Source organism: Vanessa cardui, chromosome 1 (genome assembly GCF_905220365.1).
Source record: "Vanessa cardui chromosome 1, ilVanCard2.1, whole genome shotgun sequence".
Classification (NCBI taxonomy): domain Eukaryota; kingdom Metazoa; phylum Arthropoda; class Insecta; order Lepidoptera; family Nymphalidae; genus Vanessa; species Vanessa cardui.
Genome location: NC_061123.1, coordinates 5,532,072 through 5,676,250, shown reverse-complemented (window position 1 = coordinate 5,676,250; position 144,179 = coordinate 5,532,072). Strand labels below are relative to the sequence as shown.

Genomic DNA, 144,179 nt, shown 5'->3' with positions numbered 1-144,179 from the left:
TTCCTTACATCGTCAATTTGCCACCAACCTTGGGAACTAAGATATTATGTCTCTTGTGCCTGTAGTTACACTGGGTCACTCACTCTTCAAACCGGAGCACAACAATACTGAGTACTGTTGTTTGGCGGTAGAATAACTGATGAGTGGGTGATAACCACCTAGACGCGCTTGCACAAAGCCCTACCACCAAGCAACCTCATACATTACTCTGTACAATTTTGAAAACTGACTTAAATCCCGTTCTAGTAGAAGTAGGAATAAAGATAACGAAGACCTTTACGTATTCCATGCGATTTGTTAATAAATCGGCTACATTGTACACTACTAAAATGATATGATTCATATATCTTTATAAGATTTTTAAATTAACATGGTTATTTTTATTATTAAAGCTATTAATTTCGGAATATTTACCATGTTTTTTATTTTTGTTCGGCGAGTCTCGTGAGCAAGACATTCGTAGACAATGTCGAAATATCGAGCTCCACCGAACAAAAATAAAAAACATGGTAAATATCCTGAAATTAATAACTTTAATGTATCTTTATTTATAATACAATAATATCACGCCTTACTACTTATTTGTACTATAATTTTTCAAAATTCCGATAACAGTTTCGTCGCCGTTAAAAATGCCATTTTTGCAAATCCATAGTGAATAGCAGAGATCAATCAATCTCTCGACCAATTACATCTCGACAATTTGCTGTCAATTGTTGTTTATTTGGTTTTCTTTTCTTATGGTTGGTATTGATTGAACTTTAATACGCTACGCTCTTTATCTATCTTTTAAGTATTATAGTTATTCTTTATGGTCAATATATTTTTCGCATTTCTGGTTTTTACTTATAAAGATACAGTTTGTTTATCTTACATTTTTTTCATCTGATTAGTTTGTCAAATTAGACCAGCTTGAAGACTGGCTTCCCACGAGGATGATGACCCCGATTTTATTTTACTTTACTTTTACTTTACTTATAAAGAAACCAACTCCCCTATGCAATTGTTGTGTTAACAATAACAAAACAGTGATTATTTTTTATTATTTTTTTTTGTCATATATTAGATGCAATATTTAAAATATAACTGATTTAGCCCTTACATTTGAGAGCCAATATTGCACATTCGAAAAATCTAAACGACTTTTATATGTACTCTAGAGAACTGTATTTAATTTAATTTGAAATCGTAATCCTTTAGGCTTCGCTGTATTTGGTTAAAAGAGGATAATGATTGATGGAAACAAAAATTTAAAAATGTGAGCGTTAATTTCGTGGTCATAAATTTTTAGTGAAGCGTGTTCATAGGGGTGAAAGAGAGATATGGCCACGTTCTTTTATTTAAACAGACATTGTTCAGCGGCCTTTCAAAACGTACGAATGGATTTCATGCGGGTGGCTGATAAAAATACTTCCGCCGGAGTTGACATAGAATGCTTCTCTCGAGGCTTTTTAACGATGCTTCTTTTTTATTACTATGAAATCGTTTGAAGGAAACAATTTAGTGTAAATATATACTCAAGTAAGAAGATGTTCGTAATGCAACAAATTATAGGTGCTTTTTATTTTGGCAGGTTCAACAGTGCAAATGTTAATATTTTTTTTATTAATTGTTTTTATTTAATATTAACGTTGAAATTTTCGATGTATGTTAAGAAAATCTATTAAAAAATCAATGCCAGTATAAAAAACCACAATATGATATGTCAATGATATTTCGTAAACATTAAAATTCTATTTCAAAATATTAGTTAGTTTTCTAAATATTGTTACTATACAGTAAAATTAACAGCACTTATAATTATAGAACTACTCATTTTTAATTAATTTGTTTGAATAAAAGAAATAAGAAATTAGAAAACACAGCGCAAACATCTATTAAGCTATGTTGAAAATCAATTAAGTAAACTTCGAGATACAGAAACCAAACCTTGCGAAGTTTCCTCCGTTGAACACGAGCGTTCTATTTTTTAAGTATAATTGAATCGTTTTGTTGGTTTTGGACAAACTCCTGGACGCAATCATTACGAAATTTAAAATTACCTATTATTTCCTTTGAAACTTACCACAGAATAACTTATTATTTAACTAATAATAAAAGTTATTATTTCTTATTTTGATATACAAATATGAATTAAAAATAGTTACTGTAGAAATCTTGATCGCGTGGTGTAGTGGCAAGAATGCAAGCAGCAAGTCCCCATTGAATCGCAATTCCGGTCCTCCTTCCAGCCCTTCTGTCATCAGTGGAGGCAATAAGGTGAGGTGTTATACTTTTAATGAAGCTCTTTGTATTACTACTTCAAGGGGCAAGCGCTTCAACAACAAATGTGACAAAAAAGTAATTCGATTAATCACAGATGGAGGAAATACAACAGCCTCACGATAAATGAAGGGACTAGAATTGGTGACAATCAACAATTCATAAGAAATAAAATGTGCGACGACAATTTTACAATAGCACGATAGAGTATCCCATGCAGTGGAACTTGCAATATGGCGACCATAATCGTAAAACGCGTCGTCGTGATTCTGATTAAAGCCTAAAAATGGCGATCCGAGAGATGGTCCGATTAAAACAGACTGGCCGAATTCACCAGCTAAAGAATTTAAAATCTTACGAAACCAAATAAAACCTCTTTAATGATTATTAATATATCGTATGAAACAATTATAAAAAATACGAAGTATAAATTGTGTTGTAATAAATATATACAGATACAATGAAGAATAACAAATACAAATTAAAGATAAGACACACAAAGGCGCGGACGACATGCCTGTTAAGAAAGGGAACAGTAAAAACATATACATTTAAACTCAGTAATTCGCAAAGATTCTCGTTTTGAGGAGATTTTTCGGGAGCTTGCTTCACAAATCTGCCCCAATATCGTTTGTTAGTATCAATTTGTGCTGGAACTTCATCGAACACATGCAGGTTTCCTCACGATATTTTCCTTTACCCCTAAGCGATAAATACAGAATGATTTATACGATAGCATTTAATGAATAAATATTGCTTTTTCTTGCGAGCCCACTTGAATAAAGTTTATTTTATTTCGATTGCTTTCCACACCCTCAAGCAGCGACGTTAATTGCTATGGAATAAAATATTTTAATTGCGTTAACGAATAATCACTTGAATTTCGTTTACGTAACTGCTAGTTATTTTAAGAGAAATCATTTTCAAGGTGGATGAAGTATCATTTACGTCTACCAAATAAGTTTCAGTAAATGAAATATCGTTGAGTATCCCAAAACAAAATAAACCAAATTCTGTTATTTAAAATATAGAAGAATCCATTGATTGTCAAATTAAAAAACAACCAGTTCGGAAAGAAAAATCCCTGACTGACGATCTCGTTTTTCTTTATGTCATGTTATTTATAACAGGTAAGCAGACTGACAAATGGCTCACCACATTAGTCGTCTCTACCATAGAATTTGACAATATAACAATTTCTACATTGCCAGTGGGGCACATACCTTTGAAACTAATATTATGTCGCATGTGCCTATATAATTACATTGACTCACTCAAACCGGAACCCATTATTACTAAGCAGTGCTTTTAACGGTACAATAAGTGGTGAGTGGGTGTTATACTGGGTTATGGTGGTGGGTGTTTTGTACATTTAACAATTAAAACGACATAATTTTTTTCTCATAAATGTACATGCCCCTTAGAATATTAAAAGTGTGAATATTCAAAAGGTTTGTACGAAACATAATAAGAAATAACGCTTATATTTTAAATCCAGTCATATCTTTGTGGCGCAGTCCGTCTATAGAGACGCTGACGAGGGTCTTACCTTTGTCAACTATGCTAACTGATGAAAGAATTTACTACAGCAATAAATATTAAATAGTTCGCAATTCATATTCAGATTTTACTATTTTTTTTATTCATAATTGGTAGGCATAAAGGCATAATTGGTAGGTAAAAGGACCTAATGCTAAGTAATCACCATAACGAAACATTGGAACTAAGATTTGTGGATATACGTGTTTACTGATGACCTGATTCACATTCAAATGAGTAGGGGTTCTTGCTAAAAAAAACTATAGATTTTATAAATTAGTATGTTCTAACTTTCTTTTCTTTATAGTCTTAATATTTCTTTTTCGAAATTATAAGTATAGCCGCATGAAGCAAGAAATAAAAGGCTTTGTTATTATTATTTATTTATTTTACTGATGACAATGAACTTAACAGTGATTACAATAAAAGATAGAGATAGTTAGATAATGATATAACCACAATAGTTAATTAATGTACCATGTATATATGCATTACACGTTGCTTCGTAAAAGAAAGGCTTTTAAAAATAGATCTAGAACCGTTCAGCGCCACCTATTAGCATAGATAGTAGTTTACACTATACGGAATGTTAACTAACGTACATGTCCCGCTGCCTGAATACAAGAATCACGTAAATTTGTGATTTTTAGGATTACCTCTTCTATGTCAACAATTTTTATTATGTACTAGCTGTGCCCGCAAAATTGTAAGCATTTGAATTGAATAAGAAAAAATATTATTGTAGCCTAAGTTACTCCTTATTATATCAGTTACCTGCCAATGAAAGTCCCGTCAAAAGACAGACAAAAATTGTAAAAAACGTTATTTTGGTATATGTATCGTATATACATACATATACATTGAGTAAAAGGAGTATTCTTATATTACAAACAGACACTCCAATTTTATTATATGTATAGAATAAAAAAACAACTTTTAATATGTCTATGTTAACTTTCATCAAGTGCTGACGTCGTATATACCGATATGTTTGAAGACGAAAGTTTTCAAGCAATGCGTCTTACTTGTCATGATGACATACGGTGCCGAAACGTGTACCAAGAGTCTAGTCCACAAATCTTAGGTACACACAAATATTGCTTTGAAAATGAAAGTTAGATAGAAAAACATATTTGTTCATTTCGACAAACTTTTATATATTATTAAATATATAATTAAACTGTTTTTATTTTATATTTAAAAGTATATGTATAAATTTTGCAAAAAAATAGCATTATTATAAACACAGACTCACTATTCCCTCTCACTCCCAATGATCAGGAAAATAATTAATATGTACGAATAACGGCTTTACTTGGTTTTTGAGGATTAGGGGTGACACTACTAACTTCAATTCTGAACTGCTTCTGAAAATTTATCAACGGCAAAACGAAAAAAACTCTTGATTGGCCCATCCTTGAACCAAGTACCTTAGGATCTGCCCTAGACCAAAGATGGAATCAAATAGAACATATTACGTAACTAAACTTTTCTTTCGATTTACTATAATGCTGCTTTCTTATAAATAAAATATTCCCGTATTGTAAAGGAATTAAGCAAATTTTTCAACTAGATCCTTAAATCACTTCAAATAGCTGAATGCACTCATGCCGTTTTAATATTCAGCCAAAACTTGCACATAAAATAGAGTTATAATGCTCTGTCTGTTTGCTCTCCGTACTGTTATATTATGCACTTAGCAGCGGAACTTATACAGCAGCACGTAAGTTGTGTTCGCTTAAATCTTGAGAACCATATCCCGTCACCACTGCATGAAATATGTGTTCCAGACATGTGCAGCAATTTGTTACATGACTACGTAAAACGCGGACGTGGGCTAAATTGTAATGTACTTACTGGAAATTAAGGTATTAATAACTTGCTAAGTAATTTTATAATGTTTATTTTCATTTATTACATTCGAAAACTTTTCTATTGGCATGTTGTGCTTGCATTTTTTAACTTGTCGTTGTTGTTAGAGTCGAGATGGCCCAGTGGTTAGAACCCGTGCATCTTAACCGATGATTGCGGGTTCAAACCCAGGAAAGCACCTCTGATTCGTGTGCTTAATTTGTCTTTATAATTCATCTCGTGCTCGGCGGTGAAGGAAAACATCGTGAGGAAACCTGTATGTGACAAATTTCATAGAAGTTTTGCCACAGGTGTATTCCACCAATCCGCATTGGAACAGCGTGGTGGAATATGTTCCAAACCTTCTCCTCAAAGGGAGAGGAGGCCTTTAGCTCAGCAGTGGGAATTTATTGGCTGTTGTTGCTGTTGTTGTTGTTGTTATGAAAATATTTATGGTATAGGAAGGCGGATGGACGCATTGACCACCTGATGATAAGGGGTGAACACTTCGCATGTATTTCATATATTAGCGATGTAAGAAACATTCCTTATATTATCTTTTACATTTGTTACACTGGCTGATCCTTAAAAAACAACATGCAAGTAAACCTCTTTAGAGGTAGAATATCCGATGAATGGGAAACCTACTTATACGGGCTTGCACACATCCCCTACCACCAATAAAGTTTTAATATATTCTTAATTCAAGTGGTTAATAAAATTTAATTTTGGTAAAAGATCAACAACTATTTATAACTTTTCTAATATTAACACTATTTACAAAAGCGTTTAATTGGCATAACGGTTTTTCGGTCAAATGTCAATGGCGAATGACATTTAAATTGGTGTTGCCAAGCTAAAATCTAAAATGTTATGCCTCTGATACTTGTAATTAAACTTCAAAGCACAAACCAAACTAAACTGCTCTTATATTTTAGTACTGCATTTTTAATTAGCATTCATAATGCAACGTGCGTAACGTATATAAGTATTTAATTAACATATTAATTAATTTGAATTCAAACGATTAATATAATTGATGAATTGGAAAAATTAACAGGTTTATTTTAAAATGTATTTTATCATAATTTAACGTATTACCGAAAATAGACCAACGAGGTAATTATCGTTAATAATCAATATTCATTTGTGATTATTATTAATTACGAACAATTATCATTTGGGTTTTTGTTTTAATTAAATTTTCAATATACGTCCCGACTATATTTATACAAATATCATTAAAAGGTACGATCAATTTAAACAAGTTGGTATGGATCTCAATTTTTTTTATATAGTTTCAGCACGATTATATTTATTGAGATATAGTATACTCTGAAACAAAAATCTCTCCCTCCGGTGTTTTACGCAAAAGGTGCCGAAAGTATATTTTTTACCAGCGGCTTCACCCGCATAACAATCGTGGGTTTCAGTTACAAAAAAGAACCTATGCCCTTCCTTGGGGTTTATACTCACTTGCGTTTTAAGGGTTGATCATCAGATGTTAGTTATAAAAATTATAACATAGCTATATTATTATTATAAAACAAAATTGCAAATAGCTGCTCTGTAATTCTAAAAAAAAGTAATACCAATAAAATGTGATACTTAAATAAATTCCTGAAAAAATATAAGCAACATGTTATAAAAACATCAACAACAACAACAACAGCCTGTAAATTCCCACTGCTGGGCTAAAGACCTCCTCTCCCTTTGAGGAGAAGGTTTGGAACATATTCCACGACGCTGTTCCAATGCGGGTTGGTGGAATACACATGTGGCAGAATTTCTATGAAATTTATCACATGCAGGTTTCCTCACGATGTTTTCCTTCACCGCTGAGCATGAGATGAATTATAAAGACAAATTAAGCACATGAATCAGCGGTGCTTGCCTGGGCTTGAACTCGCAATCATCAGTTAAGATGCACGCGTTCTAACCACTGGGCCATGTCGACTCTAAAATTAAGACTGAAAAAAAGTCTAAAAAGTAAATAAAAACATCGATAATGATATATTACAAAAACTTTATTTTATTCATGCAAAATTGAAACGACAGTTAAAGTATATTATTAAAAAAAGGTAAAGAAATAAAATTACTTTTATCGTAAATTTGCGCCTATTGACACTTAAAAAGTATTAAGTAATTGAGATTTGGCACGTATCCATGCGACATCACGAATGAAACGGAATTCTTTGTTAGTTAACGAACTGTAGTAATGTTCTGATCTCCGACCCTTGCAGTTTTCCTATTTTAGGTGCAGCTGTTCAATTACCCGTTAGTATTCGAATTCTATCCAAACTAGGTGTCCTAAATCAAACTGCATTCAAGTTTAAAATACAATTACGTGTACCTTGAAAAGATAAAGAGAGGACTTCTTTAGTTAGTCTCATTTTTGTCACTTTTGAGAGAATTTTGTCACATAGTATCAATGATATATAAATTTAAAATAGTCACTAGTAATTTTTGTGATTCGGAATTAATCTGTAATTTGAACAATGTGCGAAGCATTAGAGTTACTGTTTCTCTAAAATAATGTTACGTAATCAACTTATCAGTAAACTAGCGATCCGATCCGTCTTCACACGGGTGCAATGCTCATACAAAATATAGTAGAGAATGTCAAAATTATCAATATTTCTTTCCTACATTGTCCTCTTATTATATACAGAACCCTTCCTCTCGAATCACTGTCTATTAAAAAAACCTTATTAAATTAAAAAAAAGCTTCAAAACCCGTTGTGTAATATTAAAGATCTAAGCATACATACACATAGGGACAAACAGCTGTAAGCGACTTTATTTATGCTATGTAATGATGAATACAATTTGTAACGAAAATCAAATAATTATTCACGCCATTTATAATATAAATTTGTGTCAAGTGTGCCTTATTGCTTTTGTTTTTTGGTCAAATCTTGCAAGCTGATTAAGAACCACTTCTGTTCCTACGGAGTTGAAAGTTTGTATGATGGTTCAGTAAAATATAAAGTTATTAATCGGGAAAGTTCAAAATATCTGCGGAATTTAATAACAGAATCGAATACCTAGCCTCGTACAGCATGTATCGACTTTGCGGAGCCGAAAATATTGTTATATTTTATATTAAAATACCGATCGTAGGCCAAAGATAACGGGTGTCAATCAGTGAGAATCACAGTTTTCATGCTTGTTTATAATTCATACTTTGATTGACATACTTGCAACATGCTTAGAATATACCGCAGGAGATATGTTTTCCCAGCAGTATAGACGATTACTAACTGTTACTTATTTATTCACTGTACATTAAGATTCAATATTTTTGTTATGGTTATTTACGAATCATGAATGTTTCTTTCACAGTTTTTTTTAACGATTATAGCGCAAGCCTGGATCATTCACGTAAGTTTTAAAAATAATTGTACTAAGTTACAACTACTGAATAACAAACAAATAAAATATTAATGTATATATTTATTTATACTAATATTTTAAGTACGCAAGTAACTATCTGTTAAGATAAAATTTGTTATGTACATAGTTTGCATCCCGAGGAAGACTTGGCCAATTTTTTCTATTCAACTCTTCGAGGGGTTTGGTATGTATCTCTATATCTATCTCTATGAGAGACAAAACGTAAGATGCATTATAAAAACTAGATACAAGACTTTATGCAATGTAGAAATAATCATATAAAAATCTTTATTTGACGAATGATGTATAAATATCTTTAGAACAAAAAAACACTGACTAAGGTAACTTTAAAAAAAAATCGAAATTAATAATAGTTTGTTTGGCTTACGAAAGCAATTTTAAATGGAGATATTTCGAAATACCCTTCCGTTACATTGACAAATGGACAATTTATTTACCTACTGCCTTTCACTGGCGAATAAGCCTTTAATCTTATGTGACGTTCGGTTCCAAGTCACGCATTTATTCGACTACGAATCCCGAATACGTACGTATTTACGTCTCTGGAAGTATGCAAAGATACACACAGTCTCTAATTCAATTCGTTTCAGGAAATAACAACATGTTCCTCCCATGTACGAGCTTTGATATATAAAACTACCACTACCCAGAGTAGCTTCGCTTAATCCAACAAACGTTACACATGACGAGTTAGTCATATCACAAAGGTATATATGACGTTGTCTTAGTGACCAAAAAGATTAACCCACTAATTGGGTAATATCCAAAACTGAAGCGCAACGATCCTCTTAAAACGGAAACTTTTGATTGGTCATTTCACTTTAATACACAATAATAGTGAAGTTAAGTTTCTTGATAGTAAGGCTTCCTACAAGCGCGTCTTTGGTTCATCAGCGAAACTTAGTTCTTTTTTATGTTGGATATGAAGGATACTTGAGACATATAAATAGAGAGCATAAGGTACAAGCATATGGCGCAATATCTTTGTTATCAAGGTTAGTGGCGCATTGGCAATTTAAGGAATGGTTAATATTTCTTAAAGCACTATTGTCTATAGATGGTGACCACATACGATCAGGTGACCCCTTTTCTTTGTTTTACGAGGAGGAAAGGCATTTACGCCTCCCGCCCGGCCGGGGGACCGGGACGGGTATGTGTGACTCAACCGGGGCCATAAGGGCCCCGTGCCAGGGCTGAAGGCCCTGTCCTACCCACTAAAACCATCCTCGGGTTTCCACCGTGCCGCCGAGTGGTGAGGCAACGGGATCGCCCAGGGCATGCAACCGCGACCCCACCAGCGGCAGCCGCCGTAAGGCGGCTGAATGACTGACGTGGAAAGCGCGCCTAGTGCGCGCCTTCATCCTCATCCTCCACGCGGTCATGTGTCGAACTCCCCCGAGTCCGCCACTGGAGGCTGGACGTCAACGAAGCTGACGCCCTGCGGCGGAAAAGATGGCAGGCTCCGCCGCTGACCGCCGGTGTAAATCACCTGGGAGGCTCTAGTAGCGAGCCCTCCCACTCCCTCCTAGCCAACGAGGTCACTCACATGGTCCGCCCTCACGCCGACCAGGAACGTACCAGGAGCAGCCAAGCGGCATCCCTCCCGCCAGTCTTAGCCGTGGCCGACGAGCAAGCTCAAGCCGGCCCCTTTGCCCAGGGTGCACCACGAGGAGGTGTCTGACATGCTCCCCATCAGGTGACCCCTTGGCCCAATTGATTACAATCCATGAATGAATCGGAATGTTTTGGGGTTAATTTATTAATGAATAGGTGATTATACACTCGCAGTTATATCACCCAATATTCATTTATATACATATTAGGTTGGGGAAAAAGTCTTTTCGCATATAGTATGTATGAACTTGTAATAAAATCTCTTTGGCTATACCATTTGTATCTGGCTGGTTTTGGTATCATTAAAAAGTTTTAATTTTAAAGAAGGCACTTCCAAATTCAAATTAGAAATTTGTGTGATTTTCATTTGTTTTTGTTGTTGTTAAAATGAGTGAATCTAAAGAAATTCGATACATTTTAAAATTTTACTATAAAAAAAGTAAAAATGCAACTCAAGCCGCGAAAAAAATTTGTGATGTTTATAGACCTAATGCAGTATCTGTGAGAGTAGCGCAAGTTTGGTTTAAGCGTTTTCAAGCCGGAAATTTTGATATCAAAGATGCATCCTCGCTCTAGTCGCCCTGTTACGGACAAAATTGATGCCATTTTTGAAAAATTGGAGCAAGATCGGCATATTAGTAGTTACGATATAGCTGAAGAACTGGCAATTGACCACAAAACGGTTTTGACTCATTTGAATAAAGCTGGGTACACAAAAAAGCTCGATATATGGGTGCCTCATGAACTCACTGAAAGAAACCTAATGAACCGTGTACACATTTGTGATTCTTTATTACGACGTAATGAAACCGAACCATTTTTGAAGAAGCTGATAACTGGTGATGAAAAGTGGATCACATACGCCAAGAACGTGCGAAAAAGATCGTGGTCAAAGGCCGTTCAAGCTTCACAGACTGTGGCAAAACCCGGATTAACTCGCAACAAGGTAATGCTGTGTGTATGGTGGGATTGGAAGGGTATCATTCATTATGAGCTGTTACCGCCCGGCAGGACCATCGATTCATAACTGTATTGCGAACAATTGATGAGATTGAAGTAAGAAATTGAGAGAAAGCGGCCAGAATTGATCAACAGAAGGGGTGTGGTTTTTCACCATGACAACGCTAGACCTCACACATCTTTAGCCACTCAACAAAAATTACGAGAGTTTGGCTGGGAGGTATTAATGCATCCGCCATATAGTCCTGACCTTGCACTTTCAGATTTTTATGTGTTGCGGTCTCTGCAGAATTCCTTAGGCAGTGTCAGGTTAACATCACGAGAGGACTGCCAAAACCACTTGTCGCATTTTTCGATCAGAAGCCCCAAAATTTTTACAGCAATGGGATCATGTCACTACCAACAAGATGGCAAAAAGTTATGGAACAAAATGGCACCTACATACTTTAGTCAAATGTAAATAAACTATAAAAAAAACTTTTTGAATTTTCATATAAAATACAAAGAAACTTTTTCCCCAACCTATATATATATTATATATCATACTCGGTATTCGTATATATAGCAAGCGTGTTAGATTATACAATTTAGTAATAAAGAAAACAATTTGAACATAATCGATTCAGCAAGTAAGACATTTGCTATAATTTTATACGGGGCTTATTTAGATTTGAATTACGAATTGTAATAGACAGAGTATATCTGTCAGTGAAAAGAACTGAATAGTTACAACGATTTCTCATTATAATAATTTTATTTCAAATTAAAGAAAAAACACATATTTAAAGCAAAACTATCTCGTGATCGGAGTATCTTTTCGATGTGACCCTTATCGAGAAAAACGGACAAGAAATTATTAATTGCTTTTGTCATTTATTTGGCCACCTGATAATGGTGACCACTTTTATAGTATATAATATATTATGAGTGGGTGGTATCAACCCAGATGGATTGCCGAAGCCCTACCACCAAGTTCTTTTGTTTACCATTTAAATTACAATTGCCTTAAATATAGCTTCATGTTTGAAGACAAATAACAAAGGTAATTCGTAATATCAACATTTGAATACAATCCCAAGATACAACAAATAAATTGATTACATGTCTTTGATTTCTCTTTACTAGGTCTAGTACCCCAGATTACAACAATAAAGGGCATATACAACCTCACCCCTTTAACATTACGTTGTTTGTTTTAGAGATACTAAATAATATATATTTTACTACATATATTACACGCAACAGCGTTGATACTCAAATCGAATTACGTCTTATAACATTAGTGTGCTGTCGCTACGATTTTTGAAGTAAGCAACATTAGAAAAAAAAGAAAACTATGGCGGGATATTTTAGGCTCTCTGCAAAATACGCTGGAACCGGGAATATTGTTATAACTTTATCTTTCATTAATCTTCTTTTGATTTCAATTCATTTTCAATTCATTGCTTAACTTTTTAAAGAAGAATTTGATTAATTAATTTCAAGTGTTATCCATCAACAATTAATTAACAAAAACTTTAGCTTACAAGTATTATATATTATAAAAGTATATATTTGATAAAAGTCTGAATTTGCTAAAACACAGAAATGATTACGAGTGCCTATAGTGACATCTTCATATTGTAACAAAATATTTTCACGTTCCATTTTATATTTTTGCCAGAAGGAGGCGACAACATTTAGCCGCTCTTTTGTTTCCAAACGACAGCAAATAAAGAACTCACAGGTCTCATCCAATAAGAACAAACGCAGCCCCAGACAGGTGACGAGTAATGGCTATAACAAATGGTAAATACTCTTCACTTGTGTATCGCATCAATTACAGGCTCGAGGCACCTATATTATTTATGCGAGTTATTTATGTATACCTCAGAACCAAATTACATAACACGAAATAACTGTAACGTCTTTTTTTTTCATTCATATTTGATCCCTCTTTATCACGCAACATATATCTAACTATGGCATGTATCAGGCAAAAAAGGAGCCTATTTCCTTTCTTGAAGATCAAATTTTATACCAAATTTTCTTCAAATTCGGTTCAGGGGAACAATATTTTGACAAGAGAACTTACCACTAGCATGCCGTAAATTTTGTCTGTATTCTTAAAATATAATTTTATTGAGCATTTTGAAATAATAACATTTATAACCTAAAATAAACAGACTTTATCCAAATTAAGTCAACAGAATCAACCAACTTAGTGTATCCGATCTATCCGATTAGAATGTTTGTGAATGTTTCGTCAACATGTCATATGTTTAAGCTTGAAACCGTTTCAATAACAGAAACCTGATACTAAAACGAACTCTTTATCGTTTTTCCAAATAGAACGATATGTATTACAATTAGCTAATCAATTACTTTTTTTACTAAAAAAATTACTGGACAATATTAAATTATTAAAATAAACATAAAACCGACCCGAGTTCAAACATATAGTTATGTTCGAACTTGGGTTTTGAAATAAAACATTTTTGGAAATTCTTTGTCAAATTAATGAAAAATAAAAAACATTAATTTTTTGGACTTCGATGACGATCTAATATAAATGTTTTTCTTCTCTTTTTTATAAACGTTTGGTATACGTCAAATAATAACACATGAAACTGATTATGAGAGAATAAAGATCAATTGACCAAATCGGTAGCCGTATTCGAATTTTTCACTAAAAGTGACATTGTGTTCCGTAGGAACTTTAGTGGGAAGAAATTCGAAACTCATCGCAAAACTTGAGAGTGAACTGTCAGAATTTAATATGCGACATTGACACTAATAATTATATTAGGATCTCACGTCTCAAAATGACATATCACCGTAAGTCGGTTGTTAATATTTCACGAGTGAGTTACGATGTGAATACTTACAGAATCGCTCTGCTGTTATGCTCATGACATTCCTGAAGTTACGTTACAAGTAAACTGTTATTCAAGAAACAAAATCTTCATTACTGTTGTATTTCTTTTTTATCGAACACAAGGATAAAATAATAAAATAAACATATATTTTCCTTGTTAACATTTTGTGAGCACACTTTGTATCGTTATTGTTTTCCTGGAAGAATTAAGCGCTTCAACAAAAACAAATATAAATATTCCTTATATTCTGACACGTGTTATGTCAAAATATAATGTTGGCAATGGCTGTCAAGGTCACCAACTGCACAGATAATATATGTATATCGTTCAAGTGTATCCGCAAATATTTTCTCTTTACTCTCACATACTCGTAGTCTGATCAGACGGATAAGGGGACAAGAGAGAAATGTCACGCTAGACCAGCTGGTTTTACGAGCTTCCTGAGTCACGTGACTATAATACTATAAACTTATCTCGAATACTTAGAATATCTATAAAAAAAAAAACAGTAGCTATAGAAGATTTTAAATTAACATGGTTATTTTTATTACTAAAGTTATTAATTTCGGGATATTTACCATATTTTTTTATTTTTATTCGGTGGAGCTCGATATTTCGACATCATCTACGAATGTCTTGCTCACGAGACTCAAGTCTTATTAATAACTTTAGTAATAAACAGTAGCTATAAATAATTCTACCTGGAATTGTAATTATCATCTGAGTCTGCGGCCTTATAAATTAGGTATAACATAAATTTACGTGTTAAATACCCGATAATCATATGTAAGGTAAATAAAATAATATTAAAATTTGTAATATAATATGATATAATACACGTGATGATAACGATTAAGAACGTTGAAAAAAAAATGTAAAAAAATATTTTTGTGTCAAATACTATACCAACGGTAAGAGCCTAGTGTAAGAGTTAGGATTTAGTGCTTGAAAACGCACCAGAACCAAATAACGTGGTTTCAATACCAAGCACCGGAACTTAAGGGTGCTTGATTTGTTTTTACAATTTATGACACGCGATGAACAAAAAAATTTTGAGACGAGATGAGCATATTTCGTATGAAATTCGGAAACATATGTACTAATAATAGCTATAGTAGTATGGTGTTCCATACCTTCATCTCAACATTAACAAATTTTTAGTATAACTAGTGATTTATGTACATTTCTTATTTTTTATTTATATTTTATATCAACATAAACGGAATTATACTCAGTAGCCGCGCTAAGTAATTAATTGTAAGATCTTTTAAGTATGTAAAAATATTTAATGTTCATGGTTTTTTATTTATTGTTCAAGCAATTATTCAGTCTCTGTACCAATCGTCATACAGACATAATACAAACATTTTTAACAACTTGATAAAGCATATTTTTCATTACAGTAATGTCTTTTTCTTTGTCTGTACTTTTTATCTTTTTTTTCTTCCTGGCAACATTTATTATTCTCTGATAGAAATATTTTAAGGTAACAAGAAAGACTTATAAAATCTTATATATTAAAAATGTAAGCCGATTTTTGTCCCAGTGTTTATGGGGCAAAAGCTGCACATAAAATCGGTTATGGTATAACTTTGAAGAGCTCAAACCGTAATGTGCAGAAAATTAAAGAGGATCCTTGATTGGAATTTACGAATTTTTTACGAAATTTAACAAAGAATTTTAATTATGAATTTTGCAGAGAGTAAAAATGGTACTGGCCTGTTAGAGAGCGGTACTATGGGTGTATATAAAAAAAATAAAAAACGGAAATAAAATTTACAATATTGGTATCGACAAAAAATCTAAATCAAATTAAAACCTGTCATAGGTTGAAATTCTTATAAAATTTTGTCAAAAACGTGAAACGCACCCACTAGTTTTGTTAATTAACGTTTTACAATATTATCCTTGATATAAATAAGTAAATGTCAAACATATACAAAAGTCGTATACCCTAAGTCAATTACAGAATCTGCTATCTTGTTTCTTAATTACGTTTTAAGTTTAAAAGCAACTGATTGGTCAGGATTAAAACCGCACATGTGGGTGTTCATTCGGAACATCCCAGCAAAGGGAACATCTGAGTAACTGAGCCCCAATTACAAAGTTTAAACGAAATACAACTAACGCTTTTCTAGAACTTTCGAACCCGATTTGATATATTTACTTAAGCGATGATCGCCTTCACTTTGCTGGATTAGTATTTTATTTTTATAATTAATCGGATATGTATCGTTCAAATTAGCGGTTAACGCAAAGGCTTAAACGAATATGCAAATATTTCCTGTAAGGTTACTTAATATATTTAAATACTAGCTTTACCCGCCCGTTTCGCTGGTCATTAGTCGTAGAAAAAAAAATTAATTTTTCATTTTGTAATTAGTTATTATCAACAATGTACAAATAATAAAGAAACATTAGAGATCTAATCATTTTCTTATAAAAAAAATTTAATATTCGTCATCTATTTTATCTTCTCCAATGATATTCTCGATAAGATAGGCTGCAGACTGGTAATAACACCCATAAACTTATACGATGTTATATAGGTACGATAAAATTTTTAATTAAATTTCTAAAGTCTGTAAAAGCTTGCATCAAACCAACACGTCTTCTTTTACCGGTTCTATCGAATATCGATGTTATTACATCTACAACCTTGTCAATACTTGCGAACGTACATCAAAGCATCCTGAGCATATTCGTGCATATGTCTTGGACTTCCACTGTACGAAGATCTTTGTCCAATATCAGCAGATACTATATCATTCGATATTGTATCTCGTAAATAAATGTACTCTTTGGCTCAGAGTTTTGATTGGTTGTATCGAATGTAGTTTAATCGTTCGTTCTCGACCATACCGTACATGTCAACAATGAATTGTTAAAATAGTTGACGACACTTCAGAATATGGTTAGATTGATTATCTCTAAATATTATACGCAAAAAAATCCATACAACTAACTCATCGATGTCACAAAGCCTGCCGTGAGAATATTTTGATACAGTCCGAGATGGTATCCATCTTCTGCTCGCATAAACATAATTGGATAACCGTAATAATTGTCTTACGATTTATGTGTTTCAGCGACACCTTGTTTTTGTGTCGCTTAATGATAACAATACCTCGTTTTGTAATTTTTGTACCGACAACTACAGCTGAGAATTCAGGAGCTACGGCAGCATTAAAATGCCTTTAATTCTTTGCATTCAATGGCATTCTATCTGCATTAATAATGACTTTGAATCATTTGTTGTTTCACCTTCTAGAGTAGTTTTAAAATCTTTAACTAAACATTTATTTTCATAAAGCATAATCCTAAATTTAGCGTTGTTTTCGATTCATTGTAATGCTGAACATGCATCGAAGATCAATCTTTTTCTACGTTGTCCATGGAATAAATGTTCAGAAATTGGGGATTTTATTTAGTTCCTGGAAGAAGTGAACCAATCATATGATACACTTTAAACGTAGACGCGAAATTATTGTATTGTACAATATTTGTTGCTTCAAATGATGTCATTTCAAAGCAAGAATTGTAATTTCTAATATGCTTAAGGAAATATTCAGACTCCTCAGTAGTTCCCGTAACGTAGATAAGAAGAAGTTCTGGTGGTTCAACCAGTAGTGGTAAATACATTTTGCCAGTGGAGTAGCACTATACCAGCAGTTTATTTTAAACATCATAGCGTGACAATATGGGCATACTATATTCATTGAACCAATGATCACATCGGGATTTATTGAGATTGGTTCTAGTTCTTGACTTAATCTATTTTAATCGTTGATCATCCAGTCGTTGGGCTCGCTCGTCAGGTTTTTCAGTATCTCTTGATGAAGATGCTTGTTCGAAGATCTGGATCTTGATCATTACGTTGACTAACTGCTATGGCAACTCTCAAAGTAGAAATTCGGATTCTATTTGTTTCTAAACGTATTTCTTGTTGATGTGTTGTTTCCGTAGCTCTTTTGCATAACGCTGCGCATATATAAATTTTATTTGATTCAATGATGATCAATAATTTTCATTTTATTTTTCATACTTTATACTTTTCGGTTGATCGGCGTAGAAATGCATCGTGATACTCGTAAGGGCCATCTGTTGGTTATTTTTAATGATACGGATGAAATAATCACTTTCTCCGTGATTAAATACTTTTACATACTCATTTTCATGACAATCGGTTGAACGGTGTAGATATATTTATATCGCAGCGCTACCTGGTGGTGAGTTACATCAATGGGGATAGCATAATCTCTTTATTCATTTAATCTTAATGATCGATCAAATAGTTTCTGAGTTTATCGATACACATACATCCTATCATTTGCGCAAGCACATGTTTTTCCTGTATACCAATTTTTATAAAGATGCACGGTGCATCTGTTCTCGAGTTATAGCAGAACATACAGACGAACAAAAATGTCAAAAATGGTAAAAATTATGTCAGTCAATCATAAAAAGAATACTAATGACGAATTACGACAAAAATAAGTGTACAGACAGACTCTAGAGATTTATATAGTAGTATAGATTTAGTATTCACGTGCGATAGCTTTATTATTAGCGTATTTCATGTATAACTTTGGTGTTTCTATTCCGATTTATATGCTTCTTTTTTATGGAATAGTTAATACTGTTAACTTTTTTATTTGGGATGATTGAGATTGTTATAAACGCAGGAATAGACAAATATAATCAGAAAGCTTCGAACTACTAAGCTATTGGGAGTGACATGTTATTGTGAGTCAACCATAAAAGATAGACAAAAGCTGTCATGGGACATTTTTTATATAATTTTAAGGAGAACATTTCCGTAATATACAATTTCTAAGTAGCTTTAACCATTAAGGTTGTACATGCGACGGAAGCTTCTAATATGGAGTAACTTCTCCCGTTTTTCCGACATTTCTCTTGCTCTGCTCCTATTGACTGTAGCGTGATGAAGAGTATACTATAACCAGCTCAGGAGTATGAAAAGTAATTGTACCAAGTTTCGTTAAAATCCGTCGAGTAGTTTTTGTTTCTATAACGGTTATATGGACAGACAGACAGACCGACAAAAATTTTACTGATTGCATTTTTGCCATCAGTATCGACCCCTTTTCAACCTCTGATAGTTATTTTGGAAAAATATTTCATGTACAGAATTGACCTGCCTACAGATTTATTATAAGTATAGATATCTAATGTTTCAGTGTCATACATCTTTTACTCAAGTGTCAACGGGCAGGACAGAAGAAAGCTAGATTCGTGATGGGCGGTTAAAGGATATAATTATATACAATAAGCGGATAAATAATATAGGTATCGATTGATAAATTAATATAATGACATAAATTATGTTTTTATTACACAAGGATAATATTAATTTGGTAGTAAAGCTGTGTGTGGGTTGGTACCACTCTCTCATCAAATATTCTACAGCCAAACATTAGTACACAATATTAGCGTGTTCCGGTTTAAAGAGTGAATAAGTCAATATAATGACAAACACAAGGGACATAACAATTTCCAAGGTTGGTGTCTGTATTGCGATGTAAGGAATGATTAATATTTCTTACTGCACCATTGTTCATGGGCGGTGTTGACCACTTATAAGCAGGTGGCCCAATTTATCGTCCGCTTACCTAAAAATAATTGCCATAACCAAAAAAAGACATTGAGTTTTTATCGGAATCAAAATCAAGGAATCTATTTGATGTTGATTATATTTCACTTTCATTATAAATAATTTAGAAAATTTAAATATATTTTCTTAAGAATAAAATATTTTTTCAACAAATAATGTTATATATATTTACTTCATTATTATATATATTGAAATGTTTTGATTGTAATACGAAATAATATGTAGAAACCGCGTTACATTATCCAAAGAGAAAGGTTAATATAAAGTTATCGGCTTTACTATGTTCAAGCGTTCAGCAAACTGCGGTTCCACGCTGCGAACTTTGATGTAAGCTCCAACCTCTTATTGGAACTACCACAAAGAGATCAGAATCTTTAAAGGCTTCCAGTTTTTTATTAAAATAGAGAATTTTTTTACAACTTTATTACAACTACGATCTGACCTCCAAATTACTTTTCCACGTAATTTGTGTTTGACATGAAATCCTTTCGTGAGTAAGTTTTATTTTATTTATATTTGTGCCTAATTTAAACTAAAACGAATTTAATTTTTTATTTATTTAAGCGTAATATTTCACTAGTCTTATACAAGCACTGCTTTCAACTAATTGAATTTACTACATCTGATCACTACCTTCATTTAAAATACTAACAGACTTTAGGATATATCTTCTCTTATGAATAACACTAGAGAAGCGTTTAAACCTTATCAAGTCTTATTGCAGAGAACAAATTATGAGGCTTTGATAAGACTTTGTGCGAATTCGAGGCGTCATCTTAACGTTTTGGTGGGAAATACGTATGTAATAAAACTACTAACACAACATTAATTTATATCACTACATTAATCTTCCAATCGATACATATATTATTTATCCACTTATTGTATATAATTATATCCTTTTACTGCCAAAATCTACCGCCTTTTGTTTCTCTAGTGCCAGGCAGTACCAGCTCAGCTTATATTTAAAAAATCATGACACGTAGATCTTACGTATTAAGCTGGATTGAGATAATAATAATGTTGTTGAGTGTAGATAGATCAGCGTACCAAACCTGATTATAAATGTTGAATTGATGTTATACATACATACATTAGTAGCTATGAAATAATAACTGTTTGACATTGAAAATTTTGGAACTTAAATTTTACGAAACAGTTTTTACTTTATTTTGTCTTTCGTCAATCCCGATGACCCCAATACCTTTGACCACTTATAATGATGCAGAGAAATACAATTTTTTCTCCGGCACTTATATATGCCGGAGAAAAAATTGTCTAAAAAAAAATTTGATGTATTAAAATAACCCACATTATAAGCAGATCAAATAGCTCAGGTAGCTGAGCTATAATCATACCCTGAACAACATTCTAAAAGGTTTACATAACGATAGGCAGTTAAGTGAGATAAAATACTCGAATTCGTTAATCACAATGAAAAAAATACTTTTACTGTTTAACGAACTGTATTAATGCGTTTATTCCTATCCCATCCACCTTTTATGTGTCGAAAGTATAACTGTTCAATTATCTCGTTACATTTCCAACATCAGGACTGAATACCCCAGGTTTGTTTTATTCTTTCAAATGAAATTAAGTGAGTGATCTTGTTAGATGAGTATATCTGCAGCAGGAACAGTCATGATTTATATTTCTCTCAATCTGTAAATCCTCCTGTTAGTTTTATTAATTACAATATGTTTAACACATTTATTAAACTATTGTACATATAATTTTAAATTATATATAGGGAAGATAATGTTTTATTTAAAACAATATCGTATATAATTAACTGAGTCTATTTAATAATTTAAGGTCCGTGTAAACAATAAATAAAACCTATTACTCAACACAAGATGATACTAACTATGAAAGGTGTAGATTTTAATTTATTTATACTTTATTGACATATACATATATATATATTTTACAGTGGTAGTGCCACGCTGTATACCTTCGGGTTACAGCCGAATGGGCCGGCACCCCCGGGGAAGTACCACTCTCTTACTTAAAATCGGCGTAAAGTGGTGGCTATGCTACCGCGTTTCGTCCGGTAAGTGAGAGTTCCGGAGGCCCAATCCCCCTCCCCCCCAAAACTTGATGGTTGTGCAGAATTTGGTTAAATTACCCCAGGAGGGTACCATCAGCGACAGCGGTGGAGAATCCCTCTCTGGGCATCCATGCTCAGGACATACACCACCTGAGCAGGGATGCCCAGGCTGCCCTCCGAATTCTGGGGGGGGCAATTTTGCGCTCGCCACTGTTCGTTCTCTGTTCTCCTGCCGATACGACTTTTCTCTCGTACCCTGGGTACAAATTGGAACATTCTTTTTTACCACGAGCTGGGGTATGCGTTTACGTCAGAGATGATATCTGTTCTCGACTCCTCGGCAGCCTTGAAGGACAGGACCTATCGATTATCTGGTTGCGTGTAGACTGCGATGACCATCCGCGAATCTATGCGTGCCTTTATAGGTCCCATAGCGGTAATGCCGATACCGACCGACTGGTTGAGCACGTCCATATGGCTACAGATTCCGTGCTGCAGCAGATTCCATCCGCAGAGATCATTATTCTGGGTGACTTTAATGCTCACCACGCAGAAAGGCTCGGCTCACGCACCACCGATCATGTGGGTAGATCTGTTCTGGACTTCGCTCTAGCATATGATCTGACACAACTGGTCAACTCGCCAACGCGAATACCGGATGTGGAGGATCATTCACCTTCCCTGTTGGACCTTCTGCTGACTTCGCATCCGGATGGCTATCAGGTTATCGTCGATCCCCCTCTGGGCTCGTCTGACCACTGTCTCGTCCGGAGTACAGTGCCGGTTGTGCGGTATTCACGGCCTCGCTTCGTTGGGTGCCGCCGAGTATGGCACTACAAGTCAGCAGATTGGGATGGGATGCGGTCTTTTTTTGCATCGTACCCATGGCAGATTCAGCAGAGAATCCGGAAATCCGGCGAGAAACACGCCGGATGATCCGAACGCTGCTGCTGACTCTGTTGCCGACGTGGTGCTTCAGGGTATGGAACTATTCATTCCTTACTCTGCAGTACCCATCGGTGGCAAGTCCCAGCCTTGGTTTGGTCGCTTCTGCAAAACGGCATCACGCCGAAAGTGGGAACGCTATCAAACCTGGGCTAATGCATCTGCGTCTCGTGATGTAAATACCAGCGCATTCAAAAAGGAATATAACTCTGCCTCTAGGTCCCTCAAAAACGTGATTGCTAGGGCGAAGACGGAGTACATTGGCAGAATTGGCGTGAGACTGGTGCGTCTCCCTTCAGGAACACGAGCGTTCTGGTCTCTCGCTAAGGCTGTCTTAGGGAATTTCTGTCAGCCCTCTTTTCCATCTCTGCACAGGGACAGTGAGTCATTGGCCCATACCGCGAAGGAGAAAGCTGATCTTTTAGGCTCTCTCTTCGCGTCGAACTCGACTCTGGATGACCAAGGAAAATCTTCACCAACAATTCCGCGGTGCGATACCACGATGCCGGAGGTTAAATTCCGGCAAAGTGCAGTTCGTAAAGCACTTCTTTCCTTGGACATTCATAAGTCGAGCGGACCCGATGGTACCCTCCAATCGTGCTACGGACATGTGCTCCCGAGTTGGCACCGGTCTTAACGCGTCTTTTCCGGCTATCCTACACATTAGGCGTCGTCCCGAATTCCTGGAAGACAGCTTTGGTGCATCCGATCCCTAAAAAAGGCAACCGCTCAGACCCGTCCAATTATAGGCCTATAGCCATCACCTCCTTGCTCTCCAAGATAATGGAGTCCCTTATTAACTGCCAGCTCCTGCGGTACCTAGAGGAGAATCAGCTGATTAGTGACCACCAGTGCGGTTTCCGTCGGGGTCGCTCAGCCGGTGATCTTCTAGTTTACCTTACTCACAGGTGGGCTGAAGCAGTTGAGAGCAAGATGGAGGCATTAGCAGCCAGTTTGGACATAGCGAAGGCCTTCGATCGCGTATGGCACAAAGCGCTTCTCTCGAAGCTTCCTTCCTATGGGCTTCCCGGGCAATTATGCAATTGGATTACCAACTTTTTGGCAGATCGGAGCATCAAAGTCGTTGTCGACGGTGCATGCTCTGACTTAAAATTCGTCAATGCTGGTGTTCCACAAGGCTGCGTTCCATCACCCACTCTGTTTCTTCTGCATATCAATGATTTGTTGCAAATCGGGAACATTCATTGCTATGCAGATGACAGTACCGTTGACACCTTATACACCGGCCGAGCTAATATTTCTCGGGAAAACGTCGAAGAGAACCGGAACAAACTTGTGTCTGAAATGGAGTCTTCATTAAACGAAGTCTCGAATTGGGGCCGGCTAAATCTAGTCCATTTCAACCCCAAAAAGACGCAAGTTTGCGCGTTAACCGCCAAAAAAACACCATTTGTCGTATCTCCACGATTTGAGAACATTCCGATAGCCGCTACAGGTAGTATCGAAATACTTGGCGTTGATATTTCGAGCCTCGTTCAGTTCCGCGGTCAATTGGAAGGCAAAGCCAAATTGGCTTCAAAAAAGCTGGGCGTGCTCAGCAAGGCGAGACAGTATTTCACGTCGGCCCATCGCCTAAAACTATACAAGGCGCAAATTCGGCCTCACATGGAGTACTGCTCTCACCTCTGGGCGGGTGCTCCCCAGTACCAGCTCCTTCCATTTGACCGCATCCAACGTAGAGCGGCTCGAGTTATCGACGATCAAGCCCTTTCCGATCTCCTTGATCCTTTGGCTTTGTGTAGAGATGTCGGATCACTCTGCATCTTCTACCGAATTTTTCACGGGGAATGTTCCGAGGAATTGTTCGGATTAATACCGGCTGCTGAATTTCACCTTCGGACATCTCGCCAAAATTCTAAGTTTCACCCGCACCACCTTGATGTCCGAAAATCCGCAACAGCAGATTTCTCAGACATTTTCTGCCTCTCAAAACCACTTTGTGGAACCTGCTTTCGCCGGCGGTTTTTCCGAACCGATACGACATGGGAACCTTCAAGAAAAGAGCGTACTCCTTTTTGAAAGGTCGGCAACGCACCTGCAAGCCCCCTGGTGTTGCAGATGTCCATGGGCGGTGGTAGTCACTTTCCATCAGGTGAGCCTTGTAAATACTTTGGAATCATTTTGCGAATCTTTTGTACCATAAATTATTATTAATTCAACTTACTTATGTAATTATCATCAAGTATAAAAACACACATCGTTATATAAATTTTTTATAATTTAATTTATTTAAACCAATAAATAAAAATAGGGTAATTTAATGCTATAAATATATTCTCTCTCTCTTCTCTTATTCTTATACTATCACATAGAGTCGGGAAAAACGACGTTAAAAACATGACCGTTTGAAGTCACACCAATAAATGTTTCACATAAAGGTACATAAAATATACATACATTTATATAAATATAATCAATGGCTTGTAACAAAATATCACAAAATAAATAGGTACAAATCAAAATTAAAAATAACTATAAAAATCATGACCAAGCGGAATTTTAGCAAGAATGCAAGCAGCATTTCTCTGTTGGATCGCAATTCCGATTCTCTCGGTGAAAAATTAACCAAGTCTCCTGCGACTAGTAAAGGCATTACTGACGGAAATCGTAAACTGTTAAAACCAGGAGATTTTTATTAATAATTTGTTCGAAATTAAGGTGTTACGGCGGTACCAATATTAAATTTTGAAAAAGAAACAAATATTTTTGTGTTTTATTTCCCTTTTATTATATAACGCCAAACCTCACTTTTAATGGCATTTCACTGATACAAGACGGGTGTATTTATAATAATAGTTGATATTTTATTATAATGTGTCTTTCATATTATAATTTATTAATTTATTTAATCGTTAACTGTTGATATTCTTAAGCCTACATTAAATGTTGTGTTGTCGATAACTTAAGATTTTTTTGAAAAATAACCTACAGACTGTCTGATACGATGATTTTATTAAAAAAAATTGGTTTAAATAAAAATTCTATTATAGAATATAATACACATATTATATGTAACTGTTGAAAGAGATGTTACAATACACTGGCGTTTTCGGGTGCAACACGATTTTGAGATACCAGAAATGATTTACTTTTCGTTATCCTTCTGATCTTGATTCGTAGAGGGAAACAATTAAAAATTGTTCCTAACTCTTAGTGGGCCGGGATTATCGGAGCGTGGTTGAAACTGACGAACTTTAAACTACCCTTCCATTAGACGCGAAGTTTATATGATAATAAATCCTACAATTTTATTAAGCCCATAATCGCATTGGGGACCAATTACTGTCAGTTGTAATGGACTTGTATTAAATTGACGTAATGGATAAATAAAAGGGGGCAAAACAAACTATTTATCTATCTTTACAGATAAATAAATAAACTATTTTTTTTTAATCTGAAAAACCGATAAACCAATATTCATGAAACTGTGCCATACCAGAAGATGTGCCGCATTTCGGAGAAGGTTTTAGTAAATAATAATAGAGTATATATAATATAAAGATGCGCTTCGTAATTTACCCCCGCTTTGCAACCACTTGTTACGTTAGTAGAGTTTTTCATACTCTTGTTTAAAATTAAAATCGGTCAAGTACGAGTCAGACACTAAGACAAAAAGTAAGAAGATCAAAAATTCCTTCAGAGATACATTACAGAGAGGTGTCTTGGGGCACTCGGTTGGAACGGACTTGCTTTCGCTATATTTTATGTATTGAATTACACACACACACACACACACACACAATAAGATCAATTAACAACAACATAACTTTAGACAATTAATTTTATAACATTATTAATACAATGATTACTACTCTTTATGTTATGATTTCAGTCAGTACAAAGTATTGTAAGTCACGTACAGATCTACATTCCATTACTACTTATTATATACATTAGTAACATAGTTTTGTTCTAACCACTCGGTCATCTTAGCTCTAAAAGAATCAATACAACAACTATACGAATTTAATTAAATGTCAAATACATCACTCACCTTATATCAACGTTTTTTTTTTTAAATATCATTTTAAGAACTGAGTCAATAGGATGACTATGTCGTTCTCGTAGGGCTCCCTTATATAATACAAAACTAAACTATGACTAACTTGCAACTAATTAATTCTACGATTCAAATTATCCTTACCGATTATTACTATTACTTACCAATAATAAATATTACTGCAGTGAACTGTTTTGTAAATGTATATTGAGTTATGCAAATTCCATTTCGCAATTAGCAAGTTGAATTATAATCATTACATAAAATTTAGTTATATAAAACACGTGGAAGCACATTGTTTTTAAGTGTCTGGATAATTTAAATATTCAGATTACAGCGTGCATGTATCGGATACAGTTCTACGATGTTAATCCACCAACAACAACTAATAATACAATATTATACATGCGAAAGTGAGTCTGTCTATCTCTTTCTTTTCACGGCGAAACAACTGAACTAAATTCGATGAAATATGTATATATGAAACAAGCTTGAACTCCAAGGAAGGTAAATGTAGCATATATTTTTATGCTTAACACCTGACGACCACAAAACGCGGGTGAAATCGTGCCAGTTAACTAGTATTGTATATACAATCGTTATTAAGGTTAATCATTAGCAGCAATAAATAATTATCATTCTCTTTTTTAAATTAATTTATAAAGGTAGAATTGCACTGCGATAATTATGGCTTATAATTGTCGCAGTGCAAACTGCAAATTTTCCTGAAATAACTCCTTACACCAACAAAACGTTGCAAATTATGGGATCTTAGAAATTATGTAACTCACTTATCTTATAAAATATAATAAAATACTGAAGAATATTTGGATAATGATTAATGAATAGATTGAGGTATCCAACCAGAAGAGGCTGTATAAAGTTCTACCCTACCGCCGCTTAAAATCTCAAAGACAAATTAAATTCGAAGATATTAATGATTTATACCCCAATGATCGCTTTTATTACAAATACCCCGTCATGTGTAATAAAGTCCCAATTACAGAATTTAAACAGACTTCAACCAATTCAGTAAAATTTTCTTGATTCGAGGCTTTTTAATTGCTACAACGAAAACAAAGGAAATGCCGCAAGTGAAGTACAACGCTTTGACGTGCAAAATAATAACAGAAAATGTAAAATATAATGTACATTTGTTTATGAAATGCGAATATTTTCCACGTCTGCATATAGTATAAATTGCGTTTCCTTTGAGTAGGGTAGAGTAGCCTACAGCGAGACGCGACACTTTTCGAGAAACTTTATGAGAGAAAAGAAAATTGAATAAAGCTATTCAGTCCTCAGCGACGAGAGTCACGACTTCATACGAGACTGCCTCATAACAATTAAAACAAGTTTGTCATTATAGTGATAATTGAAACCACACGAGACAATTATTCCTTTACTGCATACAAACTTGAATATTTTTTAAACGTTTTTAGTAATAGTTGTATTAATAAGACAATTTCTGTCTTAGATAAACAACAGCCTGTAAATTTCCCACGGCTGGACTGAGGCTTCCTCTGCCTTTGAAGAGAAGGTTTGAAACATATTCCACCACGCTGTTCCAATACGGGTTGGTGGAATACACATGTGGCGGTATTTTTAAAATCAGGCACCTGCATGTTTCCTCACAATGTTCTAACCACTGGGCCACCTCGGGTCTTCTTATTTTGTCTTGAATCCCGGGTGTCTTTTTCACATAATTTGCCTGCAAAACGTTCAAAATCCAGAAAATAAGGAAACAGGGTAATGAGGTATTTTTAATGTGATCAAATGCAATAGCCGTCCTCAACATATGTAAAGAAAGTATGTGCTAGGCACCGTCCTCCTTAAAGCGGTCCGTATATAATCTTATGTTTTATGATTATGATGTCTAAGAAGATTGTACAAATGTTTTAGATACGTGCTAAACGAAAAGTTCAGACCACACAAATATGTGAAATCGAAGGTATCTCTTCTAACAGAGAGTATAACAAAAACTTAAAATTAGTAATTAATAATTAATTTTCCTTCAGGATATGTATGTATATTTTGAAATTATCATGTGTACAGATAATGGTCACAACTGCAAATAAACAGTTGCACTGTAAGAAATATTAAATCAATCTTGGGAACTAAAATGTTATATTCTATGTGCCTGTAGATACACTGGTTCACTCACGCCTTAAAAAAGAACACAACAATAGGAGTATTGTCAATTTCAATAGGCTTGATAGAAGAATCTTCACAGAAGTAATACATATTTACTCACCTTATCTTAAACACCAATAATGATTGCCAAATAAAACAGTATTGCGAAAATATAACCTCTTTTATATATTTGATAAGTACGAACAATCTGTTTGTATACATAAATATATATAGCATTTCATAATTATAATTACGAGACCATTATTTTTCCCTACATTTTGTAACGCAACGCACATTCTGCAGAGTTTTACGACCACCCCTCTCCCCCTCAGTATAACCTTTTACGACTGGCCATCATCACTTGCGGCAATATTTGCTAAGATATTAGAAAAACACCATTTAATAAAGGAAGAAAAACCTTTGTGCAAGTATGTGCTTTATTTTTAGCATGCTTTAAACAATGAAGTCAACATTGACAATATATAGCAAGAGTTTTGTCTTAAACGTTAGTACTCAAGATAACGAACAATTTTGTAACTATTCTATTTTTTATAATATATGTGATTTTCTCACAATAATTATATTTTCGTGTTCTTTTGTTGTCAATACAAAACCTTTGTTTATATTTTTATTTATTTATATATTTAGTTAATTTATTTTATTCTACATCAGATATTAGAGCAACAAAAATTTCGAAAAAACAATAAAACTTTTAAAAATAGACTTCAAGAAATCAATAATAAGGAGTTTAAGCGGTAGTCAAAAAGCAATACTAGTATTGTTGTGTTCCGGTTTGAAGGGCGGGTGAGTCACTTACACTGGCAATATTGTCAGTAGGCGCAAGGCACGTAACATCTTAACACCAACGACTGTCATACATCACTTACAGCACCAGTGTGTATGAGTGACCCACCTAACATTAAACTATTTTTAAACAAGTTTGTTTTTTTATTAAATAACCAAGCTTGCCATCTTATAAATAAAACGAAATACTCCCAACCAATTATCTAATAAGTACAGCTAATATAAAGTTAGTAGGTATCTAATTATCGGGCATCCAACACTGCGGTTGTTCTCGTCTGCAAAGTTTGATGTTTGATTCCAATCTTCAATTACATCTCACCAGGAACGTAGGTAGGAACAAGAAATACTTTTTTTTATAAATTAACAGTCAGCGCCGAGATATTTTTAATCAATGAGAGATTAAAAAATATTGCCAATAATTTAAAACTGAAATTTATAGATTAGATATAGATCGTGTTGTCAAGGAACAAACCTAAGAAATATATAAATCTAGTAGTCGGTAAAAACTCTTTTATATTTATCTAAAAATCACCCAGATGATCATAAAAGTGATATAAATATTTCATAAAAATTGGTCAAGCCATTTCGTCGAAGATTACAAACGCACGCATACCAAAATTTTATACACGCACGTTATGCAAGCATTTCTGTAATTTATATATGATTAATGTCTTGTCTTGTCTTTGTTCAACAATCTTCTCTAATATCGTAAATGCAAACGAAAATCTATATCGAAATCTGTTTTCAAAAACAACATCAAAAGTCAAACAGTATCCTACGAGATCGATATACGTGTCGAAACTAAATTTATAACTTGGTTCATTATACCGTTATCTTGCACTGCGAAGTTTGGAAGATAAGATAAACTAAAATATATTCAGAAATGAGCACCTGGGTAATAAAATAACTCACGGGATGACATGCTTTTAGTTACTCATTATTTATTTGTCGATTTTACAATTTATTTGAGGAACCTTTTCATTGTAATTTACCGCAATGAAATGCTTTTATTAAACTCAATTAAGGATTGTGTACTTTCCCTGGGACATTTAAATTTAGTTGGATTATGGTTTCAGTAGTTTAAAAATCTTAATCATTACATAGTATAAAACAAAGTCCCCTACCACTGTCTGTCGCTATGTATGCTTAGATCTTTAAAGTTTAACAACGGAATTTAATGTTTTTTTTAACAGATGCATTGATTAAAAAGGAAGGTTTATATGTACGATACATGTACAATATATTAGAGAAACACTGATAATAATTTTAGTACTTTTAAAGTGACGTCATAATTTTTTTTTTTGCGAATTAATTGCACCGTGTTTAGCAGTGCTGTACCTGTGCCTCAGTCGGAGTCGCAGTTACAATCACAGTTGCGTAGTACGTACAGCTATATGTAGTCTTAATTTCAGTTACAGTAGTAGTCGAAGTCGCATAAAAAAGCGATACATGACTTATATCAATAAATATTTTTTTAAAAGTTATTTACTTAAAATTAACTAGTACTAATGTATAGCTCCCTGCTTACTACAACGCGCAAGATTTTAATAATAATATCTTGAAAAACTCTAACAAAATTATATACATAGTATGTTTCCAGATTGATATTATATAAATATGATTAAAAAAAACTGGTTATTTATATTAATCAAATAATATGAAATGTTTTCAGCAAAAAATAGGGTAGTCATGTTATTAAAATATATCTACTACTTATTAAAAACTTTTGTAATAATCTGTAAAAGTCAGTCCGTTTTCTGTTACGAAAAATGAACAGAGCACATATGCATTCCGTTGTTTCCAAAGTAGAACAATATATTTAATGGACTAGATAGTTGTTACAGACGTGTTTCCACATCGTACTGGCTACTGGTTTCTTATGTCTCATGCCAACTATTGAAACGTTGTGCTGTATACGACTTATGTTAAACGAAACTCAGTACTTTAATTCAATTTGTAAATTGTGAAATGATTTGTGAGCTAAATAACAACTGTCGAAAGATATATCAATATGCATATAATTTATTTAACAAAAATTTAAAAATATTCCTCTCAAATACAGTTACCTTGCTGGGAAATGTAAATTATAAATTAAGTCCTAATAAAAATATTAAAAGTAGTATAGTTTTACTTGGTGGTAAGGTTTTGTGCAAGCCCACCTGGGTAGGTACCACCCACTCATCAGATATTCAACTGCTAAACAACAGTACGCTGCGTTGTTGTGTTCCGGTTTGAAGGGTGAGTGAGCCAGTGTAACTACAGGCACAAGGCACAAGGGAAGGTTGGTGGCGCATTGACGATGTAAGGAATAGTTAATATTTCTTACAGTGTCATTGTCTATGGGTGATGGTGACCACTTACCATCAGGTGGCCCATACGTCCGCCAACCTATTCCATAAAAAAATCAACATATATAGGTATATTTTTAGTGCTACCGTATTGTGTCAAACAACGTAGCTGTACTTATCAATTACTGTAATTAATTACTTTCCAAAGAGCACTAAGAACATTATCACATTGAAAAGTAATTAATCACGACAGATAAAAAATAAAAACTTAACAGAGCATCTGAACGTTTGCCAAAAACAAAGAAAAGATCAGTAAGTTTTTACCCGTACGGTATAAGCAGATTAAATCCATAAATTGCGGATACACTTTATAACGATTAGGAATACAGTCAAATTTAAATTCTTTCGTAAATTTTAATGCAGTAGTTAAAAAAATACGGTAAAATACCTTATATTTATTGTTAAATGATTTCTAACTAAAGCACATGTGCTATGGATAACCCAAGACAACATAGAAAACTAATGAATTTTCTACATCGACTCGGCCAGGAATCGAACCTGGGACCTTGAAGTAGCGTACCCATGAAAACTGGTATATACACTACTCGACCTCGGGGGTCGTCAAAATAAAATAAATTTCAATGTACATTAATACAATGTATTGTACATTTATTGTAATAATATAATATATAACATAATAACTTATAAGGAATAATGTAACAATGAAAACAAAAGAACGCAAGCTCAGCTAAATGCATTGTCGTAAGTATATATAAAAGAGCGCTGATTTTCAATCTGCTCCTTACTCGTGAACAAAATAAAACGACTGCGTTTAAAAGAAACACGTTTTTCGTAAAAGAAAAAAAATACTGTTATTTAATTTTGATTCATTTTATTTATTTACGAAACCGATAAAATTAACTGTCAAAATGTTATATAAAAATTTAAGCTATATTATATTTGTATAAAAAAAGTACTACAATCGTATCTAACACTGAGTTAGTTACGACAAAATGGCTGCCAATTCAACTCTAAATTAACGTTGGAAAATCGAATACAAATTTATCGTATTGTTTTTTTAAGTGAGAATTTTTCCTGCACTATCATTGAATACCAAACCTCCGCAAGTACTAAATCTTTGCTCGAGTACCTATTCGCAGCCAGTACTATAAAAAGTAAAAAGCAAGGATATTATTCCATTATCGAAAGCATGTGGCGAGTAACCAAACACTAAATCGTACATCGCAGTTTGTTGAAAAATAAAGAAAACACGTAATGTAGGGAAGTGGCGAAGTGCATAGAAAACATCGGTTGGAGCTCATGCACGTTCCACTGCGGCAGTTTATTCCACATTATTTCTTGGTCCTCGGTTATTATTCCAACGGTGCCTCGAACACCGCCAGGGGGAATACAAATTCTATACATTTCCAGACGAAAACGCTCGCCAGTCGTCTCAAAAGTTACTGATACATATTTTCCACTGGAAATTTGTGGTTACAAATCTCTAATGGTTCTGTTTACTAGTTTCAAATTTTATACATATTTCATTTATAGACGGAAAACGACCAGAAGGAATTTATCATGGGATATAAATCAAAAATCAGATTCCAATTAAAATATATTTATAGTAAATTTGGATATATTAAATAAAAATTTAAAAAAAAAAATTTGGATATATTATATAACATTTATTCTATTCACCTTTTACGTACATTAAATAAAATAATTCATTCAAATATACATCACTATTTTAAGGTTAGTAAAACACCTAACAAAATGAACCGGGTGGTATAAATAATTAAACGATGACTGGCCCACTTACTGCCCCTAACGAATAACTTTTTCACCCTTCATAATGTTGCTGAAAATTTAATATAAAGGCGAAGTTGGCAATAGGAATTAATAAATAACGCTAATGGCACCTCCACACACTCATTGCAAATTGACCACGTCATTCATACAAGTATAATATAAGAAAGATAACGTCTATGCGTTCTTTACTTTACAAATCTAAGGTTGTATATATTATATTTTTTGTACTTTTACACTTCATAGACAATGGTATCAGATTTCTTTACAAATACAAGTAAACCAATAAAGGATCTGAATAAATTAAGTACATATATAATTAAATTCTGTAGCCTGATGTTAAAATAGCTTAAGTAGACTTTTGAGGCGAAATATAAACGACATTTTGTAATTTGCTATATCTTTAAAAACATGTATTTTAATTGTTTTAATGTTGATTACTACAAGTAAGAGTAATTGATATTAGCCACCAAAGATATGTATAATTACCTATGCAAAAAAAGGTAACTATTGAGTTTTCTCAATGTACATATATACAAAATTTAAACTTCTAAAAATAAGATTCCAAAATGCTCACAAAAACCAACTTGAATAAAGTATATGCCTTACGTTTTATATTAATTTATATTTTTGTAAAGGAGACTGCATTAAAAAATTTATTGATATCCATAAAAACATACTCTATGCCAGGTAACGTAGTATTGATGAAGGATATAAATTAATTATACACAAATGTTGTAAATAAACGCCTTATCGACGTTGATGAAGATGTGGAGGTGACCTTAACTCATGGGTTCACGTCCCCTAGGGCGAATGGTTTCTCCGCTCCGGTCTTGAGGTAGTAAATTCCGTCTTTCCTGAAACGAAACAATACACTTTGATCTCAAACATTGAGCTATTGTGCCTCGCTCGGGTTCTTTGTATTATTAAAGTTGATGATAGATTCGCCTTGTGAAACTTGTATTAGTTTCAAAAGCATTTTTTTTTATACTGGCCATTGTTATAATCTCGATAATTTGATACATAATTTTTTTTATAAATTTTATAGATAAAAATAAATTCTACTTTTAAAACGAGATGTTATTTTGTAATGCCTACCGAAAATTTACATAAAACATTTTTTCTTATTTTTCTACAAAACACGTTGCATCTTGTGTTATATATTTTTTGTACTAAGCTTTTGTCACCGCGCAATCCAATGTATTTAAGGTTTCTTTGCTATTTAATCCTGCACCATTGAATACACGAAAACTCACTCATCTTTTGACTGAGATTCATGTGTTCTATCCTTAATACAGAGCGCAAGGGCGCATCTATGTATATGAGTTAATCGACAAATTGAAACCATCAATTAATAATTTCTATATTCAGGCATATTTATAATTTATCAAAAAAAATACTTTTTTAATTGTATTTAAATTACCCATAATGTATGTCAAATCCACCCATAATCAACTTCTCGCCGGTGCCCTTACAGTATCCTTGATAGTAGAGTTCGTCGTAGTCTACACACCGAACTGCGGTGAAGGGCACGGCCGAAATGATAGACTCTGCGAAGTACATGTGGGCCCGGTTGTGAGCACAGAGGCCTGAAACATCAAATAAAATTTAAGTAACATGTTCCCTTGAAGAAACCTCGAAACAAAGAAGTCCTCATATTTCAATAAATAATAATTACAACATTAAGTCATTTTTTAAAAATATATATATATATATATATATATATATATATATATATATATATATATATATATATATATATGTATATATATATATATATATATATATATATATTCATACATAAGTTTACAGATAAGTTTATAAATAAAACGAGTTAGATATTTTTTTGTCAAAAACAAAGACTCATTTTTTTTGTTTCAACAAAAAGTCTACAATTTTTAGTTTTATAACATAAATGAAAAGGCTGCCAGCGTTTTTACCTCCATTCTGCGTGGACATAATTTGTACATTTTTTTAGTAAGCTCTCTTTTTCATTGAAATTATTTTAAAGAATAAAAAATTCATAGAGACATTTCTGAATAAATGGTAATTTCATAGTAACTTTATCTCAAAGAGATTTATTCGTGAAGTAAATATAAGCTTTTACATTCATCAATAAATTACCTCTATAATCGAAGCCGCATCCTGGCTGGCGAGTGCCGCCGTTGGGATAAAAATCAATGTGCCCCAAGGGCGAAGCAAAGCCGAGATAACCCCCACAAGTGTGAATGACTTCAACGTGCCGTGCATCGTGTTTGTCCAGACGTGCATCTTTATTCCCCAAGGTAAACAACGGCAACGCTGGGTCCAAACCTACAATAGAAAAGAACTTTACTCGAATTCAGCCAAATTGCTTATGACATTATGACGTACAAATGTTAAATATTAAGTTTATCTTTCTAATATTATATTAACTGTGGATAATCGTCTATGTTTCTATTTCCTGCATAATAATAATTATCTCTAGCATAGATTACAAAAAGTTAAACTCGTTGGCTACATTTCAAAACGGTTCCGCTTTTACGTTAATGGTACTGTGCCAGAAATCTTCAAATATAAACAACAACTATATAAAGTTTCGATACAATCGGATGAATTGTGCGGGAACGTATGCGACACAAACGAACATTTATTATGAAAAAGTCATGATTTGTACACAAAACATTTTTAAATTTCGAATTCGAATTATATTGATGAAAATTTAAATTTTATTTTCAAGATTTCTGGTACTTGAATTTTACCTAAAAACATTGACCTACTACTATTATTACTTTTACCTCCCTAACAATTGAACCCATTTTTTATGTCGGTAGGCTGACTAGCGGTTATCCAAAGACCACCACCAACTTGGGAACTTAGATGTTATATCCCTTGTGCCTTTATTTTCACTATCTCACCTTTGGAAACGACAGAAAATAATACAAGGCATTGCTGTTTTGCGGTAGAATATATGCTGATTGTGTGTACCCAGATAAACTTGCTTAAAGCCCTACCCCCAAGTAAATATAAAAAAAACTTAATATAAATTGATACTCTCATGGAATTACATAGCAAAATTTTAATGAGATTAATGAAGTTATTATTTCTCACTTATTTTCTCGCTTATTTAGTCAGTGTTTCATATTTAAATGAGAGTAGCCCTATAAAACATTTACTTAATTCGCACCTCACTTTATTATTTAACAAGTTAATTCATTGTTAACTGAGCTTCCCTAACTCGCAATATATGGCTGAGGCTTAACTCTTGGATAAACAAAAAGGTCTCACATAAATTAACTGCTTAGGTATAGTTTAAAGCCTCTGGTCATTATATTAAATCTATAAACCCTATGCCAACCTTTCTCGCGTGTATATATTGAAATATTCATCAATTCTCCGGCTATAGTCGGACAAAGGCGTACGAACCGCTAAGTAATGACAGAGGTACCGTGCGTTACTTTTCTATGACGATTCAGCTACTCTTTTGAATATTTTCTCATTCATACCACACGTACTTGTGTTTCTTTATTTTTAAAATGGAAATGCAAGATGAGAATCTTAATAGTAACGAAAAAAAAGTTATTTTCTTTATTCAAGGCGAAACGTGAAAGGCTTGTAGGTTTGTATTATATACACCGGACGCTATTTTGCTTGTTCCAAATGTTTTATTAAAATTGCAATTTTAGTAGAAATATTTTTAAAAATTTGTATTATAGTTGTCTTAACCACTCGACCGGTCATGAATAACTTTTGCATACTCGTTGTCAGAAGTACGAAAGAGGATACACTTAACTATATAACTTTAAAATACTTAAAAAAATAGTATTTCGTTATGTTATATTGTAAATAAAATTTTCATAGACATTACATGAAATTCATTAGACTTCGTCCAAAATAAAATATTTTAATGTTGTTAATTAATTTATCGATGAAATCGCCCTAACGTTTGCCTAAATACGTAATGAGATCACACATTATAAAAAGAAGAAAACTGATATTACCTGTTATAGTATCAATAGGTCCTTGTTTGACATAAGCTCCAGCTATTCCAACAACATGAGCGCCTAGGCTGTGACCAATGAGATGCACATCGTCCATTGAAACTCCTTCGCCAATCAAAAAGTTGAGGAACTCTGTGAGAAGCCTCCCAACCATGGCGACATTGTAGCTGGCCCAGATATAGTTCACATTGGCAGGTTTTCCCCAATCCACGACGATTATATTCAAATCGCTTACATTAAGGTATGCTGCAAGAAATGTCTCAAGTTTAATTATTTATTATTATAGATGCAATGAAGAAAAAAAGTGTATTTAAAATTATCCTTTTAAATTACTATGCCTCTTGGCTGATTCGAAAAACTAAAACAAATATTATTTTTATTATTGTTTCTGCGGATTTTAATTTACCTATTTACCCCTATATATTTTAGTGTTATCACTATTTTTCGCGTTAAATGCTATTTACGATAATAAATACACTACATCCAATTAAATTAAGCTATCATTTAAAAATACTCTATGAAAAACCTAAAATTAAACTGAACTTATAAAATTCCAAGCAAACGTCAGAAGCAATACATCAATCGCTATGTTAATTGTGAAAGTCAGCTTGCAATGCACAGCTTACGACTATATTTATATCGTAAGTAACCGTCTGTAAATGTTTAAGTCTTGGGCGAAAGCCTCATCTCAAACCTTTAGTCCTGTTAAAGTGAAAGTATGGAGCTCATTCAGTAAAATTGTATCCAATTCATTAAGTTTATCCAAAGATGGTTGGTTATGATCCACACATCTGCCCAAATTTAAAAAACGTACAGTTTTCTACGCGATTTTTTACCAAAAATATAAATTAACCACCTGATACCTGCCTGCCGTTTGTCAGGGTTGGAACCAACAATTTTCGGTTAAATTTCACCTGTACATTACCTACACCTGTGCCCTTACTTCTTTGTAACTATTTATATATAATGCTATTAATATTTATTCAATGAAAATTGCAACAAAATTTCTCATATTTTTTCCGTGAAATACCACCACGCTGTAAAGATCGTAATGACGAGAAGCAATTTACATTAAAGATATAAAAGCCGACCGACAGTACAGCACTTTGCGACCTTCCGTCGCTTAGTTCTGTTTCCTGAAACAGCTCCGGTTTCAGAGCGAAATGTGTATCGAGTTCACATTAAGTAATCTACGAAACTTGCTGTATTTTTTAACTCAATACGAAATAAGGTCAAAATAGTAAACTACTCTTCGGTTTAAGTAACAAGCTACGTATTCAATTACGAAATACTTTTAAATATACCTACTACTGAGAGGAAGAGAGAACAGATGCATTGGGTACTCATTCATTTTAATCAATATATATTTGCTTCTATTTAAGATACGACTATATGCAAACATTTTTACATTATCATAGGGACAAGATTGACATAATAAATGTCACGTACAGAGAGATTTTACAGCTGCATTTATTTGTATCCATGAATTCATATAATGAGCGTATTAGACCTTAGAATAATTCTATTATTAGCCTTATGCCATTTAGTAATTTATCAAGTTTTAGCATGATTATGCCATGATAATTGGCTCATTAGCTACCCCGATATGAGAGAAGGTACAATTCGAAATAATCGTTTCCGCTTGCTATAGTAATAGTATTTGAGTACTATTGTTATTAAAAAGAACCAATAAAGAATCCAACAATATTCATTGTGTTTTCAACGTACAATAGATGAATTAATGAGACGAGCATTGAAAGTACTATAAGTGGATAATTATGAAGTAAACTAAATTATTTTGAAATTAGAATACGTCTTTGACTTATCGATGGATTTTTTTCAAAAAACTTTATGAACAAATGACCCACCTAATTTTAAGTGGCATACAGACTATTGTCCTATTTAGGAGGCAAATTTTAATTTCCAATTGATTGAAACACTCATTTGATTGGTTTGAGGTAAATTCTGACACAAAAAATTAATTTCTACCAAGTGCAAAACCGAACTTGACTTTTTTCATAACATCAAATAAAACAAAAATCAAAGAAAGTGAATAATAATACTTTCCAAAGTTAACAGTACCTTCTTTAATAGATTCTGGCATAGGTCCGTCCCCGTGGTTGAGCCAGCCGTGAGCTAAAACTTTCACCTTGTTATTGAAGTCAAAGTTGGAGCTGCGCAGGTTGGACGAATCGTTAGTTTTGAGAACTTGGTACATGAAGGGGTTCCGCCTGCAATATATATATTAGATAAGGGACAAAAGCTTAACTTCATTTTAATTATCAAACACTTCCAGGAACAGTATACTCGTACTTGACAGTACAAAATAACTAAACAATTGCTGTGCCAGGCGTTTACTGTCCTAGAAAGTATTACCTAACTACGAACTAGTTATATGATATTATTTATATTTTATAAGTTTATTCATTGCGACGTGGGATTAGTAGTTTATAGAATTTGCTAAACAAACAAACTCTTCTTATCTTTTAATATTAGTGTTGAATTTAACTTTGTCTTATACGTTATAGTCATATGACAATTTATAGCAATGTCTATATATCTGCTTTACTTCCGTAAAAGAACATCTGTAAGACTAAACTATGAACAAATTTCAAGGAATTTTGTAATCGGATTAACTAAGTAATATTACTGAGACATTTGACACACTGATTTGAAATCACAATTAAAACTTAAATCTGCCTCTATATTGTTTTTAATCAATTAGTAAAGAACAGATAAACAGAGGGGCGAGTCTGCCACCAGATGATAGAAAGATGTAAGGAATATTATTAACTCAGGGGTTGGACGTCGTGACGACACCGGGGTAACCATCAAGGTCGTTGGTCTGCACCTAAACTTCAACTTGATAGATTATGAGTGATATCCCCTGTCTATGCGTACTTGCACAATGTACACTGTAAAATGTCATGTGTAGTTGGCTGACCTCTTTTGAGAGAGACCACTTTAGCCAAAATCGATCTGGATGACACCATTGTAATCATCATCACATATGAGAAAAAATAACATCTAAGACCTTAATGTCCGCTAGCATTGATGGGATAAGGCGTACTTTATACTTGAAGCAATGCCAAATCTCAGACCTAAATTAATTTAAATAAGTCTGAAGATAACCTTGTAAATAGTCGGAATTCAACATCGCTCTCATCAAAGCTCCACGAAAATCGTGTCTCGCCTAGTGGTGGCACGGGCGCATGACTTTGAACGCTGGCCAACCACACTGGATCATAAGGCTTCGGTGCATCCCATTTTATGGCTTTCACTGCTAGTACTGAAAAAAAAAATAGTAGGTAAGATATTTTCATCCACAATTCTGTCATATAAAATTATAGATTATGATTGTACTGATCCCTGAAAATAAGAACGTACAGGCATATAAAAATCATTAAACGGCAAATAAACGAAAAAATGCACCAAAATATAACGACATTTTCTTTCAATTATGTTCAACAACAAACGAAATTTGGTATATTGTGAGCACCAGCACCAAAGTTTGTTCAAAATCGTACCTCAGACAGTTGGAGTGAACTGGATAAATTCATTTACGTTATTTGACCCAAGCAAACAAACAGAGGAAGTTAAATAAAGGCTTGTATAAGGAAAGTTTATCAATGTAAATTATCAGCTACTCGGCAAAAGTTTGCCGTATAAGCCTGCTGTATATCCTATACACTGTATATAGTAAAAGAATACCATAGGGTAGGAGATAATTAAACTCTTGAATAGTCACTGGTGCTTGCCTAATGCCTAAATGTAAAGCATTCTGAAGTGCTACGAAGTCACGAGTTTAACGTTCAATATCACGTGAACCATTGAGATCAAATATTTAAAAATTATATATTTGAAACATGTGAATAGTTTTCCTTAATATAGTAGTATCTACCTAGTAACAGCCTGTAAATTTCCCACTGCTGGGCTAATGGCCTCCTCTCCCATTAAGGAGAAGGCTTGGAACAGCGTGGTGGAAACCACGCTGTTCCAATGCGGGTTAGTGGAATGCTCATGTGGCAGAATTTCGATGAAATTAGACACATGCAGGTTTCCTCACGATGTTTCACCGCCAAGTACGAGATGAATTATAAACACAAATTAAGCACATATATATATATAGTGGTGCTTGCCTGGGCTTGAACCCGAAATCATCGGTTAAGATGCACGTGTTCTAACCACTGGGTCATCTCAGCTCGATAGACAATAAAAAAAAATTGTCTAAAATAAAGTTATGCTCTCCTAGTGTCTGTATCTCCTGAACTTTTTATCTGCAACAGATTTTGATACAGTTTTCAAAAAAAGAAAGGACTATAAACGAGAAAGGTTCTCATCGTAAATATTTTCTACATAACCGAAACGGTGCCTAATTTAAAACCTATTCGCTCGGCTATACAATTAGTATTTGATTTTAATTACGTTGATACAATTTAATATAAATTCCAATTCTCTTTAACACTATAATATAATATTTGAATTAATATCCTAAGATATTATTCCCTTTCCAAATTATTAGCTAAGAAAAAATACTCCCTTTGAAACGAATCGTCGAATAACGAATGTAAATAATTAAATTTTGACCTCGACCGTTAAAATTAACCAAATTTAAAAAAATGATACAATATGTTTTACATATACAATTATTATACTTATTTTATTAAATAAGATTCCAAGGAATCTTATTTTTATTCCAAAGGTGGGAGCCGAACTATTATTGATTTTATAAGAAACTGCTACAAAGCCTTAAATTCCAAACAAAAACGGAAAGCTTACTTAACTATTTACGACAAGAATATTTAGTCAAATGATGCATGAAATTTTGGACCCCATAATTTTAATAGTTTTAATTACCATTTCAAAACTGCCCTAAACTATATGTGGAGTTCAATAACCTCTAATTTTTCCATATTTACAGTTTCATTTTCGTCATACAAACTTTGTGATGGGTAGCATGTATTTTATGATAACAATTATTAACAAGATATACATTGGTGGTTGGGCTTTGTGCAAGCCTATCTAGTTAGGTACCACTCACATAGTGTACCTGACTCTACCGACAAATAAAAACTGAACTTAGTATTGTTGTGTTGCGGTTTGAATGGTGAGTGAGCCAGTGTAACTACAGGCACAAGGGACATAACATCTTAGTTCCCAAGGTTGATGGCTTGATTTTAAATGTTTATTATATTAATCAATTACTTAACTTTAATTTAAAAAAATTATTAAAATTTCAATTTTAATTAATTTTCTTCCTTTAGGAGGATTCCCCCCATTTTAGGATTCTTCCTTAAATGAATAATTATTTATTATTTAATAATTTATTTATTACCTCATTTATCTTACATAAATTAATATTACTAACAGTCTATGGGTTGCTTTGACCACTTACCATCAAGTGGCCCATGTGCTTGTCCGCAAACCTATACCATAAACAAAAAAAATAGAACAGTTCAGAATGAATAAGGACGTAAAAGGTCCAACATGATAGATATAACCAATTATGTAAACACAATGTATGCTTTTGATGTCAGACACGTCAATCAGCTTTGTAAAACGGTAATCGTGCGCCACGTCGTAATATCGACATGTTCAATAACAAGCTACTATAATTACTTTTACAGCATTGGCATAAGCCAATCTGCTGTAAGGTTCTTAAAACAAAGACTTGCTGTTCACAGGTATATTTCATTAAAAGATGCCAATCCATAGAGTGCTCGTGAGCTCATGAGGACAGTGTATATCTTGAAACACACACTAAAATATCACGTATCTTGTGTGTACAATAAAATTATACTCATTCATTCTCCCTTTGAGGAGAAGGTTTGGAACATATTCCACCACGCTGTTCCAATGCGGGTTGGTGGAATACACATGTGGCAGAATTTCTATGAAATTTGTCACATGCAGGTTTCCTCACGATGTTTTCCTTCACCGCTGAGCACGAGATGAATTATAAAGACAAATTAAGCACATGAATCAGCGGTGCTTGCCGGGGTTTGAACCCGCAATCATCGGTTAAGATGCACGCGTTCTAACCACTGGGCCATCTCGACTGGCCTCGACTGGAAATAACGTATGAACTGAGAAGTTATTTCAGTATTCTCTGAAAGTCTTCTCGTTCTGTTAAATGGAAACTTAAATAAAACAAATCCAACACGAAGCTCGATCAGCTTAAAACACGCGAACTCTAGAATGGAATTCCCTAAGTTTCACCGTCGGAACATAAGTGTTCTATGTTTAACATTACTTATCAGTCAAACAAAGTACCTACTTTGCAAAACAGTAAAATTATCGTTATACTCACATACACATTTCGTTTACACTATTTATTATGATAAATGAAACGCAAACTGTCTGTACTTATACTATAAATGTGAAAGTAACTCTGTCTCATCTCTTGCTGTTTCGCGACGAAATATGGTATGAAAAAGCTTGAATTCCAATACGGACATAGATTACTTTTTGTGCCTTAAACCAGACGTCTAAACACTCAAAGACGAGCGGAGTCCCGAACTAGTATGAAATGTTCGTTGGCAAGCGTTATAATCCTTGCCTATTCCTACTTGGACTATATATACATTTTAATTAAGTCAATTATTATCCGCATGTGATTTCAAAATTTTTGGGACAGTATGACGATGATGAGTTGGATCAGTTCTGATAAAAATCATACATAGTTTGAGGACAAAGTCATAAATATTTTTTAAGTTTTTAATAAGAAAGTAAACCCATAAATATACAACCTTCTTTGAATAGTTTTTAGCTAAATTTATTGACTGCTACAGTGCAAGTCTATTGGTAATGTGATACGCTACTTTAACCCGAATTTCCTTTTAATATAGTTGCCATTAAAGTCAATTTCGTATATCAAGTTTTATCATTCCACGATATTGTTTTGCGGTGGGTTTACGTGCTTTTCAAAGAGAAGTATAAATTGCCAAGTTTTAAACGCCGGCCTGCTATAGAAATTTTCTTGACAAACCGTAAAACTTTTTATTGAGCTGATCAGGCATTGGTACCCGGAACCTCATCTGCTACCTTATAAGCCCTCTAGGCCAACAAGGCAATCGTGTAATGTTTATTTAAATGACAAATCAAATAGATTTAATTTATGTATAACACATTGTCAAAATTAGGAACTCGCGTCGGAAATGGCAATCAAAGATTTGTATCTGCAAATTAACATTCACAGATGATGCACATGTCCATAATGTATATAGTTTCTCTATTTTTGAAAGTGTATGAAAGTTATTGTAATTAACTTACATGAACTAAATTATTATCCAATTATTTACAACGTGTACTTGTATCACGTTTAATAATACCATGATTAAAAATTGCGTTATTTAATAATTATTATTTTTTAATAAATCTATTTTAAAAAATATTGTTATATATTATTAGCAAATTTTCTGTGTCCGTGTACAACTAGTGGAAGATCATGAAACTATGTTATTGAAAGGCGATCTGTAGAATTATTCAGTAAGAATAAATTCGAAAAACATGAATGAAAATGGCGAATGAATCATCTATCACAAGTGAGATGTGAGATTTCGTTTCACACATCTCACTTGTGAATTTCTACAGAATCTGACTGTTAAGGATCATTTTTGTTAATAAAAGTCCGACTATTTATTTTTAATCTATATTAATGCTTTAAATGTGAAAGTAACTCTGTCTGTCTGTCCGAACCGCTGAACCGAATTTGATGAAATTTGGTATAAAGCATATTTGAACTCCAAGAAAGGGTATAGACTACTTTTTTTTCCTAACACATGACAACCAACACTCTAAAACGCAAGTGAAGCCGCGGGCGACAACTAGTATCAATTTATTTTATATAAAACAAGTTAATGAATGTATATTTAATTTTATTTAGATTTAATGACATTACTTACTTCAATTATTCAAATATTCTGCATAATACTGAAAATAACGCACGTGATATTTTGTATTTTTATTGCCAATATAGATAAGAGAATAATAAAAAATAAATATAAGTATTTGGCCCAAATAACTGACAATTATTTAACCACTTAAAAGGGAAACACTTGCTTTATTTTATTTCTAATAATATACGTATATTCGTTAATTGAACTTCTTAAATTAATATTTCAACGGATTTATTAGAAAAATGTATGTAACATGGAACATGTTTAACAATTTTCTTATCATATTTATTTCCTTTAAATATTTTTCATTTAAAAAATAAAAGCAATAAGATCACCTTAATACAGACATTGAACTGCATAGACGAGAGTTTACTCTTCCAAATTCCTAACTCTGGGTTACTGGGTATTTCTTGAAAGAAAATCGTATCTACTTTTACCGGCGGTGGCCCGCGGCATGAATGAAAGCAAGCTACTTAACAAACGACGCAGCTTATCCAACATTATAGTTGTTATTTTTTTTTATATAATAATTCTATCTATACACATTACATACATGCTACTTTTATATTTGTGCCCTTAAATATATTTATCTTCGTGAGCACTTCCGAACAAAAGATAAATGTAACGAAGCCTATATAGCCTATAGCCTACACCCTTCTGCGTTCGTTTTGTCAAATAAAGTAGTGAGCTAATTAATATGTGGTAAATAACATTTTAAGCCGTGTTAATCTCAAACTAACTTCTTTTTGAATTTTACTAATTAACATATTTTTATATCGGTGAATCAACGGGTAAGCAATAAAATGGACTTACAACTACTATATACCCAATATTACTCTAGTTTTAATTCACATTTTATATTAATAAAAAAATAATCTTTTCAGTCAAATCTAAGTAAATCCTTTGACCGCCTTAACACGTGTTAACCACGACGAGTAATACACACGTCACACTTAACACGGTCAAGGTAGAATTTAATCAATTAAGTTTAGATATTATCCTAAGATAGAGTAACTAAATATTGCACCCGTTTTAGCCACCCGCCCAAATTTACTGGATTTAATTATTTGAATAGAATTAAGATTAGACATTGTCAACAGTAAAGAAAAAAATAATTTGGTAAAAATCGACGTTGATATTAATTTGATGATCATTCAAATATAATTTTATTGTAAATATAAAATTAGTCATTTCTGACATTTTGCAATCGAACACTGCGATGAGTTCGCTTTTATAGGATAACTCTACTTAAAATAAAATATAGCCGAAAAAATTATTTTTTTTTAAAATCAGCAAGAAATTTACAAATTTAAGAAGATACACACCATATAATGAAATTTTATCAATGAAATATAATGTAAATTTCACAGACCTGTACAAAATAGGAACAACAAACGAATCATTCCAGCTACGTTCTCGAATCACAAACATTTGTCACAAAAGGGGCAAAATAAACTTTGCAAGCATTGAACGAAATTTTTTGAACGAAACTTTAAACGGGTTGTAACATTCATTTTGAAGCTAAATCTAATTGGTAGACCGACGGCGAGTACTCCAACATTTTCACTGACAGTGCGAAGCAAAGATAGAATTTAAATTTGTATAGCGGTATATCGAGGAGCATTAGGATTCATAGAACGACCTCGTGCCTCTACCATTGATCATATTAATCAAATGTTCCCATTATTTAAAATGAGTGAAGGGTTTCGCATAACTTTAAACTACGTTTTTGACAAAATATACTCGTACTCGTCTTGATAAGTGTACACTTCAAAAATGAAATCTAATGCAGACTATGCTCAATTAATTACTATACTCCTTTAGTAACAGTATCAACCATCTAATAATTTATATTCGTGTAATCGATTATTTTCATAATTTGATCCTGTTTTCTTTATGTAAATAGGTAAGCACATTACATTGGCTTAATGGTAGAGTGCAATTGAAATAATGAATAATAATACTGACGAGTTTAAATACCTATTTAGATAAGATAATTTCATAAAACATGGTACATCAATACATTTTTCTTGTATCGTATTTTTTTTTGCGTACAACTCGTGCAGAACCAAATATATTAATCCCTTTTTTAATATTGTTTTTTTTTTTATATGCCTGTAAAGATTAACTTTTTCGTGATGTATTCCGACGACGAACTCATTTGATTTTTCAAATTACTTATATGGTATGATTATCTCCTCAGTTTTTTCCTGTTCTTTCCTGTGTAATGTGTGTTTTATATTAATGGTCCTTAAGACACTTAAGTCTTACGCGTATTTCTTAAAAAAAGCCGAAATATCCCAGTGGTTAAAATTTCGATACCTGGAACGATTACGGGTTCAAAGCAGTACCAGTACTTGAAAAAATTGTCGTGTGCTTAATTTGTGTTTATAATTCAACAAAGCTGGCGTATGTATGGCGCGATTTTAAGACATATTCTGCCTTACATGACCACTCTGTGGAACTAGCTTTCGCCGGCGGTTTTTCCGAACCGATATGTCTTGGAAACCTTCAAGAAAAGTGCGTTTTATTACTTAAAGGCCGGCAATGCATCTGCAAGCGTCCGGTGTTTCAGATGTCCATGGACGATAGTAATCACGTTCCAACACCACACTCCTTTACCAAGTAAAACATTAAAAAAAAAAAAATTAAATCAATATGGAATAGAAAGTAAATCTTTTTAAAGGGAGAGCAAGATTTAGCCCAACAGTTAGCCATTCACGGGCTGCTGTTTTACTTCAATTTAAATAAAAAATATTGCCTATATTCCGCCTTCTACGATTAAACTTTATTAATACAATTCTTATCAAGTACTCCATGTCTTTACCACTTAGAACGATATACATATGTAGCATATAAAACAATATTTTGTATTTCACTCGGAAAACCAAATTACGGTTACGCTAATTTGGTACATTAAAGTATTTTTAAAGGTTAACATTAGTATAGTCAATGGCGCATAATACATCTTGATATTTCAAGACCTGGATCTGCGATGAGTTTTGAGTTTATTCTACTGAATCGTTCTACTTACAAACAATACTTAATTAATATTGGAAAATAATTAAATGTCTTACCAACCATTGAATATAAAATAAATATAAAATAAAATCAACATGTTAAATTAAAATACTGATCACGTTCTAATCAGTGAAATGTGTTCCAAGTAATATATATTATGCACAATTCCACCATAGAAACAACTGAAACAACTACTTAATGATAATCAAATAATAGGTAATACTTATCGAAGCAGAGCACTTAAATACCAATTGCATACTTTTATAAATAATTCTGATATACCTACCTACCTGTGAGCGTGTTTCAGATACTTATTGACACTATAAAAATTATGGAACAATCTTCCCATACCGACTTCACACGTTTAGATAAAGATCCATGTAAAAAATATCTACTAAAACTATCTACTAAAATTATAAGAAAAATGACAAGAAAACCTTATGTCCGTAAAAACAATTAGAAAGTAATTTACGATAATTAATTTATAAAATTTGCGTTATTACTAGTTTTGGGCCTATGTACCGTCTATTTCAATCACGAGAGCCAAATAAACAACATTTGACGTCAAATTGATATCATCGGTCGATGGCTTAAATAATCCATGATATTTATGATGGATACCACAAAATTGCAAAACATATTTCATCCAATTGAATTTAGTAGTTTTGTCGTAAAAAAGCAATAGACAAATGGACAGACGCACCAACGGACATACGGACAGATAGATAAACGGACAGACAGAGTTAGTTCCGCATTTAAAATGTACTACTATAATGTATTCTATTAGTACAGATAAGAAGTCAGATTGCATATTGTTGAATTATAATCAGAAATTGGTATATTAATCACGACCTTACTTATACTGACAAGTATACTTATGTTAGTTTGCTTAATATATTTGAGCTATTAACAACTCGAGTGTACGACATAGGTACAATTAGGTTTTAACTAACTTTATTCCTTCTTCGACTGAAATAGGCTTCAGTAACTAAGGCAATTATCATCACAGTTTGCTTATTGCCGTTTCATACTATCAAATGACGTAAGTAGGTGTATAAAGTATTTATTTTCCAAAAATGTGGCAAAAATTAACAAAAATACTATAAACAATCCGTTCCGTTTTACCTTATTTATTTATATCATTGAATAAAATGAGCATAAACTAGAAAATAAAATATAACTGATAACCCTATACTATTTCTACCGCAGTGACGTGATAGAGTCGTATCTCGTAGCCTTCTTGACTACAACGGTTTATATTCAAAAAAAATAATGTAGGTAATATCCTTAATCTTGTCTTATTTTAATTTTGATAAATAATTATCATTAATTTATCCTTATCTGTAATTTTCGTTTGACTTTGAAGTTTCCTTCAGCGCCTTGAAATGTGTGACAACTTGCCAATTGCCATTGACAGAATATAACAACTTAAAACTAAACTAATAGCTGAATGCTAAACAAAAACTAATAAAGACGATATTCAAGTAAGCTGTATCCAGATCCACTGAAAAAATGGCTTTGGTTGAAAATAAAAAAATTCTTGAATTCTTAGAGTTAGTAGGCCGTCTAAAGGTAAACTCACACATTTTATTTAACTCACCATATGAAAGAATAAATCGTGTTTTTCTTAATCATAATGTATATATTGTAGCACGAGAAAAGAACAGGTTGGGTACTGTGTAACATAAATGACTGCGAATCCATAGCGGGCCATATGTACCGCATGGGTTTAATGACATTTTTACTCACTGAAGAAAACAATCCAACCAAACTAGACCGATTTAAATGTTTACAAATTGGTAAGCGAAATTAATGAATCGTTATATACATGCCATAAATAAAAGTATTGCTATTTTATTTGTATCTTACAATACTGTTGCCTTTCATAGCTCTAGTGCATGATCTGGCTGAAAGTATTGTGGGAGATATAACACCACATTGTGGAGTATCTCCAGAGGAGAAGCACAGGAGAGAGGATGAGGCAATGAAAACTATTGCAGAACTCACAGGTATAGCTGGTGATAGAATGTATGAACTTTATAAGGTAAGTTATTTAGAAATGCATTTTTCATCTATAATAATATTAGAAATACTACAGTAACTCTTTTTCTATATATATCTGACAGTTACTCTTTGAAGGTCAAATTATTAAACTGAATTTAATAAAAAAATATATTAAATGTTATACATTGGAAATCAAGTATTATATCCATTTGTTTAAAAATAAAAACAAAGAAATAGTTAAAATATTATGTTAACATTCAAAAAGTAGATCTTAGTTTTAAAAGAATTCTTGTAGGTTAGGTACAATTAAGTAACTGCAATGTCAATGCATATTAAAAATTATTTTTAAATCTGATTTTAAATCACAATAAATATGTACACAATGTAACTGTGTTGATTAAAGACAATAATTGGTTAAGGGTTTTTTTTAAATTAATTTTAAATTCTCTTATTCAGACAAATTATTGTGTGCACCGTTGCTCGTTTTTCATGTGTCATTGTTACTTATTGCAGGAGTATGAGAATCAAAGCTCACCCGAGGCCAAATTTACTAAGGATTTAGACCGCTATGATATGATCCTTCAAGCTTTTGAATATGAGAAGAGAGAAAATGCACCTAAAAAATTGGAAGAATTCTTTAAAGCAACATATGGAAAGTTTGACCATCCTTTTATTCAGGACTTGGCTAAAGAACTTTATAAGCAAAGAGAGGAATTCGAAAAGAAGGCTCTTGTGAATGGCAATGTATAAGAAATAATTGTTTCACAACAAATTTTCTCTACATTACAAATACTGCCATAGGGGTCCTATATTTCTAGATATTTAAAGCCTGTTTCAATATTGAGTTATTTTAAGAACAAACATATTTTCTACCTCTATTTTTTAATTAAATTTAAGTCAATATTATGTTAAAATAATAGTATTTTTTATGTTTTGACAGGGCTGGTACCCCAATTGAGTTAAGAGTTTATTATAATTACCAGTTTTTTAAGCTACACTGTGAAATTACCCTGTAATTTACAAGTGAACTCTGAAAGAAGTTGTAACATGTTTGATACAGAGTAATATCAAAGATATTAGTGTTTATTACTAGAGCATATTCATTTAATATTGAATATTCTCACTGTATTATTTTTGATTTATTGCTTGTGGTATGATATGCATAGTTGCAGTAGTGTTGAATGTATCACAATAGTATGATATAAAAATAATACTTTATAAATTTAAAGTTAACATGTATATGATTTTGTAATTATTCTTATGATTATATAATTACCATAACTATTTCAATATCTAGGTAGGATACCAAAAAGTCATTGTTATTGTGTAATGAGCATGACAGTATTTATGTGATACACCGGACCCTAGGTTACAATATGTATATTCAGTATAAGTTTTGCAATATTATTAAGTTACTATGTTTGCAATGATTTATATATATTATATATTTTTGAGAAGATTGGCAAATGATCTAAAGTGAAGGATTGTGATTGAAATATGATTTTGATGATGATTTTGTTATCTTTTTTTAGAATAGTACAACTTCCATGAACATGTAAATCTGATAATTGTAATGTATGAGTATTCAATGAGTATATTTTGTTCAAAATTTCGTCACTGGAGATATATCTCAATTTGTAATTGCTTGATAATGTCATTTGATATTAATAAAACCTGTTTTTTAAACCGAAAATACAGTATTTTACTTATCACCAATGAAAACCTTCAATTGAATTTACTTAAATCATTTTTACATATACACATTCATTTCTGAAAACAACTCAAAAATTAATGGATAAATGAATCGCCTCATTATTAAGCACTATTACTTTACGTGATTTTGTAATTTATCAAATTTTGTATTCCTTTTAATTATGTCAAACTTCCCAACTATGATTCAAATGTGATTAAGACCACTATGTTAGCATTGTTAAGCACCTGGCATTATATTGAGCTCATGATGGTACAGATGATTGAAAAGAAAAGTGTGCATAATGAAAATTCTGTCAATTTACTGAAAAATTGCAACTTTCATTGAAAGCAAATAATTACAATGATGTTAATGACTTAACTATTGTATTTACATTTTATAAAGTAGTATTAAGATATTTTTCTAGTAAATCTTAATTGATCGAAAACAATCCAATGTCATTTATAACATGACAAGCACTCGGTTATTATAATTAAAGAATAATACATACTTACTAATATTATTATATTTATAATTAGTAACAAATATATTAGATTACTAAGACGTTGACTGGCAGTATATGTTAATAGGATCTTTATCACACCATTAGTTAAATACAGAAAAACAAATTAAATTATTTTTCTTTTAATATAACTGCAATTTCTTACATCAAACAAGTTAATTATTTAACTAAAACAATATTTAGACTTTATAGAATTTATTATTTTTTTGTAAAATTGGGTAGTTGAATAGTATACATACAATTACTCTATTCAGTCAAATTAAGACCTCATAAATGCTAAAGATATTTGAAATTACATTGGTATTTTATAATCATCATAATGATTCAATCAAAGAACCAGATATTATTTTATATACCTTACACAAACATTTAACAACAAAGAAAAAATCTATATATAAATTGGATATATCAGGCAACAGGTGAACTTGCTGTTTTATATGCAGATCTTTATCAGAATTCCAACTATTTATCTTCCAGCGTGAGAACTGAATTGTAACAAACTTATTGTTCATGATATTCAGCAGTCAATGAATATTATCATTAATTAACAGCCTGTTTTGGCTTCATTCCCGTTTGTTCTTCTTTTTTTCTTTGTTTCTCTCTCATTAATTCGGCATCCCTAAAAGATTCATACAAATTGAAAAATAGGTTATTCTTTTAAATATGGAAACAGTCAAATTTTCTAGTATAAAATCATAAATAAAACACATTATCTACACATTACATATCAAATATAGTATAGCTATTATATGTGACTAAATTATTTTACTTTATTTGATTTCCTAATAACCATGAAATGTATAAAATATGTTTTGGGTGGGAAACTACCAATAAACATGAAGTATTATAATTGTTGTTCCTGTTGATTACCTGTGTTTTCTTTCAGAAAGAGACATGCCAGTCTTTTCACTAGCTGTCTTTTTTTTCTGCATTTCTTGTTGTTTCTTCTGGTTTTTTGCACGAGCTAAATCTCTCTGATTTCCACCTTGAAATTAAAAAATCAAGGTCGTCATTAAAAAAATCGTAACAAGTTACGTTTCATTTACATATTGTTTAAAAATACTTAAATACGTATAAAAATAGTTAAATTTTTCTTATTGTTATCAACAAAGGGAAGGATCAATTTATGTAATGAAGCGTCATTTTGACTCATTCAAAATGTCATGCATCTTCACAATAAACATCCAGAACATTCTATTGAATGCACATCAAAATTTAAGATGATTAAAAAACACGTTTTATGCTTTAAAGTATGATAGGATTCTAAAAACACACATAACATTACACTGTTTAGGTTGACAAATTATAATGAACTTACGGGTCATCGTGGCGTTTTTATGGGGTATTAGTATTGTTACTATAAATACTGAATGTAAAGGACGGACGATACGCTAGTCCGGCCGAAACCTAGGACAACGCACCGCCCTTCTTTTCTCCAATATGAAAGAAAATTTCGAAGCAACTAAAAGATAATATTAGCTTTTGAGTTCAAAGCTTCAAAAGTTCAAACTTCTAACCAGCTGGCCATATTGCCATATGGCATAAACATTGATACTATAATTTACTCTTTCTTTATATATGCAAAGGTATAAATGAAAACAGCCAAGTTTTAAGGTAAGTATACATTATTGTACCGGTATTGAAAAACGGTACTAAATAATAAAATCTTAATAATACATTCGTCATGTACTTTACTTACACGTTGTTAAGTCATTAAATAAAATCCATTATTTAAAAGAAGTTAATCTTTGTAATAAAACGATTATTTATTTAGTTCTCAAAAAAAATATTAAAATTTTCATAATTTTAGACAATCTCATATTGAAACTAATAACTTCCTACAAATTTTCATTTAATTAGTACTATTTAAAAATATTTTTTTTTCTAACATTCGATTTAGACAGGTTCACAAATGTTGTTTTATAATCTATAGACGTGACTTTTTGAAGGTACATAGACTAGACTAGACTACAGTCTACAATACAGCCACTTCTAGATGTACTAGCATCTGTCAAAGTGTCAAAATGTCGGTCAATGCACAAGTGCATTTCAGTAAAAATGAAAATAATAAAAAGAGTGATAAAACCCTGAAACCTTTATTTCCCAAACAAGCAGAATGTTCATATGTTTCCTGTTACTGGCAAGTATAATTTTACATTAAAAATCTTCAAACAATATGGATATTGATAATTAATGTTTGCTTTGTTTCTGTTTTGCTGCACTGCAGTGAAGAAAACGTGTGGAAACTATGTTCAGATGTGTCCATAAGGATTCCAATAGAGCTGGACAGATGCTTCGTTGTATTTATTTCGAACCCTTGTCGTACTGTGCCTTTGTGGAAACAAAGGGCTGGGCGTGAGGACGATCGCCTCGTTATTTGGGTGTGTACTGAAACATGACAATGTATCTTTGTTTATGTGTTTAAATGCGACATTTTTTTAAAGAGCCGTTTAAAAAAATAGCAATAATAGTTTAATTAAATCTTGCTTATATTTAACAAACAAATTATAAATTATAATCTATATTTTTTTTAGGATTATCATGTCATATTTCTTTATTCTGTGGATTGTAAAACATGTTTAGTTTATGATTTGGATTCCGAACTTCCATTTCCAACATTCTTCCACAAATATGTGACTGAAACATTTCGCACAGATCAAGTCTTGAAGTCTGATTTTCACAGGTAAATGAAAATAAATAAATAATCAGCAGAGAATCTATGGGAAAGTTTTGAAAGCTCATTACTAAAATTATTTTAGATTCTTCCGTGTAGTTCCTGCTAAACAATTCATACAACATTTCGCCTCTGATAGACGTCATATGAAGAGGCCTGATGGTTCGTGGATCAAGCCACCACCTCCTTATCCTGCCATCTGTACTTCAAGTAAGTAAAATAATATATCCATATTATTATGGAGGAGTAATAATAAACATAATCTAATAATAAACAGATTTACATAATTGAATGCTGTATTATGAACTTATATTCAGTCACATATGCAATCTCCTCTGTTTAATTATTATTATTTTGCATTAGTATGAGTGAGTGATGCTCAAGATTACCAGATATACTTTGTATGTATGAAAAACTATGTCATAGCATAGCATTTGTGTATTCATGTAAGCTCCTCCCATTGAAATAAATTAAAAATTAGTTTTTTTAATACGCACACTCTCACACACATATATATATGTACTTCAAATAATAATGGAGAAAAATTGACCAAATCTTATTATTTCAGCTTCAACTCATAACTTAGATGAGTACATTAATATGGATTCAGACTCCGGCCCTGGTGAAGTATTTAATCTGACTGATTTTGTACAGCGTTTCTATAAAATAGAGAAGTAGTACAAAAACGAATGATAGATAGACAAATTATAATTTTAAGTTAATTTATTACCATGACCTAGTTTGTTTCGGTTTATGGTCTGAGTTGATTATGTTTTAATAATCTTTTGTTACATTTTTATTGTTTTGTTCTATTTAAATTGAAGCTATTTTTACAGGGTTCCAAATGAGTTATGTTTTGATTAAATATACAAAAACAATTAACAAGACCGTTACAGTTGGTGTATAATTGAAATTTATAATCAATTTTGTATTTTAAAGTGCCTAGGTGCTTAACAAAGTCCCAAGTATTATTATAGAATAGTCTAAAACATTTACCTAAGCAAAGATACTTACATTTTTCATACAATGTAGGGATAATAAAATATTGAACAAGCCTATTAGTTTTGAGGGTGATGAATATATTTCAATGTTGCATGGAACCCTTCTAGTTTAAGTCCCAACTTGCATTTAACTTTTTTTTAAATTTTTATATAAGTTTCATATTTTAAGCTTGAGTGATAAAGAAATACTGTTAAATATATTATTGGTTACATAATATTATACATGAGTAACTTTAACTTTTTGAATGCTTCAAGTATTTACTATTATATTAGCACTTCTTCTTACCTTCTTGAATGAGTGATACTGCACAAACAAAATATTTAAATACTTACTATCTAGAAAAAATATTATTTATACTCTATAGTTGTTTATTTTGTTATTTAAAAAAAATGATAATATTAATAAGCTAGTATAATTAAGGTTATTACATCCATGATCGCAGTAAATGCAGCACTCATTTTATTAAAAAAAAATAGATATTTCATTAATTGAAATTTTATAATATAAGTATTTTTCCATTAAAATTACAATTTGTGCCATTAAAAAATAATCTACAATAAGAATTTTTTAAGTGATTGCAAAAGGAAATACAGGATGTTATTCTTAAATTTTGTAATGACTCTTTAAATATATTTATATGTTTTTCTCATAAATTTGCATAAGAAATATAATCTCACAGTATCTTTCTTATTTCCTAAAAGTATTAAAAAAGCGAAAACTGGTTAGCTTATATTTTAAGCTTAAATCAGCAGATTATAATTTGAATTAATAAGTGCTTACGAAATTTAAGGATATGATTGTTGGCATATTTTTACAAACATAAAACCTGGATAAGTATCCTTTAATTTTTAATTGTCTTGAAAAAATATTTTATATATATTTTCCATTAAATAAAGTTAATAATTCCAATAAGTTTAATTTGGTGTCATTGGAATGGAGCTTTAAATGGTAGGGTTATTAACCTATAAGTGTGATTTTGAATAATAAAGTAATTAGGATATTATTATATTTTCAAATTGCTTTTTGGATAACAATAATTTTAATATCTTTATACATAATTGTAACTTCAAGTACTGTAAACGTATCGCGTTGACGGAATAGAGAGTTATGAATCTATTATACAAATGACAAAAGTTTATTAATATGATTTAAAGTTTTCTTATTTTCACTTGTGGTCGTGTTTATCAAATAGGAACAAGCTACCTCCTTCATTAAATTATATCAAGTAGGTATGAAGTGATGTAATTCAAACATAATGTTGTCTTAAATTTTCGCGATTATTACTTTATTTAATTCAAACATGTTCCAAAATCAAATTGCTGAACCAAAGTCTTCTCTTAGCAATAAGTTTTAGTACTGTATTAGGTATAATGTATAATTTATTATGCACGATAACCTATTTTACGTTGTTAAATTTCGACACGCAACACAGCTAATTGGCTTCAGGACTGATTAAAAAAAATTGTAACGTGTCCGATATAAATTAAGTGTAGCCTGCACGCTACGTAACTTCATTATTTAGTTTATTATTACAGGAAATTAGTAATTTTGCTCCATAATTAAATAACAAAATGGACGACAAAAGCAAAACGAACATTTTTAAAAGGAAAGGTACCTACAAATAAATTTAAAAAATATATAGGTATATTTAATACAGGTATTTAAAGCTTAATAACTATTTTCCATAAAATTCAAGATTCCTATCGGTTTTTGTGAACGCGACCACAAGGCACGAAATTGTTTTTGCATTTAAGTATGAAATTTAGCAAAAATTTTAAAATGAAATGTAATTTATTTTCTTTATAACTGGATATTTATATTGGAGATAAATATGTCTGTTCTGCGGCGATAGGTTAGTATATCTTTACGATATATCGTTTTGACATTTGACAGTTTTGTAGAGGTAAGGAGGAGTATCTCATATGGGTTCTAAATTCAAAAACAGGTAAATCGAAATGTATAAAGGATATCCATAATGCCGAAATGCCGAATGCCCGAAAAGCGCTACTGTACCTTAAGGGTATATATTATCTGAAATTAATTTATACCTATATGGATTTATAAATTTGATTAAAAGAAGCGTTTGTAAAAAGTGACAGATTACGAGTCTTAGGACAGTCCTTCATATTTAACCCTCAAGCTCAACTTTTTATACACAAAGATACCTTTACCTACCTTACCTGTACACATAGTTTTACCGATGTTGTTACCCACCACTTGTTTTTAATAACATCTTACATTGAGTGATAAAAATACATTTAAGTAATTTTATTGTAGATTATATTATATCGTCGCGAGGTAGCTTTTGTATGTTGTTAAATCTATTTAAAAGTTTTTTATCAACTTTTATACACTCTTTTATCCTTCCCTAAGCACCCTTAGTGTTGTAAGTATTGATAATATACGTATTTAATCATCGTAATTTTTATTATTAAACACCGTTGTGTGTTGTGTGTTTAATTGTTCAATGTTATAATTTAAAAATATATAATATTGTATACATTTTTTAATATTTAATATATTCAACAATGCATCTTTATTGTAGATAATAGTTATTTTGGATATATTGAATTTTATTATGAATTCGCGTTTCTATAATTATAATAAGTCTAAGTAAATAATTATAATGTATTTAAATACAAAGAAATAATAATTAATACCAAAAGAGCACCAAATACTATCCAATTGTTTAAAATTAATTAAAACAAATATATTATAATATGTTTATACTTTCTGCAGGGTTTTGTGTCTGTGTTCAAATCTAGTCAATATTTAAGTAACAATTCGCAAAATATCTTTATTAAATACTTAACGAACTAAAAGTGCTTGGTAGTTTGTAATATAGCAATGGTCGCTATGAATTATTACCTTCATGCTAAATTCTATGATTCCAAACTATATAAGCAACCTAAGCCTTTTCTTCCTCTACTTTACTATTAAGTAATTTACTCAAGTGATCGTAGTTATATTTCATCGAGGCGTAGCTGGAGATTTTATGGGACCAAACAATAAAATAATTGAAAACACAGTTTTTAAACGATTAGTTAAATGTCGGGGCTGTGTTTGTCCCACTGGTTACGCCTTATTCTCTTTTAACTATTTCTAATACTTACGTAAAACTTTTCAATCGATATCTTCCTTCCAAGCCTTTAATTAAATTCTCGAGTTTGACTGAACAGCCTATAAATGATAATAATTGTATTGCTTGTGCTTTCAATGTAACAATGTGTTTTTTTGTTAAATTTAAGAATTCGAGCTAAAATAAAACGTCACACGCATGTATTTGTTTTATTTTATAACATCTCACCGAAATATTAGTTAATGTCTGGTATCAAATATTTGAGTAAATATTTTGATTTTGAGTCATACAAGCGCACTAGTATATTATTATCTAAATTCTAAAAATTAAAAGTAAGTACTTAATTTTTAGTCTCTATATCGCGTGAATGAGTGCCAGTAGTACACACACCAAATTTTAAAGCCAAATTGGCTTCAAAAAAGCTCGGTAAGCTCAGCAAGCCGAGACAGTATTAGAAGATCGATAGATGGCGCAAATTCGGCCTCACGTGGAGTACTGCTCTCACCTCTGGGCGGGTGCTCCCCAGTACCAGCTCCTTCCATTTGAACGCATCCAACGTAGAGAGGCTCGAGTTATCGACGAATTTTTCACGGGAATATTCCGAGGAATTGTTCGGTTTAATCCCGGCTGAATTTCACCTTCGGACATCTCGTCAAAATTCTAAGTTTCACCCGCACCACCTTAATGTCCGAAAATCCACAACAGCGCGATTTCTTAGACATTTTCTGCCACGCACACTTTGTGGAACCAGCTTTCGCCAGCGGTTTTTTCGAACCGATACGACATGGGAATCTTCAAGAAAAGAGCGTACTCCTTTCTTAAAGGCCGGCAACACACCTGCAAGACCCCCGGTGTTGCAGATGTCCATGGGCGGTGGTAGTCACTTTCCATCAGGTGAACCTCCTGCTCATTTGCCACCTATGTCATAAAAAAAAACACAACTGTTGCTTTTATCAATATGACGGATTAAAAAAGGGTTTTAAAATTTTATTTTATAGCATAGAAACGTACTTATATAATTCGATAAGAATTATTTTTGTGGCTCTTTTATTGGGAAAATTAACGTTTAAAGTATTTTTTCAAACAGTAGCATGCTCGTTCCTATCGCGACAAAATTTTTACTCAACTTTTTATTTACGTGCATTCAATAAAATTTATCAGTTACTGCTAAAGAGAATTCGAGCAATTATGTTTTAGTACCTAATGACGATATTTTTCATTCATTAATGTATTTGAATGTCAGTACTAAAACAACAAACATGCTTTGCATCAATAATTTATTTTGACTACTATTATACTATTTCATAATAATCAACTATTTTGTAAGTATTTCAGCTCCATCTTCAGTAATTAGGATAGTGTGTTCTGCTTGAGCTGCTCTTGCACCGTCCTCAGTGGTGACAGTCCACCCATCCTCTAATAGCACCGTTTTTTCGTTTCCATGAGACAAAACAGGTTCAATAGTGAAGGTCATTCCTGGCTTCATCAATCCTGGATATCGGTTTTCTGTAAAATTATAATTGGATTATTTTGACGTCCTTGATTTCATTCAAAATAATTTTGTATAACATATCGATTTATTTACGTGTATGATAGATATCGGGTGGACCATGAAAATATTTTCCAATTCCATGTCCAACGAAGGCTGGTAGAACAGTGAGCTTATGCCTTTTTGCGATCCTATATATTCTGAAGCCGATGTCGCAAAATGGTACGTCCGGACCGCATATGCTTATAGCCTGTCGAATATACAATAAATAAATAAAATTACAGATTCCATTTCTTCTCCTATCATAAGCCATTTTTCCCATATCATCATTCGCACAATATCCGACTTTACTTTGCTCTTCCTCTCTCCATTACACTCATCAACATTCGTAATCATTTACTTTGTTATCATGCTTTGTTAATACTCTTTAGTGCAACGAAGTGAAATATAATATTACTTTTAAATTTTCCTTAGACGGAAGCAACTTAAAAATTCACTAGAAAATATAATTATTGCATAAATATTCAGAACGTATGCATGCACATAAAACTAAATAAATCCTAGTAGTTTTAAGCTAATATTACTTAACAATGAGAAAAAGAATATTTTGTTATTGCAAATTCGAATTTGCATTAATTATAAAATGAAATTAAAGACAATTTACATTTGCAAGGAAACATTTTATAACGTGGTTGTTAGTTATACTTAACACGCTAGCAAACGCCATTGATTTGAACAACACTTTTGCGAAACAAGGTTATAGTACGACACAACTTAGATGTAGCATCGGAATATTCAATAATACCGATTACTGCCGATTTATACAACCAACAGAAATAGCTCCTTATCGCGCCATTCGACGCTATTCGTTGCTATAGATTCTCGCATCAGTTCCCCGAGAAAGTAAGTGCATGTAAATCGACGTGTCAAATTGACGAATAGATTAGGTCATATGATATTACAAGTTACGTTGGTGTAAAGATCATATTCACATAAGAAATAAATATTAATAATTTGGGATGGCGTACTTAATTCGGATGTGATCGGTTTTACGAATTTTGCCGATGCTACATCTAAGTTGTGTCGTGCTATACCAAAGTTGGCCTGTTAAAATGACCTGGATAAAGCTTTAATTTAATTCGCGTTATACGCTATATTACTAGCTTATGGCACACATCACATTTAACTTTTAAGATTTTTTCACAGGAACTGTTGATTATATCTGAAGATATTTCGATTATGGTTAAATTTATATAATAGAACATAAATGATTATGATGTCACAATAATAAATTATCGATATATGATACATCCAAGTTCTTTTAATTTCTATTGTTTTCTATACAAACAATTTCTTTTCTAAATATATATTATACTCGTCTATGGAAAATTCGACTTAAACAATTCGTCTAAAAGAATTTAACTGAAAACAATTCGACTAAAAACAAATCGACTAGAAACATTACTCATTCCCCATTACACTTCAGTCTTGCGACTCTGCAGTCTTCATCGATCTTATTGAAAATAAAAAAAAACCTTCTGTCTTCCCCACACCGGCCTCGCTATGGCCCACACACCGTCTGAGATGAGCCAAACCCGCCCAAAGATGTCCCACACACCATCCGAGATGCCCCGCACCCCACTATGTCCAATACCCGAGATCGAGAATCGATCGTTGATCGCGTTTTAGAAGAATTGTAAAATTTTATATAAAGTTACGTATCCCGAGTAAGTCTCTGTTCATCACATATTCATTTAACTGCTTGGGTCACAAGCCGATGTCGAAAATATTGGGATTAGGTGGTGGACCTACGAGTTTCTTGGTGAAGTGATCGCGTCCGTTTCGTCAGTTTCCATTGGTTCGACGTCCTCGTTCGTTGACTCTGGGTCCAGCAGAGAGCGGAAATTCATAAAAAGGAGGGTGAAGGGAGAGAGGGAGGATGAACGAATGATCATGCATATTTCAACCTGATGATTAGTCCATATACCGAATTCCAGCCAGATATCTCAAAAATCGTGGATACATCTACACAACAGGAATAGGCTATTTGACAATGCGAAAAAAAAATTGTGAATTATAATTGTAATCAGTGTATATTATTAGTATAAAAATGGTTATTTACTAACGAAAGTTGAAAATAATACTAAATTTATTCAAAAATCCATAAACAAGAATGCATTTTTTCAAACGTTTGTCACGTGACACAAAAGGCTCCTGATTAGCAGGGCTTATGATGAAGTCACTTTCTTGTAAACTTTGCTTTTCTACTATATGTACCACAGATTAAAATAAAGGAAAGTGACGTCACCGACCCCATTGCAGCGCCATATTGTCCAAATAGCGTTTTTGCGCGGTATTTAAATATGGAATTTTTAATATATTTTTCGGCAAATATGTAAGAGAAATAAAAACACAACTTTTACTGGGTTCCTTAACTTCTACTAAATAATATAAAATGGATTTTAAAAACCAGTCAAATAGCCTATTTTATAAACAGTTAATCGGATGAAAGCTTTTAGAGTAAGTAAAAGAGACACTCGTGTTACACTTTTGTTCTTTTCAGCTAAATTGTTTTAGTCGAATCGATTTAGATGAATTATCCGCAAATAAAATACATAGAATGCTGTCCACTTTTGCCAATATTGACAAGTTGAAATTGCCAAGAACACTTCCATAGTGAGATTTGGCATTGCAAAAGATGAAATATGCTAAATTTCAAGTCAATCGGATATGTAGTTTCGGAGATATCTTGACGAGTATTTACATAAATTGCTTATCTATTTTTTGAAAATTTCCGATTTCCGAAGACCAAGGGGTCATATAAAATACACAACCGATTGCATTAGATTCAAAGAATTGCTTCTTTGATAATAAAACAATAGATAGAAATAAATTTTAGATTCATGTATTCCATCCTTACACCTAACCCTCCATGCACCACGTGGGGTTTAATAAACCCCAGCGAATCAAAAATCGTCGTATCTTTTTAAACGACCGCGCGAATTTCACGTAACCTCGTGTAGTTGGAGTTGCGATGTTGCCAGACCGCATAGTAACAGTGATTTAGTAATAGCGTCTCAGGAATAGCGGACGGTCGCCCTCAAAGTGTGGTAGGGTGTCACAAACCCCACGTAGTTCGGGACGTCGTCTAAAAGGTAAGCAGTATGACATGCAAAATATACCTTTTTATACATAAATATTTATTGTTTTGTTTTTTTATTAATAATGGCATCGAAGCAGGGAAAACTAACAATAGGCGGAAGTTTCTTCGTGATTTGGGAATGGCTTTGATTGAAGAGCACCTGAGAAACCGTAAAGATAATCCTCGAATTCCAAAGGAGGAAAGCATACATGTTTTACTCGCTGGAACAATTGTAAAACCACCAAAAAAAATGCCAAGACGTGTAACAAGATGTTCGAAATGCGATAGGTAAAAAGATCGAAGGACTAAGTACGGTTGCGAGCGATGCAAAGTACCTATATGCATAGAGAAAAAATGTGCAGATTTTAACCAACTGGAATCTCAGGAAGAGTAATTATATTTAGATATTTTTATTTTATTTTTGTTACTGGTCTTATCAGGCCCTGAAATAAAGGGCAATAAGAAGTTATTACTTAAGATATTTTTTATAAGACTAAGCCAAAGAAGATGGTCTCCTCTTAATTCGTAAAAAAGTACTATTTTTGTTAAAATGCCTAAAGATATTAAAAATATTTATATATGTAACAATTTTCATTTTATTTTTGTCTCTTAATAGTCCAGAAACAATATTAATACATACAAAATAAACTTTAAAAAGTTATTTCCTATAAAAATATATAATTATATTGGGGTATAGGAAACCCCACATAGTGCAGGATGCAACTTTTATCCACATGGTATACGGAGGGTTAATTCTTTTATTAACTCAAGCATTATTTATATCCATTTTTATTTCACGAATCCATAACAAATATCATCCATTTTTAATTTAGACCAACTATATAGTATATAAGTCAATAATAAAGTTATATACATTATTTTATTATAGCTAAAAGTTTTAAAATATCAAAGGTCTAAATTAATAATGCACTTAGCATGAGACACTGGCAATTACAATGACTCGTGTGAACCAACCTGATTTAAACAATCTTCTGTAGCATGCACAAGTTGTAGACCAAGATCATCAACATCACCAACGAGAAATGTCTTAGAACAATCACCATGATATCCTTTAAAAAACACCTAGAAGATAAAATAATATTATAATTTTAATCATAAACATATTGTGTTCATATGTTTACAACTGGCTAATCTGGATGACAACTTGTAAGTTTGAGACATAAATTCCATAAATCAAATAATTAGATAAGTTTTAATATAATGATGAATAATATTTAATATTTAATATAGTTAGAGGTGAGATGGCTCAGTGGTTAGAATGTGTGCATCTTAACCGGTGTTTGCGGGTGCAAACCCAGGCTAGCACCGCTATATATATGTGCTTAATTTGTGCTTATAATTCATCTCGGGCTCGGCAGTGAAGAAAACATCGTGAGGAAACCTAAATCTGTCTAATTTCATCAAAATTCTGCCACATGTGCATTACAATAACCCTTATTGAAACCGGTGTTGTGGAATATTTTCCAAACCATCTCCTTAATGGAAGATGAGGCCTTATCCCAGCAGTGGGGAAATTTACAGACTGTTACTTTACTTTACTAATATAGTGATAGGGTTGCAATTAAACTGAATAACAATGTATACAGAAGTTTTTTACTAAAAAAATCTTCAGTGTCATTTTATATGACAACTGTATTAACTTACAGTTATATCAACATTAACTATATCTCCATTTTGTAATGGCCGAAGATCAGGAATACCATGAACTGCAACATTGTTCACGGATGTACAAACACTTTTTGGAAATCCCTTATAATGTAATGGAGAAGGGTATGCCCCAGCTTCTAAACTTAATGTGTGCACTAATTCATCAATGTCATCCGTTGTTACACCAGGCTGTAACATTTAAAATAATTATTATTAAACTATGAAATACATACATTTCATTTCGTATATTTGATATTCCAAATCAATTAAAAATGTACTGATTTCAGTCCATGCATAAGCACAATAATCAAATAAAAGATTTGTATTGGACGTTCAAGCTTTTTGCATCCCCTTTTAACATGACAGGCCTGTTTGATCTTAAAAATGCCGCTTCATTTCCCAAGCAAACTGGACTACAAAAGATGCTGCTTACTGGGTTTTATATGCTCTTTAGTTTTTTTAATTTAAAAGAGGTTTTTGTTTAACTTTCAAACACTAGAGTATGTAGTAGCAATTTATAATCAGAATAATAACACACATATATTATAAATTTTTCAATTTGTTCAACACATTATTACTACTATGATTGTAGTATTACACTCAATATAAAGAATAAAGCCTTAATTGTACATTACTAGAGAAGAAACTAGAAATTATTTTAAGGTGAAAGAATAAAATTGTCACCTGAACAAATGGTTGTAATATTTTTAATATATTTGCTGCAACATTGCAACTTTGTCTCATTCCTTTTATTTGTTCTTCATTTTTGATTTCAGGTTTTTTACTAGTGTTTAATAATTTTCCTAATATATAGTCAGGCTTTTCAATATGTTCAGGAACTATCCTACTGGGTGTTGTTTCTGCTGGATGAACTTTGTCATATACACCAAAACGTCTTCTGTAATTAATAAATAATTCATATTTATATAAATATAAGGGTATATAAATTCCTTATTTTACGTTTTAGAAGTGTTTTTTTATGTTTTAAAATAAAATGGAAATAAAACTTACAATAATTGCTTTTGAAGGCGGGGACTTAATGCTTTAGGAATTCTCATTTCTTCTTTTTCGTGTTTATTAAAATTTACTTTTCAATTTTAGGAATATGTCAGACAGTTACTAGTTTCAAGATAATTTAAATTTCATTAAAAAATCTTACATATTTGCCCTCCAAAACCGTCCTACTGAACGAAATGCTTCACGCGACAGTTCCATCGTTCTATGTCTTTACAAAGTGTAAAATCCTATTATATCATTGGGTTTATATACATATTTTTATTATTTTTTCGATACAGTAAATTTCTAATTTCAATATGCAACTTCGGAATTTTGAAAAGTCCAAAAGGCTATTTTTGGTTTGTATGATGACATTTCTGACATTTGTGTTTTGACAATTAATTCATTTTTGACCAATGTCAATAATTAACCATTAAATTTTACGGATACTTTTAAAGTCAAATTTTTAAATTTTATTTTAAAAGAAAAAACATAATTGCTACTTTTTGCTGAATATGTGTAGTACTTCATAAATAGCATATATCAAAAAGATTTATATTCCTTAACTTCATAATTTACGAGGCTCCTTTATCGTTCTGCAAATATAAGTAATAATTATGATATTACTGATGTTTGCCTCTAATTGAAGGTTCTCAAGCAAACGTACCAACTACCAGTTACTTCAATATCAACGCTTGCTACAAAACCTTCAGCTTCAGCCAAAACTGTTGCCCAGTTTTTTTATGCTGAACGGTAGTTATTTTAAACAAGACACAACCGCTTAGAAAAAATATCATTAATAAATAATAGGTAAATTAATTTAAAAATAAAGAGAGTTTGGTACAAATTTATTTGGTTTAAACATCTCCAAATGTTTTTTTGATCTGTACTCGACTAAGGAATAAAAATGAAACAATGGCAACATTCTGTCGCATCGAGCTTAGTTAGCCGATGTTTTGTTTATATTTTCAGTATCATTTGTGGAAAATACAGTGATTTAGTAAATAGGTAGAATAATTCATAAGGAGTTTTATAAAGATAATTTTTTTATTCCAATATGTCTCAAAGTGAGTACTGTTTTTATTACATATTTCATCTATATAATTATTACTTGATTACTGGTGTTTAATCTAATCAAAAATTTTGATTAAGATTCTGAAAAACCACTATCAACTCAAGATGTTGTTGATCCTACGGGTCCTGCAGCACGTAAAGGCGTACTTACATCATTCAGGACGGGGAAAATTATGGAGATACCCGAAAAAGATATCGTGAGTATAACCTAATAAAATTAAAAAAAAAATGCTGAATATGAACTTTAACCCAGCTTTAACACCTGCAGTTAGGAAGATGCAGATTTGTTGGAGAATTCGAAAAATTAAATCGCATTGGCGAAGGCACATATGGCATTGTTTGTAAGTATTGAATTACTTATGTGTACATGTTGATTTTTGATTGAATACTAGGTTGGTTTTATCCCATTATTTCGTTTTAATAGATAGAGCAAAAGACAAATTAAATGGGAACATAGTAGCATTAAAAAAAGTCAGAATGGATGTTGAAAAAGATGGATTACCATTGAGTGGTCTCCGTGAAATTCAAGTATTAATGGCTTGCAGACATGAAAATGTTGTTCAACTTAAGGAAGTTCTCGTTGGTAGATCACTGGAGAGGTAAATATTAATATAATAAGAAAATTCAAAATATTTTGCAATATAATGAGTAGTCATATCCAATATTTTATTGACATAGCACTTAGTCACTAACATCATACAAAAAATGAACTGATCCTGAACATAATATTATACCAAGAAATCAATAATATTTCCAAGAGCACAGCTATGTCGTATATTGTATATTTCTTCTATAAAATACCAACATATAATTAAGGCCTTATTATTATTATTATCCAAGATAATTAAATTAAACAATTGCTGAAATGAATATTTGATAGGTTATTTGTTATAGGGTTTCAAAATGTTTTTCAGGTTTTTTTTACTTATAATAAAATGTAATGGCACTTTGGTTTGTTATATATATTTTCAGTTTCTCACACTATCTGTAGAATAAATTTAAAGTTATTTTTGAAAAATAAATATATCAAAGTGCAAACCCAAGGATGTTATTTTATTTAATAATTAATTCTTCAGATATTCATTATAAATATATCTGACAATTTCTTTTTTCATTTTACAGCATATTCTTATCGATGGAGTATTGTGAACAAGATTTAGCATCTTTACTTGACAATATGGCTGCACCTTTCACCGAGTCACAAGTCAAGTGCTTGATGTTACAAGTATTAAAAGGATTGAAATATCTTCACTCAAATTTCATTGTCCATCGGGATCTTAAAGTTTCTAATTTGCTGCTCACTGATAAAGGGTGTGTTAAAATAGGTGAGATTGATCTTTTGAATTTTAGGTATTTTAAGAACAATGGTTCAGTGGTTTGTGTAGTTATGTTGAGTAAAGATTGCAGGCTTATAACTGAGCATCTAGTCTAATCGTCAAAAAAAAATATTTAGAAAACAATATTTTAGCAAAGGAATGTATTATTATTATATTTAGCTTACTAAGCTTAGTAGCTAGAGTTATTGGTATGCATTGAGATTGTAATTATTTATATTTAATTTCAGCTGACTTTGGCTTAGCCCGTTGGTTAGGTGCCCCTGCCCGTAGTGCTACCCCAAGGGTTGTTACTCTGTGGTATAGAGCACCTGAATTACTCCTACAATCACCAAGACAGACTCCAGCTCTTGATATGTGGGCAGCAGGATGCATTCTTGGTGAACTATTAGCTAATAAGCCTTTGCTTCCTGGCAGGACTGAAATTGAACAGCTTGAACTAATTGTTGATTTGTTAGGTAAGTAATTTTTTATATTTTAAACAAATTCAAACAAGATTTCTTTAAAATTCTCTCTTTGATTGATGGAATCATTTTGTAATAAGTCAATGCTGAATTAATAGTTTATTTTAGAGTACTGCATTCTCTTTGAATAGTTCTAGTTTGTAATTTTGTCGTAGTAGTTATAGTAAGGCTTAATAAGCATATATAAGTTATAAGCATATTTTGGTTGGCATTAATTATATTAAGTTGTCTTGGCCCATAGACAATAATGCTGTACGAAATGTGGACCATTAGTAACATTGGTATTGTCAACTAAATTACGTCATATCTCTTTTAGTTTTTTTATTCCTATTTTATTTTTATTCTCAATAATATTTAAAAAATAATACTTACTTGCAGGCACACCATCTGATGCAATCTGGCCAGAATTCAGTTCATTACCAGCGTTACAAAACTTTACTCTCAAACAACAACCATACAATAACTTAAAACAAAAGTTCCCCTGGTTGTCTGCGGCTGGTTTACGTCTCTTAAATTTCTTATTCATGTATGATCCCAATAAGCGAGCTACAGCGGAAGAGTGCCTCCAGAGTTCATATTTTAAGGAACAACCCTTGCGTAAGTTATAGTATATTTTTTGTTATGTGAAATATTTAGAAAATGTAGTTATCCACAAGATTTTTTTTGACATTATTTTTTGTTTATAATATAATCAATTAAGAATGCCTGTATGCTTGATTACTTCCTTTCATTCTGATACAACAGGAAGCACAAAAATATTGTTACTTTATGTTAAGTATAATAGATAATTTAGCTTTCAGTGTTAAATTTGGAATGGTTTTTTTTTTTTATTTTGCATGTTAATTAGATTTTTATTTTGCTGTATTAACACTCCTCGTATAATAATCTTATTGTAATTCTAGCATGTGATCCGAAGTTAATGCCTAGCTTCCCGCAGCACAGAAACATGAAAGGGCAGCAAAAAAGCTCCTCCAATCAGCTGAACATACCGCTATCTAACTTGAACACTGGAGCTAACGACCAGACAAACAACTTGCCGGCTATCTCAGACTTGTTGGGATCCCTCGTCAAGAAACGAAGAATAGAATGAACTTAAGTTATAAAGTATATAATTCCAAATATATTAAATGATAAAATAATAAGAAAGTCTTTAATTTTTATAACATTTTACTGTTTTTGATATCATTTTGTTTATAAGATACTGTTTGTTTTTTGTTTTTTTTTTTAATCTGTCGAATCGTTATCGTCTGCAGACAATCCCATTGCTTGTCGAAATTTTTGATACTTTTGTAGAGAAAGCGTGTCATTGCTCCTGCCTTTTACTTTTTCTTTCTAAAAATAGTTATTAATTTAAAAATTGCAAATCAAAGTATTTTTTTATTAATATCAAAGCGCGCTTACGATTTCTTTTTCTTGCTTTTCTATGTTTTTCAATGTGCGTACACACTGTGAGCAGAGTATTACATCTTCCATATGATTAACAGTTTTCTTTCGATGATGATGTTTCAACCTGTGGTCAATAGAATATATTACAAAATCACACTAAAATATAAAAATAATGTAATAAAACATGACTGTCCACATTTATCAGTTATATATAGTACCTATTGTCCATATATGGAAGAGACAAATAAATTGTCAGGAAAAGAGAAGTTTACAATTTTCAATGGATTATAAGGATTTAAAAATACACACTGAAAGAAGTAATTGAATCGCTTCGAAATCGTTATCGAAAACTTTACGCGTGAACAAGTTTCACGAACTGAAGTTGGATTGGATTGGAATCTCAGGGACGTTTGTGCATCATATTCCTCTATGTTAACTCGAAAGCGTTCCTAAAAATGTCTTCAACGCATACGATAATACCTATATATTAATGAATCTTCGTTTTATTATTAAATTATTAATAAAAAAGTTAAAAGAATAAAATACAAGTTTCATTAGCTGTTTGAATTTTTCTTAATCTGTGTGGGACCTCTGACGGACGGACGTGACGGTTGCGGGGCTTTAGCCCCGATGCGCTTAATTCAACCTTCCTTATAGGCAGTAATTGTAAAAGACTATTTATGTTATTGTAATATAATATACTAATATTTGTACCAATATTTAATGTTATTTTCGACCACACATCACCGAGTTCTAAAAAGAGGTTATCAATTCGTCAGTATTTTTTTTATCTCATAACTTATTACTGGGTGGAACGATTTTGGCAATTTTTATTTTCTATGAAAAAATTCTATGCAACCACGAAACAATATTTTATACCAGTGCGTTTAACCGGAATTTTTTTTTTTTTTGTAGAATATATAAATAAGCTGACCGATAGATTTTGATGAATTAAAGCTTGAGAAATACCTTTAAATCTTTGTTATATCTAAAAATTGTGAGCTAATTCATTAATAGTGAAGTCATCAGTATACTTACAATTTTCCACAATAATCGCACTGAAATTTGTCCGTTCGGTGCGTTATTATATGCCACCCTAATTCCTGGTAAGTCGGATAGCGATCGGAACAACGTGGGCAGGCAATCTTGCCTTCCGATCTGCCCCCATTGCTTTGGTGTTCAATCAACTGTTGCGATGTCTGGAAATTTTGATGGCAGCTGTTACACCTAAAATATTAGTTGTCTTTCTTAGGTTGTAACGAATAAATATTATAATAAAATAACAGCATGTTTATTTAAAATAATACTTTTCACAGGACTTAATATAGACAAAAACCCATAAACCTGAACGAACTTACGGTACCTACTAATACAAAGATATTGAATAAATATAAAAAGAGAATCATCAAAATTGCGTATTAAGTATTGCTTTGAAGCTAATGTAGGTAATAGCGAAAATGAGTCTTACTTAAAAATGTTTGGCTGTAAATGATAAGCCATATGTTCAATAATCTTTTTTGGATAGAAGTAGTGAAATTTTTTGTCACAGCACGTTAAGTATCCCGGAACCCCGTGCCTTTCTTTATAATGCTTCATTAGAGATCGAAAGTGAAATCCTATCTCGTGGCAAATGCAGCATTCCATTTTATAAAATAAAGTTATTTGCTTGTCTAATTCGGCGCCTTGCTTTGCTGGACGACCGTCTATTAATATAACATTGTCCAATACTTCGTTTGAAAAGTCATTAGTTTCAACATTGTTTTTATTTTTGTCTATCGCTGGCGTTGGCTTTGGTTCGATGGGGGATGCACTTTTAAGAAGTAACCTATCAACGCTTTCAGTCTTTGAAAACTCTTCTAAGGGCATTGCTTCCAAGAATTTTAAATCAGCAGGCGATTTTCTTTTTTGTTGTTTTTTGTTTCCTTTTGCGTCTCCTTGTTGAAATTCTGTCGGTGGAGATTTCGGAGGCGGTGAAACCGGCTCCTTTCCTATTTTTGATTTTGCATGGACTGTCTTGTGTTCAGACAGAGAAGAGGTGATTGGATGCAGCTTTCTATCAGCCAAATTTGGGTTTTCTTTGTTCATATTGTTAATATCTTTTATACTGTGAAAATTTAAAAACTTTTGCGTTCTTTCTACGTTGACGGCATACAAATGCAAAGCTCCAACTTGCTGAAGACATTCATGACAGATGGCTTTCGGAAGATTATCATCAGTTCGTATCTGGAAATGATAATAAAATGTTCATTGATTGTTTGACGTAAAATAGTGTACTCAATATATGGAACTAGTACACAAACTAACAACAATATCAAACAGTCTCTTTATTTTTCTCTTCATTTCTGAGCTGAGTGGCTTTAATTGGGTGACATCGTTACATAAACACAAGCGACACGATAGTTCACGAACAATGGTTTTTTCATAAGACGCAAAGTCATTCATACTGATAATTTGAATTACAAAAGGCTATACTATAAAAAGTGCTATTGCTTAAATATCCATAACAATTTGGTTTGCTACTGCTGTATTTGGTACAAAAGAATATAAAAACTTCCTAGGGAAGAACGGACACCATCCAAACGACATTTGTAACTTTTTTGTAAAATTAGTATCAACTGGCCAGCATTTTATATTTTGAAGAAATTATAATATTGAAAATATTTTCAACGCTTGTAGGTACTCATCTGAAAGTTGTGTATATTTTTGTTGAAATAAATATTATAATATATTATTGGTTATTACAACATCGGTTGCTATAAAAATAAAATAAAAAAACATTTTAATAACATTAAGTGGATAACATTTAATAATTAATATGATTACTTATTGTTGAATATAAATAACATTTTTAATATTATCTTATTTATACAATTATCATGTTTGGTTTTCAATAATTTGCCCGAAGTTTTCATAACGTTGCCTCATTGTAGTCACAAATCAAGAGCTCCTCGCCATCTTGATCGTCAACTGAACAGAACAGAACAGTAATACAACAGGACCTAGAGAAGTTTGTTTGAACAAATGTACATTGCGAAGTTTCATAAAATAGTAACCGAAGTTATCAAATTAAGTAGGAACTAGGTAGTCACGGTATTGTGTGAAAGGCAACGTGTGGTGCTGTGTGAAAAAAAAGTAAGAAACTAGGTATCCAGTTTGCGAAGCCTCGACGACGGACGTAATTCTACGTAAACGGTTCAAACAAGAAATCTCTTTGCAATAGATCATCCAAAACAATGTTTGTACATAAAAATCTTAAAGCTATTGCAATGCTTAAAGTTACAAAGATTTGTCATTGTCGTATGCAAGCCAAATTAAAGATATTATGCAATCACGACTGATACATTTTTAAAAGGCTAAGCTAGGAACTACCTTGGTGTAATCTCTTAAAACGTCAAGCGTGACCTTGGCTGGCTGTTTAATTATGTAACCCTTCTATATTACGGTGTAATGATCTGAGCAATAACTTGGAATAACCATAAAGTTGTTCAAAGGTTGATTGATGTATTGAGAATTAATGATGCTTATCTCAAAGTTCAATAAGTTTAGGTATACCTTCAATAGGACGAACCATATTATCAAATGAACATAATTTACCTACTATGTAAGTTAAGTCAAAAAGGTAATGTCTTTCAGTGATATCTAGAAAAAAGGCCACTATACGCCAAAAAACATTAATGTTACTGGGACCTTGACAGGAAAGCTCAATAAATTTTAATTAGTCCTTGAGATCTACAGCGTTACAAGGTGGTCGTTTGGCAGACGAGACTATAAGATTGGCTGCTATGTAAACGAGTGCTGTAAGAACTATGTTGTTGTTTTCACTATTTTTTAGTACAGATTTTACAAGTTACATGACTTCTTAACAACAACAATAACAGCCTGTAAATTCCCACTACTGGGCTAAAGGCCTCCTCTCCCTTTGAGGAGAAGGTTTGGAACATATTCCACCACGCTGTTCCAATGCGGGTTGGTGGAATTCACATGTGGCAGAATTTCTATGAATTTGTCACATGCAGGTTTCCTCACGATGTTTTCTTTCACCGCTGAGCACGAGATGAATTATAAAGACAAATTAAGCACATGATCAGCGGTGCTTGCCTGGGTTTGAACCTGCAATCATCGGTTAAGATGCACGCGTTCTAACCACTGGGCCTCCTCCTCCTAACTCCTCTTCTCGATAACTTCAATTCAAAATATTAGTGTTATTAATCGCTGATTCATGTGCTTAATTTGTCTTTATAATTCATCTCGTGCTCAGCGGTGAAGGAAAACATCGTGAGGAAACCTGCATGTGACAAATTTCATAGAAATTCTGCCACATGTGTATTCCACATATGTGTAGTCAAAAATCAAAATCAAAATCAAAATAAACTTTATTCAAGTAGGCTTTTATAAGCACTTTTGAATCGTCATTTTACAATTAAGTGAAGCTACCACCGGTTCGGAAAGTAGATTCTACCGAGAAGAACCGGCAAGAAACTCAGTAGTTACTCTTTTTTAACATTTAAAAAATACAACGTCATGTTAATTAAATACAATTATTTTAATTAATGTATCCTGCTTGGAAGTCAACAGGTATTAACTCCACGCTTTTTTATCATCTACAAAATCTTGTATCGAATAGTATGCTTTTACTACCAATGTATTTTTAACAAACGATTTGAATTTACTAAACGGCAAAGTTAAAAATTTCTGCGGAATTTTATTATAGAAACGGATACCTTGCCCCAAGAAGGATCTATTGACTTTGCGGAGTCGGAAACTTGGCGTTATAAGTTTATCCTTACTTCTAGTGCATATACAATGATTATCACTGATTTTATCAAAGTGATCAATGTTACTGTGAATATACATGATATTGTTGTAAATATATTGCGACGCAACAGTAAGTATTCCTACTCTGTTAAAAACATCCCGAAGAGAGTCTCTAGCTCCAAGATTATAAATAAACCGAATTGCTCTCTTTTGTAAAATAAAGACAGATTCAATATCTGCAGCGTTACCCCAAAGTAATATGCCATATGACATAATACTGTGAAAATAACCAAAATAAACTAAACGAGCGGTATCAATATCAGTTAGTTGTCTAACTTTTCTAACCGAGTATGTTGCGGAGCTGAGTCTTCCTGTTAGGGATGATAAATGAGAAGTCCACTGAAGTCTGGAATCCAATTCTATTCCTAAAAACACCGTAGTATCAGCTACTTCAAGACGGTCACCATTTAAAGATATATTATAATTTTGCTTGCTAACATTAGGTAGGGTAAAAACTACACATTTTGTTTTTTGAGCATTCAAAACTAAATTATTTACTGTAAACCAATTGTGTATCTGTGATAATGCACCGTTCACATCGTCATAGTCATTTTTTTTCCTGTCAACCTTAAAAATCAGCGAAGTATCGTCAGCAAACAACACTATATCACAAATACCCTTAACATAGAAAGGAAGATCATTTATATATACTAGGAATAGAAAGGGACCCAAAATTGAACCTTGTGGAACTCCCATTTTTAACGTAGATCCAGAAGACTTTATTCCATTAATGAAAACTTGCTGGATTCTTTGACTTAAATATGAAGCGATGAGATCAAGAGCTTTACCTTTAACACCGTAATATTTGAGCTTATAAGGAATACGTTTCGTGTTCTACACAATCGAATGCTTTAGATAAATCACAGAATACTCCAATAGCGTTCTGTGATTTCTCCCAAGCATCGTAAATATGTTTGAGAAGCGCAATTCCCGCATTAGTTGTCGAGCGACCTCTTCTAAAACCGAATTGCTCACCATGAAAAATAGCATTTGTACCGAAATGGACGAGAAGTTGATTTAAAATATTTTTTTCGAAAATTTTACTTAAGGATGGGAGTATTGAAATAGGCCTGTAATTACCGGGATCGCTTCTGTTTCCAGTTTTAAAAAGTGGTAAAACTTTACTACATTTTAACAAGTTAGGAAATGAACCCGTGTCCAAACTCTTGTTAAAAATTACTGCTATATACGGAGCAATATCGTATATGATGTTATTAAAAAATTTTACCGAAATGCCCCATATGTCGTTAGTTTTTTTAATATTTATAGTTTTAAATACTTTTATGACATCTATTGCAGAAACCGTTTCAAATGAAAAATCAATAACGCATTTAGAAACACTATTCTTAATAACCTAGCTGCATTTGATGTAGATGATTTTAAATGAAATGTTATTTTATGGGGTACTTTATCAAAAAATGATTCAAATAAATTAGCAACCTCTAATTCAGAACTCGTGTATCTACTACCTGTGTTCAATTCTATTGGTATAGTGGTCCGTGTATTCCAGAAACCACTACTTTAAAGAAAAAATATAAATAAGTATTCTCCTTTTTAGGGTTCCGTAGTCTACTAGGAACCCTTACAGTTTCGTCATGTCTGCCCATCTGTCTGTCCGTCTGTCTGTCCTGGCTCGTTCTCCGCCGTTTCAGCACCGATTGCCACGAAAATTGGTGAAGAGTTGTATGCTGATAATCCAAAGTTTTTTTTTAATTATCGAAAAATAATTATTTTTTACCCCCCCTCCCATACAGCGTATCGTTAAAAAGGTATCTTTAAATACAACAGAAATTGCCTTGAAACCATGTGGATCAAACCCCTGGGGGGTTATACTAACACAATTCTCGAGATATACTAACACAAAGTTAAAATTAGACCCCCCCCTTAACTTTTGAAATACTATTACAATGATTCTTAAAAAAAATGCTGTATACCTCCTAATAATTACTTTCAACGAAAACTATAGCGGACTCAGTATCATACATAGTTATTTTTATACAATTCGACCAACTTATGACGTGCAGTTGTCCTATATATAATAGAGATTGCTAAATTTCTATCTTATTGCCCATCTTATATGGCTACGGAACCCTTTCATGTGCGTGTCCGACACGCTCTTGGCCGTTTTTTTACTTTATACATTTTATTATGTACACAATATCGTTTAGGTACACCCTTGTACATTTTTTCTTTCATAATCTGTAATGGGTTTTTCCTGATATTTATCTTTCATTAGATATCTGTTCCTTTGTGTCTAATTAATAATTATAAAAGGTTCGCTTTATACAGTTATAATTTTGAAATGAATAGCGTTTTATTAAGAAAGTTGTATATAGTTTTATTAACGTAGAATTTTAAATAAGTTACTTAATGTTATTTTTTATGGTTTAGTTTAGGTAAAAAAAAAAACAAAATAATTCCCAAAAACCGATCACTATTTCGAAAGGAGTAACTAACAAAACTTTCAGAACGGTAATTAAAAAAAAAACAATGACAAATATGGAACCGTTGAAATAGTATCGGTTTTGAAGCACGGGGTAATTGATTGGTTTCACACGTGGATGCCTTCTTCACTAGAGAGAACACGCTTCCGTCTACAGTTGCCGCACTAATACTTCCATTGTAATGGATTTAATATAAGGTACCTAAGCAATGTGATATTTTAGAGAGCTACTCAAAAAGTAATTGTATATGCGTTATGTCAATCAGAAAATTATGTAAGTATAAAACGCACAAGGTTCAATAAGAAATAATAAATGGAATTCGTATAGAGGTATTCCCTAATTTACGATGAAAAAGAGTTCATATGCATGGCAGTATAAATGAAATACATAAATAAATGTTTCATACAAATACTTAAACTTTTGAAAGGTTCTTTGAACGATTTTCACGGTTATTTTGCTTGAAACTTGACCTTCGCTTGAACGACTAGTCGATGCATGTACGAATGTGCTCAAGGCTCTACAAAATCGAGCACTCCTATCACCGCTTTAAATATGACATTTTAAAAGGAATTTGATGGATTTTTATATTTTCTGCTAAACTTAACTCAAAGGTTGCACGATTTGAGCGATATTTAGCGCGCTCTAAAGAACGTAACCTTTTATTTATTGAGCTCCACTCAAACGTACAAGCCGCCATATTCGCTCTGTCAAACAACCTTTTGCTCTCCGTTACATATCTGCGTAATCTTTGAGGCTGTCAGTTAATAAACGCGACTGATATTTCAATTGTTCAACTGTAACTAAAGAAACATTATTTAATTTACTTTTCATTTTAGGAGATTTCATATTTCATACCAGTCTTGTATTCTTCATGGACTGAATAATCTTGATGTTATATTATAAAATAATCCGTAGCTTTTTGTTTAATACTCATAGATGCGTATCAGTTTCCTTGGACAGCATACTGATTTATCAGCACCATGACTTCCACGTAACTCAGATAATTGTCATGAACGCCGTTTACGTAGCAGCCAACATGTTGATGACTAAGCGCTACGATTAACCCATTCAGCATAAAAAGCGAATGAGTGAAATGACGCTGCTTTCCTAGTAATTTACATGGAACCTTCTTTATCAATTTTACTAACCCACGGCTTAAATCAGTAGTAATAGATGCGCAAATATAAATTTACAATCGCCTAAGATATCGAGTATTAGTTGTGTGTATATCGATACCTCCAAAGTCGTATGACAAAATTTGATTTTTCAGCGATTTTTAACTTTCATCTTTGCATTGCTCAGTTACCAAATACAATTTGTGATTAATTTTAGTACACATTACAGATTGTATGTTAGAGAGTATAATACAGCTTTTATATTGAATTAAGAATTCATATTTTAGTGAAAATTGGTAAAAAATAAAACCTTACGACTATAATCGTGTTGTCACAAAACCTATTCAATACTAAACGATGCATATAATCTTAAGTTATAGCAACGGCGTATAATCCACAAACGTCGACCACGCATAAAGTCGAAACTTCTGTATTGCGACGTTTTGCGTCGGTCATATGTAGCAATTTTTGTTCTTTTTACATTATACGAAGTCGGAACTTGACCATAGTTTAATTGTACGCTTTAAGTTGCTTGCTCGCTTTAAGATTAAATATGAGAAGACTATTATCGAGTTAAAATCTCGTTATTTAATGAAAATATAGTTTATACGTATGTGTTGTATTTATATTTTAATACATTATAGTATCACAATCTCATTTTTGCTAAAAATCGTGTTACGACCTAAAGCGTAGGTGTCGATATAATGTAAATATGATAACAACAAATTCCACTAATTTTCCGCTCTTATTCCAGCCCGAATTATGAGTTTATTATTTTGTTAATTGTGGACTGAAACCAGTAAATTATTCAATAAAGTAAATTCAATAGTCAAAGTTGTAGAGAAAAGCCACCCGTTCATTTAAAAAAAATCAGAATATTTGTTTTATTTAGGCATTCGATAGATACGAAAGAAACTACAAGATATTATGTATATCTTCATTAGTAAACTAAAATCTACATACGAGGGCAAAATCTACCCTTAAAATGAAATTACGCTGTTCAAAAACGTCGATTTCTTGCAAATAACGATACTGCAATTTCGCCGGTGAATTATGTAATCGCAGGTAATCGCAGTACCATGTCGGCAGTCTCCATGTGCAGTTAATCGGTAAGTGGGCTGTTTGCTCGCGTCGTCGACCGCACGACAGCCCTAATTGGTTTCTATTCCCACCCGCTATAGACCGCTTACCGCTTACCACGACCGCATTTAATACACCAATTACAACCAAAGAAACGCTGCAATGGATATCGACGAATTAAAAAAACCTTTAAAATTAATTAGTTTCGGATTTTATTCAGTTCAATAAACTCGTATCAAGCTCGTGGTTTCGCCATCAGATTATGATATTTACGAAAATATCGATATATACGAATAGGTAAATCATTAATCCTTAAATCTTGTTAGGAACTCGTTATGCTCGCCCGTACGAACGTTTTTAATTCTCTTTATCGAAAAATCCTTTCATTAATGAAAAAAATAGATTTCAATTTTTAATATAGGATATGATGGGATAGGAGATGAACATGCCTAAAGGTAAGTGTTTGTATGCTTCAGTTTTAATCATATCTTTTATCGTCGAATTCGCTTATTGATTCTCTTTTAGTATACTAGCGATGTACCCGGCTTCGCATGGGTACAATTCTGAAACTAAATATACCTGCTACAGAGTGTTTATATACAACGTTCACAGCTTTTTGTCATTAGCCTATACAAACCGCTACGTCCTGCACTTCAAATCTGTAGGTGATATCGTCGAAAATATTTAATGAAATTACGTGCTGTCAAAGACCATATAGATCTACATATATTAAATGCATAATATATTTAAGGACAAGGATTATTGCAACATAGCCATTATTTCTCGTAACAAAAAAATAGTTATTGTGGGTTATCCCTAAGAGATAGAATATATAGATATATAAATAAATATATTATGCATGTGTTATAGTTACTCTTGAATCACTCTGTCTATTAAAAAAAAATCGCATCAAAATCCGTTGCGTGTTTGTAAGTTCTAAGCACTTTACTCGGTGGTATGGCTTTATGCAAGCCCGTCTGGGTGGGTACCACCCATTCATCAGTTATTATGCCGCCAAACAACAGTACTCAGTATTCTTGTTATTGTACTCGGTATGAAGGGTGAGTGAGCCAGTGTTACTACAGGCACAAGGGATATAACATCTTAATTCCCAAGGTTGGTGGCGCATTGACGATGTAAGGAAAAGTTAATATTTCTTACAGCGTCATTTTGTGACGGTGACCACTTACCATCAGGTGGCCCTTATTTTCGTCCGCCAGCCTATTCCATTAAAAAAGCATACGCAGTAATATTTAATAATAATTTTAAAGTAAAGCCAAGTACCGCTATATAACTATATATGCTAAATTTGTGTTTAAAATTCATCTCGTGCTCGGCGGTGAAGGAAAATCTCGTGAGGAAACCTGCATGGGTCTAATTTCATCGAAATTCTGCCTCATGTGCATTCTACCAAACCGCATTGGAACAGCGTGCTGGAATATGTTCCAAACCCTCTCCTCAAAGGGAGTGGAGGCCTTAGCCCAGAATTAGAAATTATAGATAGTAATTATTTTACCTACTATTTTAAATTATATTTACTCGTAATTATGATACTTATTATTTTTAATTACTGTCAAAGTATTACTAAATAAACAACCGCAAATAACTAAAATAAACTTTTTTCCTCTTAATATCTTCGAACCGATATAACTCCTGGCCACCACTACGTACTAAATTTAAATAAAGTTCTATGTTGATTCAAAACACTAAGGTATAAAGTCCGTACAAACAATTTTTCTCTGCTACAAATAATTCCTACAAAATTTCTTCTTTAAAACATTGATAGGAAATATTTTTTAATTTAATTTTAAGTGCTCATATACTGTAGTATACAATAACATATCTATGTTTTTTTCCTATCCGTGGCAAAAATAGTTCAGTGCCCTCTTTAGTTATAAAGAAAAAAAAATTAATTAAAAAAAACCACTCACAAAACAAATATATAGGGCAGAAATCCTCGTGAGAGTGTATGTATGAGAGTAATAAACTTTTCAATAAGTTTCCACTCTTTATTACTGATTACCTTCTAAATTCCACGTGCACATTTATTTTTGTTCGGTGGAGCTCGATATTTCGACATTATCTACGAATGTCTTGTCCACGATACCGTAAACTGACTGTTCAAAAAAATAAAAATAAAAAACATGGTAAATATCCCGAAATTAATAACCTTAATAATATTGACGATTGACATTTGAAGGGAGCCCACATATTTTATCTCACTTTAAAAAGGAGGAGGTTATTTATTTGACTCATATATTTTTGATAAGAAAATGAGTTGTGACTTAAAATCTATTGGCAACCCACCAAGGCCCAAAACCCCCAACTTGGGGGTAATAAGGTTTCGTAGGCGGTGACGTCAAATGGTTCGCTTCTACTCCTCTGCACTCTTTATACCTTTGCGTGTGTCTGTGACGTACTATATATTTTGTTGCTTTATATAATAGGAAAAGGAATCGAGATGGCCCAGTGGTTAGAACGCGTGCATCTTAACCGATGATTGCGGGTTCAAACCCAGGCAAGCACCGCTGCTTAATTTGTCTTTATAATTCATCTCGTGCTCAGCGGTGAAGGAAAACATCGTGAGGAAACCTGCATGTGACAAGTTTCATAGAAATTCTGCCACATGTGTATTCCACCAACTCGTATTGGAACAACGTGGTGGAATATGTTCCAAACCTTCTCCTCAAAGGGAGAGGAGGCCTTTAGCCCAGCAGTGGGAATTTACAGGCTGTTGTTGTTGTATGTAATAGGAAACATATAACACCCCATTTTATGAATAATTATATTCAGCAATTTCGATGACTATATCCCTTATCATTCAATGAAAGTAATCGTGTTTAATTAAATATTTTGAAATTACTTTAAATTTAAACATTGTTCCGAAAATTGCAAAGCGTAAATGTTTAAAAAGTATAAGACTAAAAATGAACTAACGCTATAACTTATTTTCCTATTTTTAAAGATACAAATAGGCGCTTTGACGTATACGATAAATGTATTTTCTGTGTCAGACTTTAATGTCATTTTGAAGAGCTAGAACTTCAAATCGTACTTACATACTTTAAGTACGATCTGAAGTTCTAGCTCTTTCTTTTAGTTTTCTTGTATCTGTAATAGTTTTCGCTTGGAAAGCGTCCCGGATGACATTTTTTTTTATATGATCTAAGTAAGCAAAACAATAAACACAACTATACAACCTACTTAATCTATATATTTAAATTCATTCATTAGTTTCATATTATCAATGGAAACACCAGATGTAGCTCGAAAAAAAAAACTGAAAAAAGATCAAACGAAAGAATCCTAATAATAACTACGATAAAACAATTAATTTTTTTCTAAAAAAAGTATATCTAAATCTAGTAAAAATTAAATATAATAATAGTTTCAGATGTCATACAAAGTGTATCTACATGCATTCAAACTTCTGAAGTTGGGTTCTGATTCATTTTTATGCACCTGTTAAAAACTATACACGATAGTAAACTAAAACAATTAATTTTTTTTAATCGGATTATGTATTCCCCAAAAAATAAATTGATTTAAAAAACTTACCTGAAAGGTTGCTATAAATATAAACATCATTTTTAAAACCAATTACTGTAAATAGAGTGTCATTAAAATTTATACAAAGAAATATATAATCACCAGTTTTGGGGTTGGTTGTTATGTGTTTAGCACAAAAGTAGCCTATGTACTTTCTTGGATTTCAAGTTTGCTTCACACCAAATTTCATCAAATTCGGTTCAGCGGTTTGGTCGTGAAAGAGCGCCAGAAATTATACAGACAGAGTTACTTTCACATTTATAATATTACCCAATATAGATTAACACTTACAGTTGAATCGTGAAACTTCTTCACTATGAAATCGGTTAAAAATTATAAATAACAAATTTACAACAATTAATGATGAATTTATATACCTATCTCTGAATAAAATTTCAGAGGCCGCCCTTAGATTTGCGGCTTCGCGTCCGTACCGTGCAGCAGTATGGGGGCTGCTACGCTGACAGCCGCGCGTTTTGAACACTCATGCTAAATTACGCACCGTTAAACATATTTTACGAACGCTATAAATAATTTATTACTGAAATAATTGTTGCAGTATAATTTTTTGCTATTAGTTTAAGGCGATGTGATAAAATCAATCGTGGGATACATGTATTTTTTTTATTTAAATACTATTTAACTGATTTTAAATATGAACAACGAATTGATATTATACATAATTTTGTTTAGAAGTTTAAACTAGATTTGTGCAATATAATGGATTTTATTTTAAGTAGGAGTGTGACTGCTTAGACGGAGTAAAAATGTTGTTTGTGCTTTGTGTAAAAAAAATGCGATACTTCGTTTTCGCGGTTTTCTGGATAGCATTATTTTGGAAAGGTAAGACTTTTTATTTTACATAATTAAATACCAATTAAAAAAACATTATCTGTACTAGGTTTTGTTTAACTGTTTGTAACTACGAGCATTGTAGTTTATGTATATAATTTAGGTACCTATATATTTTCTTTTGTATTTTTACAATCAGAATTTTCTTGATCTTGGCAAATTACTACTAATATTATTTAACAGTATATAGTCATATTAATAATATGTATCTTTGTGACTATATATCGAAGAACATCGAAGTTATATTATGAAATAAAAAATGTAAATCCTTTAAATCGATTTATATTTCACCGTAAACTATTTAATACTTTATCATTGAATTCTATCAACATTCCTGAGTCTACCCTCTTCAAGTTAACATCATTTATTCTGTACTTAGTATCTCCCTTAATCCTTTTGAAATAATAACAAAGTATTGATTATTTAATTAATGTAAACTCCATTACAGCTTATTAAACATATATAAACACTTGTATTTGATTTTCTGATTATATTTATATCAATATATTTTTGATTTCATATTCATTAGAAAACCTACAAAACCACTAACACATTACATATAATTAAAAAAAAAGTATTAAAACCAAGTGTTGTTTTAACAGCATTATCAATAGCCAGTATTTGACAATGTTGCGAAATCGATGTCACAAATGAAAATATTATTTTTTAGTAGTAATAGAAAACTGTTAAGAATCTTTTCATTTAACGGTGTGAATTGGTCAACTCGTAAGTTAATATAGAGATCTATTTATATTACCTTGGTATCGAAAAGAAGGATGCCATTTTATAGTTGGTACCTATGGTGATGTTACGAGGGCAATTTCGTGGTTCATTTCAACTGAGCTGTATCAGTCCTGATCGTGAGGTAATATTCAGCTCATAATAAAAATAAAATCGCTTTTGAAATCCAAACACAATGTTAAATGCGATATAAATCGCGAAAATTAAAGCGGTGCTATTATTTTAAACCATTTTTGTTAAATTTTACTCAGTAAAAGTAGAGCAAGGCTTCATCTTTTGATGTAAAGTGTTGGAACTTATTTTACCAGACTGCTCCAATACGAAATTAGTTCGAGATAATTATACAATTATTTGCTACATGATAGTAGCTACAGTAGTCACAACCAATGACATAAAAATGTACGGGTTTTATGAAATCACCTGTACAACAATGATATCGGCATAAACTCGTTTGAGCTTACGTACACCCTGCGTTGGGTTCAATAATTGTAAAATTACACCACACCCATTTACTTATCGGCCTCTATATAATCAAGACAAATCTGAAATTGATTGCTCCCATTCAGGTTACGCGTCAAGTTTGAATAAATAATTACACGAACGAAAATTCTTTTGAAAGTGTAACAAACACCCTTAAATGCAATCATTCACATTTATGATATTAGTAAGAATAAATTAACGGCTTTCGACTTGAATACCAAGTCAATGATAAAAGAAATACTGATTAACAAAACAAAGTAAGGATCGTGCTGTTGTGTTGAACTATATCGCGTTAAGGTATGTAAATCAAATCAAATCAAATCAATTTTATTCAAGTAAACTTCACAATTAAGCGTTTTTGAATCGTCAAAAATTAAATACTACCACCGTTTCGGAAACTCGCATAGTTGCTCTTTTTAAATAAACAGATTTACAATGCTGTTGTAAATGTGCAATTTACAGTAATTAGTGTCCTATGGAACCCGAGCCTAACTCCAGGCGTTTCTTTCTAAAAAGTACTTTTTTAATGAATAATAAGATTCATTTATTAATTTAGTCTTAATAATCTTTTTAAATTTTGAGAATGGAAAATAAGATTATATTTTCCGGTATTTTATTATATATGCGTATACCATTGCCTAAAAACCTTCTATTTACCTTATGCAAACGGAAACTGGGAGTTACGAGTTTATTCTTATTTCTTGTAGTATGTATATCAGCATTGATGGAATATTTTTTTATATTCTTTTGTATAAACATTATAGTATCATAAATATATTGTGAAGCAGCCGTTAATACACCAATTACTTTAAATTTCTCGCGTAATGATGTCCTAGAGCTAATATTGTAAATAGATCTGATATCTCTTTTCTGTAGAATAAAAACAACTTCAATGTCTGCTGCATTACCCTATAACAACATTCCAAATGACATAAGACTGTAAAATTACTAAAATAAACTAGTCTAGCAGTACTTATGTCCGTGAGTTTTCTAATTATTTTTATTGCATAAATGGCACTACTTAGTTTCCTTGCTAGGGCATACAAATGGGTGCCCCACTGCTGTTTGGAGTCAAGGGCTATCCCTTAAAAGACCGTTGACTCAACAAACTCAAGCCTTTCATGTTTCAAAGTAATTGCAGACGGATTTGATTTGACATTTGGCTATGTAAACAAAACACATTTAGTCTTTTTGAACTTTATTACTAAATTATTTATGTCAAACCAACCAAGAACCCGCGACAGAGCACTGCTTACAACGTCATAGTTGTTTATTTTTCTGTCAAGTTTAAAAATAAGTGATGTAATCATCTGCAAACAGTACAATATCGCAAGTATTTTTAAAAAAATAAGGTAAATCATTTATATATATTAAGATCAAGAGAGGTCCCAAAATTGAACCCTGAGGTACACCCATTTGCGCCACAGCGCCATTTGATTTTGCACCATTAATCACAACCTTCAAAACTCTTTCATTAAGGTAGGAGGAAATTAATTTCAATGCAGTGCCCCTGATACCATTATATTCAAGCTTTTCTAGAAAAATATCATGCCTAACGCAATCGAAAGCTTTTGATAAGTCACAGAAAACTCCAATAGCGTTTTGTGACTTTTCCCACGCATCATAAATGTGCTCAACAAATGCTACACCCGCATCAGTAGTCGAGCGACCTTTAGTGAAACCGAACTGTTGAGGATGTAATAGCTTATTCGAGTTAAAGTATAATAGCAGTTGATTAAGCATGACTTTCTCAAAAATTTTACTCAATACTGGCAAAATGTACGTATAAGTAATGTTTAATTGTGGTAATGTGTATCGAGGAAAATATAGGTGATCACGATGACAATTACGTACATACTATTCGTTGTAAGTCGTTAGAGAATATTTAACTGTGTAGAAAATATTGTACTTCAGAATTCAATGCAAAAACCAAAATACTATAATACGATGTAATGGAAATTCTAAATGACAAAACAAAATTCAGTTTTGATAATTTTTGGACTGATCTTTTGGTCCGATTAGGGTTTGAACCTAGGAATTCGGGATTTTTATCAACTAGCGACTAGGCCAACGAGGCGGTGGAATACCAAGTTGTAAGTGCTAGAAGTTTATCTTAACTTGTAGTTAAAATAGCCTACGTTTTATTTTTTGTGCAACATCAACCCATGAACTGTATACTAGCAATTGTGAGTGAAATTTGTTTGTCGTTTTTTGCTATTTTCGGCACTTCGGTTATGAAATATGTTTTTACTTTAAGGATTATATATAGCCAACGTCCATACCATGTTGAATACACCGGTTCTCGTCCGATCACCGAAGTCAAGCAACATCGGGCGCGTTTAGTACTTGGATGGGTGACCGCCTGGGAACACCGCGTGTCGTTGGTTTTTTGCAAAATTTTTTTTATAGGATTGATTTTACGTCAGTCATGACCCATAGCAATTATAGGTGAGAATTGGATATTGTTTTTACTTTAAGGATTGCTTATAGCCAACGTGCAAAGCAAACTTACAACCCTTTTTTGAAATATTATATACATTTTCATGTCTGAAGACCATATTAATAAGTTATAAGATACAATGACAATGATAAATACTAATCGTTAAGAAAAACTTCCTCATCGCGTATGTTTCAGAACTGACTCTGTCTGTGAGGTATGACAAATGAGAGTAAAAATAAGTGTGGTATAATTTATAATCAATATCTATATTGCTTAAAATTACGAGGAAGTTTGTTTTTATAAACAATGGAAATGTTAAATATAATGTGGATGAATGGATAACACTTTATTTTATTTAATACACAATACAGGTAGGTGGACTGACAAATGGGCCAGATGAGGATAAAAAGTGGTAGCCACCGCCTAAAAGCATTGACAAAATATTAAATATCCTTTACTTTCATGCGCTAATTCTAGCCAAAACCTCTTCTCTTGTGCCAATAGTTAATCTGGCTCACAGAACTTTTTAGCTGTAGAATAATATGCCATCTATCCAGACGAGTTTCCAAATGCAGAGCACAGATTTTTATTGTTAAATACCCTAGTAAGACTACAAACATTACGCCCTAGACTAAAATTATATAAAAAAACTAATTAAAAGTAATTATGAGATATTATATCTACTATACATATAAAATAACATGTTCGGGACATGTTATCTGTCTTACTGTTAGGATCATGAAAATTGGTGAGTAGGTTCGTTTTATTGGGTGACACCCACTAAGGATTATTCAAATTCTACCTTTAAGAGGGTGAAAATGGTAAGTGCTAAAGTGGTAATAGGGGTTGACATTTCGTTTTTAGGTTAGTCTAGACATCCGTCATTTTTGAAGAAGTAACTGTATTTTCGTGCTACAGATTAAAAATAAGTAGATACATATTAAGGTAATATTCAACTTCCACAAATTTCACAGACTTGCGTCAGAATAAGATTCAATTAAGCAAGTCGAAATCACCTATATCCTTCATATGTCTTCCCAAAGTGGACTTGGTAATAAAGATTAATTAAGAAAAAAACTACAAGAAAATTTATGTTTATTAATTTATTTATAATGAAATTTCGTTAATCTGTCAAGAATATTAATGAACTACAAAAAAATATATAATAGTGATGTAAAACATTGCTATGAAAAATTTAACTTTTTATTAATTATTTATTGTACTTCAATAAACAAAACATTTACATAGGTATAAAATAACTGAAATATGACTTACCACTTACCACATTATGTGTTTTCGGTTTATCAAGTCCACGGCACTTATAAATCTTCAGAACTTAAATAAATCATTCGAATATCATTTTATATCAAAAAATATGTTGACTTATCATAAAAAAATGTAGAGAATCTTATAATAATTTTTAGATTTCAGTATAATTACTTTCATTATGAGACACTTGTGCTTAATGAGATTTAATTAATATTTCTGTCAAGAATTCTTACGGAAATTAATATAAGAAATTTTGCTTCTGCAAATTTTGATTAGTAGATTACAGTTTCACCCTTTAGCGTATTTTTTATTTCTTTATTCTTCCTGATTTATTCCTGGTACATTTTTGCAATTTATTGCAAAAATGTATACTTTATAATAATTATAATTTATATATAAATGTAAACTCCTTTTAAGGAGTTCTTCGTGTTTACTTGATATACATAAATCTGTTTACTGACTTGCAGAGCGCAACCACACCCATAGATATAGAAATATAAAAGGAGTTTCGATATAACGTAGGTTAGTTAGTTAAGTTTAAGGAAAAAAAAACAATCAAAATTTTCAATTTAGAATCACTAAAATTATGCAGTTTCTTTAGTTTAGATTTGACATCGTGGAACTAAAACCGCGCTGTTAGGTACTAAAATGTAAAAAGAGGCGGAGCAAGTTCTACAAGAAAGTGCAAATCGTATTGTACCTAACATGTTAACAATGCTGATCGTCTCAAGCACATGATTGTTATAAAACTGTAAATATGGCTGTTCAATGATTTTTTTTTTTTTAATTTTCGATTTCAGTTCGAATTGCTCTGTTAATCGTAATAAAATACGCGAGGGACCTAAAATGGGGATATTAATTAAATGAATTAAAAATGTTTGGAATTCCTTGTCCGTCTTCGTCTTTTACGAACCTTTTTGTGTACTGTTTATTTTTGGATTTATATTTTTCCTTAAATTTGTATAATTAATAAACTGTAAAAAATCGTTATTGCTATTTTCAATAAAAATAACTAACATTAGAATGAAAGCAGCTTAAAGGCTTTCGCACCTAGACTACTAGTAACTTCAATTTTTAATTGGATGGAAAAATTATAGTGAATATGCCACTTTAAGGTGTAACTACAGCCTCTAAGGACACAACACCCATATTTCGAGTTTCGGACTATCTTATAATTAAATAAATGAATTATCCTCTTCTACTAAACTTGAATGTCACTTCATCACACATTTTTGTTTCGTGCAAGTTTAAATATACATATACAAAACATGCTGACTTTTTTACGAGGTGCCCTTTTACGCGCACAATTACAAATTCAATTGAACAGGTAATTGAACGAAAGACCTTCATTAAAATCCACGTTTTAAGCCTCTCGGCTCTAATTCCACCATGGCGTTTACAAATTTGGTTCGAATATTAAAACATTAATTGACATTTACTCGATGAAGTAATTTTACTATGACTAAAGAATTATTAGTAATTTTTGGTAGTAAAAAAGGACACTGAATGTTATGCAAAAATTATTTTAGATTAATAATTCTCTTGAAACAATTTTGTTTTGAAGTAACAACTAGGAACGTTAGGCTAGCTGTATAATGTAACTTTTAATGAATGTCATGCGTATCCAACATAGCGAATTTGGAATCTTCCGGTAATCTTGATTATCCTTTCACTATATTATAATTTCTTTATCGGACTACTAGGCGCAGACAAAAGTTTCATCCATTCATTGTTGACATACCCAAAAGTCGAACTAAACGTTTTGTCAGCTCGTTTTTGACAAGAGTCGCTAAGATTTGGAACGATCTGCCAGCGTCTATTTTTTCCTGATAAGTTGAACTCCGGAGCCTTTAAGAGTAGAGTGAGTGGTTTCTTTTGGATGGGCGTGTACCACCTTCGTCTTCATTTACACTTTCCATCAGGTGAGATGGAAGACAAACGCCTATTCCATATAAATATGTAAAATCTATACAAATCTATGTAACTATCTATTTACTCTCCAGATAAGATATAATGAAATAACATAACATTTATTGTAATAGTACAATATAGGCTGTGAAATACTAATAGGAGTAAAGTGCTCCAATAAGTACTTGAATTAATAAACAATTATCAATAATTGAATATAACGAATAAAAATGTTTGGTTTACTTTTTTATTCGTTATATTCAATTTTTTTAAAATGGTTTAAGTTAAAGATCAAATTATTAAAAATCCTTTTTTTCTATCATTTGCAATAAAATTAGACGAATGACCGGGCTTATAGAGTATTTTATAGAATATTACCAATAGTAGTAGCATATTAATAGTACGAAATACAGAACACATGTTGCCTTAAAATTAAGAAAACGATACATATCAAGTGAAACTTCAAAATCAATTAGAATCTTCAGAATATCAATAGTCGTATTTTTAAATCAATCTGATATGGATATAGGAATCGGAGTTCAAAGTGTAGTATGTATGTATGTAGTATGTATGTGTAGTATGTAATGTAGTAAAGTGTGCCATATTAATTATTACATTATATAAGTCAAGTCAATAGAACACGTGCGATCTTAACCGAGGATTGAGGGTTAAAATCCACTCTTGCTAAACCGATGTTTATTATTTCATAATCAGCTGTTAAAGTAACTTGTATAAGTCGGATGAGGATACCCCCACCGAGGTAAAAAAGCCTCTAAAGTTCGCTTTAAGAGGAAAGATTTTTAATATCTTCCATGTTAGCGTTTAGAACGATTAATAGAAGTTCTTTTAGTTGACTTTTGCTTACTGGGCGATCAGAAGTACAAGAGGTCTTTTACATTTCTTTATATGAATGGAAAATTTAAAATAAATGCAATTAAATGTAAATCGTAACAATGTTGAGATTAAACACAATCATTTTAAAAGTTTTCGTTATAATTTCCATAAACGGTTCGGTCACGTTAATTTCAGAAAGTGCTCTTCTATGTTCTCGATCGTTCCTACAATACCAGAAATTGCTAGTACTTAGTCTGATTTGAACGACTCAGTTTTTTTTGTACGAAATGTACTTACGACACTAACAATAATACTAAAAGTGTATTTCTTTACATAAATCGAATTAAAACCTACGCCTAGCTCGAAATGAACAAAATACAACGCAACTTGTACAATTCGTCTTGTAACAGGCACAAACTAATATGAATTCTCCAAACATGTGGCAACAAGGATTTTAATCAAGTATGTTATTTCATAGAGCCGAGATGGCCCAGAATTTCTATGAGATTTGCCATATGCAGGTTTCCTCACGATGTTTTCCTTCACCGCTGAGCACGAGATGAATTATAAAACAAACTAAGCACATGAATCAGCGGTGCTTGCCTGGGTTTGAACCCGCAATCATCGGTTAAGATGCACGCGTTCTAACCACTGGGCCATCGCGACTCTCTTCTTCTCTCTCTCGACATCTTTTCGACTCTCGACTTCTCTCTAGATAATAAAATAGTATAGGAGATCCTTCGAGATGAGGGTAAAAAGATGGCTAATCGGTATAAACCCGAAGTCATGAGCGGCGTGATTCACTTTTGTCTTGAAGCGATCGTGTCGTGCGGAAGTTTCCTTTGCTCGTATCGTAATTGAGATTAATGAGGTTTTCTTTTGATTTATTTTTTGTATTTACAATAAATATTATTTGTATTATTAAATTTTTTGAGTTTTACTTCGTTCTATATCTTATTTGTTATAGGTATATAGGTATATGTATAACTAGCTTTTAACCACGGATTTATCGGCAGTTATTTCAGTTTGAAATAAAATAAAATGTTATTGCTATATAATCGCTTCAACAGATTCAGATGTTATCTATTACAAACAAACAAATCTTTATTCATAGCAGGTGGATCTCTCGCGAAACTACGCGTTAATTTAAAAGATTTTTTAGGAATTACAAAACCTTTGACAAGTTTTGTTTTGATTTAATTTAATTGTAAACTGCAAATAAGTCATCTACATTTGGCGCCAAAATGATAAAACCTCTTTGAAATGTTTTTTTTTTTTTTTTTTTATTAAACAGTACACTTTGTTCAGTTAAAATTGGAGCATATTTAAATTTTCTTTACGTTTTCATTTATTTTCTTATATAGCCGTAGTACCGCTCCCTAACCTGTAACTTTTTTCCGCTCTCTAAAATTAATTCTTTGTTTCATCGTAACAATTTAGTAAATTGCAAAGTAGAATACTCTTCCATTTTCCGCACATCTACGTCTGAAGCTCTATAAAACTAATCTAAAATCTAAGCTCATCGTCACAGTGGAAAAAAATCAGCTTACGCTATTAAGATATTATTATATGACTATGTAAGAGTGTCTGATAAAATATTATTTATTAGATTTAACAGCATTAAATGCTTAAATATATATTTACAAATATGAACTAAAACTAGTTACTGTATAAATCTTGACCGCGTGGAAGGGTGGCAAGAATGCTAGCAGCATTTCCCCGTTGAATCGCAATTCCGATCCTCTGGGTAAAAAACGAACCAGCCCTCCTGTCACCAGTGGAGGCAATGAGGCGAGGTGTTATACTTTTGATGAAGCTTTTTGCACCACTACTCCAAGGGCCAAGCGTTTCGACATGTAAGAGTTGGTCCAAATGGTCCACATTGGATGGAGGTTGATTTCCAAAGATTTATAAGTACACCGCCACACCATCTATAGAACATATATCTGACTTCAAAAACATAGAACCCCCGTTTTACCACTTTAGGGATAGAGTTTCGCGAAATCCGTTTTTGTGGCTGTATACACTCTATAAGTAGTATACCCGCCAAATTTCAAGTTTTTAGATGTTATAGATTATTTGATTCCGTGATTAATTAGTGAATGACATTTCGCTTATATATGTGTATGTATATATAGATAGATTGGTAAAAGGAAAACGAAAAAACTGACGATGTTACTGCGGTCATTCTCAACGGAGAATAGCCTAACTGTTCAGAACGATCGGAGCGGCTTGAGTCGCAAAACCAAAGCCAATGGCTTCCGAACCATGACTTTTAATACTGACAACTCTCAAAGTTAGAGTTGCCACTGAGAATAATTTATTAACCCAATAACTTTTTACTCGGAATTCGAACTCAGTACTTCGGTAGTAATCTCAAGTTTAAAGCAAGGAACTGAACCATGTCGAAATTGCTAGTTTTGCAACAAATTGATAAATATATATTGATAATGATAAAATATTTAAGAATTCTCATATATTACAAAAACATTGTACGATATCCGTATGAAATAACATCACATATCACATCAACATCCTGTAAATTCCCACTGCTGGGCTAAAGACCTCCTCTCCCTTTGAGGAGAAAATTTGGAACATATTCCACCACGCTGTTCGAATGCGGGTTGGTGGAATACACATGTGGCAGAGATGGCCCAGAATTTACAGACTGTTGTTGTTGTTGTTTCTAGAGAGAAGTAGAGAAATTAATTTAGTTCCACAGTCGAATTTGGTACGAAAATGTTATCACGTAGTGGTCATTGGTCACGCAGAAATAGACACGGTACCTTCATTACATAGGGTTACTTTGGGTGTCGAAAACTCCTTTCAGATTTATATGAAAAAATATTACGTGTTAGTTTTTTATTTCTTTTCAAATGATCAAATTCGAACTTTAATGTAACTTTAATGGTGATACTGCATATACCTACTACAGAATTTCTTTAGTTACGACATTACATTAGAAACTTCTAAAATAATCAGTATTTTTTTACTATATTGTCCATGTATTGTATACAAAAATCTTTCTCTGGAATCACTCTATCTATATAAAAAAAACCGAATCAAAATCCATTGCGTAATTTTAAAGATCTAAGCATACATAGGGACAGACAGCATAAACAACTTTGCTTTACACTACGTAATGATGATGTGCAATGGGATTGATATGAAGTTTAATACGTAATAAATAATATGTTCTTCGTAAATTTACAGCACAATTTTAACAATTATAAAACATACTAGGTAGATACTTGAAATATTGTCACCCATTCATAAGATAAACGCGTCTGTGTTATGTACGTTACGGTTTCATTTTTCATTTCCTTGATCAGATATTAATTAATTTTGCTCTGACGGTGTCCATGTGGATCGGATACAGAGATTTTAAACCGATACGTCAAAAGCACACCTCTCGAGGTAACTCTCGATTTGAGTGTAAATGTTATTACAGAAAAAAGTAAATATTTTTATTCGATCGAATCCTTAAGAAATATAATAATATAATAATGACGACCTCCGTGGTCGAGTAATATGTACACTGGTTTTCATGGGCACGCCACTCTGAAGTCCCGGGTTCGATTCCCAACCGAGTCGATCTAGAACACTAGTTTTCTTTGTTTTCTTGGGTCTGGGTGTTTTTGGTACTGTCGTTAATTCTGATTTTCAATAACACAAGTGCATCAATTTATGACATAGCATTTAATACTGACATGTAAAACTATTTCTTATTTTAATTATGGTTGAGCTGTCATTAGAAAACAATTGGACGATAGCGTGGCATTGTAACAAATGATAGAGAGATTGGAGCATCATTGTTTAACGATAATAATATTTTGGCCATCCCTAATACTACTACTAATAGAACTACTGCAATTACACTATTTAAATTGGGATCAGAGTAATGTATGTGATGTTGTTCAATATATATATATAGAATACCTATTTATTTATTCATGAACTATGCGTTATTTGTTTTATAAATACTTTAAAGGATTTTATTTTCTGTACAGGTTGTTGGTGTTGTGACGAAGAGTACAATCTTATCAGACACCTGATGGACAAATATGACGCCTCAGTGCGGCCCGTGGAGAACTCTTCTCACCCACTTCTGGTGACCTTCGGCGTTTCGCTGCATCATATCATTGATGTTGTAAGTGCTCTTCGGTTTATATAATCAATGACTTGATCTACCTAAGAATGATATCCAGCTTATTTAGAGTTAAAATTATTTATGCCAGATACATATTTGGTTCACAACTTAAGGGTAATTTTGTACTATTTATTATATGTTACTCATGAACTTATCTACACTTCAAAAACTATACAATGGAATAAATTCTTCATTGATGCATATTTGGTGATAGTTTTCCCTGATTTTAATGTTCGTTAGGTATTTGAGCGCATTGACTGTTATTATTTAGGCTATGTTATATCTACTCTCATTGTATATATGTAACAAATATCCAATAAGTTGTGTTTGCACATACGATAGGCTATATAAGCTATATAGACATCATATGTTAGAGCAAAGACACACACACCACATTGGTAATAAACACTCAGCAATTCATCCATTTTTATAACACATATAAAAATATTGAAAATCAATTAAAAGGATTTCTAAAAAATATGATTTATTAACACATCCAATCTATTTCAAATATATTTTTACGCTTTATGTAAAAAACTGTTTTACGATTAACATGATTGAACTTTAATAGAAACCTTCAATAATATTATTTTATTTGATATAAAAATATTACACTTATTAATAGTAATAGCCCATGCCCCACTACTGAGTTAAGGACTATTCTATTTTGAGAAGATTCTAAGCTGACACCATCATTGCTCAAATGCAGATTAGTGGATGTAGCACGTGGCAGATTTACATTCGCCACCTGCGAGTTTCTTCAAGATTTCATGAGCACAAATTGAGCATATGTAATTTGAACAGTTTTTGCCCAAGATATACACGATCATAATTAAAAAACCCTCTAAAAAAGCATTTAGTGCGCGAAAAGATGTTCAATCATTCATGTGTAAAATAGAGATTCAATAGAATATGGAATAGAAATATATAACGAGAGAGTCATATAATGTAAGTATAATAATGCTCCGGACAAAAGTCATAGCATATAAAGGGGATCGTTACTTATATGAACTCCTGAATAACGTCAGAGATCACGAGGGATTCAATTAACGGATTTGGAACGGATGCTCGAAGGTAGAATGCGATTGTAGTAAAAAATATTTAATTTTATAACATATTGATACCAAGAAATTAATTCGCTATGTATAATTTCGTTCCATGACTGAATTATTATTATAGAAGACGTAGATTTATGTAATTATGGAAGTACAGAGTTTATATTTTACTATAATTTGTGTCGAATTGTTCATTTACATCACTTGAAAACTTCATCTATATAGACAAGGTTGTAAAATACGCGCACTCTTATGTGAAAGGTATGGTAGCCGGATCTACATATACATAAGACAGGCCTGCTTTGCTCCAAAAAACTGTATCTAGGTAACTGGTACTCGTGACTAATTTCTGATCGGAAAAATTAGGTCGTGCAGGTATTGTGGGAATTATTTTTTCCTGGATGAAAGACATCCAAAAATACCTCTTTATCTTTTTATTTTTAGATTTATTTTGTTTGTAGGCACTGGCAGTTCACAGTAAGATAAAGTTCAAATCAAATATTTGTTACAACGAATTTATTTGAAAGGATTTTCGAGTGGACCCACAAAGGGTTTTCTCATTACAATTAAACTCCACTCCTACGTAATTCATAAGAAACGGCTTAACCTAAGATAATTAGAAGGACAAATAAATTCATTAATAAAACACTCGATCTATTTTTAGTTTTCATTACTGTGTGTATACGGAATATAGAATATTATGTCACATAGTAGAATCATTAAATGCTTAATGGTATACAAATATGCACTAAAACTAGTTACTGTATAAATCTTGACCGAGGGGAATGGTGGCAAGAATGCTAGCAGCATTTCCCCGTTGAATCGCAATTCCGATCCTCTGGGCAAAAAACGAACCAGCTCTTCTGTCACCAGTGGAGGCAATGAGGCGAGGTGTTATACTTTTGATGAAGCTTTTTGCACCAATACTCCAAGGGCCAAGCGTTTCGACAGCAAAAGGAACAAAAAAGTAATTTTATATAAGACACAAATATTTACATATATGAGACGGGGCCAACGAGTCAAAGCATGTAGCGTCCCACACAAGGGTCCATCCTCATTCCCAGGGAACCAATGTTAGTCCATCAGGTCTTTTACCATCATCTACCATTATCTAAAAGTGAACCAAGATTTTTGGAGGGCAATGAATCAACCAGTGGTTTTGTTTTGTAACTTCTTTAGGGACATCATCATTAGGTCACTTTACCTTCCAGATCTCTATCGTCTCAATAACATTCATGATTTTGATTTCAAAATTTCTGAACAACGGCCTGAAATGCTATGTACAGAAGTAAGAAAGGCCGGGAGGGCAACACTTGAAATTTTTATCACGCCGATGCCACCAAAAGGAATGGGAAGTGTAACTTGAGTCCAAGAGATAAATTTAGAATTTTTTCTAAAGCTTTTTTTAGGGTGGCATCGATTTGATTGGTAAGACTAGGAAGTAGAATCATGTCTCACTGGAGCCGAAATGCTCTTGTCATTTATACTCATCGTCAGATAGGAGGGCAAATCGACGGGACGCAGAAAGGTCAGACGCAGGATCAAAGGCTTTACAAACACAGGAGTTTAATACTCTCGTTTCTCGAAACTCCATGACAATCAACCCGCAAACTCCATACTTCTGAGGATTTTGCGATTAAAAAGTCAATAGATTTTGCGATGTTTTGCGAGTAGTTTTCTATAAACATTTAAATATAACGATTTTTTCAGTTTAAGTTTTAATAATTATGAACTATATGTATATACTACATGCTGCTCACAAATCATATTATTACAATATTTTTAATATTGATAAATAATAATTATTAATAATAATATTATTAATAATTATTATTTATCGACACATAACTTGTATAAAGAAATTTGTAACAAATATTTAGATTTTTGGGAATTATTCATCGTACATTATACAGTAAAGTCAGAATTATGACTATTTTTTGGAGGTTAAAAAGCTAGAAGTAATGTATACAATGTACCAGTAATTATAAATATTACAACAGCAGTAAAGAGATTTTACTGTAATGTTATTTTTTCTACTGTACTGGAGTATCCCAGTAGGTGTAGGGTTGAATTCAGAATTAGTTAGGGAAAGCTGGAATCCGTTTTAATCCTTTAAGTATAGGTCTCGAATAAACTTACTAAGTTTCATCTCTTGCTAGGTGCGACTGAACATGACATTACATAATACTACCTAAAAATAATGTTAATATTTCCTTCACTATATGTAAAATTTGATGAAATTTAATATTAATTCATAATAAATGTCACATCAATACGAGTACATTTGATACACTCAAAGCTCTCCATTGCTTCAAGTTGCAAAAAGGTTATCTAAAAAATTTACTCATTTCAGCTGAGAATATTAACAAAATAAGAGACTTAACAAAAAAATCAGACCTCAATAGAATAAAACAATAATATAGCAGCTTTAACGATTTGAATTTTTGTTATCTATACATAAAATAAAATTGGAGTGTCTGTTTGTAATATTAAAATAGCCCTTTTTTACTCATTGCATTGCATGAAATAACATTTTTTACAATTTTTGTGTGTCTATCTGTCTGTCTGTTTGTTTTGGCTAATCTCTGGAACGGCTGGACAATTTGACGATTTTGACGGGACTTTCACTGGCAGATAACTGACATAATAAGGAGTAACTTAGGCTACAACCTAAGTTACTCCTTAAACGTGTGCGGGGTCTCAGGCTCAGCTAGTTTATTTTATATTTAAATAATTCATTCGCCTCTCAAATCGGGTCTTTACGAAATTTAAATAATCCTTTAATGGAAGATAATAAAAATTATTACATCTCCGTTTCTATACGAGTTATATATATATATATAAACATCAAAATTGAGAGAAACTTCTCATGAACCTTAGGCTGTACAGTACCAGGAGACTTCACGTCCGTTTGATTTATTATACCTTCTTGAATAAGAAAAGGTATTGGCAGATTTTGGTCACCGAGTAAAAATATAGAATATATATTTTTTTTATATATTTTATAGAATTACTAACTACCTTCCCCGACATTACACGAGTACAACTATACACAACTTTTTAATTGAACAACCAATATACTTTATTTCTTTTTGATTGTAATTATGTATTTATTATACAACTACAAATTGTGTTGTATTGTTGTACGAGTATGTTGCGTACTTTAAAAATTCTAAGCGTAAAAAGCAACGGAAAGCGATTTTTTTTATTATGTAGAGAAGCTTAGATCGCTTACATATATCTGAAAAATATTATTCAATGTACGTAGTATTATTTATTTCCATTTATTCAATGTAGTTTTTAAAATATTTTACTAAAAGCTCGGCGAGAGCGTAGAATTTTTGAAAACAATATTTAAATGGTCTACCTGTGAAAAATCCAAGTAATCTCCCATTTTAGATGCACATCTTTTATAATATTTTTAAAGCGCTGTCCATTGAAAACATAAATATTTTTCTACATTTTTAGGTTTACAATGTGTAATTCATAAAAATAAAATTTAAATCGTGAATAACTTTAAAACTCCGCAAGATTCCTTGACGATATTCTTTTTATCCGAAAAATTGTAAGCATTTATTTCAAAACAGTCATGAACATAATAATTCTATCGTATAACTTAATCATAAAATTGAGATTGTAATAAAAAAAAGTCCTTAAAAGTTATAACCAAATACGTGTTTAGAATATTTATTATTATTATTCAAATCCAAGGACTAACTTGAGGCGCAAATTAAAAGTTTCATTTTTGCCTTTATTGATATTCTATAAAAGAATCGTAATAGCGGTATACATGAAAGGTATGTTAATTTAATCAATATTATCTATATTAAAATAACATAAACGTGACAGTAACTCTGTCTGTCTGTCTGTCGCTTTTTCACGATCAAACCGCTGAACGAATTTGATGAAATTTGGTATAAAGTTGAACTCCAAGAAAGAACACGACTCACTAAAACTATTTTTAAAAAATTACAATTAAAAATTTGATTCAAGTAGACTGTTACAAGTACGATCTGTTATTAGACGTCCATTTTACGGGACTATATTGAACGTTAATCTAACATTGGTTCGAAGCGTAGATTCTGTCACGAACATTTAAGTAACTATTCAATATATATTATGTATGTATTTATAGAATTGTCCTTATCGTATCAAACTTTATAAACAACCTAATATTTCTTTCTATTTTTGCATCAGCTTGCATTATGAACGGTCCCATAGACATATCGAAGTCAAAAATCTTTATTCAAAATAGTAGTGATTACACTTTATTATTGATAGTCAAAAAAATCTACCACCGGTTTGGAATTTAACACCTCAGACCTGAGAAGAACCGGCGAAAGAAACTCAGCGGGATCAATTCTTTTTTATTGTTTTTTCAAAGTTTCCATGTGAAATATTTTGTGTAATTATAATAAAATCGAACGAAAAAGAAAAGCTTTATAAGTATTCAATAAAACGTGATGATTTTTAATCTCTGACATTTATTAAAATTTTAAACATACATATATAAACTACAATAAGAATACGAGAGCGTTATTCGACAAATGAATGCCGTTTGCGTACCTCTACCGCTACCTAGGTTCTTAGACAAAATTAAGTAATAGCTTTCTACTCTGATTAATAGCTTACCGTTTTGCATGTCAAAACTCCTAGAAGGGAACACTTTTCATATTTTTAAATATGACGTCTACATTATGCTGCTATACTGCGTTCTATAGATATATAAGTCAGTAGCGCCAGATGTGAGTTCTAAGCGAAAATAGTGCTTACTTAGTGCTTGAAAAACTCGATGGTGCTTGCACGAATTTGAACCGTGACCTTCGTTCGTGACCTACATTTTATCTCGCCTTTTTTAGGGCTCAAAAATTATGAGGATCATCAATCTTCCTCACAGCTACGGGGATGCAGTATAAAAAGTAATCTTTGTATAATTATATCAAGCGAATCTTGTTTCGTGGTTCATTTATTCCTTAGCGTCTCATCTTTCAATTTAAGTTAGACTGTTGCCCGTTTTAAATAACACGATTTAAAATAACAATTATTATTGTTTTTTTTAATTATAAATTTGATCCGATTTTCATCGTTTAAAAAGTATTTATTAGATATTTTTACCTACGAGTGATGGATTGTTGTTAGAGACAATGGTCGTAACTTATCGGATTCTTAGTTTGCCCACCATATACAAGTATAAGGAGTGGTCAAATAAGGTATAGTAGATTTATCGCTATAAAACAATATAATTATACAATAGTAGTTACTTATATTAAAGGCCGACAACGCACCTGCAAGATGCTCCCGGTGTTGCAGATGTCCATGGGCGGTGGTGATCACTTTCCATTAATTCCTGCTCGTTTGCCCACTATAACATAAAAAATATGTATATAAATATATTATATGTGTTGTATAGTATACATTACTAATAATATAAATTATATAATACAATAATTTATTGCTGATGTAGTTCGTATATTAAATGATATAAGGTTCTATGCTATACACATTTACGTATTGTGGATTGAGAACGTATACTAAGAACTGAAATAGTAATGATGAATGGAAACTAATCCCTTTGTGAGATTGCATTTCACTGTTAAATTTATTAAATTATTTAAAACACCTCATTGACGAAAACAATTGTGTTTGGAACAAAAGACCGGCTTAATGCTGGAAGGCATTCTGTACCATTCAACGTTTAGGCATAATAGAAATACATTAATGCGGTACTCCAATTCTTAAGACATTAATTAAAAAATATATCCAACACTAATTTCGTTAAATTTTTTGATCACATATTTTCTCGTAAATTTCACGATAAAATATAATGATCTAATTAAGATCCCAGGTTACCCGTACGTTTAACATAATTACGATTATTTCAGTGGTTTAGTCGTGATAAGGTAACAAGAGACAGGTAAATATTACTTTCTCATATATATTATATACATATATTATGTTATACCATTACAGATATTGTTATATGAGCTACAACCCATCTCAATAAAGGTCATTTCGGATAAATTTGCTTTTCCAAAAATACAAGCTTTCAGCTTTATATAGGTAATGAAGGAATAGTTTACTTGGCGGTAAGCTTTTGGGTAATCCCGTCTGGGTTGGTACCACCCATTCAACATATATTGTACCGCCCAGCTGTAATTACAATACTTAATATTGTTGTGTTACGGTTTGAAGGCTCAGTGAGCTGTTGTTACTCCAGGGATAAAGGACAAATAATCTTAGTTCCAAATGCCCATTTTGATATATTGGCAAACTCCAATTCTTACTAAATTTATAATAATGTAAGTATACTATTTGACACCAAATTTAATTTAAAAAAAGGTTTTATAATTTTGCCGCGAAGATGAGTGACTTGCAGTTTACAACGAAATGCAAAACAAAAACTTTCATAGGATACGAAATTCCTAAAACGTATAAAAAGCGCGAAGGTTTTTCGGGAGACACTAGTATATGTATACATATACATATAATATCGTATCATTTGACGACCTCCGTGGTCGAGTGGTGTGTACACCGGCTTTTATGGGTACGCCACTCCGAGGTCCCGGGTTCGATTCTCGGCTGAGTCGATTTAGATTACCATTAGTTTTCTATGTTGTCTTGGGTCTGGGTGTTTGTGTGCTTTAGCTACTTACATTGGGATCAGAGTAATGTATGTGATGTTGTCTCATATTTATTTATTATTTATAGAGAATGGGCATAATGAAGGATATACAAATTACAATTAATTTAATACAAATGAGACATGTTTATTACATTTCTATTTAAACTAGTTTCCGCCTAAAGTAATTTATGTGTGATTTCAGTATACATCTATATACCTGTGCCAAATTGTATTCATATTTGTTCAGTCGTTTTGGCTTGATAAATACATCCAAACATCCTATTTATAATATTTATACAGCTTAGTAAATTATAGTGATGATTTTCATAGACAATTAAGTTAATATTTTAAATTGAGGTGTTCTTTTCGGATTTCGTTTATTTATTTTTCTTCACTTCACTTTCTACCGCTGTGTTAAAGCGAATAAAACAAATCATATTTGTCTTAGTCGTATGATTTGATTACATAGACGTTTCTTTAATACACATGATATCTTATAATGAAGACAGCTTGTGTGATTTCGAGGGAAATTATAAATTTCCGCCCACCGTCTCTCCTAATATGATCAAATTTGATCGGAAAAAGCAATTTCAATGTATTTCTGTCTAAGAAATTCAAAGGCAACATGTACAGCTGCTTGAATTCACACATTTTGTACAATATTTGGCTTTGTGTTATTTTTTTTATAAGTACCTACTGTTTATTCATAATATGTAACACAATACAAACTGTGCGAATTCTTTTTTTAAATGCTATGAATGAAAAAAAATAGATATAGAAAACGGAAAAAATTAGATTTGTTTTATTATAGAATAAATTAGCCAGTTCTGAATGTAGCTGAAAAAAAATAAATGTACAAGAACACCTTGACTTAATAATTTATTTTACTTCATACCTTATTTCAAAAATATAAAATACCTACATTAATTATTTACAATAAACAAAAGTCTTTAGTTAAAAAGTGTATTGCGTTCATTAATACTTTTACCGATACAATCATTAGTAGCTGTACATTAATATTTTTGAAATTGTTTTAAACGTTTCTAAAAATGTTAATATTCGACGGCTGGGTTAAAACCATCAATAGTTATTTCCATCAGGTTGCTACAATTTGTATTGAACTTGTATAAATAAGATTTGGCACATGTAGGTTTTATGACGTAGTTTTATCGATACACCGAACAATTCTTAATCAATTTAAATCCTCAATCTCCAGTTCTGATTTAGGCATTCTAACCACTAGGCTGTCCGGGCTCTAATTGTAGTTAATTATATTCATAATTCCGTTTAATTTATGATATTCTGAAGAGGAAACAGTGAGTGACAATATCGTTGTGTAGATATTGTTCTGTCACACTGAAAATTTAACGAGACATCAAGGACACGAATCTTCAGTGAAACTTTATTAAATTTGATTTGAAGCAACTGAATCGAATCAAAACCTATATAATAGTCTATAATATATTATCTAATATAGTCTGTGGTAAACTATATGTTAATTTATTAATAGTTTTAGTTGTCAACATTTTCTTTGGTTACTATCGCCTTTGTATCTAATGGTTAAATGAAACGATTATTACACATTGAAATAAAACTAGTTATAACGGATTTGAAATTCGCGTATACTCTGCGTCTACCCTTGACCACGAACGCTGTAAAGTGCTCGAAACGTCGGGATGTCAAAAATAATTAATATACGCGATTCAAATCCGTTATAACTAGTTTTATTTAAATGAAACGAGTTGCTTAATAATATAAAGTGCTTGGTATAAAGACTTTGTACAGCACGTTTAGATATTCTACCGCAATACTTAGTAGTCTTGTGTTGCTGTTTGAATAGATAGGACATCAGAAATCCCAAAGTTGGTGGCCCATTGGCAATGCAAGACATGGTTGACATATATACAAAGCCAGTATCGATAGGCAGGGGTGACCAGTTATCCTCAGGGATACCATTTGTCCGTAGTCAGGTATGAATATAAAAAAGAAACATATTATTAATGTAAATTAAACAATTGTTCGAAAATATCAACAAAGGATACTCGTACAAATAGAATAGTTAGAAACTAAGAATCGTTGAAAGTTTCTGCCCACGAGTACATTCATATAAAGAAGACTTCTCATTATGAAAAAAAGCAGAAAACTCAAACTTTAAATGCTTTTGATAAATTATTATGTAAAATAAAAAAATACTTTATACTTATAAAATAACTTTATTAACATAAGAATTAACATCATTAAATGCTTAAATATATATATACAAATATGAACTAAAACTAGTCACTTTATACTTGGATTTTTAAATTAATATTTTAAATTATATGTGTTTGTACTCTGTGGAATATAAATCGTTTTAAACTTTAAAAAAAAATTCAACTGTTTTTATGAAACACAAAATAATATACACGACGAAAGTATTACAAAACAACTTCGTTTCAAAACCCGTTTAAATACGAAATTATTTACCGTGCTAGCAAATACGGGCGCAGTATATTGTAATTTGTGTTTGAAATTTAATAAAAGCACTTAGACCAAATTAATATTCATCATATAACTAATATAAAAAAAATAATATCATTACAGTACCTCATACGTCTTCGTAATGAGATCAAATTAAGAAACCACGAACACAATAGAGGCTTAAAAGCAACAATAGGAGCATGCATATAAGTTTCCTTTCTACTTGTATCGATCTTATATACACAATGGGAATTATAAATGTATTTCTTTTTGTCAACATTCGCGGATTTTCACTGCGAATGTTAATCTTAGGGAGTAATTCCCATTTGTTATCTTTGTGGATAAAACAACACAGGACGATTTTAATTGATACTCTACGATTTAATTAATGTATTGTATCAACAATATATTGTCCAATATATTATAATTTTGGACTGAATAGACTCTAGGCTCTAGTTAAATGAGTTCCGATTCTTAGATGAGAAAAGGCTTTGGGTTTCGTCTCGGAAAACGAGTGAGTTACTACGCCACCCTCAAATTAGCCTCTTGATCAAACTTAGGTAAGATACACTAACTTTCTGATTAAGTTTTTGTCGGGCGTGTCTACCTTCGTAAGCTCCTGTACTAGATAGCGTCAATTTAGACAGGGTTTCGTTCGCTGTGAATGTGACGCGTACTCTGAAGGTGTAAGACGTGTCAGGATTCACGCCCTATGTCAAGGTCATCAACAACAATTCAACAACAACAGCCTGTAAATTCCCACTGCTGGGCTAAAGGCCTCCTCTCCTTTTGAGGAGAAGGTTTGGAACATATTCCACCACGCTGTTCCAATCCGGTTTGGTGAAATACACATGTGGCAGAATTTCTATGAAATTTGTCACATGCAAGTTTCCTCACGATGTTTTCCTTTACCGCTGAGCAAGAGATGAATTATAAAGACAAATTACGCACATGAATCAGCGGTGCTTGCCAGGGTTCGAACCCACAATCATCGGTTAAGATGCACGCGTTCTAACCACTGGGCCATCTCGACTCATAATTATAGCTCACGGGTGTCAATATTGATAAGGTATATGATATGTTTAAAATACTATATTTTAGTTCGTTCTTTCGTTTGTAAGGATTGCCGTGGAATGGGAGCAAAAGAAAGATGCTTCTTTTAATCTGCTCCAACAACACACTCTTCTCCTCCTATAAAAGCAAATCTAAGATAGAGGCGAGGGTGTTCTCAATAGCATGAAGCAACCTCAAGAAATTGTAGGCCGTCTTGCCTCAAGTATTGGGACATCACAGTGACATGTGTTAATCTGTGCCATAATTATGACGAAGAGGGAACAGCTTGCTTTTAATGTATTGTGTGGCAATCGGCCAGGAGCCAAACATGACCCCTAAAGCCTCCTCCCTCCCCCAATTTAAACATTTTTTAATATATTAAAATTTAAACATTTTTTAATATATTAAATTTTTTTTAAATTTTATTAGAAAATTAAATGCGTTTTCGAAGAAAATAACCAGTCATTATAAATTATTATTACTTTGATAATTATTTTGACCGTTTTGATACAAACCTCTTAACATACATAAGTATGAGAGAATAAGTATAGCGTTTACGGGTAGTTTGAATTGACACTGTAAATAAATAAATGTGATGAATTTATCTTATTTTTATACAATTACACTAGTGGCGTGGACCCAAGTCGTTATTCACAATTAACCCGAGTTTTCCTCGTTCGTTTGCAGTGCGCAAACAAAGACATGTTTATATTTTTAAGGATACGCGACCAAAATTAATTAATTATTTTTTTTATGATCGTGGAACTACAACACTACTATTCTCGCTGATATATTTATAATATAAAACTATTTTAAATGAGCCAACTGATGATAAGTGGTTACCACTGCCCTTAGATATTAGTGCAGTAGGAAATATTAAACATACCTTACATCACCAATAAATCACCAATTTGGGGAGCCAAGATGTTACGACCGGAACACAATAATTGTGTGTATTGCTGGTGCATGGTATACAGTTGGCAATTTACGAAAAAATTAAATTTTGCAAAGTTGAAACTGGTTCTACAACAGTTTCCCAGAAAGCGTTCAAAATGCTTCTATGACGAAATTTAAAAAAAAGTTAACCACTGGGCCATCTCAGCTGAAGTCAGCTCAGTCGTATATATAAGGTTTTGTGTAACTTTGTTATCAGAAAACGTCCAATAATAAACGGAAATTAAATAATAAGAAAGCTTACTCATATCCAATATTTATCGTTATTTATGAACGTACGTGTTATTTCTAAGATTTGAGATGAACCATTAATGTAACATAACCATTATTGTAATATATATTTTGGTAAATTTTTTTTATATAAGATTTTAAATTAACATGGTAATTTTTATTATTGAAGTTATCCATTTCGGGATATTTACCATGTTTCTTATTTTTGTTCGGTGGAGCTCGATATTTCGACATTATCTACGAATGTCTTGTTCACGAGTCTCGTGAACGATGAATAACTTTAATAATTATTTTTAGCCTCAACTATATATTTTTTAAATAATAATTGATAATAATATTATAAATGTATATGTTTGAAATGAAGCTCATAATTAAGACGTTGTTTTCGGTTTCAAAAAGGTAATTGACAGCTCATTATGGGAAGTAACTTTAAACTGCTAATTAAATTAATTTTAGCCACACGAGCGCAGTTGCGGAGCGTTGTTTGCGCGGTACAATTTTGTGAAATGCGAGTCATTTTAGAGGAGTATTTCATCACGAGAGGAATTCTAGTTCGGTACACCTAAATTAAAATTATCGTGCATACGGTACCCTCACTTCATGCTACAACGTAAATCGAATTATTATTAGACCGTTGAAATCTTATTTTTTTTATTAAAAATAATTAAAAACCGTTTCTTTTTTGCTGTTTATAAATTTGGCTGAGGAATTTATGATGTCAAGGGAAAATAATATATAATATAGAAAAAAATCATACCGTACTCATAAACATAATAAATAATCAATCTATTTAAAAAAAAGTACTATTATGGCATGTTAATAAAAGGATATAATTATTATATCAACATTTACATAGTATACAAAACTATACAACAAGTGCTTACTTAACAAGTAACATGTCAAGCCGCCCAAAGCAAAACTTGTTCAACTTCACGTCGTTATGTCCTTACTTGAACTATGTCTTGTTAATTTCATTAGAAATATTTAACACAAGTCATTTTTTATGATTCAATTATAAACGATATCAAATATTTTACATGAAATTGTACCAATATTGATAACAATTGATAACAATCAATTGTTTGGTCGTCTTGTGTGTTACTTTAGAATTTAATTAAGAGTGATTGTACTGACATTTCAGAAGGGAGTCAATGTTATATGAAATGGGAGTATGGAAGTTTATATATCTACCTCAAGAAAGGTATTCGTATATAGTATACGCCACGCACGCACAGCGGCTTAAGTCATCGTCATACCGTTTGCCGTCAAGGGATACGTCTTATCCCCAAAAAGAACCACTTGATGTTAAATATTAGTAATTATGAAAAGGCCCGAAACTACGAGCCATATTTTTTCCCGTAAATTTCATGATTAATATGCGCATCCTTTTCTAGGGCTTTCTCAAAAGTCAAATTTATTACGATCATCTCAGTGGCTTTGTTTAAAAATATTAATCGCGATTATAATATAAGCATAAATTACTGTACATTATTTAGAAAGGCTGAGTATTAAATTGCCTTAAAAAAATTAAAAATGGTTAATTTCACTAAGTCATTATAGCCAAGAATTATATTATATATAGGGCAAGAAGTAGGCTATCTAAAACCTTATATTTTATATAGACCTCACCTGTGACCTGGCTCTTTCATCCTTCAAACTAAAACGTGATATTTGCTAGTAGAAAAACTAAAAAGTGGTAAAAGTCTTTCAATATTTTTCAACTGTGAATTAAATGCGACAAAAAAATATAATATTAACAGAATTGTATTTATACGAAATATTTTATCAAACTTTATATAGGTTTACATTTTATATTAGGTTTCTTACGATCGTTGTGAGAGAATTTCAGGTACAATATTGAGCAGTGTGACAGAAGGTGCTATATGTGTATATACGAATATATATCAGATTTTATTGTCAATTTGACTGACTCGTTACAAGAAAAAGTTGGGAACGAAAATATTTTTTATTCCACAGGAGGAAAAGGACCAGCTGCTGACGACAAATTGCTGGATTACACAAATTTGGACAGACCATCACCTGCGGTGGAACATCAGTGATTTTGACGGAATAAGTGTCATAAGAATACCGTACGAGAGAGTATGGAAACCAGATATTATATTATACAACAAGTAAGTACCAGAAATATTAACAAAAAATACAATTAGCATTTACTAGGATATCAAATCCTATGTACATAAAGTGAGATTGTTTTATCTGTTTTTTCAGATATCAAGTTTTTAGATCTCAATATAGTTCGCACACAGGAGTCTAAAAATAAATGAATTTTTCCATAACATTTTGTTTTGACATACATAGACACAATATACACACACATACATATACAAATTTAGAATATTATTATATTTTGACCCACTTCAAATAATAATTATAATTATTAGCTATTTTATAATAATCAATAAACTCTTGCACTAGTTATTGCTGTGTTGTGTTGTTGTATTGATTTGAACATATATGTTTTATATTATAATTGTATAAAATTACATTTTAGTGCAGATCCAAACTATCGCTCAGCTGTTATAAACACTAACGTAATAGTAAAGTACACGGGCGAGGTGACATGGCTCAGTCACGGGATATATGTATCTGTATGTGACATCAACGTTGAACAATTCCCGTTCGATATTCAACTCTGTACAATGAAGTGGGCCTCTTGGACTTACGACGGATTTCAGGTAAGCCAAATAGCTTTATATACATAATTCATGAATAATATTGATTGTCAATTTTTACAAGTTTACATAGCTTTCCAAAGCAAGGACTTATTCTTGACCATTGTTCCATATTTCAAAAAAAATCAAAATCAAAGTATACTTTATTCAAGTGGGCTTTTACAAGCACTTTTGAATCGTCATTTAACAATTAAGTGAAGCTACCACCGGTTCGGAAAGTAGATTCTACCGAGAAGAACCGGCAAGAAACTCAGTAGTTACTCTTTTTCAACATTTAAAAAAATACAGTCATGTTAGTTAATTTTTAAGTTAATACAATTATTAAATTAATATATCCTGCCTGGAAGTCAATAGGTATTAATTCCACGCTTTTTTATCATCTACAAAATCTTGTATCGAATAATACGCCTTTTTCACCAATGTATTTTTTATGAACGATTTGAATTTACGAGACGGCAAAGTTAAAAATGTCTGTGGAATTTTATTATAGAAATGGATACCTTGCCCCAAGAAAGATTTATTGACTTTGCGGAGTCGGAAACTTGGCGTTATAAGCTTATCCTTACTTCTAGTGCATATACAATGTTTATCACTGATTTTATCAAAGTTATAAATGTTACTGTGAATATACATGATATTGTTGTAAATATATTGCGACGCAACAGTGAGTATTCCTACTCTGTTAAAAACATCCCGAAGAGAGTCTCTAGCTCCAAGATTATAAATAAACCGAATTGCTCTCTTTTGTAAAATAAAGACAGATTCAATGTCTGCAGCGTTACCCCAAAGTAATATGCCATATGACATAATACTGTGAAAATAACCAAAATAAACTAAACGAGCGGTATCAATATCAGTTAGTTGTCTAACTTTTCTAACCGCGTATGCTGCGGAGCTGAGTCTCCCTGTTAGGGAAGACAAATGGGGACTCCACTGAAGTCTGGAATCCAATTCTATTCCCAAGAACACGGTAGTATCGGCTACATCAAGCGGGCCACCGCTTAAAGATAAGATTCTAATTTGTATTCAGGGCCAAAAAGCGTGAAGCTTTATAAACTTGCGGTATTATAGTCATTCGATCAACTAGATTATAAAGGACTAAGTTTCCATGTTTCTAGTATAAACTGTAAACGAATGCTATGCATACATACTAAAACTATTTTTAAAATTTCGATAAAATTCACTGAGGAAATATATGCTATTGACATCATTTGTATTATTAATATTAATATATCAAATCAAATCAAAATAAACTTTATTCAAGAAGGCTTTTACAAGCACTTTTGAATCGTCATTTTACAATTAAGTGAAGCTACTACCTCGTTCGGAAAATAGATTCTACCGAGAAGAATCGGCAAGAAGCTCAGTAGTTACTCTTTTAACATTTAAAAAATACAAAATCAGGTTAATTGAACACAATTATTAATTTAATATAATTAATATTAATACAAATATAATATAAAAAATGTTATCGATACGTATAACGTAGATATCGTACGCGAACAATCACGTGGATGTTGATCATGGAGATTTTATGGACATTGTGATTACAGTTTCGATATCCGCAGGTAAAGCAGCTCATGCGAAGATACGCAGCACCACATTGACTAATCGATAGTGTGGTGCTATTTAATGTGTATACAATTGTTTGATGTAAACACGCGAGTTCATTACTCAATACGAGCGCCCCAATTTTAGCACCAAATTGAACCCTTTCAGGAATCAAATAATATTACCTACCTGTTTGTAAATTCGATATATTAAAACCATTCGATCCTTTTCGAAAACTGGCATAACATATATTTTTTTCACATTGTCGTCAAAAATGTCATATCATTCGATATTCAAATCGAGTTTAAAAAGTAATATGAAATGACGAACTTGGAATTTGAGAAATTTCATTTGATTTACCATAACAATGTTCTGATCGATTTTTACCGACGGCAGTTAATCTTAGAGATATCTCAGGTATGATATGAGGTCCACAAGTGAACTTGCATACATTTTGGGATGCCTTAGGATGAGATAGGCGGTATATATTATCTCTCTGCCCGAGGCATGGGAATACCAAGTTCCATATTAATATTGAGAACTTTTTGACGAAATAGCCATTTTTATATTTGTCTGTCTTAGCATTTGTTTACAAGACCTCAAATAACCACAAAAATAACCCAACAGGTTGATTAGTCATAAATGTACCAAGGATTTTTATGTTTTCAGTAAATTTAATAGTATATATAACTAATTCATGAACTACTTTATAAATATGTTAAGCCTGAACTAAGGCTTCCCATGGGTTGTTGAAATATTTATTTTGAGATCCAGAGATAATCTCATACTTATTCAGAAAGGTACCTATTGAACTTTTAATGGAAATTATTTCCGTAAAAGTTATTCATGATGGTTTACGTAGTAAAATTAATATTGTTGCCAAATTTTCAGGTTTCAAGTCTTGTAGTTTCCGAGATTTCATTTCATGACCCTCATAATAATACCTCGTTCCCCCGTCAAAATTTCATGTACGTCAAATCCTTTCTTATTGGCACAATGAAAATACCTGCCAAATTTCTTGATAGTAATCCTGGGGTAATATTTATTATTGTTATTAATTTATGTAGCATGAATATTATATACAATGTGTTTCAATTTCGTGTAGTATGTAAAATCGAATAAAAGTTTAGTTATTTTACGCTTGTGAACGACGAAAATAGTGTGTTCATTAATAATTACGTGGGAATATAAAATGAGAGCAGCCTTCCTCATTGAACCATGTTTCTCATTCTTGATGAAAAATTAATCAACAAACTTTTGTTATATTAACTAGAAGCAATATGCAGAATGTTAAACGATTTTTTTGTATTGCTAATGGCATAAAGATGTCTCGGAATAAGAGAGTACACTAGTATTTGAGTTGATGCCACTTCAACTTTTTCGTCCGCGCCATTAAAAGATGTTCTATTGGGGATATCATTACTGTTTGTTACATAAATATATTTGTATTTTCCATTGAGATTTTCATAAAAATTCCGTCATGTCAGGTCGTGCACATCACTCGACATTATAGGTTAGGTATACAAGCTGTGTCCGCCGCCATTTGAATTTCACAAAATATTATACTATAAGTTATCTGTATTAGGCTGTTTTTGTGATATTAAGTCGTTGGTGGAAGACACTTTGACGTGACGGTGGAATGGTGGTTTGAGCACTTCAGCGTGAGTTTATTAATATTTTAAATACAATTAAACAATAAAAGTAGCCTAACATAATCCTTATTACATCAGATATCTGCCCGTGTAAGTCCTGTCAAAATTGGTCCAGCTGTTTGAGAGATTAGCCGGAACAAACAAATAGTCAGACAAAAAAATATTTTGTCTGTCTGCTTGTAAATGTTACCTTGGTATATGTGCCGTGTATGGATGTCCATATGCATTTAGTACAAAGCAGTTATTTTAATATTACAAACTGACACTCAAATTTTATTATATGCATAGATTTTCAACACACAAGACTTATGCCATAATAACAAAACACATTTCCGACAACTTACGTATAAAACTTTTATTTCTAAATATAGCGAACAATAAAATGCGAGTGGACAGTAATACGATTCAAATAGAATATAAAATGTCATCCGTATATGAATTAACGTGCCATTGTGTTTGCGTTTTATTTTAAATTAAAAAAATTAAATCGCACCCTCATTTGTTTCTGTGCGGTATTTCCTAATGCTCACTCTCTGTAACATATTCATCGCGAGTGAACACAATATAGTTCCACATTCGCCACGGTCTGTGCGGAATTGAAAACGATTGCATGGACGTACAACTTGTATTCATTTATTTTATTGTTACAAACGCAGTATATGTCAACTTAACGCGTTATGTAAATAAGACTGCTATTATACTGGCGAACATAAAACGTTAAAAAATTCAATGAAATATAGGCCTCATTTTACGTTTTTTCAACTTGTTGCTGAATAAATCTAGGGAGTAAATTTGAAGTTGCAACGGAACACTCAAGTTTGTTATATAATAATTTTTAAACGGAAAAATCTTTACATTAAAATCGTTTTGGAAATAAATGAACAATCCATTGTAATCGTAGTTTTTAAAAAGCAACAAATTATAGTTAACGAAAAAGGTAGTTCATTTAAAATATTAATGGACGGGAAGTATGCTTGATGGATTTTACTCTCCGTAGAAATACTGTAAAACAATACCCAGCTTTTATGCGATCATCATTTACAGGTAAATTGAATTTATGATGAAAAAACTGTTTAAAATAAAGTACATACTTACAAAATATTATTAAACCACACTTAACCATTGATTTACAAAGTAAAAGTAAAGTAAAGTAACAGCCTGGAAATTTCCCACTGCTGAGATAAGGCCTCCTCTTCCATTAAGGAGAGGGTTTGGAACATATTCCACCACGCTGTTCCAATGCGGCAGAATTTCGATGAAATTAGACACATGCAGGTTTTCTCACGATGTTTTCCTTCACCGCCAAGCACGAGATGAATTATAAACACAAATTAAGCACATATATATAGCGGTGCTTGCCTGGGTTTGAACCCGCAATCATCGGTTAAGGTGCACGAGTTCTACCCACTGGACCATCTCAGCTTGATTTACAAATGAATTATTATATAAGTTCTGTAGTATATTTCTATTCGTAACTGTTTTATAAATATATACAATATGCAGTATATTCCAGGTAGTCGAGAGGGATGAATGGAGAGATTAAAACACGTGCATCTTAAACCAAAGATTGCAGGTTGAATGTTTCAGCTAGTACCTCTGAATTTACATGTGCTTTATTTGTGTTTATTATTCACATCACGCTCTACGGTGAAGGAAAACATAATTAGAACTTGCATGTATTGAAAAATATTCCACAACGGAAATTGGAATAGCGATGTGGGAAAACTCGTACCATCTCCTAAAATTTAAATGGGATGTACAGGTTTACTTTCTTAAAAGAAGTAGCTATCTCTTATATCGTAGGTTGCCAGCTGCATTTAAATAAATGAAAATGTTTTTAGTCCATATTTTAAAATAAATAGTTTTCATATCTTCTTGTTTCTAACTTAAAAATGACCCTATAAAGTATAATCATAATGTTTTCTAGTTAAGCAACTGTCTTTAGGTCATTGTCATGAGTCTAATATCGAGTCTGTATTTCTAATTTAAGTTGTGACGAATTTCTTTAGGCACGCTTATTGCCCATTCATAAATCATATGCTCAGCTGAAGCTCAAGACACGATATATTAAAAATCTTTTTGCTCACCTCTATTCCTTCATATCTGTTAGACTCACCATTACGAGTGTCCGATGCCTTCGGTTTAAGCTAAACATATGTTGTCATTGGCGTCAGTCACTCTAAATTGTTATAACAGAGTGCGTAAATTAAATAATTACGTGTACCTAATCAATTATTATATGATTTATTTATAAATATTTCCTATTTAAAAATCATTAGACTGTGACACTTCTTCAGCTGCTCGAAAAATTACTACGTAATTTATTTAATATCTTTGTTCTTATCTCACAATAATCTTGTATTTATAAAAATGTATATAATCTAAAACATATTACAAAATCCGTCAGAGATGACCAGTTCAGTCATAAATCAAATTTTAAGGTATATACTACATACTAAAATATGTTTTTCCTTCATATACGGACGTTTCTACGTCCTCTAGTAGGCTCTAGAGAGGTTTAGCTAACAAAGTTATTAATAGGCGTATTTCAAAAATTGAATTCAACTATTCATTGTTATTTACAATAAAACTTAAATTTCTAACGTTTAATTCAAAACGTCGACTGTTATTCTTAAAGTACAATTTAGAACGTTTTTGCAAATTAATTATTCACTATACTATGTAGTGTTATTCGTGTTTCTTAATTAACGACATGAGGTTCCGTATATACTTTTTATGATCTACAAATAAATATCTAGGACGTTCGCCGGCTTGTTTACAGGTCTACCACGACACACACACGCTTACTACGCAACGAGTTTCAGTAGTGGTAAACTCAATACGATGTCCGACGAATGTATTGTTTGCACAAGTGTGAAATGGACACACTGGACGTATTTCGAAAGTTCCATACCCCATATTGATTTTGGGGTTTTCTATTTGGATTTTCCTGGTTGCATTTCAAAGTAATCCATCTTTAACCTGAATAAGTGTGGGCACCTCATTTGACCGATACTGGGAAACTTTTTACGGTCGAGCAATTATGTTCTCAAATTAAAGGCAGTCTGACAAACCATTCCTGTGCAAAGATGGTTAGAATCTGCATTGATGTTATTAAACCAGTACCATTGCTGAAAACTCCAAATTACAGTTGCTTCTATTCCTTCAACATAATATTTCTTCGAGACTTTAATAACATTCACCAATAAAGATGGAACGCAAAAAATGGAACATAAGAGAATTATACATATTTCTAAACAAGCCTGTACACTATTCCGTTCGCTTGGCCGTTGAATATTGAAATACCCTTTTTTCATAAAAACCCTTTCTGTATCTGTACTACTTTTTATACATACAACTATCCTCTTTCATTACGTTTAATCAGAATATATGTATGTATATTTATAAATATATATGTGTGTATATTTATATTAGTTTTCTTTTTATGGAAAAGATGAGTCAATAAATTAAATCGCCTTGCAACCTAACGGCGCATTTGTCTTCAGCGCTATAATTGAGTACGACATAAACGAAGCCAGTAATGCTAAGCGTCTTCCTTTGTATAATAAAAAAGATCTTAGCAGAGTTGATTCCGAATATCTACTTACAAGTAGATAGTTTTTATTGATAAACTAGCTGTGCCCGCGACCTTGTACGCCTTTGAATATAACAAAAAAATGTATCCTATGTTACTCCCTATTATATCAGTTATCTGCCAGTGAAATTCCCGTCAAAATCGGTCGAGCCGTTCCAGAGATTAGCCGGAACAAACAGACAGACGGACCGACAAAAATTGTAAAAAATGTTATTTTGATAAATGTATCGTATCTAAAATAAATATGCATTGAGTAATAGAGGGCGATTTTAATATAAGAAACAGACACTCCAATTTTATTATATGAATAGATAAAATCTAAGATTTGTGTTTTCATTACTGTTTATTTTTAATGACGAATGAATTCGAATGATCGTTCATTCGAATTCATTCATCATCTTCAATGTTCACGCGTTATGAATATCGTGTACTTTAGATGTAATTCGTTATTTCGGTTCAGTTACTGTGTGAGTTGAAGTCCTCAGTAATTTAAATACCAGTGTTACATAATGATACCTAATAGCATTACATTTAAAACAAAGCATTGCGTCCTAAGCATAAAATAATTTTAACAGGTTTAATTTTAGATGCGTATAAATTTTCTTAAACAATAGTGTCTAACTTATTATTCATTAATTCAGAGTAATAATAATTAATAGTAGTAAGTAGTAATAAGGAATAGTAATTCTGTTTTAATAAAAAAACTGCTATACAGTTTTTTTACCAATATAACGCAGTAAATTATAGTCAAATTAGCAAAAAAATATCCCAACTGCTGCGTTAATTAATTACGGCACTTTTAATAAGAGTGCACTCTCTCAACAGTAACATCTTTGAGAATATTCACTTAAAGCTCTTTTGAAAAATTCGTTAATTAACAAAACGTGTTGTATTCATTTTATCATTTAAAATGATTTAAAATTAAGTTCCACCATACCAAGAGAATGCATTCTTCTTTTTTATCAATGAATCTATGCTAGTAACGTCTGTTGTTAAGTGTATTTTACCGCCATTATTTGAATATGCACCTGTGACATATAATCTTACTTTATTTCTCTCCTTCGTATAATATAAACCTACTTACTTGGTGGTAGGATTTTCTGAAAGCCAGTCTGGCTAGGTACTACGCTTTGATCAGATATTCTACCGCCAAACAACAGTACTCAGTATTGTTGTGTTCCGCTTTGAAGGGTGAGTGAGCCAGTGTAACTGCAGGTACAACAGACATAACATCTTAGTTCCCAAGGTTCGTGGCGCATTCGCGATGTAAGGAATAGTTAATATTTAATATAGTACTTTATTGCAAAATAATGACAAAACATCTACAGCAAAACGACCGTATAGTGTGTAATTCTATGTATAGGAATATAGGAGGGATGATACAATTGTTATAATAAAATCGTAATAGTATCGTGTAGAAGGATTGGACTCAAACGGTTGATTCAGTTGACGTCGATAAACGTGATATTTTCGGACGCCAGGAACTAGCAAGATTGTTTGTAACAACAATTTATTTTTAAAATCTTAAAATCCTCGACTTGGACGCTATCGATCTAAGCCGATTTATATTCGCGCTTGACTAGCAACTTTTATTTCCTTTTCAATACAGACGCTATAGAAACTTGTCGATCGGAATCATGTTTTGCACAAAATGAATTCACAATATTACGTTATCCTTCTGTTCTGTTCAAATTGATTTCGAATTCGACATTTCATATCTAAATAAATGTTTATTGAAACTCTGGAAAGGGACTTATTGACTTGAAATTGCAATTCCTGGGTGCTTAAAATCTATATACTATGGGAGCGCAATGAAAGAATTTCCTTTTGAAATCTGAATTCATTTAAAACACTCGACACTCGATTGCTTTGTGAAAAATTTAGTAGAGAAAGTTGTATGCGCTGGAATTAAATCCGGTTAAAATCAAATGCTGATTCATGCGTAGAAATATTTAAACGAGCTACGTTTCTATAATTCTTCAATTAGTAGGTATTTATGTATAATGAATTTTAATAATATTTATTTATTTACTTACCTTTTAAATCCACTGCGACAACTTCATTGCGATCACTCTGAGTTATTGCCGATAATATTGCTAAAATACACGTAGTATGTACATACGCTTATATTAAGAGTATTTTACAGGAGTGGATATAAAATGGTTATAATATCTTTATTAAATTGAATTCGAACTTTGTTTAACAGTTGGACCTAAAGAAACAATTTGACGAGGGTGACACGACGAACTATCAAACGAATGGTGAGTTCGATCTCGTGAGCTTCGAAGCGATCAAACACAACCAGTACTACTCGTGCTGCGTGGAGCCCTACCCAGACATAACTTACATCATCAAATTACAAAGACGCCCCATGTTTTACGTATTCAATCTGATCCTACCGTGTCTTCTCATCAACGGTATCGGTAAGTGTTTTGTATTGTTTCATTTTGAAATATCATTTTCATTTTATTCAACATATCTCTACTGACCTGTGCCTTCCGATCCATTTTTGTGAATGATTTATGTGTATAGCAATGTAAGCGATTCAAATTTATGTGGTCGTTAGGAGTATTGAATTCAAAATACTTGTCAACTGCAACTGTTTGAAATACAAAACGTATTTAAATTGAATCGATGTGGAAGAATAAAAGTAAACTGCGATTTAATACAACTGGATATCAATGTATATATTTCTCAGTGTTATTTACGCAAGAGATTGACGAGTGGCTGGATAACGTAAACCATAAACGAAGATAGCAAATTTAGACCTAATTTTCATGTGACTGGTAATTTGTTTCTATTAAATTTTATATTTTGTGGTGTATGAAAATATCACAAATTCGTAAGACCGATTCTTACATAGGAGAAAGTGAGTCGGATTCTGATTCTGCCACCAGTGTATCAACAAATCCAAACTAAACCAATATGGTGGATTAAACTCCAAACGATGACCTCATTGGTGACCTCATGACAGGAGGAATCCCAGCCGTGGGACGTTTACCGACTCTCACTTTACATTTTACTTTACGTTTATGATTGATGCGAATTCAAATAATTTTACAATCATTAGTCAAATTAATGTAAATTTAAGTACCCGACCAACAATTTATCATGACGAGGTATTTTCAAACATTATATGAAATAATTTATCTCTCACTCGTCTAAGATACGCTCTTCCAAGTTTTTAAGTTGCAGCGAGCTACGAACTTTACTGCCTTCGAACTTGATGTCCTTGAAAATTTTAAATAGAATCTTAGACACGATAACTTTTAAAGAATATTTATACATTGAACGTATTAGATGTTACATTTCTACAAGAAAATAACACTTCGAATTGTTGTATTCAAGTTTGAAAGGTAACTGAGCCAGTTTAGCTATAGGCACAAGGGACATAACATCTTAGTTCCCAAGGTTGATGGCACATTGACGATGTAAGGAATAGTTAATATTTTTTAAAGCGTCATTGTCTATGGGTGATGGTGACCACATACCATCAGGTGGCCCATATCCTCGTTCGCTAACCTATACCATAAAGAAAAAAGAAAAAGGTAAAGGACATAACAGTTGATTTCCCGAGTTTGGTGGCGCATTGACGTATGTGATTGTTACTATTTCAGTGCAGTGACCTATACGATATAAAAAGCTTTGGTTTCCGTTTGTTATTGATAGTTATTTCGGATAGAATTTTCATCCGCAGCTCGTTAAAAGTGTGTCATTGTTGTTTCGAAAATAGTTTTTAATTCAGTGAGATTCTAAATAAAATATCATAGGTTCTGCTTTGAAAATAAATTTACAAGTTAAATTTAGACTTATACAAGTATATTTACCTATATTATATATAAATAAATATAATAAATTGTAAAGTGCAATTGGAATGAATTAATTTTAAATCTGTTTCGATATTGTTTTATAATCATTTCGAAATTACTTAAAAATAAACACTTTGATTTGTTACGTTATATTAATTATTGTTACTTTTAAGTAAAATCAATTAACTAAGATATCTTGAGTTTGGTTATAATTTCAAGATATATTCAATTATGTCGTAACATAAATTAGCTCGTCTTGGGGTTTCGAAACGAACGTTAGCAAAACTATTATAGCGAAACTTTGTCTATGGAAATCTCAGTGTACGTCACATGACTTAATAAAATAATAAAAGACAAATGATTTCCTTTTAATAAAGTTATAAAGAAAAATGTTATATTTAAAATTAGTTTATTAAAGAGTGGCATAAAAAATATACTACATCATAAGAGAATCGCTTATGGCTTGTGTTAGTTTTGTAACGAGAATAAATTTGATTTTATATCGTTGTACTTATTAAAAGACATGTTATACTCGCATGATTGTCTTATAGAGAAAAAAAATGTATGGTAAAATTTAAAGATTTTTCGCGAAGTCGCATATACCTTGGCTCTATTTTTAGACTTTTCACTACAATCAGTTAGCTGGTTTCTGATATCTTTTTAAAGACATATTCTTCGACAGAAGAATGTCTCACTTTAGGTATAGACCGCTAAAACGTACAATGCAGTACGCTGCTCGGTGGATGAACGAAAGGCTGATTTTCATTCGACCAATAGTTGTTACTTACGTCACGATGTTTTCATTCCCATACATATTATGAATTAAGTTCAACCTGAATTATATAGTCATAGAAACAGTGGAGAATTTTTTGTTTTCATATGTAATATATGCGATCTGAGAGTTGAAAACATGCGTTCTTTACACTAGGAAAACTTAGCTAATAGTATTACAATCGTAAAGAACATCGACGTAGTTTTATATTATTAGTAAAACTTTAAATTGAAACCATGAACGATGTTTGTCGTTGTTACTCAGAAAATACTTAGCGTAAATCTGTTTGAAATTGATTTCAATTTACACTGATATTTCCGACGGTTTACTGCGAATAATATTGCCGGGGGAGGTCTTATTTATCTACGGGAATGTTTTCGTTAATTATTCTAAGGTAATGGAAAGATGAAACTAAGGTTTCATTATGAAATTTATAAATTACTTTACGGAAATGAAAATATGTTTTATAATTCATCGTTTGTTATAGATGGATATTTATTTCGGTATACCTACTGTGACAGCGATGTATTACTAAATAGGGTTTACATTATATTAATTATTTTAGCGTTGCTGGTGTTCTACGTGCCATCGGAGTCCGGTGAGAAGGTGACTCTGGGTATAAGTGCGTTACTATCAATGACGGTTTTCTTAATGACGATTCGTGATACACTTCCACCCACCGAAAAGACGCCTCTCATAAGTAAGTTTTGTCTATATATTAATATAGTTATATATATGTACTTATGACACCGATAAAATTGAGGGTCGCTCATTTGTTTCAGAAGTTTTATTATATAGATCATTTTTTTGGAAAAACTTGTATTACTACCTAATGTCATATGTGTTTAAGGATCAATTTAGATCTTTTTATCTGTTAATAATTTCATATTACCTAACAAAATAAGGAATATAAATAAATTGCGTAACAATTTTCAAATAATAAGTGGAAAATCCAAGAAAATAACAACCCAAACACAAGACTTTGTAATTTACTGTAGAGGTTATAACGAGCTAATACTATCTCATTAATAAATGAGCGTACCTCGATAGAAACAGAAAATAATTATGTCATTCCTCTCGTCCCTTACAAGAGGCACTTGTAATGACAATTCGATTCGATTTGTTTTGTCTCTAAACACTTGATTTATTACAGGTTTGTATTATGGAGTGAGTACGTGCCTGGTTTCCTTCTCAGCGTCCCTGTCGGTCGTGACACTCAATATATCTTACAGGCAAGTTCTATTTTTCTAATTAACTCATTCAATCTTATGTCTTCGGGCTGTAATTATGTAATTAAAAGAAAATAACGTTTATTCTTGTCGCTACAATAGTCTTTTATTAACAGTGAAGCGGTACTATCTGTTATCATTGTATTATACACAAAAACCTTTTCCGAAACGTACTACGTATTCTAGTATATGTTTCATGTATGTTGAGTTTAATGTTTCTTCAATTAAGCAAGCAAGCATTAAAGAAAACTTCTACTTTAATTATGTAGATAATAGTTCCTTAATTCTCATTACGACTCGGTACATCATTTAAATTTAAAATTCTATTGCCACGGCTAAATTGCTAAAGTTTCGGAGTTAAAGTGAGACGTTAACTGAGAAGTTAACTTTATCGAAACTTTAATTGATATCAATTAGTTTCATATCGAATAATTGTGAGCGTCTAGTGTTATTACCGTTACATTAAACTATGTGTCAACCGCGCCTTCGTTCACGTTCAAGGGGATAGTCAGCATCTGCTGACTAACCTTTTTTGGAGGAGGAGGAGGCATTTACGCCTCCCGCCCGGCCGGGGGCCCGGGACGGGTATGTGTGACACAACCGGGGCCTGAGAGCCGGGGCCCCGTGCCAGGGCAGAAGGCCCTGTCCTACCCACTAAAACCTCCTCGGGTTTCCACCGGACCGCGTAGTGGTACTACGGGAACCTGCGGCGAACGGCGTAAGACGGTCAAATATTTGAATGCACGCCTAAGGGCGCGCCTGCCTCCTTTGCCTCCGTCTTGTTAAAGTGACTCGACCGGACCTCCTCGATGGATTCCCCCGAGTCCGCCACTGGAGGCTGGGCGCCAAAAGCTGGCGCCCCGGGCGGGAAACATGACTGGCTCCGCAGCCAACCACCGGTGTACCTCCACACCTGAAACGGTGGACCACCACTCTTTCAACGCTCATAACGAGCCCTCCGCTATATATATATATAATTTGTACAACTATTTACACGCTCAAAACGAGCCCTCCGCTGTATGTGTATTTACAATTTTATAAACTATTTACACCTATATACACGTGTAACGAAAAGTTGAGAAGCAAACTAGACGTTACAACGTAACTCCCTTATTTGCCACGAAGCCGCTCACACAGTCCACTCCGTCGAGGTTCGGAAAAGTACTAGGAGCGACCCCTGCGGCCTTCCTCCGCGTCAGTCTTAGCCGTGGCCGACGAGCAAACTCAAGCCGGCCTCGTTGCCCAGGGTGCGCAACGAGGAAGCGACTGACATGCACCCCATCTGCTGACTAATATAACCTAACCTAACGTAACACCTGTTAGGTATAAAAAATTAAAACTATATTCTTTTTCGAGGGCTTAGTTTGCTTCACAAATGCTATCAAAATCTTTATTGCTTGGTGATTTGTCCGTGAAAACGTAACAGTGATAGTGTAGAAAATTTTACAAAATTCATCTCTAAATGGTAATCCTCTCTGAAATGAATCGAGGGACTAAAGTTTGTATGGATGTGCATTATTTCTGATGTTAGAAATATGGAAATTGGTTAAGTCTGATTAAAGTACGTAAACAGTTATATGTCAGTTACTTTGTTTTAGCGATTAAGTAAAATTTATGGGAAGTTTTCGTAAATTTAAAACAACATAATAAGTAAGTAAATACTATTTTAAATCACTGCAGCTATATTTTGTTAGTCCTTGGTTGTGTTACAAAAATAGTGTATAAATAGTGTACCGGGGGCAAAATTAGGGAATAGAAACTTTGGGTAAATCATTAAAGAAGGTTTTATTGTGAATTTCACATATAACAACTGATGAATACATTTAGAAGTTACTAGCTTTTGTTAATATTAATTGTATGACACTATCCCATACACAGTTCCTTCGCTTATAAGTACGCCAATAAAGCTGATATATTGTGTTCATTTCTCGGAGCGTCTTCCGAGAGCTATCTATTCAATCTTCTATACTGTTATAATACATATGATTGTGCATTAATGGCATGTTATAAAGATGGGCCGGTAAATAATAATAATTATAGTAATCATCATCTAAGAATGATGAGGTACTTCAATTCGAATGTGTGAGAATCAATACCTAATATAACTTTATTACTGTTGGCTATTTTTTGTAATTGTACACCATAATATTTTTTCTTTTTGAAGTGGAAATTTCTTCAGCTGCGTTGGGCAATTTTTAGTAGAGGAAAACTTATAGACTCTCTCTCTCTCTCTCTTATAGTTGGTCTGTAAGAGAGGTCTACTCTCTGCTCATGAAAGGCGCATGCGCAGGCCGTATTCTATGCGCGTGCTTAATAACAGTATTTCTTTGTAAAATTAAGTAATGTGTAAAGTTTACGTATTATTTAAATTGTTTTTTTTTTTTTAAATAGGTCCCGACTTTCATTCCATTAAATAAATTATTTTATGAAAAAGACTATAATTTTATAGCATTTGATTTTATTAGCAGAAATTTACGAAAAAATGCGGATTTTGGGTTATAAGAATAAAAACCATTTAAACATGCATATAGAAGATGCTCGAAGTGTCAATAAATGTGCGAATCATATTCGACTCATTTTGATAATTTTAAAATATACATTAGGAAATTTCCAATTTTAATAATAAAAGTTCTAAGCCCTCACTTCTATCGGCAGTCCCTATAACTGCCAATATATATATTTTTTTATAATTAATGTCTCTTAGACTACACGACACCCGGAGTTCATAATTCTCGTATCGGGAAATTACTAAAACTTTAATTAAAATTGTCAAAGCTAAAGGCCTCGATCACGAGACCGTCTGATGCCACCATTGCTAGTTAGATGTACACGTAGTATTCACTCGAAATATTTTAATACTAAATTAAAACAGTTAATAAATTAAACAGCTATTCTGATTTCATGTTTTTTGATAAAGTGAATTGTGAAGTGGGTGACAAGAATTTCGACATTTTGATAACTTTTTGCGTTCAATCCATAATCAACACTTTCAGTGAGGAGCGAGGTCTCATACGCCCCGTATGTGCCTTGCGGTGCGGCTAAAAAACATAGATTTCTCTGTCATACGGAGATCGTAACTTCTATTTGATATATTGTAGGAAAGTGATAAATATATTTTTATGATGCCTATTGACAACAAAATGGTATGGCGTACCTACTTTAATACTCTGTCTCTTTGGCCACGTATCGCAATGAAGAAATAAAATTCAATCACATGCCATCATATCGAGTATTCGTTTATTAAACGTTACGGGTCTAATAAAAGTATTATGATAGTTTTCATACGAGGTCTTAAAAGCCCCGTAATTCGAAAATGGATAAAATAAAAAACGATGCCGCTGCCTGTTAAAGGAACTTAAAATGTGGCGCTTAAATTGATTAATAATGAAAATTAATTTTTTTTTTTAAGACGAATATCAATCTTTTTAAAATATTATCTTTCATAGATTATACTTATTTATTATGTGGATATGAGGAAGTGTTTAGAGATAACGAGCGTTTTTTTCGTAGAGGAGTGAGAGGGCAGCCTGTACCGGCCCTGGTGCGCGAGCTCGTGCTGCAGCGGCTTGCGCGCATGCTCTGCATCTACTTCGATACTGATGCACAGAAGGTAATTTATACACATAATTTAACAACATACGAAAACTACGCACACATACAACGAAATACTTACTATTCTTTATTACTTTTATGAAATACTGACTACTGCACGACTTTTTTGATTACTTTACTACACCACATATTACTAACTATTTATTGTTTCAACTCAATTGGATGACAAACGAATCAAACAACGAAAAATTTGATTGTTTTTTTATAAGAAACCTTCGTATCTCTTATAAAATATCTTAGCTAAACTTATAAAGTATACATGCACTTAATTATCAAAATCACGTTGGAAAACGTTATTAATGTTTATAGGAATTAATAATTAGTTATTAGAGTGGGCAATATAAGTAACAATTGGATATTAAGCTAGGCGTAGTTCTCTATAAATGTACGCGGTAGAACGGACTTACAAAGGTAACAAAGGCTTGTTTTCATTTTGAAGTGTTTCGAAACGTCGACCCCTGCTTATACCGTCTATCCGTACTCTCGTCGCTGGTGAAGTCGTTAATTAGTTTTTATTTTCTGTAACGTGATATTTAGTATTAAATAACGCGATCGTTACAAATTACTGCAAATAATTCAATCCTTAATTTTAATTTATGTCTGTTTACTATAGGAAATAATATTATATTACATTATACGCGTAATGCAGAGAGTTGAGAAATAAATGTTATCATATACATGTAAAACCAAAATATATATTTTTTATTTTACTATTATTACTTCTACTATGATTAAGAATAAAATGCTTAATCGATCAGTTATATCATTTTATTACACCGTAAAAGGCCGGTTTTAACAGGTTGTAGAGCTAGGACTATGCGCAAGTAAGCTTGTAGTGCTACGCAAAGATAGATTCCGCTGGTCACACATATCGCTCAGCTCTCTTCATGTGGAGAGGGCGATCTATTAAAAGGGTTTTCACATAGGAAAAAGGACCAAATATGAGGTTACCATTCATTAATAATATATTATACCTCATTGAAAGTATGAGTTGCGGTTTTTTCGAGTACCGGTGTGTATGTATGAATGACTTTACCATTTGCTAGACTATTCACTACTTTATATTCATATATTAAAAATAAAATCAGATCGATGAATTACAAAAAACACTGTTACACCTTATATATTTTTCTAACTCTTATGTTTTATTCGTAAACGAAGTGTTCCTTATAAGTATTATAAGTGAATATTTAAAAAATATTTCATTGTAACTTGTTGATGGGGCTTTATGCAAGGAATTTTACCAACAATGCTTAGTTGCTAATACCAGTGTAACTACAGGCATGAAATCTTAGTTCCCCAGCTAGTTCATGCTTTTACAATGTAAGGAATGGTTAATATTTCTTACAGCGCCAATGTCTGTGGGCGTTGATGACCACTTCCTATTACGTAGCCAGTTTGGCTATATAGTAAATTCGAAATACCCCTTATTGTTTTTAGACAAAAATAATTCGATGTCACTAGATAACTTTATGGAAAATTCATTGTGTCATATCTTTGAAATAAATTTGCACCTATATCTTAGTGTCAACTTGCATATTTTATATGAAATGAAATGTACAATAGTATAGCATACAAGTGTTTTTATATGCATCTTTATATATAAAATTATATTTATGTCCGGTTGAGTTACTGGAGCAGTATTTCTGCTTCAACGAGCAACGGCTAGAGTTCAGTTCAGTTCAAGATATTTTCTTGCTTTAAATATATTTCTAAGATATATACATACACAAAATTATATAATACGTGCAAACAATCAATGGTCTCCCTTGAAAGTCAGGTATTAAGCTGTCAGTGTTATATACATATTTTAAAGGAAAACAGCAATCCTTCGTATTTTCGAGTTCCGATTTGAAGGATCAGTGTAGCAACGGGGACATTGGACATAATAGCAAAGCTCTCAAGGGTTGTTGTTAATAGATGCCACCACCAACCACAAAGCGGCAATTTCCACTTCAAAAAAAAATTGATTTACTATTGAACAAGAACATATTGGAATACGTGTGACTTTCGTGATATTCGATCACAACACATTAAAGAAAACTTATGACGCGTATTCAGTGCTCGCTGAATAAACGTACCCATGGCATAATGAGGTGCCATGGTTTTTAATATCGATAAAAATAATTTACACTGTTACTTAAATTATAAACTCAAAAGCTTTTAATAACGATGTCAGACGTACATCACTTCAAGAGTCTGGTTAGGAGTTGTTAATATTTTATTGATTTTCATAAAATTATTAGTCGATTCTTCAATTCAATTTTCCTTTTCATCCCCTTTCATATTTTAGAACCGCTGTGTCTTAGTTAAAAAAAAGTTTTTCTTGTAAAGGCAACTACAACAACTCGCAAGAGGACTGTTTTTAATACTTTACTATAAACATTGAATTAACATGCAAATTACAACAAAGGTTCGATTTTCAAAATAAATAACTGTCACGAAATATATTCGGTCACGTGCACGTGCAAAAGGTGCCGAAGTTAATTTTATTTATTCCATCGATTAGTCGTCGTCCTTATTCTAATCACGACTTCGATAGTGTTAGGCCTTTTAGATGTTAATATTATGAGCCAAAACTACGTAACGAATTGCTCGATCGATAACGTTGTGGTCGTCTTGGGAAATGTCAAATTTGTATTGGAACCTTTCGGGGACTGAATTTTCGATTCAAATTGCGGTTTATCTGGTAACTGTAGCGAATCTGAAACGTTTATAAATTATGTGTTCAAGTTATACAATTAATACATAGGCGTTTTTTACTTAGACACGTTGACTACTGTGAACCATATCGGAATTATTCATTAATTTATGTAGATATATACGTATCTGTTTAATGGGTGAATTTCAACAGGTCCAATAAAATCTTCATTTCCGTGGATTTTTTATTCTGCAACTTTAGAACAAGAAAAAATAGTGTTTATTCAAGTTTTTGATAATATATGTATTCTTGCTTAATATCTAGCAGATAGCTTAAAAAACTAACTAGATATACAAGATTAAAAATTTCGTGCCACGGCGATGAAACATGGATGCACGGCAATGAAACATGTGTCCACGGCAATGAAAGAACTGTGCCACGGGAATGATAGAATCAATCCACGGTAATGAAAAAATCCAATAACACATGATATTTTTATATGTATTTAATACTTACCTGGGATGGACACATCCATGTCTCTGAGAGGGAAAGGCATACACATATACATGCACTCTTTTTACCCTCTTCTCAATAATCTTCTTGCATAGGAGTAAAATTAAACAAAATTTTAATAGAATCAAAGCAACACAATCATTTATTTTAAGTTCTTACACAAAAAAAATTAACAGAACAGAAATTATCAAATAAAAATAAACTTTTCTAAAGTATGCAATAGGTATTGCTAACAATATATACTTAACACAACATAATTTTACAATTCGCGAATAAACAATTATTTATTATGATTAAATCAAGTCTGGACAAATCGTAGGGCCTACCTAGTCACAGCCTTATTATCAACATAATATTTTTTACCTTTTCTCTATTAAATCTTATATTTAATACAGACTTACAGTATTGGATTCAACAAGATTACACTCTTTGTCTACGGTTCGTTTTTAGATATGATAGGTATGTGTAGTGTAGCAAGAAAGATAAACCATACAAAAGGGTGTGAACTTGGTATGTTCATCGTTTTCCAATAAAGAAATCATATTATAGAATACAATCAGCCTTTCTAATTAACACTTACATCTAATTAACACCAACAGTATAGCACTGTTAACAGGAATATCAGCCTTTCAAATTCACTCTTCTCATTATTATTATCTATACTTCAATATTAACTTAGATCACAAAGATATATTTTTGCACTTCACAAATCAAAATAGCCTATTCATCTTCTTTATTTAAATACTCCTCTCGTAAAACAGGGTCGCTTCTTAATTTTTCACGTCGCTTTTGTTCGGCCAATCTTCTTCTTTCCTTTCTCTCCTCTTCCAATAGTTTCGGTTTAGGCATCTTGGTTTTCTAAAAATAAGCAACCCATTATTATGTTTATAATTAGACTCTAATATATGTGTGTGTGACTATAAGTTTGTGCGTGTGTGTGTGACTATAAGTTTGTGCGTGTGTGAGTGTGTGCGCGATTGTGTGTGCGTATGTTTGAGTGTATATTGTGTCCAAATGTATATAATTTCGTAAGGTTAACGTGGAGATATATTTTTGTAGTTGAATGTATACTACAGATTGTTTCTTTCCTTAACCATACCGTGGCGATGAAAACATAAGTCACGGAAATGAAACAACTGCTCATGGCAATGAAACTAAATTCTTTTAAAAGGCATGGCAATGAAATTTCGTTTCATCACCGTGTTTTTGTTTCATTTCCATAGCAAATTTTGGCCATGGAAACCATGGCAATGAGAGCACGGCGATGAAAATCAAGGCAAAAACATCAAGTAGCCAAAAATCTATTAATTATTCAGAGTAATTAACACGTCACAAATAAACATAAGACAAATGGCATTCTATCGAATGCCTAATCAAGAGGACAAACTTATTCAAATAGAAGTTAGGTCTATCCACGGCGATGATAGAAAAAATGTCCAGTAACATAAAAATCGAATACTTACCTTTATGGCGCGAAAACGTAGGCACGTATGCACGTGCTTCCACGTGGAGCACCGAGCGAAACTATCATGCAACGTTTAGCGCACAGGTGTGGGGGACGCAAGTCCTTAGATAAAACAATATTCTTAAATATATTTAGGACACGGCGATGAAAGGTAGTTCTAGGACAAATGTATTTTTATTAACCATTCTTTGTATTGTTGTAATATATGAATAAATGTATTCCGTAACAATACTTTAACTGTTCACGTATCAATTAAAACTTGGTTTTAATATAAATAACCAATAGATTTTTATCAATGACGTATAATACACATCGAGGTAATGTGTGGACAAACACGGCAATGAAAGATTTCGAGATGTAACTTTTTTTTTGGAGCTTCTATTAATCCTATTTAACTTCATATTTAGTGCTACACATAGATTACTATATCACCTAACCAGAAAAAAATGTTAGAACATTATAACCATGTTTTATAGTACCGATTTCATTGATGCCACGTAATTTTTGTTCCTGGGAAATTCACCCTAATATAAGATTTTAAATGAACATGGTTATTTTATTATTCTAATTAATTAATACGGTGGTTCAACATCCACCCGCAAACTTCAGTCTCGTGAACAAGACATTCGTAGGTAGATAATGTCGAAATATCGAGGTCCACCAACTAAAAATAAAAAACATGGTTCTTAAATAACTGTATCCATTTTTAGTTTAATGCTATGGTATTTTTACTGAAAATAATGTGGATTGAAAATTAATTATCTTCCGAGTGCAAAAATAGATTATGAATTATTGTCAAGTTTTAATTTCCATAAGAAAATAATTGTGGATAAAAATAGCCGATCACCACTATTGATGTATTTTATATATAGAACACTAATTTGATAGCCAAGTTTCCATTCAGTTAAAGCATAATTAAAATAAAATACAAATTTCCATAGCTGGGCGGAGGTTGGAGGCTTTTGCTCGTTAAGTAGGCTTAGAGCTTTTTCAACTACGGTGCTCCAATGCGGGTTAGTGATACGCATGTGAAAGAGTTCCATTCGACATGCAGGTTTTCTCGAGTTCATTTCTTTCACCACAGAACATAAAATAAATATAACTTACAAATGAACATATGAAAAGTAGCCTCTAATTGAATACTCTACTATCTACTACAATTCACATGGTCTAATTAGTGATCTTTTCCGACTTTTGTTTGATTATTATACTTCAAAATAATTTACTAATTACCAAAATTTCCTTTGGTGAAGAGGATTCTTATTTTGTTAATATATAGATATTTAATATTTTTATTGAGCCTAATTTCTGATTTATTTTTATCATAAATATTTATCCAAATATCAATAATATATTAAATTTATCCGTCTGGGCAAAATCATTAATCATATTATTGCAATTAAGATATTATAAATAAGTATATAATTTAGCGACCTTTACCGTCTCAACAACTTTCTTTCAAATACGCTTATTCAAATATATTGTAGAAAAGAAGTAATTTAAATGCTATGTGCAATTTTATTGAAACGATCATTATTTGTAAGCTTATCTTCTTAGATTATATATCTGCTTAGATTCTAAATTGGAGAAGCATCATGGATAATTAGAATCTTTTACAAAAATGTTATGAACTAAAACGTACTAGTAAGTATAATGTGTTGCTGTATCTAAGACCACTCGTCGTCCACTAGTTCCTTTTTATTTTATATTATGTATTTAACTTATTATGGGTGCAAGCACCGCTCAATTTTCATTTGTTTAATTTATGCTTATAAGTTATTTCGTGCTCGATGGTGTAGAAAAATTTCGTCAAGAAACCTTTGTCTTATAATAAAACTCTGCTACTATTCACCTACCCGTATTGGAGCAGCGTGTTGGAAGAAGCTGCAAACCTCCTTGGAAGGAAATGTAGCCTTAGCTCCGTAGCGGAATATTTACAGGCTGTTAACTTATAAACGAGATCATAAGCTGATGACAACTGGTTATTTCATAGTGTTTTGTTAAAATTTATAATATGTAAATGAGTTTTCGAATTTCGTTTTCAGATAAATTAAATATTCACTTGTAAAGTTTTGATACTGATTGGGTAATCTAAAACGTAGTCCTAAACTTCGGAGTAAAGTCAAAGTTTGATAAGAATTTTTTTGCCCAATTTTGCAATTCGTTTTTCTCAAAGTTTCATCACTTATTAAGTTAAGCATTCTTCAGAGACGAGTTTTTCATTAAAATTCAGTTATCACACACATAAAGCTCTGTTGTTTGTTCGTTCCGCTAAATACACGTATATATAACATACATACACATAATAAAATTGGAGTGTCTTTTTGTAATAATAAAATAGCCTTTTTACTCAATGCATGTATACACGGTACATATCAAAATGACATTTTTTTAATTTTTTTGTGTCTGTCTGTCTGTTTGTTCCGGCTAATCTCTATAACAGCTGGACCGATTTTGATGGGACTTTCACTGGCAGATGACTGATATAATAAGGAGTAACTTAGGTTACAATATTTTTTTTTGTTAAATTCAAACGCGTACAAGGTCGCAGCACAGCTAGTTTTTATTATAAATCAAAGATGAGTTGTTGTGGTAATAACTGCAAATTGTGGATAGAGTATTGGTTCCCATACAAAATGGATTACAGCTTCTAAAATACATTCTATAAATATGTTGCTCAACAGTGCGGTCAGAAGCGAACGCTGAAAAGATTGAAAACGTTGCAAAATTTCACTAGTAAAAAATAAACCTTGATATCGGTACTGAAAGATACCGTGAATTTTGCTCCGAGTAAGTTATTGAATGGTCTACTTAATGGCTGAATGAAAAGTTAATTCCAAAAAATTAAAATATGCCGATTACAACTCTACGGTTTTTTAATTTCATATATATTTTTAAATAATAGTACTCTTATTATATTTGATTCGATAGTATTCAATTTTAAAAAAGTATTTTTATTTTTATTTGTACTTCTCTATAAAAATCTTCTTTATTATAAATTAAACAACAATGACTATATGCTGGTCGAATAATATTACAGTCTTTCAGAGTCAAACATGTTATCGTATCGTCTTATGGAAGATCTGACTTTTTTTCACTTTTCAACCCCTGTTTCTTTGGGAGAATTGTTTACTTTCATGGTCTGAACAATTTATTTATATTTGCAACGACAAAGGTTTAATAAGACTATTTTTAAAGAGAAACAATATTAAGCAATTGGAAAAAATCTTTATTAGCTTGTGTAACTACAGGCACAAGGGACATAACATCTTAGTTCCCAAGGTTGGTGGCACATTGACGATGTAAGGAATAGTTAATATTTCTTACAGCGTCATCGTCTATGGATTATGGTGACCACTTACCATCAGGTGGCTCATTTGCTCGTCCGCCAATCAATAACATTAAAAAATATATTAATACCAGGGCGACAGCGGTGCCGTGACGGTAACAGCGGGCGTTCAGGTAAATCCACGTACGGGTTCACGCTTGAAAGCGGAGGTGCAACGTGACGGGCCGCCTCCAGCTTCGCCACGCTTTGCTCGGCAAAACCACAACCATCTCAGTGAGTAACTAATTAATTATGTTCAACCTAGGTTATATTTATACGATTAAAATTATGTAGTTCCAGCAATAAGAGAGCACTTTTAAACTGTCTCATAGGGACATCGTGAAATTATCGAAGTTATTCATGCGATTAAAATTACATATATGAATGTGACTTTTATGTTTTTTTATCTTCATTTATAAAAGGTAAAAAAGTAAAAAAAGAACTACAACGCTGCTAAAATGTACGACGTACGTAAATGTACTATGATTATATCACTGGGTTTGGTAAATGGAAAACATATGTTATATTAAAATATAGTTGTACTTGTGACCTAAATTAATTATTAAAATAATCTCCATCCTTTATACTTATATTCGATTTGAAAAAAATGAGGAATCAGAGATATAATAATTATGAGTTGTTTGTAATTCTCAAAGTAAACCACGGTCTATCTATTTATAAATGGAAAGCGCAACAGTTTGTTTTTTTGAATGGACCTTTTTGCCGTTTTGATTTAAATATTTAACAAGTACCAAGTAGCGACTTAGCTCTTGTTAAGTTTAAAAGGTAGAATATCTGCGTTTTAGACCTATCACTTATATATTCTTTCTAAACGTATGCGACAATACATATGTAATTTTATTAGTGTGCTTCTATTAAACAGATTCCCTAGTTCTTTCAAATGAAAATTACGTAATATCTTAGTTCAGCCTCTACATAGAACTAAGTACTAAGATGAACCTCCTACAAATCTCAAGTCAATATGTATTTTATAGTTTAGGCTCCTGGTACTTTAATACTAAGAGATAATTTCTAGCAGACCGGGGTACGGCGAGCGCGGTTGGCGTGGGTGCGGGTGTCGGCGTGGGTGAAGCGGTCGTGTCCGTGTGCACGAACGCGTGTACCCGGTGTGCGTGCTGCGGTTGCACGCTGCGAGACGCGGCCGCTCGGCACGAGCAACGCGTCGCTGCCAACGAGCGACTCGAGCGCGCAAACCTCGAGTGGAAACAGGTGGTGTATATTCATCTGCTATTCTTCATCTTCATATTTAGAACATAACCTTTTTTTTAAAATAGGTAACACTACAATCAATAACACTACAATCGCTTGATATACTTAAAAAGTTAATTCGACTAGCTCCTCCCTAACGTTAAAACCCGGACAACGGGTTATTAGTTAGCTTCCTGGGACATTTTTCCTGGGACTATTCCACCAACCCGCATTGGAACAGCGTGGTGGAATATGTTCCAAACCTTCTCCTCAAAGGGAGAGGAGGCCTTTAGTCCAGCAGTGGGAATTTACAGGCTGTTGTTGTTGTTGTTCCTGGGACTGAACCAATAAAAATATTAAGTTATTCGTTCAAAAAATGTTCAGTAGTCAAAGGCTTAATTTAGTGAGTTGATACTTAGCTCGCAAATCATGGAATGTACGCACGTGTTCGACCTTAAGAAATGGAACGGTAGATTCAATAGATGATAATTTAATGTACATATTCCTTGTCCGGTATGATGAAACTCTTTTAAATAAGTTGCTTTTATAATTATAGTTATCCGCTTTATTTTACTTCTTCCAATTACAATCGTATTTGTTACCGATCTTAATTTAGCGAAGTTCCAATCCAATAACAATCCAACAGCAGGAGCTAACTTGATATTTTCTATTTCCCTCCATCGTTCCCCTCCATCGTCGTGGTATTTTCTAAAACCTTCCACGCTGAGGCTATAAAGCTTCGGAATTTACTCCCTTTGACGTACAAAAAGCGATCAGTAGAAGTCATTAAAGTATAAGGTTAAAAGACTTTTTTCTTACGCTGCAACGTACATAACAATCTCTTTGTTCACTATTTCTTAACTCATTTATTTTTTTCCTTTGAGTTGAATCAATTCTTTTGTTTTTTTCTTGTAATAACAAATACCTATTGGTTCGTTTTGGAAGAAATATAGCTAAATTATGTGCGTTATATGTTCCTTTACTGTTGATATATTTTCATTGTTTGTTTTTTTCTATTATATATTATTATATTATACTACATATTCTTTATTGAAATCAAATTTCATTGGAAGATACGGTTTTCTCTGCGATTGGATATTTGATAGACAATAAATTTTGAGAAAATTGTCGTTTGTTTTTTATTTCAAGGGACTGATTTCTTAATAGAACAGATTTAAGATAAACCAATAACAATGCTAAATACATTAAAAAGTTACAAGCATTTCAATACTTTACAACAAGCAAAATAGAGGTTAACAAGATATTTCCCAGGAAACTAGCATCGCTCAACAAAAATAAAAATGAAACGTCGTAAACTCGTATATCAATGTCGTTCCGTGACCATTCATAGCGAAGATATCACCCCATTAATTTGGGGATATAATATTTTTATTATTTCAATCAGTAACAATAAAAATATTGTACCTTATAGTAATGATAAAATTACGACCTCCGTGGTCGAGTTGTGTCTACACCGGTTTTCATAGGTACACCACTGAAGTCCCGGGTTCGATTCCCGGCCGAGTGGATGTAGAAAAAGTTCGTTAGTATTCTATATTATCTTTGGTCTGGGTGTTTGTGGTACCATCGTTACTTCTACGTCGATCGATTTTCCATAACACAAATGTTTTAGGTTATTACACTGGGATCAGAGTAATGTATGTGATGTTGTCCAATATTTATTTAAATAAAGTATCCGATGTCACTAAATGAACTCCATGTTGTATTGTCAGATCCTTGGTTTGAATCATACGTCAGCATTCATACTCCTGTAGTTGAAAAACATGAGAGGCATAGTACAGCTCTAGGAAAATAACAATAAAAAATCTTTAATTTTGTGTTTTTTATTTAAACTTAGGTTGCTGTAGTAGCAGACAGAGCATTGCTTGCAGTTTTCGTGCTGGTCACCACAATAGCGACGGCGGCCATCCTTCTGCCTCAAATCAACAACCTCCACGTCGGTAACACGCCCTTAAAACCTCCTACTTAGATTTTTACTCATAAGCATTATCATTAAAATGTCAACGAATTACAGTTTCATTCATTATCATAGTAAGGAGATTGTTTATTGTTTTTTTTTGTTATTATTATTTACTCATGTAAATATTTTTAGACTTACAAATTAAGTACGTGTTAAAAAATTTAATTGCTCACCTCCAATGGCAAAAATCTATAAGGTTTCAATAGATGTATCTCAAGGGACTTTATATTATTTTCGGGCACAAATTATTTTTGTATATTAGACAAATACAATAATACAATGCCCTCGTTTTATCTCAAAAGAATAATTACTGTTTACTTAATATAAAATTTAACGCCAAAGTAAATAATGTGCCAAAGACGTTAGTTCATTAATTTTTAAGATATGATCCAGCTCCTGGTGTAATTTTATTATTTATAACAATTATTTCCTACTACGTGGCCAATAAGTCAGTGAAATGCCATTAATTAAATATCCAAGGGAGATGTTCTGTAAAAAACAAATTCGAAACAATCGCAGATCACGATCGTGCAATGTCAAAATGTGATATGCGACATATGCTACGATAGCATAATTATATATACAAACATACATCTAGGATAAACACATAAAATAGCAATGTAAGTCATTTTTCAACATTTCTCGGGTGAGTAATGATGCGATGTCTTATAGAACGGCACTGCTATTCGAAATACTCTTGATATTAGATAGATACGAATTTAAGTGTATTCCATAAAATATATTTCATAAGTGAAAATTGATATTATATTTACATATGTTCATTTAAATTAATGAATCCCCTTTATTCCAACGTTCGACAAAGCATGGTATATTTACTTTCGAAATATCGATAGGAGATAGTTCGTGTTTTCTCCATATGTGACCAAAATATGTTTGTTATACAAAACTGTCAACTTTCTTGTAATTATTCTAAGGTAATTTCAAGCTAGATGCGTTAAGAGTAATGTTTTATATTAAATTTGTGTTATTTTATGTTAGTTTATTAGACATAGCTGATGTTATTTGTCGTTTGTTATTTGAGATAATGACAAAAGTATTGAGTGTGTGGCAACCTTTTTTATAACGTAGTTTGGTGGATGGATATATGGTGGTAAGCTGTGTGATGGTAAGTGAACACTGTCGTCGAAAGTAATTTGAATCAATCCTTATATCGCAATGAAGAATCAAATTTGGTATCAAAGATAACCCTTGTGCCTGTAGTTACACTCAGAATCATTCAACTTCAAACCGAAACACGACAGTACTAAGGATGGATAGATGGAGGATACCTACTTAGTTGTGCTTGTCTCAAAGCAATACCTCTAATTATTTAGTCGTAGTAAGACTACCTCTATCTTTGAGGAACAGGTATGAAAAATTTACTTTACTTTAAGTAAAGTACTACTACTTGAAGCACTGTTTAAAATATGTCTATCTCACTATAACCGAATAAATAAATAAAGAGAGCCAAATAATATTTTAAGTTTAGAACGACTAATCTATGCCTCAGTTCTTGTCTGGTTTCGACATTTTAAAGTTAATATTCGGGAATCATTTTTAAAGGTTTGGAAACTTGTCTCCTTCAGATGTTGAAAATACAAAACAAAGCTCGGTTATTTTCACTTAATTTACAATGAAATCTTAATCGGAATGGTAAAAAAGACATTACGTATTTAATGTAGTAATATAGAACCCACCTTTATGATAGAGAGGTGTAATAAAGAATGCACGGAAGTGGGCAGATCGTATCTAAAAACGCACAGGCTTCAACGCCACAACAAAATTATAAATTTAAGTTACATGGCGATACAAACGGCTGCACTTGGATAAGTGGACTTAATATTAACGAGGTAGTACTTGAAATAACTGCGTCAATTTTAAACTTGTAAAATATATTTACTTAGACGATAATAACAAATTTTCCAATATTACTACGAACATTTTGTTAACAATAATATATCAATAATGTATCATTGGCGCAGCTGGGTTCTTGCTTGGGATTGGTGCAGCTATCTCTATGTTCAGTACATACTGCTGCACTATTCAAAGCAAATCATATTGTAATATAATTAAAAAAGGTAATCCCATAGTCAATCCCAGTGTAAAGCTAAGTCCGCACGATCATGATTCTTAGTTTATTCCTATTTGGTTGTATTGCATACTTATGTATATTTTTTATTTATACATCATTAGACATAACATTAAATATGTTCTATTAAATCAGTAACCACACACATTAGCATATAATATATAACTGTTAATGCTTAAAATATACAATAAATATAAATGTATTTATTGCTCAAAGTTGTTGCTAAATGTTAAAATAAATGTAAATAAATATTGTTTCCTGATGCGCTAGTCAATGCATTGTACAAAGTAAAAATAAAAGTTGTGCTAATAATTAAAAAAAACATATTGTTTCATTAAGTTCCCTCTACGATAAATTACTTAAGTATTTTATTATTACTCAAAATATTTTGCTTTACTGTAAAATAGTCCTGATCGTAAATAGGCAACATTATCCATAAATGTTGCCTCTATAAGAAATAGATACGAGTGCCATCAACCTTGTTTACTTTTATGTATGTACCCTTGAATATGTTTCTGAGTAGAATATATATTTTTTAAAAACAGTAACATAAATCACGTGATAATAAAGTCGTATGATTCTTTTCTAATTGCGAGTAAGAATAATATTTGTCTTCTCTGTCGACAAAAGCCGAAGTAACCTGTGTCCTCTCGGCACAAATAAAAGCTAGAAAAAAAAATAGTAAAAAGAAACAATACTTAGTGCTAAAAACTACAATTAGATCTTGTTCCTACGACAAAATTGATACTATATATAATAATAATAAAAATAAGATACACAATTACTAAAAAAAGTTTGTTTAAAACAGTGAATAGATAGCAATAATTAATTTATTCTGTTGCGGAGTTCTCTGCAAAAAATCAATAAAGAGACTTGTGGTCAATATCTGGTCGTACAAAAACCATGACAGGCGGGCTTTGAATGTTCAAAAAGCGAATGCTGAATTCAGGCTGTTAGGGCTTAAAAAGAATTCATTTTTTTCGCTTTGTTTAAAAAGTTTCTAACCTATAAGCCGGTTTCATATGTCATATCAGAGCTCGTGATGTTTTTATTGAACATTCTCAGACAAAAAGAGAACGTTATAAATATTTAATATGTGACGATAATTCCTGTGGTTCTTGTACTATTATTTGACGATTCTTTCAGACCTTGTCATGTCTTATTTTTATTTGTACGAAATATATGTATGTTCCTCATAATGAATACAAACGATTTTTTTATGTTTGCCTCCAATGATAAAATTTTGGCGAGATGACGTGCAAAAGTCCTGTCCCAAAAATAAACACATGTTTTGTTTGTATATTTGTCTTTTAATATTAACGTTTTAAGCTGACCCTTTCATGACCCGTGGAAAGTCGGTAAGAGTAGCTAGTTTCCTATAAATCTATTGATATTAATAATTTCTAAAGGTTATCTGTATGTAGGTCAAAATTCTAAAACCATGTTCGTTATATTCGTTATATGTTACACCGATATATGTATATCGGCTACACTTGTATCACTTCAAACGTTGCGCTGCTCAAATCTTGTAGTTCGATCATTTACAACTGTATGTATAAGAAGTATATGTGCATAATTTATGATATAACAATACTGTATCTTGTCATTACGTGGAGTAGTAGTAGCTAATATTGGACTTCAATATAATATAATGTTTTTTAATTAACACTATAAAGGCTGGTTGGTAAATCTGATTTAATGGTAAAGTATCGTCTATGCTCCGTCCGTAGATACCTTACCATCAGTAGACTGTCATAGTACCGCAAAACAGGATCTAAGCTGTTATTATGATTGCAATTGTGTTTGTTGGCTCTTTAGTTACACACACATACACAGCTTAACTAGAAATATAATTACAGATAATAGTATTATTATGTTATTTATATTAAGTTCAATAAAGAATGAAAAAAAAAAACGTGATGAGCTTCTTGTTCATCTCATGGTTTGCAGTGAAATGAAACACCGTGGGGAAATTTGTTTCGGTTGAAATGACTCATGTATTCACCGAACGGCAGCAACAAAATTCAAAACATTGGTAAATATAAATAAAAATGCATGAATGCCATATTGATTGGCTAGTTTTTTGCCCTCTAATTTGATAAAATTGTTAATGATAAATTTTGAAACAAATACATATTAAATTATCATTCCCTATAATGCTTTATTAAATTTAGGACTGTTAAATCATTATTATAAACATGAAAATAATTCAAGTAAGTTCGCATTTTTCCGACAGTTTTACTTCAGCTGAGACAAAACAGAAGTTTAATTTTTATTCAAAAATATAATTATACCCGCCTGCGACAAACGTTTATGGCAGAAAACTTAAATGTTCTAAAAGACGAGTAATCGCCGTCCTTCTTAAAGCTTTATAACGT

At 32.2% G+C, this 144,179-nt stretch overlaps 7 protein-coding genes and 1 non-coding gene across 11 annotated transcripts; 5 read left to right on the top strand and 3 right to left on the bottom strand.

The window, feature by feature from the left end:
* Positions 1–34,366: 34,366 nt before the first annotated feature.
* LOC124534074 (pancreatic lipase-related protein 2-like) lies at positions 34,367–47,635 on the bottom strand. 2 transcript variants are annotated; one of them, XM_047109742.1, is made up of 7 exons: positions 47,390–47,635; positions 41,299–41,455; positions 40,249–40,397; positions 38,167–38,412; positions 36,311–36,499; positions 35,610–35,775; positions 34,367–35,043 (listed from the first exon to the last, which is right to left on the bottom strand). In XM_047109742.1, exons 1-7 carry the CDS (start codon positions 47,493–47,495, stop codon positions 34,974–34,976), a joined length of 1,083 nt encoding a protein of 360 aa, XP_046965698.1. In that variant the 5' UTR covers positions 47,496–47,635; the 3' UTR covers positions 34,367–34,973. The 2 variants fall into 2 exon arrangements, with proteins under 2 accessions (XP_046965698.1, XP_046965706.1); XM_047109750.1 differs by having other exon boundaries at positions 47,437–47,628.
* A 2,817-nt stretch (positions 47,636–50,452) lies between these two features.
* On the top strand, positions 50,453–53,753 carry LOC124529891 (5'-deoxynucleotidase HDDC2). The gene is made up of 4 exons (XM_047103832.1): positions 50,453–50,657; positions 50,737–50,884; positions 50,975–51,129; positions 51,603–53,753. The coding sequence occupies exons 1-4, from the start codon at positions 50,598–50,600 to the stop codon at positions 51,837–51,839; spliced, it is 600 nt and encodes a 199-aa protein (XP_046959788.1). The 5' UTR covers positions 50,453–50,597; the 3' UTR covers positions 51,840–53,753.
* A 1,528-nt stretch (positions 53,754–55,281) lies between these two features.
* On the top strand, positions 55,282–60,256 carry LOC124530000 (protein N-terminal glutamine amidohydrolase). Its single transcript, XM_047103976.1, has 5 exons — positions 55,282–55,442; positions 55,530–55,683; positions 55,837–55,985; positions 56,062–56,186; positions 56,545–60,256. Exons 1-5 carry the CDS (start codon positions 55,327–55,329, stop codon positions 56,652–56,654), a joined length of 654 nt encoding a protein of 217 aa, XP_046959932.1. The 5' UTR covers positions 55,282–55,326; the 3' UTR covers positions 56,655–60,256.
* Positions 60,257–61,325: 1,069 nt separating this feature from the next.
* LOC124532333 (methionine aminopeptidase 1D, mitochondrial) lies at positions 61,326–67,755 on the bottom strand. 2 transcript variants are annotated; one of them, XM_047107210.1, is made up of 6 exons: positions 67,368–67,755; positions 67,041–67,254; positions 66,354–66,545; positions 65,664–65,771; positions 61,643–61,796; positions 61,326–61,563 (listed from the first exon to the last, which is right to left on the bottom strand). In XM_047107210.1, exons 1-6 carry the CDS (start codon positions 67,412–67,414, stop codon positions 61,373–61,375), a joined length of 906 nt encoding a protein of 301 aa, XP_046963166.1. In that variant the 5' UTR covers positions 67,415–67,755; the 3' UTR covers positions 61,326–61,372. The 2 variants fall into 2 exon arrangements, with proteins under 2 accessions (XP_046963166.1, XP_046963156.1); XM_047107200.1 differs by having other exon boundaries at positions 67,516–67,755.
* Positions 67,756–68,265: 510 nt separating this feature from the next.
* On the top strand, positions 68,266–71,353 carry LOC124544298 (cyclin-dependent kinase 10). 2 transcript variants are annotated; one of them, XM_047122781.1, is made up of 8 exons: positions 68,266–68,419; positions 68,505–68,623; positions 68,695–68,767; positions 68,851–69,025; positions 69,549–69,751; positions 69,991–70,218; positions 70,603–70,821; positions 71,127–71,353. In XM_047122781.1, the coding sequence occupies exons 1-8, from the start codon at positions 68,410–68,412 to the stop codon at positions 71,312–71,314; spliced, it is 1,215 nt and encodes a 404-aa protein (XP_046978737.1). In that variant the 5' UTR covers positions 68,266–68,409; the 3' UTR covers positions 71,315–71,353. The 2 variants fall into 2 exon arrangements, with proteins under 2 accessions (XP_046978737.1, XP_046978746.1); XM_047122790.1 differs by having other exon boundaries at positions 71,162–71,344.
* An 88-nt stretch (positions 71,354–71,441) lies between these two features.
* LOC124532241 (zinc finger protein weckle-like) lies at positions 71,442–74,188 on the bottom strand. The gene is made up of 5 exons (XM_047107022.1): positions 73,915–74,188; positions 73,079–73,833; positions 72,649–72,837; positions 71,626–71,734; positions 71,442–71,556 (listed from the first exon to the last, which is right to left on the bottom strand). The coding sequence occupies exons 1-5, from the start codon at positions 74,050–74,052 to the stop codon at positions 71,449–71,451; spliced, it is 1,299 nt and encodes a 432-aa protein (XP_046962978.1). The 5' UTR covers positions 74,053–74,188; the 3' UTR covers positions 71,442–71,448.
* Positions 74,189–85,079: 10,891 nt separating this feature from the next.
* Positions 85,080–139,752, top strand: LOC124530761 (neuronal acetylcholine receptor subunit alpha-10-like). The gene is made up of 11 exons (XM_047105036.1): positions 85,080–85,456; positions 97,148–97,287; positions 111,640–111,794; positions 112,175–112,358; positions 121,360–121,576; positions 124,300–124,434; positions 124,888–124,966; positions 128,474–128,573; positions 136,618–136,756; positions 137,562–137,752; positions 139,590–139,752. Exons 1-11 carry the CDS (start codon positions 85,381–85,383, stop codon positions 139,719–139,721), a joined length of 1,548 nt encoding a protein of 515 aa, XP_046960992.1. The 5' UTR covers positions 85,080–85,380; the 3' UTR covers positions 139,722–139,752.
* LOC124534748 lies at positions 88,955–89,073 on the top strand. The gene has a single exon (XR_006966754.1). It is a non-coding gene; the product is annotated as a 5S ribosomal RNA (ribosomal RNA).
* Positions 139,753–144,179: the final 4,427 nt, after the last annotated feature.

Excerpts from the sequence above, each read along its gene's own strand:
- LOC124534074 (XM_047109742.1), bottom strand. The coding sequence starts at position 47,495 with ATGTTTGTGATTCGAGAACGTAGCTGGAATGATTCGTTTGTTGTTCCT. Across the intron at positions 41,456-47,389 it reads TGATAAAATTTCATTATATG|TACTAGCAGTGAAAGCCATA; the intron begins GTGTGTATCTTC and ends TTTTTTTTTCAG. Across the intron at positions 38,413-40,248 it reads GCCAGAATCTATTAAAGAAG|CATACCTTAATGTAAGCGAT; the intron begins GTACTGTTAACT and ends CATTTCTTGCAG.
- LOC124532333 (XM_047107200.1), bottom strand. The coding sequence starts at position 67,571 with ATGGAACTGTCGCGTGAAGCATTTCGTTCAGTAGGACGGTTTTGGAGG. Across the intron at positions 67,255-67,515 it reads CGGTTTTGGAGGGCAAATAT|AAGACGTTTTGGTGTATATG; the intron begins GTAAGATTTTTT and ends TATTAATTACAG. Across the intron at positions 65,772-66,353 it reads TAGTTAATGTTGATATAACT|GTGTTTTTTAAAGGATATCA; the intron begins GTAAGTTAATAC and ends TTTATCTTCTAG.
- LOC124530761 (XM_047105036.1), top strand. The coding sequence starts at position 85,381 with ATGTTGTTTGTGCTTTGTGTAAAAAAAATGCGATACTTCGTTTTCGCG. Across the intron at positions 85,457-97,147 it reads GATAGCATTATTTTGGAAAG|GTTGTTGGTGTTGTGACGAA; the intron begins GTAAGACTTTTT and ends TTTTCTGTACAG. Across the intron at positions 97,288-111,639 it reads TGCATCATATCATTGATGTT|GAGGAAAAGGACCAGCTGCT; the intron begins GTAAGTGCTCTT and ends TTTATTCCACAG.
- LOC124529891 (XM_047103832.1), top strand. The coding sequence starts at position 50,598 with ATGGCTTTGGTTGAAAATAAAAAAATTCTTGAATTCTTAGAGTTAGTA. Across the intron at positions 50,658-50,736 it reads AGTTAGTAGGCCGTCTAAAG|CACGAGAAAAGAACAGGTTG; the intron begins GTAAACTCACAC and ends TATATATTGTAG. Across the intron at positions 51,130-51,602 it reads GAATGTATGAACTTTATAAG|GAGTATGAGAATCAAAGCTC; the intron begins GTAAGTTATTTA and ends TACTTATTGCAG.
- LOC124544298 (XM_047122781.1), top strand. Across the intron at positions 69,752-69,990 it reads TAAAGGGTGTGTTAAAATAG|CTGACTTTGGCTTAGCCCGT; the intron begins GTGAGATTGATC and ends ATTTAATTTCAG. Across the intron at positions 70,219-70,602 it reads ACTAATTGTTGATTTGTTAG|GCACACCATCTGATGCAATC; the intron begins GTAAGTAATTTT and ends ACTTACTTGCAG.
- LOC124530000 (XM_047103976.1), top strand. The coding sequence starts at position 55,327 with ATGTCGGTCAATGCACAAGTGCATTTCAGTAAAAATGAAAATAATAAA. Across the intron at positions 55,684-55,836 it reads ACGATCGCCTCGTTATTTGG|GATTATCATGTCATATTTCT; the intron begins GTGTGTACTGAA and ends TATTTTTTTTAG. Across the intron at positions 56,187-56,544 it reads TCCTGCCATCTGTACTTCAA|CTTCAACTCATAACTTAGAT; the intron begins GTAAGTAAAATA and ends TTATTATTTCAG.
- LOC124532241 (XM_047107022.1), bottom strand. The coding sequence starts at position 74,052 with ATGAATGACTTTGCGTCTTATGAAAAAACCATTGTTCGTGAACTATCG. Across the intron at positions 72,838-73,078 it reads TTACAGCCAAACATTTTTAA|GTGTAACAGCTGCCATCAAA; the intron begins GTAAGACTCATT and ends CTAATATTTTAG. Across the intron at positions 71,735-72,648 it reads TGCGATTATTGTGGAAAATT|GTTGAAACATCATCATCGAA; the intron begins GTAAGTATACTG and ends TATTGACCACAG.